This window comes from Botryllus schlosseri, chromosome 1, assembly GCF_051294905.1.
Source record: "Botryllus schlosseri isolate E-star chromosome 1, Bs_hap1, whole genome shotgun sequence".
NCBI classification, from domain to species: Eukaryota; Metazoa; Chordata; class Ascidiacea; order Stolidobranchia; family Styelidae; genus Botryllus; species Botryllus schlosseri.
The window spans coordinates 39,002,546-39,115,858 of record NC_137236.1 but is presented as its reverse complement, the minus strand read 5'-3'; the positions used below and the strand labels follow the sequence as shown (position 1 = coordinate 39,115,858).

At 39.8% G+C, this 113,313-nt stretch overlaps 4 protein-coding genes and 1 long non-coding RNA gene across 11 annotated transcripts; 3 read left to right on the top strand and 2 right to left on the bottom strand.

Annotated features, from left to right (window-relative positions):
- The first annotated feature begins 10,601 nt into the window (after window positions 1-10,601).
- LOC145436563 (growth hormone secretagogue receptor type 1-like) lies at window positions 10,602-46,477 on the top strand. Of its 2 annotated transcripts, XM_080313929.1 has the most exons (10): window positions 10,602-22,012; window positions 25,080-25,221; window positions 27,248-27,325; window positions 32,776-32,937; window positions 38,142-38,271; window positions 39,815-39,943; window positions 41,525-41,667; window positions 42,612-42,868; window positions 44,116-44,254; window positions 44,741-46,477. In XM_080313929.1, exons 1-10 carry the CDS (start codon window positions 21,982-21,984, stop codon window positions 44,862-44,864), a joined length of 1,335 nt encoding a protein of 444 aa, XP_080170055.1. In that variant the 5' UTR covers window positions 10,602-21,981; the 3' UTR covers window positions 44,865-46,477. The 2 variants fall into 2 exon arrangements, with proteins under 2 accessions (XP_080170055.1, XP_080170062.1); XM_080313936.1 differs by lacking the exons at window positions 10,602-22,012; window positions 25,080-25,221 and adding an exon at window positions 25,901-27,180.
- Window positions 46,478-50,273: 3,796 nt separating this feature from the next.
- LOC145449425 (uncharacterized) lies at window positions 50,274-64,514 on the top strand. 3 transcript variants are annotated; one of them, XM_080327789.1, is made up of 10 exons: window positions 50,274-50,342; window positions 50,495-50,591; window positions 50,712-50,802; window positions 51,277-51,438; window positions 54,666-54,798; window positions 56,912-57,040; window positions 58,558-58,700; window positions 60,002-60,252; window positions 62,168-62,306; window positions 63,160-64,514. In XM_080327789.1, the coding sequence occupies exons 3-10, from the start codon at window positions 50,765-50,767 to the stop codon at window positions 63,284-63,286; spliced, it is 1,122 nt and encodes a 373-aa protein (XP_080183915.1). In that variant the 5' UTR covers window positions 50,274-50,342; window positions 50,495-50,591; window positions 50,712-50,764; the 3' UTR covers window positions 63,287-64,514. The 3 variants fall into 3 exon arrangements, with proteins under 3 accessions (XP_080183915.1, XP_080183922.1, XP_080183927.1); XM_080327796.1 differs by lacking the exon at window positions 50,495-50,591 and having other exon boundaries at window positions 50,308-50,342; XM_080327801.1 differs by lacking the exons at window positions 50,274-50,342; window positions 50,495-50,591; window positions 50,712-50,802 and having other exon boundaries at window positions 51,283-51,438; window positions 54,685-54,798.
- A 2,333-nt stretch (window positions 64,515-66,847) lies between these two features.
- Window positions 66,848-70,136, top strand: LOC145449419 (putative ATP-dependent RNA helicase DDX43). Its single transcript, XM_080327777.1, has one exon. It carries the CDS (start codon window positions 66,929-66,931, stop codon window positions 69,113-69,115), a length of 2,187 nt encoding a protein of 728 aa, XP_080183903.1. The 5' UTR covers window positions 66,848-66,928; the 3' UTR covers window positions 69,116-70,136.
- Window positions 70,137-71,950: 1,814 nt separating this feature from the next.
- Window positions 71,951-107,570, bottom strand: LOC145449392 (uncharacterized). Of its 4 annotated transcripts, none has more exons than XM_080327745.1 (23): window positions 107,394-107,568; window positions 105,187-105,336; window positions 104,335-104,508; window positions 103,289-103,387; window positions 101,910-102,092; window positions 99,056-99,157; window positions 98,824-99,003; window positions 95,100-95,327; window positions 94,920-94,991; window positions 94,531-94,675; window positions 92,629-92,789; window positions 92,453-92,563; window positions 91,722-91,949; window positions 91,536-91,622; window positions 89,241-89,388; window positions 87,452-87,612; window positions 87,279-87,389; window positions 86,476-86,547; window positions 84,857-85,004; window positions 84,547-84,707; window positions 84,367-84,477; window positions 74,588-74,706; window positions 71,951-72,042 (listed from the first exon to the last, which is right to left on the bottom strand). In XM_080327745.1, the coding sequence occupies exons 1-22, from the start codon at window positions 107,443-107,445 to the stop codon at window positions 74,588-74,590; spliced, it is 3,003 nt and encodes a 1,000-aa protein (XP_080183871.1). In that variant the 5' UTR covers window positions 107,446-107,568; the 3' UTR covers window positions 71,951-72,042. The 4 variants fall into 4 exon arrangements, with proteins under 4 accessions (XP_080183871.1, XP_080183888.1, XP_080183895.1 ...); XM_080327753.1 differs by lacking the exon at window positions 71,951-72,042 and adding an exon at window positions 73,616-73,879; XM_080327762.1 differs by lacking the exons at window positions 84,367-84,477; window positions 84,547-84,707; window positions 84,857-85,004; window positions 86,476-86,547 and having other exon boundaries at window positions 107,394-107,570.
- Window positions 107,571-111,027: 3,457 nt separating this feature from the next.
- On the bottom strand, window positions 111,028-113,097 carry LOC145439350 (uncharacterized). The gene is made up of 3 exons (XR_013915160.1): window positions 112,970-113,097; window positions 111,756-111,871; window positions 111,028-111,114 (listed from the first exon to the last, which is right to left on the bottom strand). It is a non-coding gene; the product is annotated as an uncharacterized LOC145439350 (long non-coding RNA).
- Between the last annotated feature and the right edge of the window lie 216 nt (window positions 113,098-113,313).

Sequence of the window (113,313 nt, the reverse complement as noted above, 5' to 3'; positions counted from 1 at the left end):
ATGGACTTTTGTAAGAGAGCTTACAGAGCTTTGTAAGCGAGCAGAAACGTGACGATGCAACATATCGACCGCGCCGTCTACATTACGGTAGCTACAGCTATCGCTAGATCATTCTGTTTTACTCAGTCTACAGAGATACGTAAGCTGTACACAGCGAATTGCTGTTCGTATTTGCTTTGTTAAGATCGGAACAGGTTCAAGTGGAAACATACAATAATTGTAACTTCATGCGAATGCGATAATTCTACCAGTTTAATTTGTGGATTAATTTTACCAGTTAGTGCTAAATGCAAAGCTGATCTAATTCTAATCTTCTCTGCAATATGTTTCCGTGATTTAATTTTAATTCTAGTCTAATTTCTGCTTTTCTTGAAAATGCTACAAGGGATCTGTATCGCGCGACACGAGCCAAGCTTGGTGTTCAGGCATTTGCCATTTTCTTGCTACTGAGAATGATCTCTTATTTCAAATGAATCGAACTTATTTTTTTTAGTAATTCTTGCTAGTTTAGAATTGAGATCAATTTCCACGTTTTTGATCTAATTTGGAGAAAACTGTGTGTAGCTATACTTCTATCACACGACTGCTAGAAACAATACAAAAACTGCAGCTGTGAAGAGCACGGAATACACGCAACAACGCAATATTACCACGTAACCCAACTGCTATCAATAGATCAATAATTCCACGGTTGCAGCGACACTCGCACTGCTATACCTGATGCTCTCGAGGCGTTGGATACTCACCAAAACGGAAGTCATTTCCCTCGAGCTCGCTTTATATCCATTTCCATGTATAGTGCGCGCGCTAGCAGTAAGCTACACCAACGTACTGCGTTGCATTGCTCGCAGCGAGAAAACACCCAAGATGTGGGATTCTTCTCTCGCGTGTACGGATTCAACCGTCACGCTGTTATCAGCTAGGCAACAATTGCGTTGTGACCGTGGAAAGTAACTAAGTGCTTTTATTTTCACGAGTAATCAAGTCGATGTTGCCTGCGTACGTTATAGTGGATGACCTCCACTGTCATTTGACAGTTTTCAGGCAAAATTACGAACTTTTCAGACGTTGGTTTTGAAAATAAGAAAATAATCTTGGTAAATTTTGCGTGAGTTGAACTACCATGTTATAGTGTAATCGGTATAATCTGATCTATAGTGCATTGGTTCTGAAACTTTACTAACCCACGGAACACTTACTCTAATCGGCAAGTTTTCGTCGAACTCCTAAATTTCGGTAAGACATAAACCCCAAAACCTACCACAATATACAAACAAGATATTACTATGGATTACTGGAAAAGCCATTATTTATTGCAAATCAATAAGGATGGTATGAACGTCCGAAAGGTTCAAGTTCGTGTGAACGCAAACCTTTTTGAAACGTTCTTTGTGGTGTGAACGCGAACGCGAACCTCATGACGTCACGTGACGTCATCATCATCATCATCATCATTGGTTTATTAGCAATTTTGTCAGTTCAATACACCACAAAAATGCGATACAATGAAAAGACAGGAAGATGTCGAAGCGACAAGGAGTAGTCTATGGAATCTGACACCCACCTTGGCCTAGGCGATGTAAGGAGGAGGCATGCACACTGAATGAAAGTAAAGAAGATAGTATAGAAAAAGAATGCGACAAGAAATAGGGCGGCATGTCATGGGAAGCGAGATCGATAGGTCGATGGCCGGCGGGATATTGTTCCACACATCAGGTCCGGCATATTTGATGGAGCGATGATCTTTTCGGTCGATCATATGATATTTGGACGACGTGGACGCGCGTGTGTTGTAGTTGGCGCTTTTGATTCAGAGGTAAAGAAGTCATTGAAATATTCGGGGCAACGACCGCAGTGAAACTGATACATAAACTTGGCGATTTCTAGTTTCCGCATTACTTTTCATTCAGTGTGCATACCTCCTCCTCACCTCGCCCAGGCCAAGACTGGTGTCTGATCTCAAAAACCACTCCAAGTCGTCCCGACACCCTCCTATCCCTTCACCGCATCGCAGTTTTATGGTGTTTTGAAACGATGAATCATCATCATCATCATCATTGGTTTATTAGCAATTTTATCAGTTCAATACACCACAAAAATGCATTCATGCATTCATTCAAAATGCATAGTCATTCTGCTAATTCTAGCCCTACATTTCTGTGAAGTGATAGCCTTTGTTAATGTACTGTACACGATACCTAGCGACGACTCGGGTCACATAATGCAGCAATGCTGTGCTGAAGTACATATTGATGTCTTTAGACGTCACCAAATGTATCAACCGGAGCAATCAAATGATATAATAATCCCATAAAATCAATATCTTCTATCGCTTTGCCAACAATTTCGACGAGGACTTGCAAGGGAATATATACTTACGTCTTAACTGTCTAAGCCAGGCAATGTATTCGGCGTCTGAGTATTGGTACGTTAATAGTGAGCAGAGTGTAAAGCTCGTTTTTATACTCTCAACCGATATCACCCCATCACCAAGTCATATAGCAGTAGCCAACACCCCCATCGCATGGATTTCGTTTTTATGATACAATAAGCATATGAATTCGAGATTTACCCCGTACAACGCCTGCTATATTTTTTACATCCTGAAAATAGTACACTGAACCCTCTATCGTTTGAAATTTCATGCTGGTGACGTCATATTTTGTGATACGATTGTTGATATACAATGTTCTTCCTAATTCTCTACTAGTAGCTGACGATTACCCCTGACGAGTGTCAGCCGAAAATATTCGGGTTTATCTCAATATGAATATACTATTCAATTTTTACATCAAACAACGATATCAATTTCATCGATTGGTTGAATGAGCATCATTCGCTGACCACCTTCATGTAGTGCATTTCGCTCTTGATGTTGTGTGATTATGCCGGTCAAGCTCACAGCAGAGAGTCACTAAATATTCACAAACGGAAAGCTGGATATTTCGAGCAAACTTTTGTAATAAAGCAAGTAAAATTTTGAGATTTTTAAGTGCATGCTCGTTTAGTGTTGATTTTTTATACTGCCATGCATAGAGTGACCCGCAATTGAAATGCAATAAACTTCAACCAAAGATGTTATAATGAAGTGGAAATTGTAATATATGAAAAAGGTTCACAGTGCAGAACCTACCAAGGTTCGTTTGTGAACGTGAACCGCTAAATTTTGAGGTTTTCACACAGAACGCGAACGTGAACCTCACGTTCACTCCATCCCTACAAATCAATGTGACGTACGCTGTTCCATTCCAGAAAACAGTTCAGATATGCGAGGATTCCCCTCAGCACGTGTAATCTGTAATTGTATTGTTCGATGTAAACGCAACATCGTGATGCCAATTAATTTAAACAGATAACCAAGGATCCAAGGGTCGTGGTACACATATAGCCTGAAAAGGGCGATAAGCGACACTATGTTGTGCAAATATGAACGATAATGCTCAGGTCCGAGGAGGCAGAATAATGTTGTAAGACGACTCATCTGGGCGGAATCTAATGCTTTTGTTACAATTTGAATCAAACTCAGAACCGTTTGATCATTCAGCATGATATGCACGGAGCTTTCTGAGAAACTTAACAGCAGAGCTGCACGTTCGCGCTAACTTTACTACAAATAAGCTATTTTTCAGGCTTGACATATTGCGGTTTCTGTCGGTGCTGGCACCAATTATATCCGCCATATGTAATTTTTTTCTCAACTAGCAGTACTTGCACATAAAGCTTCTTGAGTAGAATTGGACAAGTAGAAAATTTTCAGCTTTTCCTAACTAGATTATTAATATAATTTTAAGCGACACGGTTGTTTCCCCATATTAGATTATAATTATAATTAGTGAATTCGCGAAAACTTGGAAATTAAATTAATTTCCGAATTAGAAATAATTACAATACAAATCATGCTCAGTTTATATCATATCTAAATTTACTCTCATATAAGCCGAGAATAGCAAATGTTTGTACATCAAGCTTATGGCTCGTCAACAGTACAGGTCATGCGAAAGCGGTCGGTCACTAGAAAAAGAATGTTGGATAGTACTGACGGACCTATGGAAATTTTTAACTTTCCATTTTTACTTGAGAGTTTTTAGACAATACTACTGACTTACTACTCTTTATTTTCGCAAAGTGAGAAATAGGTACGGCAATTTTATTCATAAGTTGCGGCAGTGTAGCTTATAGTGTGGCTTCATGCTCCACGACAATGGCACAGTGGCAATTTCAACAGTGCAATGCATTTTTTCATGGCGACTATTCCTGCACTCCCTCTTCCACGAATCAGTCCCCCTCTTTCTCTCTCTCCATCTCTCTCTCTCTCCCCCCTCTCTTTACCATCGGTGTTGCAGCTGTGGATTATATACCACTACGAAAATTTTGAACTTCCTATTTCTACTTGAAAGTATTTAGGCAACACTTGACTTATTACTCTTTATTTTTCGCAAATGAAATATATAGTTGTCTGGTTTGCTTCCAGAGTGGAATTATCAATACAATTATATCGTGGTACCCTCATATATTTTCCGAATATTGCAACTATATATAGTGTGGTTGAACTAGGGTTAACCTATTTTGAGATCCGTAAAAGAGAATACACTTTAAAAATTCTGAAATCTCTAGTATACCAAAAACAAACTGGTGATTTTGAAAAATTTTCTACCCATTGTACTAAATTGACAAAAAAGGTCAGCTTTCCCACATCTACTGCCAAAATACCGGTCGCGCCGTATTTTTCGTTGATAGCATTGCCAACTCCGGCGTTCGAAGCACCGGAGTCCGGTTTTTGGTCGCATTTGAACACTTTGTCTAAAAAGATAGGGCAAATTTCCTATAAAAGGGGACAATTAGGCGTCCTCCGATGACACTTTCAATTTATTGAAAAATGAGGACAAATCCTCTTGGAAGAGTACATATGGTAACCCTAGGTTGAACGTGCAACTGCAAATTGGAAAGAGGTCGCCTCAGATCTACTACTAAAAGCATGTTACCCGTCGACTAAATCCTGCGTTAACAATTCCGTCGAGTATCACGATGATTTAATCGCACAGCAACTACCTGATCAGCCAGACCAGCTTGAAACAACCCAGTATGATTATTCTTTGGTATATTCAGCCCACAGTCATACTAACCCTGTTTATGCCTTGCATTGTACGCTCGGAGAGTGCAAATCCCTAAAGTATGAATATGCATTCACCCATATCCACCAAACCCACGTCCAAAAATACGCCAAGCCTGGTATGACGTTCAACACTATGGGAGCCCACCCAGAGTACCGTACAGAATTGTTCGATGAACACTAAACATCAACACGAAATCTTTTATTTCGAAAAAGGCGCATACTGACTGACAGGCTGTATCTACAGGGAAGAGGCCGGCAGGAGTTTTCTATATACCAGGTAAACAAAGATCAATAAAGTAAGCCCCCAACCAAATTGCGTTCGTACAAAAGTAAGCACCAAAATATTGACAAAAATACGACCGGCTTTCTCACCGATCCGAAATCCCCTGCATACGTCAAAAGCATTTGCGAATTCATTACATCTATCAGAGAGGTTTTAAAGTCGACCGCTATTGCGATGCCATAGCACATATCGAGAAGTAACAAACCCAACGAAAGTAAATATAAATTCGTCGATAGCCATCTAGCGCCGGACACATTGACAGTGCCTCCCAAGCTACCAGCATTCGCGGGATTGATCCCGTGACAATCTCAAGAATTTTGAGATTAACCACAATTTCAGGTAGATCTCTTTGTGTCACCCCATGTCGATATGGAGACTTCACGCTTACAATGCTGATCGCGGACAGGACGGAACACCAGGCCCAGCCGGATGTCGCTATCGCAAAGGCTTCAGCTCCCCACGTGTAATCATCTTTGATGTTCGAGTAAATGACTACGGAGTAGACACCCGAAAGTAATTCCAGTAGCGTAAGAGTGGAAGAAACTCCCGCAATATGTTCCAGCCACAGAGAGGTTGGACTTTCGTAGTTCTCGGATTTCCCACCGGCCACCTGGTCGTAATGCCGGCTGGTTCACAGGTCCATAAACATTTGATCAGAATCCATCAGTACTGTTTCATGCATACATTTACGAATCGGGTTAAAGCACAATTCGATGTCACGACGCGACATGAATAAAGCCTAATAATGACATTTCTGCAATATTCACTTATTCATTTTGAAACAGAAGCCATAGGTAATGCGTTTGTTTCCAATGCCAACAACGTCAAAGGTACTTTAAGTAAAATGGAAAAGGAAAGGTATGAAATATATGAATAATTCTTCTCGGATTTTGGCGTCGAACGGATCTAATCCGGCATTTGTCGCTGTCGCGACAGATTGTTCACGATGAACTACTCAGGATTGATTCGCCGACTTGACACTTGACACTTCGCGGGCTCGACACTTCTGCTTTAGGGCTTTGTAAGCGAGCAGAATCCCTATTTGGCAATATACATCAATCTACTATAGAGTACTAGACCAGGGGCCTCAAACACGCGGCCCGCGAGGACAATATGTGCGGCCCGCGACGGCATTGTGGATTTTCAATTATATTCATTATTCAATAAGATATGCTACTGCCACATATCTTTTTCAGATTTGAGAACTTGCAGTTCTCTTTAAAACTACTCAAAAAACTAGAACACTAATCAAACTGCCAAAACTACTCCAAAACCTGAAATCTCATCAGATTTCACTATCACATCGCTTTCAAACGCTACCATGCGGTGGACGATCAGCTAATATGTCACACTTCTTGTTCATAATGATAAAACATGACCCGTTGATGATTCGTGAGTGAAAATTGTGATTTGGACTTGGACGCGAATAGGGTTGCATTTCCACCAAACGGTTTTTTAAAACACTTTGTTCAAAACATGTTTTAAACAGTGTTTTAAAAAGAGGCCTTAAAATTTTTTTTTTTCAAACTAATGCCATAATTGTGTAAAGACTTTCCAAAAAACATGTTGCATGAGTCTACGAACAATTTACATCGGATATAGCCGATGTAGCCTATATCGATATGAGATGGTCAGAACCCTATAGTCGGTTCAACAGCAATAGTACATATATTTCGTCAAATTAGCTATTTTTACCCTATTTTTCAATTGCCAATGCCAATCCACTACGACGTCACAATTGAATATTCATGACGTCATGACTTTCAAAAAAACGAATGAAAAACATTTGAAAAACATGTTTTAAATTAGGACCTTGTTTTAAACATGTTTGTTTTAAATTAATTTTTGTTTTAAATGCAACCATAGACTCGACCGTTCGTAAAATTACTCGAATTCGGACAGAATGGGTGATAAAATTAAAATGAATCAAGTTGTGTTGGGTGATGCGTTGACATAGAGAAGGACTTGTGACTCGGAACGCCCACGTACGCAACAAACTATCAAACAGCCGTGGGCAATAGTAATGTATCAAAATGTCGTAGCCTACGTTGCATATATTGCTATCTAGTCCGGTCAGCATGGAAATCTATGGCGTTTTGTTACCACCATGATATACATATTTAGTTACATCCTGCAGGGTTATCTTTGATGTCTTTATCCATGTTATTGTCGCCTGTGTTGAGCAGTGTTGGGATCAAGTCAATCTTTTCGAGTCACGAGTCATCTCGAGTCATTGCCCATTTTGACTCGAGTCAAGTCAAGTCAATCGATTTTCAAAGGTGACTCGAGTCAAGTCATGTCACTCGATTTTAGGAGGTGACTCGAGTCAAGTCGAGTCAAGTCAAGTCAAGTCACGAGTCAAGTCACAATTCAAGTCAAGTTGCCTTCTTGAAGTATGAGGCATGATTATGTCATTGCATTTTGCTCGCTGTCTGAAATACAGATTGAGTGGTCATTGATTCTGAACCAATTAGCGAATATAAGGCGCTGTATCGCTCAGATATGCGTAGAACTGCTGAACTACGTAAGTAATAGCACAGCCTCAGTTTATAGTTACCAGCCAAAATAGAGAATAGAGAAACGAATTGACAAGATGCAATACATAATCCATTTACAAATTGATATGATACAATTCAAGCCTACGCTAATGGTTGAGGACGAAATCAACTATATTTGAAAAACAAGAGGTTTGGTTAAGGAAAGAACAGAGAACGGAAATATACATTTTGCTATTAAATTACTCTACGGTACTAGTTTACGACAACGTAATCTGTAAGTTTCGATCACTTCGTTAGCGGTCAATTTATGTGTGAGAGAACAATGGAGGTTCAGTAAAGCGCACGGTCACTGAAAGATTGGTCACTCTCACGGGTTACACCAGCATTCAGCGAACAGTCCGACCATATGCAAGATACAGGGATTTTTATCGACACCGATTACTTGATGACTTGAAATTGACTCGTGAATTTTGCACCGAGTCACGAGTCAATCCACATTTTTGATACGCCGAGTCAAGCCATTTTGGCAGAGTGACTCGAGTCAAGTCAAGTCTTACGAAAAAGGTGACTCGAGTCTGACTCGAGTCAAGTCATGACTTGAGTCATCCCAACACTGGTGTTGAGTACGGTAGTGGTATACCAGAATACCAGAAAGCGTATACGCTCCACAGATATAGCACCAATGGATTCTTCGGCGATTGAACAGTTCTATCCGGGGGTTCCTAACCAGGAATCCGTGGACTTCTTCGAGGTAGCATGCATTGTTTAATTATTAATATATGCTATCTATATCTTAAAAATAATTTGCAAACAACAAAAAAGTGGAATATTTTCTGCGCCAATTTATTCAAATGAAAAATATTATTCGCGCTACGCGCGATCTTATGTGAATAGGCTTTATGATTTTTTCATACCAAGCTAAAATTGTACAATAGTAAGTTACATTATCACGATGATGGTGAAATGCCGGTCTAAAAGTTCCTGTCAAATATAGCCTACTTGGAAATATATTGAATACTCCGATTATTGATGCTGCGGCCCGCGGCGCCATCAAAATTAAGGAAATTGGCCCGCGACCACATTAGAGTTTGAGTCCCCTGTACTAGACCATCCGCCGCCAGATCAATCCGATTCACTCAACTGTACATAACAAATTATCTCGTGGATTTTCCTTACTGAGATCTGAATAATCTTAGAGTGGCATTTACGAAAAGTTTAATGTGAAAGCGCCACGGTATCGCGCATAACTCTAACTCTACTACCCGAAACATCAAAAACCGCAGCAATGAAGCGCCTGACTCACAAACATCAACGTAAGAGTTGCCCGCATTCTAGTAGCTATCGCTAGATCAACTAATTCTACAGTCACAGCCATACGCTCGATGTTATGCCTGATGCATTTGCTGTGATCAATACGCACGAAAATGATTGTGACCTCGCATACATTATCGTATACTACGATACTTGTCGCGACAAACGTATGTCGTTGCATCTGTGATAAATACGCACGAAGATGATAGTGATTGATATGCCTCGACCTCGCATGCATCATCATATACTCGACGGCACACACATATTTTGTTGCATTGCATTGCCCCAAGCGAGTTAACATCAAAGTTGTGATAGCATACGTCTGTAAGAAAGAATGGAATTTCAGATCTGCGTAATTGATTTAGTCGCTTTCTATCGGAAATTCTACAGAGCTTATGTTTGGGAAATTTCATTTCTACCTTTGAATAGTCTGCACTAAGGACTTATGTCTCAGATATTGATTTAACTCCACTATCGCGATTGCTTATTATGTGTACTCACACTAATTCCGCAATGGCATCGCAGCGGCCAATGCGTTTCAGGTACAAAAGCAAAATATTCCATCGTGCAAGTTGTGATAATTTACTTTCTGCGTAGATGCGCTACAGAGCAATGATATCTCATCGAATTCGAGTAATCAGAATAACATTGCGTCAATTTCCACAATTGATGCCAATAAGTATTGTATTTACGGCTCTGATCGCCATTACTCCCAGAGGCTGAATTTGAAGCTGCTGCTACCGTAAAATATATCAATATATAAAAGTAAAAGGTTTCAAATATATTGACGATTTTCCCGGTTGCTTCAAATATCAGCCAACGATCGTTTTTTTCTCGAATTGCGGCATTTGCACGCAAAGCTGCTTTCGGTAGGGTTCAGCTTAATTTCCGCCCAAATTAGATTATAATTTCATTCAATGCATTTGCAAAAAATTGAAAACTGAATCAAATTGGTAATTGGAAAGGAAGGCAACAAAAACCAAATTCAGTTCACATCGAATCATACATTTCATTATCATAAGCATTAGAATTATATAGGTCTGTACACCAAGCTTGGCTCATTTTGCACTATACAATTCTCTTGTACCATTTTCAGAAAAACCATAAATTAAATTAGCATTAAAATGAGAAGATGAAAATATTTACTAAATAGACCAGAATTAGATTATCGGCATTTCTCTCTGATTATTCTGATTAGAAAACTTGAATTATCTAGTTGTATAAGCCTGATTCGAAGTAAGGTCATAGCCTACATTTCTACAAGACCACCTTATATTTCGATGTCAGTAGTAAACAAGTCGCTGTAGTGTTTACTACTTAATCCTGTGTTTTTACAAGTTTAGTGGCTTCTGCCAGGCCTCCGGCGAAGAGAGTTATTGCTTGACGATGGGATTTTCAAGACGCTTGCCATGACTTTGCAGTCCGCTTGTCGATACTAAACATTCGTGATATGCCGATGTAGCGGAGGCGAAGATGCAAAAATGGTTTAGAACCAGCGTTTTCGTATCAGGATTTTGTCAGTTTTTCAAGCTGTTTGGCGCCGCCACGTTAACATTAACACATTGCCACTATCTTGGCACTTTGATAACTGATGAGAAGTTACTGCAGCACGTTTTAGAAGCGTGACAAGTGCTCTTACGGAAATGCCATGTTTTGAGGAGATTCAAAGCACAGGGTATAGGCCCTGACTTCGTCTACGGGCCACTACGGATGGGTTATTATGGAACGGGTTTTATTTAACGAAACTACCTTATACAGTGAAAAATCGAACTACTTCAAGTAGCGTAATTGAACAGCTTCAGCCAATTCTTCTTCATTTATATCGGAATATCACCGGCATAAACAGCAATTATTCGGAGAATACTCTTCACGGTACAGAAGTGGAATATACAATGGAATAATGTATTGATATTGAAATGACGTCGACTATTTTCCGCTTACACTCGCCAGGAGTAATCATCAGAAATCCGTAGAGATTACAAATGAACTGTATATATCAACTGTTGCATTATTAAGGGTGTATAGAGATATTTCGAATATGAACAATAGTTTGGCACTATTTTAGACAATGTACACTACTTTATTAGATATTTGGCACCCTTGCCTTCCCGCAGCTGGCAAACCTGATTAGAACAGTCTATAACAGATTGTGGTAATTGACTAGCATATTCAAATTCGTATTGAAATGAGCCCGAATATTCTCGGTCGACTCTCGTCAGGGACACTGTTCCCTGTAAGCTGCACGTGTGCGCAACTGCGCAGTGCTGACTGCTGACACGGTCTCAGCGCATAGAAAATCTAAGCTGCGCACAAAAAAGCTGAAGTGATGGCCTTTTGTTCTAGTCAACACCACAAAATTAACGAGATATTTTGGTAATTCGACAGTCCAATCAAAGTGATCACCTTTTTTCTTCTTTTTTTAGTCGTTACGCACTGTTGTCCGGGGAGCGCGCAGTGAGTTGGTGAGTGTGCGCAGACTCATGAAAAATTTGAGGGGACATTGACTCAGGGTTAATCGTCAGCAACTAGTGTGCCGAAGTGTCAGTGTCAGGCGAAAATATGACGGTTCATTTCAATACGCGTAAACTTAGGGTTGCATTTGAAACTAATGATTGCTTAAAACGCTTTGTTTAAAACATGTTTTAAACCGTGTTTAAAACATAGGACATTTCAGAGTAAAACAATTTTTATTTCTCAATTTGTAAAATCATGCCATAATTGTGCAAATACCTCTAAAAACACATTGTATAAGCCCAAGGACAATTACCACCCGAGCCGACGTATACGATATGGGATGGTGGTGGGAACCCTGAAAATAATCGGTTCAACAGCTACAGTAAGTAGATATGTCGTCGAAGGAGGTATATATACCCTATATTTACAATTGTCATTGTCAATCCACTATGACGTCACAATTGAATATTGGTGACGTCATATCAGTAAAAAAAACAATAAAAAAGCAACCCGAAATGTGCTATTCAATTGTATATTGACGATCTGTACCTCCAAGAAGCTCTTGAGATTCTGATACAGTGGTGACTGCAGGCAGTGTATAATTTATGAACTTGGAAGTGGCGCGAATAACGTTACCCATCAAGTCTACCAGGTTAGATCGCTTACGCAACTTAACGGTCGCGTGCACAAGCTGATTCGAACCACAATACCTCAGAAAATACGGCAATATGCCAATTGGCGTATTGTTTCACACTTGAACTGCAACACGCATCTAGCAATACTTGTAACGGTTCAATTCTCGTAACACCATGACAAGATGGATGCAGTTTACATGCCACGGATTTGTACATATGCTGCAGCGTTGCGTTTATGTTTAGAGCGGTGTAAATTTCGAGATTCCCTGTATTACATCTGCGTCTTGCGAATTGTCTATTGTGATTACGGGCATATCGCACATGAAATATGTATGCAGATAGGATGGCAGCGAAGTTACGAAGAGTTTTGTCGCCAGTCAGTTTATGCAATTCATTCAATGGACTCCTGGAGGCACAGAAATTGAATATACAATTGAATGATATATTCATGTTGATATAAATACGAATATTTTCGACTGAAATTCCAATTCTATCTCCAATATTGATAAGCGCATTTGCAATTAAGCAATTAGTATCACGATGTTATTAGACACCATTTCATTGCATATAAGTCTGCCAATAATGTGACCAGAATATGACTGACGAGTAGCCTATAACGTGTCTCCATGACTTCATGCAATGAAACGGTCACGTTGGTCGTGAGTGGTATTTGAACTGAATTGACCTGAATAAATATAAATACCAACATATTCTATCGACGCACACACAGATTCTCTTAAGCCCACACGACCAGACGCACTTTCAGGCGATAACCGGATTGTTTTATTGTCTTGCGGCTATGACTAATGCTTTGATATGCTAGACGTGTAGGCTGCTGTAAGCTTTATCGCTACAGTTTTGCGTCACATTCACTTAGCAGTGGGATGCTCCAGTTCATCGCCCAGTTGTTGTTGTTTTATTATTTATAGTGCTTCGTCTACATCAGTGGTTCCCAACCTTTTTCGACCCATCGCCCCCTTTTCAAGCTCAACAGTCAACACCGATCATCGCCCCCCAAATTTTGTGTACCGAAAATTGGGCATACAACCTATAATCACCATCAGGTTGACTAAAAAAAGGTCAACTTTTCGGCTCGAAGCCTAATTTTGACACTTTTGAAACTAAATTTCCGTGGGTTGACTAAAAAAAAGGTCAACTTTTCGGCTCGAAGCCTAATTTGACACTTCTCTAACTAAATTTCCGTGGGTTGACTAAAAAAAGAGGTCAGCTGTTTTGACGCGTCATCGCCCCCCTATCGCCCCCTTCGCCATTTTCGCCCCCCAATCGCTCCCTTTGTCCATTTTCGCCCCTATACCCCCCTTCGTCATTTTCGCCCCCCTAGACCGCCAAATCGCCCATTGTTGGGCGATATCGCCCACGTTGGTAACCACTGGTCTACATCGATTAAAACACTATAGCTCTACACGGGCTGTAATCTGGCTTAACAAGTAAAATGTAGTCGGATACATTTCCGCGGTCAGGTTAGGTCTAGGCCATATAATCTCATGCAGAAAAATGCCAAGTCTGCTTACGGCCCCGTCGTTAGCCGAGTCTGACAACTAGATAGTTCTAGTTTTCTGACCAGACTAATTAGAGCGACATGCCGGTAATTTAATTCTAATCTAATTCGTGAAGTGTTCCTACGCTATTATTTGAAGTCTAGTTTCTAGTTTCTAGTTTTCCTAAAAATGCTGCAGAAGAACTGTGTAGTTAGGGTTGCATTTAAGACAGAAGGTTGTTTAAAACACTTTGTTTAAAACAAAATTGTGTTTTTTTTTCAAGTTGTAAAATTATGCGATAATTGTGCAAATACTTCCAAAAAAACATCCTACGGACAATTACCACCCCGTATAGCCGATGTATACGACGTGTTATGGTTGGAAACCTCAAAATAGTCGGTTCAACAGCTATAATATGTAGTATAGGACTCGCGTGTCGCCTGATAACTTGCTAGAGTTGTAACTTGAGTTCCACGTGATGTGTGGCTAGGTAGAAAATACTCAACTCGTTGTGGTAGACGCGCGTTCCATGCGTTAGTCCTCGATCTGACAACTTCAACGTGAATGCCACGACACTATTGCCTCAGACAGATATATTGGTCGAATATTTATGGAATATACTGTAGGATATCGCAAATGAGTGTGGCGTATTATTCAAATACACGGGCTAATAAGTGGTAAGTTACGTATCGTACGAGAAGAAAGACATAAATCACGTGATATACAGATATGAGAGAGAGCCGGGGCTCTACAGTAGATATTTCATCAAAGGAGCTATATTTAAACTATATTTTCAATTGCCAATGCCAATCCATCATGACGTCACAATTAAATATCCGTGACGTCATGGCCTAAAAAAGCATGTTTTAAACAAGGGCCTGGTTTTAAACATGTTTGTTTTAAATTGTTTTTTGTTTTAGCTGCAACCCTATGTGTAATGCGATATGAGCAAAGCTTGATACAACGACATTCGCCGTTCTCGTGCTCATGATAATGAACTCTGATTTAAAATCTTAAATCTAATTTAATTTGGAAAAGCTGAAAATCGTCTTGTTATCTAGCTCTAGTAACTAGCTTACGTTTAACACATTGAAAAATGTGAGAATAATTCGAGAACGACTAGCTGAGTGCCATGAAGCTCGAAATACGTTGCAAGATTGTGACGGAAGCCAGAGCGTTTCATACCTTCGAAACGGCAAGACACACATTATTGACGGTCAACTTATTTCTGCGTTTTCGTGTGCTACGAATACATTCCTCCAGGATAGTTGTATGTATTAATGGAAATTGTTCATGACAACTTCATTGATAACGATTTATATCTATTTTTGCCACGCTTTGTTCCTAATATATCAAAGCAAAGCTATTTTGCTTGTGTTAATATATATATCAGCAATGATATACCGATTCTCATCACTATAGGAGTAGGAATTGTGTTCTACTGCAGGAGTGAAGTTTACGAATTTATTGGTCTTCTGACACGCTCGTCTATCTTAATGGCTGTAGGGTTTCTGCGTAAAATTCATTCGGTTACCTTAACCCACTGTATTATTTATGCCTCATTACTCTAGTTACATTCTGCGAGCTAAATTAGTCGTGCAGATGAAATTAAGACGGTTCAATTATGTCGCGGATCGCAAGCTCCCGCTAATCCGTACGTAAAGCAGATTGTCAGCTGCATACCTTCTAGATATGTGGCCTTAGTGTCTCTTCACTGTTTAGTCTTCTTAGATCCCTAACTAGAGACGAGATATGGACGTTACAACTAGGAAGCGAACGTATTCAGACAATTTTGTTCATTCTGAGTTTCGCTTTTACAAAAAATAATTTTGGTCAGAATATCTACTGAGCCGGAACATTTGTATATCAGCGTTTCAGATAGACAGAAATAGTTATTCTTTGTGTTGGTAGGATATAAAGACAAGCGTCCTGAATTTACAAATGAATTCTAATGCGTATTGGTCGTCAACGCAGAAACTCAGCGATTGTCCAAATCATTTGAGATTAGAGTCAAACCGCACATACAATCGTGCAGTGACCCAGGCCTAACATTAGAAGTGACATATTGATTAATGAATGCTACATACATTTCTAACCTAACCCATTAAAAATTCACACAGCCCTAAACATGGTGCAGATTGACTGGTAAATCCCGGTAGGCCTATCATGAAAATGGGCATGTGAGCACCATTGAATCATGGCCGTGATCCCATTAGGTCAGTGGTTCCCAACCTTTTTCCACCCACGTAGCATTTTCAGGTTTTATGCAGTGCTCGCGTACCACCTATAAAGTTAAGCGCGTTTCCACCGTTTACGACGTCATAATCACGTATTTGACATATGCGAGGTGTATTACCAAATTCTATTGAACTAGGCCAGGGATGTCGAATATACGGCCCGTGGGCCGGATCCGGCCCGCCAGACGATTTTATCCGGCCCGCATAGCAATTCTGAGTACATTGAAAAAATATTATATTATCCATCACATCCACAGTAATAAACCAAATTACAACGTCCGCGTTGACAATTAAATATCTTATATTCATCGCAGCGCATACGCAGATTATGACTAAAGCAGGGGTGGCCAACCTTTTTGCCATTCGCGGCCGCATTTCGACTACTCGTGTAGCCTACGGCCGCATTCCAGGGCATAGTCGCAATGAACTAGCTGCTGGACGCCAAATACTTAGGTTAAAGTGTCTATGCCCATTTCTGGTGAACTCCGGACTAATGAATTTAATGATAGACTTACTATGCGCACCAAAATCGCGAGTGGTCACTGGTAATGTTAAGGAAGGAAGTGCTCATAGTCGCGCGAAGCGCGAAAAAAATTCAGATCCACCAATGAATTTCGTCATTTATATTAGTAGTTTTACATATTACCCTCAAACATTTATCCTTTCTCATCCCGTGTGATCAGATTCACTGGTATAGATATGATGTAGGGGTGTTTTCGAAAATTTAAAGTAAGTTATAAATTATGATGCATCTTCGGGTGGGCCAATTGGTATTAGTCACTTTGTAGCATGCTGTTATTTCTTGACCTCCCATCAGGATTTTTAGTATAGTGAGGAGCAAACGATTCCGAGCTGATATTTCCATGTGAGTCGCATCATTTTCCACTGATGTTCGCATCTGTATTGTGGGGCTCTGATTGCAAAGGGTGCTACTATATTGAAATCGAAAAATGGAATCGCATGGAATCGCGTGCAGCGCGAAGAAAATTTCAAGATTAATTAAAATCTTTCAAGAAATCGGGAGTCAATTCGTAAATTCGAATTGTAAGTCAACGGCCGCCAACACATACTAATTGAATTGCGTGTCTAGGGCCACACAAATTCCCTCTTACGGCCGCAGGTTGGCCACGCCTGGTCTGAAACAAAGGGAACACTTAAATATGTCTACTTGTATCGCCGGTAATGCAATTGTTTTAGCGGTTCTTAACTGTATTCAACCGGACAAACATCGTATTTTCGCATTGCTCGCAAATAGTGGTGTTGCGGCTCGCTAGAATGAAACCCCTACGATCCGTGTATTATCTATAAATGCTTGATAATAAAGTATTACAGCGAAAAGCAATGGCACGAGGCAAAATTTTGGATTCCGTTGACTGGTCCGGCCCGCGAGCGATTTCATGACTTCGATCCGGCCCGCGAGGCAATTTGAGTTTGACACCCCTGAACTAGGCATTATCAACCAGGGTTGATGGGATGTATGGAATTGTATTTTATCACCACCAGTCACAGGAAAAACAGCGTAATGAAATAACAATAACACACAACAAAAGTCAATTTATTTAATGCGATGGCTGCATTTGTTTTATTTACCACTAGCTTGTCGATGCGTGGCATATATACGTTTGCTTACAGCGCATCGAAAGTCATCTATGTGGGCGCAACAAGTCGGTTTCGTTTCTTCGACTTCATAGTCATTAGCCTAGGGATGAAAATCCTTGCTCGCATTCCAACGTATAAGGGATAATTAGCAGCTGGGGAATAGCGTGGGGCGACGGTTTCAAAAAATTCAAAATCAACCTCACCTGAACTAATAACTCTCTTCGATGGAAAAAGACAGAATCTACTCGCGTACCACCTGGAAGACCTTCGCGTACCACTAGTGGTACGCGTACCACAGGTTGGGAACCACTGCATTAGGTGTATGTGTTTTTGGCATGTTTGATTGACACATTGCGCATTGTTTTACAACATTCTGCCCGGTGAAGAACCATTTTGTCAGTGACTCCACTCAATTTAATGTTTTAATTGTGCACTGTGCAGTGTGTAGTATTGCAGAGTAGAACTGGCCGCCTAGAGGATATATTTCGAAATGCCATCTGCAGATATACTTGTAGATAACTTATGACTACGAGTTTGTGACTACGTCTTCCTTACTTGCAGTGAGTTCACACCGGGAAGTGCAAAGTGTTATTTGAATATATATCATTTTCACAACGGTCCGGTAAATCACGTCGCTCGTCAAATGTGATATTCGCTATTCCCGGTTTCGTGGGCGTGCGGGTGTCTAATTTTAGTCTTCTAACAATAGAATATATGATCTATAAAAGTCTATACATACGCAGTCACTTAAATTTGGTTACTATTATTGCTAGTTTCTACGTCTACCTATATTCGTGCGATGTGTATTATATGGATTGTAATATGTTGAACAATGTAGGCCTTCAGGACACGTCCGGCGATTGAAAATTGTAGCCTACATGTACTGTAGGTGCAAAGATTCGCTAAGATCATTTCAGTGTTCACACTCAACATAGAACTAGTACGGTAAGGTGCGGTGGGATTTAGGCGATACATACGGTACTAAATACTGGTCAGCGCTCGAAATTGCCTGACCACGATCTGATATATTGATCTCGCCTTCAGTCACATGCCACCTCATTTTTGTGGCTTTTAGTTTTATTCTATCTTATATTACTTTTCATTCAGTGTGCAAGTGCGTGCCTCGTCTGTACATCGATCAGGTGGGATGTCTGGTTTTAAAGAATACTCCAAGTCGTTTGACGCCTTTCCATGTTTTCATTGCATCGCAATATTGTGGTGCATTGATCTGATAAACTGCGATATAGTTTTAAATACTGGACTTATTAGTAAGGCGATTTGTAATTTTGCGTTAATCGTGAAGATTCACTTCCGATTACCTACTAAAGGGTAAGCCACCTCTCGACGAAATGTATAGTTTTTGAAACTATGTACTTACTTGATGACTTTTAAGACCTTTCATCTTCTGTTCCCAATCAAGTTATTTTTGATATCTCTCGGAAATTGATAATTCTTCTTAGACACTCATTCATCAGGTATCCATGTCCACTATCTGCATAATAAATGAATATTTTTTGCTGAAATGAATAGCAACTTTGGTGTAGAATCTGATATTCAGGATGCAATGTATCGCGTGTTTCCGGCCTAGAACATCAATGTATATCTCGACGAATCAGTATCATGTCTTAGACGAGATATATGCTATTCGCTGAATACCATCGACACATAAGCGTACGCAGAAATCTGGTCGTATATGGGCCGGAGCGAATTGTTTATCAATGACACGGTCCAGAAGGAAAGTCCGAAATTTGAAGGGGCCATGGCCAGCTTGCGTCCACTATAGATACAATCATAATATACTTTCACTATGAGATTACCATCGCAATCGGCAATGCGCTACCGACATATGTCACTATCGTGAAGTATATTGATTTCATTGCATGCGGCTCATTGAATATTTATGCGGCTTTTGGCGATGGCTATTTCACGCGGTTCTTTTGACGATTTCACTCACAAAAGTTATCCATACTTACGTCAAAACTACTTGAATACAGGTAGTTTTGTTTTAGTGACTTAGTTGCGGATTATTGAAGGTCTACAGTTCTAGTTCTAGTTCTAGTGCTGGTTTCTAATTTTGCAGGGTGAGTATATAGTTCTAGTTACGCAGTTTTAAAATCTTGTAGTTAATATAAGTCTGGGCAATTGCGTAGTGCAAGTATGAAAACATACTTCAGTACTCCGACAAAATAAACGTTCTTCGGTATTAACAAACTTTGGTTATGTACAATGCGAAAATATTCGAGTCAGAATTATACTGAAATTATACCTGACATCGGGTTCACAAATCTGGTAACTTGTTAATTATTATGCGTACAATTCCATTCCTGAGTAGGTCCGTAGCATATGCGGTTGAAGGCAAAATCGCACTTCACCAGGAAGAAGAGAATACCGTATCAATCACGCTTGCAGTTATTCATAGCTTTTGTGTATTCACCAGTATTATCGTGTTTATTCTGAAATGTCCGGAATACTTTCCGTGACAATAAGCATCAATATTGTATGCCGCACGTGTCTGACAATGCTTCCTTCTCATCTAACGTAGATATAACCCACGGCTTGATAATGCGCGAAACAGTCCTGCGCGGATCGGTAAAGCGCACTGTTCTTCGCGTGTTGGGTTTAGTGTGACCCGTTATTCATACCAGGAGGGTTTGTTGGAATGCCAGCGGATATTAAATTACTGAATCTTGCATTGCTGAATGATAATATGGAATAAGCTTTAGACGCTATAGTCTAGGTGTGTTTGCCGATGTATAGCCTAGATTCGAAACAGGTGACGTCTACGCCAGTGGTTTTTTACCATTGTTTCATGGTTTCGTTTCGACGGAACAATACGATGACACTTCCCACGCTAATGTCACGCATTACTGAACTGGTATTTGAATGGGAACAACGATTTTGCCATAAATATTCATTAAAATGCTTTCGTTTTGTGGGAAGATTAACTTTTAATGATTTCACTGTTAAATTCATCTCTTGACGCGCTGCGGATGCGCATTACAGACGGTGCACCTGTAATGTATTAGATGTCTAGATAGACGTGTATTGTGGCATATTTTCTCATGACTCACTGCAAATACGGGGTAGCAGGTTATCGTAGGTGTGCCGCTGGTTTGTGAAGGTTAGTAACCACTAGTCCACGCAATTGTTTGTAACATCGACAGGGGAATTGAAACATATATGCCAGGGGCGGCCAACCAGTGGCCTGAGAGACGGTTTTGAGTGGTCCGCGGGGTTAGTTATAATATCGACAACAAAGAATTACCCAGGCGATATATTGTGAACTTGCAAGGCCAGCCAAAGTTTGATTAGCCTTGCGGCTATATGTGGGCTGTTGAGGACCAAAATATCAGTTCCGAAGCATTTGGGTAGCCATTTTTCACAGATCTTTGCCTATGACCATGGATTAGAATATTTCGTAGAAAATTTATTTTACTTGATACTTTTTTTAGCACTGCGCGCGATTTATTATCACTCGAATTCTCGCTTTAAGTATCGGTGCCTCTCCAGAAAATAAAAAATTGAGAACACCCCCAATTTACAGAATTGAGTCGAGCTATATCCCCAATTATGAGAGAACGTGTCGTCCAACAAGCAACTTCGCTTTTGCACTCACAGAAAGATCGTCGAGGATATTATTTTGTACAAGTCCCGAATAGTTCTGCCCTTGCCAAATGAGCCAGGCAATATAAAGAAGCGACCCGCAATATATGCAAGCAACATTATTATTGAGCGAATTCATTGAATATGCCCATTCATATTGGCAGATTTTACCATCGCCGAAGCCGTATCAGCTAGTGCGGAATAATGATATCGGGGTAATAGCTTATTTCGAACAGCAACCACAATATGTTTCAACTGAAATCAATTTCAGCAATTCAAAATGCTTCACTAAGCGTTCTTCCGAAATTACAAAATCAGGTCGCGGGCTGCACAACAGGACCTTGAGGGCGGCGTGTTGGTGACCCCTGGTTTAAAACACGCTTTAAGCCGAGTTTTGCAAACAACCATTTGTTTTAAATGCAACCCTGCCCGCAGCATTGTCATACAGAAACTATGAAGCAGCTATGCTAGATAAATACCAAGTCATCTTAAATATTGTGTCTCTTGTATTAATCTATTTCTGGCGCCTAAATTCACATACATGAGCTTTTTAAGTCATCGATACTCTTATGGAGTCAGTTGCATACTCATACGCGAATATACGACTCGACACGGAACCTGTAGGAAGTCGGAAACGAAACACTCATGTACTGAATTTTGCTCAGCGCTAGCAGTAGGTTTGGAAATATCAACAAGACAAGTAGATAATCGTCCGTAAGTTCAAGCAACCACACATCTTCCTCATCCAAATGTCATTGACTGCTCTCACATGGCGCGTCAGTAAGTAGAAGATTATTTTACTGTAATCAGATTCGATGCAATTGGAATCATGTGACTACGCCGGAAAACTATGCAATTCGAACCGCTCTGTAAGGCGTACTTTGGGCGTGAACTTACTCATCGCAATGCGTAGCTTAGGTAGCGCGCTCTCTATCAGCCCACGGTTCATGGGCTGACGTTGTGATTTCCGCGTAGGCATGGTAGTAAAACGATTGTCGCAGTTTCAAATTGCAAATTCAATTGGATTATAGGTGGTTGCTATGATGTAACAATCAAATGTACTCAAAGTAGTTAACATTGGTACTCAGTACAAATAAAAGTAATGTCTTACATTTCCACCCAATTACGAATAAAAGTAGCAATTTTCGAAACAATTCCAAACTACTTCGAGCTGTAGTAGAAAGTAAGGGTCTGAAACGACTTGAGTGAGTAATTAAAATAAATGAATTATTCAGGGTTCTCAAGCGTTTAGCATGAATTCGTTGGTTGCCACTCTGAAGATTCCAGGGTGCGTCCTCTCCACTGTCGCAAAATGACTAAGGGCACGATAAACAGACACCTTTGTCGGCAGTATATTCAGCTACTTTCTAAGAGCAGCTATTTCCTCGACTTGATATAAATTTCCACTCATAGAGGCGATGCGGACGTAACACAAAACTTCTTTCCGCATTACAAAATCCAGAGTCGTAAAATCAAGTAATTTTGCCCAAACTGTACCCCCCCTCTCAAAAAAAATAGAGGTAGGCCTACTTCGTTTGTGACAGCCTCTGATTTTATATTGCATTGTCAAATAGCTATGCCAGACCACCGACATGCGTCCATTCTGATGTTCTCATATGCCTAAGAATATATGTATCTACAGGTAGCCTACTGCAGGTACAGGTCATTGGCAGATACGCTGTGTTCGTCTTGTGTCTTCATTTTACTATTTGCCCTTCAAGTCGGAATTGTAGTTGAACGCTCGGTCATATTTATTTCATTTCAATCATTCCTAGTTCGCAAACGATGACGACCAACGAAACAAATCGCGCATCAAGGCAGTTGCGCCTTCGATAAGGGGCCGTTTTGGCTAACTGTTTAGTAGAACAGTTTTTATATTTAACCGATACATTAACTAGCAATTGCAATTGATGAGAGTACTCTTATGAATGATTCATTCCCACAAATATACCGCTCGTCTATTTACAATAATACTCCAACTGAATAAAGAGACTTCCAGTTAAACTAGCGTAATTGTTCCTTAAGAAACCATTTATTTCATGATTCTAAGAAGAAGCGACTTCCTATGATCCTCATGACATGATTCAATATTGAAACGTAGACTATTTAACTTCTAGAAATTTTAGGCATGATTTCGTGTTTGGACAGGACTATATCTGTATCGACCGGAGTTGGCCGACGCAAAAATCTCTAGGAATGCACATAACGATATTGTGAAAATATCAGTCAAACTCTAGTACAGATAGAGCACAGGGAGAGCTACAGAGTGCAGAGTAGTTAAGAATCGATATATGCAGCCCCCCGCAAATTGTTGGTCTTGGCCCCCATAGGGTGATGAGCCAAACTTCTGGAGGCTTCGCCGCCCTGACCCCATCAGGCTATAGACTCTATTTGCCGATACTAATCTTATACATTGGGGCTCAGTTTAGTGAGTTAGCTCGTATCGCCGAAACGCGCGACGCGTGAAAAGTTCATATAATTCATTATTGAATCGGTCAATATAATTGGGAATTGAATATTTATCGCTATCGATTTGCTATCAAACCCCTAAATAATAAATAAACATCTTTGAGCGTACCCGTTGATATGATGACTCCGTTACATGATGCTATTTCTTGACCTCCTACCTGCTATGTCAAAAGATATTGAAATCTCCCAAACGTACTAAACTAAAAGATGTCCACGATTTCCAATTGCTAGTTCTTTACTGGCAAATAATGTTCCCTCGAGAAGACATTTGTCTTGTGGCGCTCATATCGCCAGGACAGGAGCATTTGGCGCCAGCCATTTAGCCGCCTATGTGGAGAATTAAACATATATGTTGTATATATATCGATGTTTTCGGTCAGAGCTAGGGCAGTCCTTTTCGGCCAAGGTTTTCTCGTTTCTGATTGTTCTGGTACACTTCTCGGAGGCGCATATGTTACATGGCCTATAGCGCCATATGTCGTGGTGCATCGTGGCGCAGTAATAATGGCCGACGCTGAAGTGTCCATTTCTATAAATCATGCTTTTTTTATTGTTGCAGAAAGGGTACCCTATAATCGACAACATAACATCGCGCCCATCGCGATTTTTTTTTTGAAAAAGTTGAATACATTTCCAAACAAATGCTCTATGATTTATGTTAATTCACGAAATAATTTGGACCCCCTTCGAGTTCGCCCCCAACACTCACTTGGGGGGTTTGGGTGCGGCAATTACGGTCCTGGATATATGATCTACTAATTTAGCCAAATACGTGAAGTTCGAAATCGTCCACACGCTTCTTTTCTTGAAATCCTATGCATAACGTGAATGTGAATGATATGACACAGACATATGCTACTGAACACGTAGGATATGGTATTTCCGCGACACATTCTGTCATGCGTTATTCGATGGCAAATGAATTATTATTATTGTTGCTTCGTGGCGTATTGTTTTCACATTTTGCAAGCGACAAGGATGTGTTTATACTGTTGCTAAAGCCAGACCGGTGCCTTACGTTAGATAGCGTGACTTAACCTGCAGGTTGGGCAACGGTAGACTTATGCTTCCGTACAGCACGTCTACGGTATTGATAGCAACAGTCTCGCGTAGAAGACAAAACAAAGAAGCCTATCTGTGTTCAGGGGTATTAAGCCAAAGGATGGTTGTGTAGAATTATATTGTACAGATGTGGGTTGCATTGACCTTCACAAGGGGGGGGGGGTGGCAATTGAAGTCTGGAAGCTTAGTTAACCTGCGGTGTTTTCCAGTAAACGTGTGTGGGATATTTCGCCGATCCAAGTACCGATTACAAGTCACAAGGACGTGAAGAAAAGCCTGGGCAGGGTTGTGTATACGTAAAGTATCCTTACTTTAGAAAGTCCGGTGCACACTGAACACAAGCTCTCGCCAAGCGACAAAACGAGAGAATTACGCCTGTTGCCGCCTGTCCAACGAGAGACACTCCAGCTCCATTATCTTCCAAGAACATCGACGTATCGGGGCTACTGTACATTCAAGTATGTACAGTAGGGCTCTTCAAAAATGACTTTTTTTCTCAAATCGTACTGGCTACTTGATAAAATTGTTAGGTTACCTAATTTAAGCCTACACACAAAATTTGGTTCAATTCCAGCCAGTAACCGCTTTGCTACAGGAGAAGAAAGTTTCTATTTAATATATAAAAATAAATAATAAAAAATTTGAAAATTTTCAGTTCACCCCATGAAAGTGTTAGGCTGTCTATAGAAACGATGCTCACCAAATTTGGTTCAATTCCAACCAGTGGAAGCGGAGTTACAGCCGTCGAAAAATTTGGATTTGAATAAAATAGTATTTACGGTGAGCACAACTATAATAAATAAACAAAGAATCGGTCACCGTAAATACTATTTTATTCAAATCCAAATTTTTCGACGGCAATAACTCCGCTTCCACTCGTTGGAATTGAACCAAATTTGGTGAGGATCGTTTCTATAGACAGCCTAACACTTTGATGGGGTGAACAGAAAATTTTCAAATTTTTTATCATTTATTTTTATATAATAAATAGAAACTTTCTTCTCCTGTAGCAAAGCGGTTACTGGCTGGAATTAAACCAAATTTTGTGTGTAGGCTTAAATTAGGTAACCTAAGAATTTTATCAAGTAGCCAGTACGATTTGAGAAAAAAAGTCATTTTTGAAGAGCCCTAATGTACAGATAGAGGTCTACGTTGCATTATTGACATCGATCGTTCGAATAAGCGTGTATCCGGGTGATCAATGTTCCCTCTAACCTGCGCACGTGCGCAAATGCGCAGTGCTGTCACGGTCTCTGCGCACAGAAAATCCAAGTTGCGCACGAAAAATCCGAAGTGATGTCCTTTTTGTAGTCATTACGCACTGCTGTCCAAGATTTTGCGCAGTGAGTTGGTGAGTGTGCGCTGACTTGTCAAAAATTAGGGGAAATATTGCGGGTGATATATTGGATATTATGGCATTGCAATCAACCGTCTTGTCGATAGTAGTATTTGATTGCGTCTTCTCCCGTGAAGTAAACGCCACTGTCTGCATACGATATTCGCGGAGTAGCAGACTCGATTCGGAGTACTCTTGATATGATTCATAAGATTACACTCATGACTGAAATAATCAACAGTAAATCACATGAATCATGACAATATGACTGGAACGCAATGTATTAAGGATATTGTAACAACGCGGTTACTTGAAATAAAATAAATGGTGATAGTAGACGTTCCGGTACAGATCTGTGACTTGTAAATGCATTAGACGACTATGGAAATCAGTTTTTGAGTCAACAGACGTGTAGTCAAATAGTAGAAGAGGTCAAATAACCTTCCACAGGCTATGGAATTCGTCTGAATTCTTCAGTAGACTCTGGAGAGAAGAAAAGTACTCCGAATGCCTTCGGGATAAACTCGACCTCAGAATATAGTGACTATGTTCTTGTCCGTGGGTGGGATCCTTATGATGGCCAAGTACTGAAATTTATCAGCGAAAATCGAATCTGCGAGTAGAGAAGTAAATTGAGACAGGAATAGCTTATATTGAGAATCAAATATTGGTAGTTGAAAATGGAAGAAGAGGAGAAATCCCAGATAAAAAAGTTGATAAAAATCTTTACGAAATTTGTACTTTCGTTCCAATTGTAATACAATATTATGGGTATTTCTACCGTTATCTCATTCGTTCACATGATTATTATTTATCTGGTGCACTGTTTTATTTATATGGTGCATTGTTGTTGTTTGTGGTATTCATTGGGTTGATGGTTCATGGGGATTACTATGGTCCTTTTACTCGTGGGCGATATTCTTTTCTTATGATTCCGGATCTAACGACTGTAGCAGTAGTTTCAGAAATGTTTTACGTTGCGGTGGTATAGCATCAGTGTTAAGTTCTATTAACCATCTACGGCTATAAAAATTGTGCGAATCACCAGCTCGATGTCTCCGTCTCAATCGACTTGACTTTGGTTAGTTGACACGGACTTGGAACGATGCCATTTCCCGCTCTGTTTAATACACACATTCTTATTACAGCCATAGCGTGGTGTTGCATATATTTTTAAGGCTTTTCACAATGGCGACCACGTTCGCAACGCGGATGCTATTATCAACGTAAGTTTCAGTATTTATCGTAGGTTAAGCTGCTTTGTAGCATGTCGAATTGTTGATCTTAGCTCTCCAAATTGTTTGTTATTCATGATTTACTGTTATTATGATCCCTACTTTCACGGGAATATTCGGGATGAATATTGCTAAGTCACCATTGTCACTGGCTTCATAGCTTGATTAACATATTTCGTTACCCAGCAAACACTCGATTTCCAGTTGACTTCCTGCGGAATAGCCGCAGGACGCCCAGTGTTACTTCCCTGGAGTGGATTTGTCGACTACTAGAAGCGTCCTGTTCACTTCCTGAGTTGGTCTAAAATGACCTACTGTGGACGTGAAGCGACTCCATACGGATCTACTGTGTACGTGGCGTGGCTCCATATGGATGCGTCAGACCTACTGTGGACGTGACGTGACTTCCTACGGATGTGTCATTTGCCCCCTGCTCTAGTCCTCATGATTACCATATCAGGACTCCCTGTGGAGACCGCTTCATCATCTCCGTGATGACCTCTTCCACGTCCTCCATACCTGGTGCAACTACATGGAATTCAACATCATATAAGCTAACAAACTGTTTATATTGCCTTACTGGAAAACGACAATCGCAAATTACAAGTACAACATTAACTAATGAACTATTCTAGTTAACAAAGTTCAGGCTTACATGAAAAATCGATCAGGAAAGTAAAAACACACTATGAAATGAATTGAATTTGTCAGTGGGATTTTGAATATAACAGCAAGTACTAAGTCAATTTTAAATTAACATAACAAACATTTCAATTGAAGTGCATACGAGAAATTAGAAAGAAACGTGTCACATGAGTTTGAAAAAGTACAAAAGCTAGTACAACTAAACCAGGGAAAAGCATGGAGCAATCATAAGTAATAATTTACATTGCAAACTATAAAACGATGCATCATTTGCACCGCATCATGTTAAGAGCGCGTATTCGCAACAAACTTGGTTGCAACAACAGTTTTCTTCTTGGTCTTTGTTTTGCCTGAAACATATACAACAATGTCAGCAAATCATTTGTAGAGCCACTCTGCTGACATAGCACATGAAATTTGCGTCAGAGCTTCAATTTCTATTTCCTCATGCATTAATTGTGATATGTCTTGTGATCCGCTACTTCTACTTGTGCTGAGTGATAATGTATGATGATACTAGCATGTGTACTTGAGTGCAGTGAGCTTCTGACGTTGTGATACGGAGTATGCAACCCGTCTATCAAATTAAATTGTGGAAACACCTCAAATACATACTTCAGTACTTTCCAGGCCTTCTACTTTACCTAAAATAGTTTTGACAAGCCGTGTATATCACTGCTTGAGTGCCTGAACCTGAGTAGAAATACATTGCGTTACTCTTACTTCTACTAGACTCCTGACGCTACAAATATTTCTAATTGAGTGCTGAAAATGATTACTTTCCCTATCTCTGTTTAAAAGCATACAACTACGACATTCCACAAGTCTCCATATTTTGACCATGTCGACACTTGGAAGTAGTTTGATGTCTTGTAAATCGCTATTCCTGTATGAATGTAATTTACTATTGTATCATTCACGTTTGACACGAAAATCACATTTTTGAATATTTCAATAAAATTATTTTTGTGCTGGGCAGTGGGCACAATCTGTTAAAATAATGAGTTATAGAGATAATGCAATAGGATGTATCATGACATCGTCAAACTCTGGGTTATAATATTGCAGTTGGTGGACCTTTGACGTGTCGCAGTTTTATGTAGAGTATTTTAAAATCTACTGAAAATTGATCTGGTATCAGAGCATTTGAGCGGTGTAGCCTAATCCTGGTTTTGATATAGTCGTGATAAGTAGGCTGTTGCTACTATCATTACCGAAGTCAAATTAAATCAGAATTAGATGCTGCCTTCGATTATTATTGGAACATATCAATAACAGCTTTAGCCATAGTAATAGCATTGTTTCTTACCCTTAGCGATCGCACCCTTCATGGTTCATGCTACCTATAAGATTTCTAGTAGCCCACAATTTATTTTCAACACAATTTCTGATGGTACCTATATTAAAATCAGATAGTCAATTCATATAAAATTGCGCATAACACGAGGACAACAGCATATAGGTCTAATTCCATGATGCGTATCGTACCCTCTGATGTACCACGAATAGGTCTACGGGCCCTGGTTAAAAACCCCTGGGATAGAATAGAGCACAACTTTTTACTTCATTTTGAAGTGATTTTTACAAGCCTGGTAAATGGGTAATTGTACAGCAGTAGAAATTCAAGGCGTTGCAACTATTTCAACTCCAGTGCAAACAATAATTACTTTGACCACCAACTATGATTAAACGCTAAGAACGCCTAAGCAACACCTCAACCAAATTTACTTTTTAAAACTTATTATTTGTGCATTTTTCAGAACTGCATTGTCTACTTCCATTTCGAGTAGATTTGACGCAACTTTAAAGTTGTTACCTCTAGGTGTGCACTGTGCATAGATCCATAACATTACATCAACTTCAGTTCAAAAGACAATTACTTTCACAACCTCTGGTTTCCATGAAGTGTATTCAATTTTTTATACCTTCAATGTTTTTCGACTTTTTCCTGAGGATAACGCAGCACCGATTTTGCAGCAATGCTTGTTCCATGTGGCAGTAGTTCTTCCAGACGTTTTCGATCCCAGTCAACAAGACATTCTTTGTACAGTGTTCTTGACGTTGTTGAACACTATCAATTGAAGACATTGCCGATCTAAATAATCAAAATTGTTATAATGATTGTAGTGAAGCCATATGTCAAGAAGTCAAGCCAGGAATCTAGAATATCCTGTAAAAAAACAACAAAGACAATGAAGTTCAAGCTGGACTATTTCCACATTCTATTCACTATAATGACTCATCAGTAGGGCTGAGCACATTGGTATGGTTACTCAAATCTCGAACGAGTGTCAATTCTTATGATTCCAGCCAAGTATGTGACTATTTTCAAGACAGCCTACTGAAATTACACGCTCTTTGCCACTATAAGAATGCAGTTGATAATAAAATTATAGTTTCACCCAGCACGTTTGAGCAGCCCGATTGCGAAGCACCGTCAATAGTATATTTCCGCATCATCGATGGCAATTTTTTCAGAGTAATAAATTGCTAATTATTGAACAATTATAAATCATCATATATACTTTCACTTTAACACCTGATGAAGGAGCGGCGCTCCGAAAGCTCGTGTAATAAATATAATTATTACTTTGCAAGTGGACGTTAAATAAGGTGTGAAAGCAACCAAGACCATATATAGTTTGTAACTTCAACTTACATAATTCAACATCTTGATCCATGAACAATGCACCACTGCGGCGCCTTCCTCTGAAGTTTAGAACTACATAGCATTGCCTGTTCAATATCTAGTCTCCTGGTAGAAATGAAGGAACTTTGTATACACAAAAACAGATATGTCCCATCCATATAGTAAGAATCCATTGATAATAAGGTTGTTTTCTTATCGACGGCAAGATGACCAGGAGCAATCAGTCTTCCTTAGGGCCCATCCATAGCCTACTTTGTTAATACTGCTGCAATGCAGGCAATGTTTCCGTGTTATATACTAATATTGAAAGTTATAATCAAGCATTAAAAGTATGCACGGAGGCCGTGCCAACATTGCGGTAACATTGCTAACAACCTGTCCGCACCAGGCCATGAACATTTCAAGTTTATAGAGTTTATAATTGGTTTAGTGTTGGAGTATCCTTTGATTAGAGCGAGGTTAAAGATGGGTTAACAAACTATTATAAAGTTTTTCCTAAAATACCCTAAATATAAACAAATATGGCCATAAATTCGTACATGCTCACTAAAGGCGTAAATTATTTGATTACCGCTATTATTGATGGTTATATACTGTTGTGGACACAAAAATGGATGTTAATGTTATGCTACAATCTTCATGCATCCACAAATTCAGCAATCTCACATTGCATAAAGGGAACATTCCACATTTCTATTAGCCTACATAACATTTCAAAATTCAGTATATACCGATATGTTATAAAATACCGGTACATTACTTTATGCGGCATCTGGTTTGCTGATTGGATCCTGCTGTCCTAGGAAATCCTTGTAAAACTTTTCACAGGATGCACATAAAATGTCAAGTTATTGCTTGTGAGACATTATACAACAGAGCACAATAAATCAGACTTCTATGATCAATACATTATCATATAGTATTAAATGTACTACAATAATTATAGGCTTGCATGAGTTACCGATTAGCAGCGGGTCTATCAATTTCGTCTGTAGGTGAATTACAGCCGTGTCACTATAATCAGTCGAATTCATTATATCGCATCAGCAGTTCATGATGATCGAGACTGTTGCTGTTTAATAAATATAGCACTCAAATACCAAGCTTCCTGCCCTTCCGGTACTCATGATAGAGACATCTCACAATCCACGCTGTTAACGTTTCCAATTATGAACTAAACCATTACTGTGATAAATTCGTCCCTCCGCCATTGCTACATACGCTGATCAAACTGAATTACACGCGCATGCGCGATGCTCGCCAAATAGAAGAAGGCAGGTTTCTAGTTTTATGGTTGAATGAATTTCAAGCAACAGGCGTGCTCGACTCCATTATCGGAATAGAGGAGAGGATTGCATACTGCGTTGTTCCGTGGTTGGGATAGTCATCACAATCCCATCATGACGATTATCAAGTTCTGATGTCGGAAGATTTCACATGCATTACGAGTATTTGTCCCTGATGTGGGCATTTTCGACCCAGTAATGTCACAATAAAATAAGCTGCTGTGTCTCTGTATCGCACATTATATTGAGCCTCTTTAGCACTGTGCGACCGCAATGATCGACAGCCGGGATTGTGAAGTGCCACGCGATGGGAAAGTCATCACCATATCAACATTCACGGCTTCACTCCACTAGATTTCACATGTATCACGAGTGTATTCACACAACTTATTTAGCATTGACTGCGGAATAATGCACATTTGAGTTCATAGAAAAGATTTCCCAGTAGGGACATCCAAATCAACTCCTGTGTAGGTGGCATCCAGCCATCACACTATTATGACACCCACTGGAATGGTCATTGGTGACTGGCATAGGAGCACTCTAAAAGTTACTTCCTCTGGGGGTCACTTGGAGTTACATAATTGGACGTCAATTTGTGACTTACTGAGCAAGTCCTAAGGCACTAAATGTGGGACGTGGGACGATTGGGCACAATTGTGGACGTACCCGTGAGTCCGTGGGAGATCGGATGTTTGCTGGGTATACTGCAAAAGTTTGTGTCTAAGGACTTTTAGTGTAAACCGCGCATAGATCTGAATAATCTAGTTGTTACGTAACCCATAATACATAGGCCTGCATAAGATATATACTTTTGTTTGTGGTTTAGTATAATGCTCATCGCTTATTTATAACTACAGGTTGGAAAATGCTGCTTCCAACAAAACCACACTGCCTTTTAGACGTCCGTTCGATGACATCACTGCTACCGTTGTGGCTGGAATCTTGATTTCATTCATGGTCATAGGATTTTTCGGCAATCTATTGACGATATGCGTAATTTTGACATCCAGCAAGCTCGGGTGGGTGTTATTTCGAAAACGCTGTCGGAAATACAACTGATTATATTATTGGATGATCTCTGATCAATAACGCTTATCAACAAAATGAAGAAAAAAAAAATAGGCAGGACATCTGAGAGCCGTTTCTGTGGTTTTGGAGGTTGCTGAATATGAATATCACATTAGTTTTGTCAGATAAGCTCTTTGTCAGAAGATATTGATACCCCTAAAAAGCTCCAAACTACTGTATTTAACCTTAAATATTTCACTTAGTCGGAAGAAAATCGTATTTTTTTTCTAATTTTATACCGCACATAAACAGAAAATTGATATGAAGAACCCTCATGTCGTTCTCAGTCATTCCATCCATATTAACATGACATGATGCGAAATATTTGTTTGTCAAAAAAGCAATTTGATAAGCCTAAAAATTGTACTTTTGCACAACGGAAATTATTATTCTTCTGTATCAATTGGACATTCTACCAAGATTAAAGAGGAGTATAAAACTCTAAAATTTGTCCTTGAAAAGCTTAACTACAATACTCATAAGCGTCTCATTTCTTTTGACTGGTAAATGGATAATTTTGAGCTGAGTCAGAAAAGAGGGTATACCTACTAACCCTATCAAACGAGAAGATTAAATATGGTTTCTGGTATATCCGAATACCGATGAAAGATTACAATTTCACATTAGGAAGGAGTTGACTGCATGTAATTTCTCCTCAGATGTAGTAAATAAAACTTTTTAGATTATCACAAATCGCCCAACTACGAACAGTTGGTCCGAAAATTCGTATCTGCATATCCAAAACTTGAGCAGAAACATGAGCATAAAAGTTCACTTCTTGTAAAGTCATCTTGATATATTTCCTGATCATCTTGTTGATTAGCAAGGGGAGAGTTTCTACCAAGACACGAGAAAAACAACAGAAAGATATCAGGGCAGATGAGGTGAACAATTGAACATATTATGGCTGACCATTGCCGGAACCTTTCGAGAAATTGCACTAAATAGCTTACAGGCGAAAATCGTAAAAAACACATTTCTGCTTTAAATTAATTAATAATATTATATCCCAACTGAATATTTCAAATATACAATAGGGTGTGACGTAAAACTGATTGAATTAATGCCACGTTATTTGAGTATCCAGGTAAATACTTTTATACATGACTGGAGTTTATTTATGTACATGATATTCGTGAAAGTCTGTAACTATGATAAATCGAATACCCCTAAATATAGTGCTGTAGAACGACTTAGCCGATTTTATATCTAGTCATTACAGCGAATATGGGAGATTTTGGTCAAAATAGCCCCATTGGTTATTTCCACAACAAGAGCCAATTTCAAAAAACTAAGGTCATATTCGGAATCAGTGCCCATCAGAACCCCAAAACCCCTCTTACTTTGTCTGCCTAAAAATATGTGTTGACCAGTGTAATTATGAATACTTATTATTGATTAAATATTGAATAATGATTCAACAGAGGTGGTCAACTAGAACCAACGTCGTAAATTTGCACCTGAGCGCAAATAAAAGTGGCGATTTCCACATAAGTAAATTATTGACATTATTGTAATCAAGTCACAAGGTTGCGAGTCACAAGTCAATCTCACTTCTATAGTTTTGACTCGAGGCAATATGAGTCATTCTCCATTCACCACCGAGTCAAGTCCGAGTCACAGTGTATTGCAGACATGGGGTAATCGCGATTAGTAATCGTAATCGATTACGACGATTACAGCATTTTCAAGTAATCGTAATCGCAATCGATTACATTCGAAAAAATTCCGAAGTAATCGTAATCGTAATCGACTACTTCGCATATTTAATCGATTTCTTTGTGAAAGAACGATTACTTTTTATTTGTACGACGACTGTGACATAACCTGACCATTCGTTAACAAGCAAGAGATATTATACCAGTTATTGAGTCACAAACGTCTGATTTTCAAATGCCATTGCTCATTATTACGTCAGAAGTAGCCTATTAGCTTTGCTCGTCTTTGCGTAAGAATTATCCACATTCCACACTTATAGCGAATAGATATTCGATGTACATTAGTGTGATTGTAAAACACCCACCGTTCAGTATATCGGGTCATCAATACATTTCAGACGCCGCTACCTCGCTGCAGGATAATTTATCACCTCTCTGCCTAGTTTAGAACAGCAACTTTTGTATTGATGTTTGGTTATGCTTAGTTAAACGCAATTTGACCGTTGCTGCTTGGCGAGCAGTAGGCCTATGTGCTGGTACGAACGTACACCAGACAAAGGTTTGAAATTTTGTAATCGTCAAATAAAATATTACGGTTTCCACAACGAAGCATTAAAAATCAACAGCTGCTGATATACATCATAACCACGCCGTTTTTTTGCCGTTTCTCGTAGTGGCAGCTTGCATTACATTATCTGTATTAAGTTGAAGGCAGAATTTTATTTTCACCTTCTCTTATTCTCATATTATTCTACTCAAAACGGGCGTCAATTGCTATTTCACAATTCTTTACTGAAGATTTGGACCTGCCGCCATAGCCATCGGCTTATATACCATGTTAGCGTGGGTTGTAGATAGAATCAGGATCAAAACAGCAAAATCGTCCTCCACTCTAAACGTTGGTCTTGGGCCCCCATAGGGTAGTCAATTTTTAACTTGAAGATTTAATTTCGTCAATAACATTGTTAATTGCATTATATTGCAATATTATTCCTATCTCAGCCCCCGATGGTCAGACTTACCTGAAGAGCAGGGGGCGCGTAATCCATAATTATAACATCTAGTATATTGCAATAATTACTGTAGTCTTTTTAGTAGGCCATGCTGTAGTGCATGTTGTTAATTCGTGACCTCTGGTCTGTTATATAGTCAAAAGATATTGTAGTGCCCCAAACTTAGCAGACTAAAAGAAAAACTTTCGTGTGACGCAAACACACAAATTGTCATGTCTAATGCTCTGTGGGTGCCTGCGTGGCATTTGCATCGTGGGCTCAGATTGGAAGGACCGGACTGTCAGTCACGCCCACCCAGCGCGGCTATTGACAATGGACACATACCTCAAATTTCGGCCAACGTCTTATTTCTTTGATAGCACACTTCGTAGAGTCGCATGTTGGCCGAAACTGCATATGTCTTTTGGTGTGTCGGGGCGCGGTATTGACTGGCACCAAAATGCCTATTACTATGAGTTATGAATATTTTATTTCTTGAGGGGAGACGTTTGCATTTCGAAATCAAGCTATCTAGAGACATTTAAATGGCAAAGCTCAAAGAGAATTTTCAAGTTAATGAATTCTGTCGAGAATACTCTATAATTTATGTTGGTTCACGAAATACTTTTGAGTCCCCTCCGAGCACGCTCCCCACCCTATTGGGGAATTTGGGGTGCAGCAGTTATGGACCTGGCAAGAATGCAAATCATTGGGTGCGATAAATCGTCCTTTATAAAATGAGCAATATGTACATTATGACGTAACAAGCAAATATCGCATCTGTTTTAAAGAAATATGTTATCTCATTAGGCATTTTCAGCGCAATCCATGTATTGTCTTCCAATATAACTACTGAGATGCAAAATAAATGTAATCGTGAGTAATCGTGATTACTTTTCCAATGTAATCGTAATCGTAATCGACTACTTCCTGATTTTGCTGTAATCGTAATCGTAATCGTAATCGCGTGATTCCGAAGTAATCGTAATCGCAATCGATTACATTCATGAAGTAATCACCCCATGTCTGGTGTATTGGCTCGAGTCGAGTCCGAGTCCACGGCATTATGTTCACTGTTCCGTTTTCAGTTCAATTAGGTTCAACTCACTTTTTTCAACTATGCTCCAGTGTCATAAAATGGCTCGCATTCCTAATATAGTAATTTTCCTCAGTCTTGACAGATTCTGGCCCTGTTTCCAAGTATCAGGACTGATAGACGAAATACCAATAATGGGATAACTTGACTATCCTTCGAAGATACGATGAAACGTATGTCTTGGCCGTCTTACTCTCGAATCATATGACATAGTTCGAGTCATGCACAATACTCGAGTACAAGTCGAGTCACCACTAAAATTTATGCGTTTGAACAAATTACTCTAGTCAAGTCGATTCATAACAACCCGGGGGATGGTAGCGGCAGTTTTGCCAATAAACAAAAAACCGTCAAGGTAGAAGTGGAAGTGGAATTAGTCTGCAATCGCAGAAAAAGTAAGCCTACTACATTACTGACCATCTCTGGAATCTATGCATTTTCTTACCTAATATACACGTGGCATTGATTTTATTTACGTGCTGTGCGTTCCAATCCTAAATCGTAGATTCCGCCAAGTCGTTTCAGTGCATTTGCGGTTTTAAGACGTGTAGTAAATCTTATGCTTTCACGGATAAAACGTTACAATCACACCACCGCAATTAATATTTCATAGGATAGACCCGTAGGTGAGACCAGAATTGGATTCCTAGTGTGCCGTGTCGGTGACGGCGCGTATTTAAAGATTGATGCGTTGCGGGCCTACGACGCTAATCAATGTTGAGGGATCATCAATTTCTTTAGCTCGGGACCGATAAAATTTCGAGACATATTTTTGCGGACCTGTAAACTCTCAAAAATCTAAATCGATACTGAGTCGGGATACGACTAATGTATGCAACTCCAAAGAAAGTATTGGAATCTACAATTTAATGCAGTATTTGCGCCTGACGTTTTGATGTGTAGAGTGTCATACGTGGTTCTATTGAAGTTTCTGCAAGGGGATATCCCGTTTAAAACCATAAAATTCATGTTGAATATCTGGTTTCTTCAGAAAGAAACGCGATTTTTTTATTATTTAATAGTCTCTATTGTACTGGCAAACGTTTCCATATCTAAATTTCTCGTTACTATTAACAGGGAGATTACAAAAGAACTATAATGACACTAAAAATGTGTACCCTTTTAGAAAATATATTCATTTACCTTCATACAGGGCTATTTCACTCGTTTCTTATGAAAATTTCCAAATCGTTAATAACTAGTAGTTGCGCCTCAAAAGTGTTCAAGTAAAAGTTATAGTAATCTAAAAACATATAGCCTCTTAAGTATAGCCAACACACGCTGGAAAAACCTGCTCAATTATTCCGAAAAAGTAGAAATAGTGTCGTTATGACCACCTCTGACACCCTGTATTATTGTATCTTCGATAGCCGTTTCTAAGATGCAATCCTAGTGATCTCTTTTTACAGAAACATTTTCAACCAATTCATTCTAAGTCTGTGTTTCTCCGACCTCATCTCAGCGTGCATCAGTTGGGTGAATCTGTACAGGAGGACGTGGGGCTTCGACGACTTCGCACCGCCCAATTTCTTTTGTTGGGTGAGTGACAAACGAAGAGTCTCAAGTGAGATAGAATATTTGTCTGTCATGGGTTCGTTGTAAATGAAAACATACATAACATGAGTGCAGTCGGCTGAAATACGATATACAGGTATAGACGGGAGGCTTGATGAAAGCCCAGCGATGTACAGCCTTCTAGATTGGATGGTCGGTGGCCATACGAGCATGCGACAAAATATCTAGCGACACTTGAGTACGTGGATGGGTTAGGGCAGGGACGGGCAACATGCGGCCTGCGGGCCGGATCCGACCCGCGACGGGATTTTTCCGGCCCGTGAACAGTTTCCGGTCGGTCTTACATGACAATGTGGCGCAGGGTGCGAGAGTGAAGCTTACGCGTAAGTTCGGCGAAGCGAGAAGACTTGCAATATCGGCATTTACGGTGTACTCAACCCTAGTGAATTGGTATCTTGGAGATTTGGGGTACCGGGCTTATCGAACGCCTTGAAATCATAATTAAGGATTGCACCGTACGTTGATTGATCAGAGAGAATCAGACATGGCGGCGCCCGTATGACAATGCAGTTCTCAAATCTACACGGCCCTCGTCAATATCAGCGTGAAATGGCTTGGAAGTGACGTTGGTGCCGGTAAAATACATTTATTAAATACGATTTATTCCTTGTAAATGTGGATAAATGGGCCAATAATGTATCGATTAATGACTCTGGCTCGCCAAGTACCTAATTTTTCTATATCCGGCCCGCCGACTGAAGAAGTTGCCCGCCCCAGGGTTAGGGTGTTAATTTTGGGGTTTGGGTTTCGAGATTATAATGTCACATTATCAAGTGTCACATTCTAAAATGTTGTTGATAATTGTTTCATATGCTCAATTATCGAGCAACCGATTAGACATTATACAAGATTGTCAGTTCCAAATCACGATATTTAATCATTTGATCAATGTTTTGTCAGCGTATGTCAGCATGTTTATATCGTCAAATTGAAACGTGACGTCATGCTACCGGGAACATTATATGACCGGTATGCCACGCTTGAGCACGTGGATGCGGGATGTGGGCTTAGAGATTCGTTAGGGCTAGTGTAAGCGATAATTTGAGAGTGGAGATTTGGGGGTTATAGTATCGCATACTCCACAGCTGTTCTCCATTGTATGGTATGCTCAAGTATCGGACAGCTAGTATCGCCACACATGTATACATGTAGTCAGCCGAATAAATATCTCGAAACAATGACAATTCATGAATAATATTCATAATAAAATGAACCCGAATATTTTCGGTTGACATTCGTCAGGGATGATCGTCAGCAAAGTGGAGAATTCAAACGAATATGATATAACAACAATCGTAGCACTAAATATTATGTTGCCAGCATGAAATTCAAGTATTCTAGGTGAACAAATGGGTATTTGTAAACATTTTATATGTTATGAGAAGTCCTTTTTTGCCGCAAACTAGGTTGGTGGATTTTGATAAGAGTCGACTCCAATTCCATTGTATACTGAAGTTCTGTACCTCCGAGAGAGTATCCTCGTCAACAAAGTTTCCACTCTTTATAGTTCTACTGGGGAGCCGACATCTGTACGTCGTACGTGACCGCTATGCACATCCTGAGCTTCGCGATTCTTCGCCTCATATCGGTCTGGAAGCCGTTCGTCTTCACCAAAATTACAGTGGTTCACGGAAGGGTAAGTCACGAATTCATGCCTTCACTCTTGGCGACAGTTTGACTCCAGTGACAAATTATACACCGCCGTACAGTGCGGTCCTTATAGTCGATTGAGTCTTTACATATACATGGCTTGGTTTTCGGCCCTATACAACAGTGTATTTGCTTGAAATGGAGCCTGGTCGTAACATGTTGCCACCCTCTATAAAAAAAACACCGGTCTTGGGCCGTAATAGGGCGTTCAACGTAACTTATTAGGAACATCCCTGACCCCATTTTTCGACGTGTAATTTCATCATTACACTTGATGCATACGATTAGGGTTGCATTTAAAAAAAATGGTTGTTTAAAATACTTTGTCTAAAATATGTTTTAAACAGCGTTTTAAACAAAGGCCTTTAAAAAAATTGTGTTTTGTTATGTTGCAAGATTATGCCATAACTCTGTAAATGTACTTTCCAAAAAAGGTGTTGTATGAGCCTTGTTTATCCATCATAGCTACTTCATAGTTCTTGTATGACAATGCTGCGGGCAGGGTTGCATTAAAACAAATGGTTGTTTAGAACGCTCTGTTAAAATCATGTTTTAAACAGTGTTTTAAACAGGCCTTCTTTAAAAAACAATTTTTTTCATGTTGTTTAATCATGCCACAATTGTGTAAATACTGCCCTAAAACATGTTCTATGAGCCTACGGACGATTACCACCCGATATAGCTGACGTATATGATATGGGATGATTGGAACCTTCTAAATAGCCGGTTCAACAGCTATAGTACGTAGATATGACGTCAAAGGAGCTATATTTACCCTATATTTTCAATTGTCAATGTCTGTTCACTATGACGTCACAATTGAATATGTGCGGCGTCATGGCGTTAAAAACAAAACAAAAAAACAAACAATAAAAACTTGTTTTAAACATAGGCCTTGCTTTAAACAAGTTTGTTTTAAATGCAGCCCTACCAACGATTCACAAGCACGCACACAGTGTGTCACACACCTTGCGTAGCGAACCAAGTCCGTTATTACATGTTTCGCGAATAGGTATCGCACGACTTATCTATTTATTTTTAAGGGCTTATGCATTTCCTTTATATTAGAATATTTTTCACAGTTAATCGGTGAATATTGTAAGTATTATTTATACTTGGTGTCGGAACACATGTTACTGCCGATTTCCTGTCCTCTCTCAGCCCACTTGATCAGAATTACCGATGGACGTGTTGCTGAATGTGAAAATGTAGGACACATCATTGCGCATACAGTTAGACTCATTCCTATAAATTACCGTATGCGTATTCTATTATTAATGGTCTTGTAGGAGGGAGGTACCATAATAAAACCAAGAAATCTAACGAAACCAGAATTCCAAGTTAAACAAATATGTCTCAAAACATTCTACTTTATGTTGATTTGCGAAAGATTATGGCGCCCTTTCAAGCTTGACCCCACCTAATTAGGAGGTTGGTGTAGAGAGGCAGTTACGGTTCTGAAAATGAGTCAATGATTTCATCACATTTCCAATTCTTTTATATTCGCATAAGCAGCACTGGGTGTGTCCGGCCTGTGCACTAAGCTTCCAATTGTCTAATTCTACAGATATGGATCCTGGTGATGTGGGTAATCGGCTTTACGTGCGGATTTATTCCGTTCGCATATATCAGCGGCGCGTCTACGCCCGATAGGAGCGATTTGTCGAGTGCAACGGCGCGATGGCCTGCGTGTACGCAAAAATTCGAGACGTAAGTGTCTTTGCTATATGGTCCCGACATGGAGTGGTCTGTATTGAGGGTTGGACAGCGTTCAGCTGACATTCAATTGTAGTGTCGATACCTCTAAAACCGATTACTAGTCCCTTCACCGATAACACCGATATACCTAGCGAATATTCAAAAGTTATGAATCTGGCTTTAAGGCGTAGGCCCTATCTCAAGTACTAGGCCGACATTGTACGCCCTAAGAAATATTTCGGTAATCTTCGTCTGGCAGTCGCAGACTCTCATTCCCTATACTACCATTACCAGTCGCTGCCTACTTTGTAAGATTGGAATGTAATGCCCTAATGTATCATCGAATTACACGCATTTTCGATCATTAATTATGAGATGACAGGCAGATTACACTTGTCGGTCTTGCGACGAAATAAAAATCGACATGCGAGAGTGCCGACGTCTACACACTGATCCGGATAATCCAATATACATATCCATTTGCGGTGTGAGTCTATACTTGAACAACTTTGGACGAATTGCTTTATCGTTAACGGCTCAAGATTCATTGATTCGCTTTAAAATAGCTCTTTCCGTCTACTTTTTAATGGAGTTGAGTTGCGTGGACATGCATGTCGCGGTTAATTCGTTCTGTTCTACTGAAGAATCCATTTTCAGTTATTGAAAGTAGCTAATGACTTGTAACGCATTAACATATCACTGGATTTCCCGAATAGTCATAATCGGGATATCTCCGAAACATTGTGTGCATGTCATTCTATGTATATTAATGTTTTCGGGTTTATTTCAATATGAATATCTTATTTAATTGTATACTGAAGTTATTATAGGCCTGCCTCCAAGAGTCTCTTCAAAGATTTTGCGTATTTTATATAAGCAATAGTACCGTAGTGATGTTTCAAAAACCCCCAGGGATTACCCGAAAAGACATAATCGGGATGTGTTTGCTGGTCTAGAATCCATATCTACAAGCAAATGATCCACATCGCCTACCCTTTCTTCTTGTACGCGCCCTGCGTCGGGATACTCTTCATGTCGATCGCGATCACGAGCTTGCTGCTAGGCAACAGAATGGAGAAGACGAAGAAGCGCACGATGTCAGTGGTCAGCGACGCCTGCAAACAGGAAAAGGAAGTCAAAAAGGAGAGACAGGCAATTCTCCAACTTATGCTTATCGTGGGATCGTTCATGATCGGATACATTCCGTTTACAAGTACGTACCAGCGTTTTATCGCTGTGTTGATGCGCGATAAGTGAGTGTTGAGACCTTTCGATGAAAGCATAGACCAGTGGCTCCCAAAATAGGCGATATTGATATTTTGAGAGAGCGGGAGCGAAAATGTATGAAGGGGCCGAAATTGTTCAGTCAATTTTATTCAATTACCAAACTGATTTCTTGCCAAGTTCAGTGAATAATCGACAGATGTTGATAAAAAATGTACTCAATACTCGATTCACCCAAGCCCGCAAAAGGAAAAGGATCAAATCGGGAAAATTTGCTTCGAATAACACCGATGGAACCTTTGAATTCTCTCAACTTTGCAGCGATGCGTTGTGAAGTAATTCCAAAAACTGCTTTTCACTTTTCAATATTAAATTGGTAAACACTAGTATTTCGGTAGTGCTAATCATTTTTGCCTAAACACTAGGGTTGCAACCCAGTCACAAGGCTCCGAGTCACAAGTCAATCTCACTTTGATAGTTTTGACTCGAGTCAAGTCGAGTCATTTTCAATTCATCACCGAGTCAAGTCCGAGTCCAAGTCATCGAGCAGAGGGTCGAGTCCGAGTCATAGTATTATGACTCGAGTCCGAGTCCAAGTCATTGTGTTGCCTGCTCAGTTTCCAGTTAAAGTATTGTTAAACCAACTTTTTATAACTCTGTTTGGTGATATCGAATGGTTCTCATTTATAACATACTAATTTTGCTCAGTTTTAGCAGTTTCTGCTTTCATTTTCAAGTACTTTACTATTCTTCGAAATTACAATGAAATGTCGGTCTTGGCCGTCTCAGTTTCGAGTCATGTGACTTGGTTCGAGTCATGCGCAATGACTCGAGTCCAAGTCGAGTCAATACAGAGGTTGAATCGAGTCGAGTCATTTCCATATTTTGAGAGAATGACTGGAGTCAAGTCGAGTCAATAAAAAATCGTGACTCGAGTCATGACTCGAGTCATTACAACCCTGCTAAACACTGTCAGGTAAAATTTGAAGTGAGAAAAATACACAAACATTTAAGTCAGTAGTGCAAGTAAGCGAAACATACTTGGGTAGGCCGTCAAAAAATAAAAGAAGTAGCCTACTTAGTTAAATGTTCGCTTCAGACCACCGATTATAAGACTTCATGTTTTTAGCCGGATGGTCACAGTAACGATTGACAGGGCCGTGAAAATATGCGATATCCCTCATATAACACTTTATAATACTTTGGCCGACCACTGAGCCGTGAAATTTGCTTCAGTTTTCGAATTTTGGACTGTGGGCAACACCGATGAGTCGTTTCAAACCTGGCAGACGGAATGGATGTTCGGAACGGTTCAATACATCTTCATGCGATTTTCGGAGTGCTTGAATCCGATATTCTACAATCTAGCTTCGGCGTAAGTTGGCTATAGCAACTGCTACCGTGCTCGTGGCTTGCAAATAGAACTTGATGCCATTCCTCTCGACAAATTCATATATATGTATATTTGTAACGACACAACTTACTCAATAGTTCCATGTTTCCATTAATCGTCTCCCTCAATTGATAGTTACATTGCTATTATCATTGATATCAGACCGAGGTCGACTCCGGAATCCAATCCCAAGTATTGGAGGTTAACTAGGCTTCTCGTCATCTGATCCACGTATGCGGTGTATTAATTGCCTGGAAGTAGACCGAGCTGCTAGTCGGAAGATGCGGTATCATAAATAAGTATATCGAGCTGGTGTGAATGACCTTTGCCACCACGAATAGGCTACCACAAGCAACATCAATGATATCTGTTGCGGTGACGTAATCTCGTGTTCTGAAGTAGCCTGACATTTCTTGTAAGCTTTAGTCTTTGAAAAAAAGTCATTAATCCGTTGTCTTTCCTTTTCAGAAAGATGAGAAGCGAGACGGTGCTTTTCTTGAAGAGAAAATTGTGCAAGTGTTGTTTCCCCGCCAAAGTACTGAGTCGGGCCGATAACTCGTCGGTGATGTCCCACACAGGATTACAACTGTGATACGATGTATTCTAAATCCTAGCCTTTGTTTGTGGGCTAATATATCCCAATTACTTCGGGCACTGTATCAGTTGCTATCGATCTGCGTTGGACAAGCGTGAATCACGTCGCACGTGCCGACTGACTAACTGAAAAATGTATGTCCAGTCCACGGTTCCCGTGTAACCAGAGTCGGTCAAAGGGTCAGAGTTGCTACTCATGTAGAATAGAAGTAAATAAGTAAATGTATACTCTCTTACAAGTATAAGTAACAATTTCTGAGATGTGTCAAAACTACTTCAAGTCTGAAGACCTCTCATGTATGTAGTTTGGAAAAGTCGAGTCCGGGATTCAGTAACAATTTGAGCAGTTATTCGGGGTCTGATACCTTCTAAATTGCAAGACGTATCTTGGTGACTAACGCAAAATGACTAATGGCACTGCAATAAGGGTGCAATCTTCCGTAATACCTTCAGTTACCTTGATACGGGAACAGTTTAACACGGTTCCTATGACAATTTCACTCGTGGAAGTGATGCAAACTTATCTTAAAACCACTGGCTACTTTTTCTAATATAAAATGAACAAAGTCAAGTGATTTTGCATATATGCATTGTTCAAGTAGGCCTATAGAGGTGATGAGGGTGTTTCAAGTATGCAATACTAGCTTGACTATAGCACCTTAGCGAAACTACCTCTATCTAAACTACCACATCTATTGAATAGGGTTACCGTATGTCCTCCTATAGGGGGAATTGTCCTTTTTCAGGAAAGCAAAAATGTCCTCCGAGGACGCTTAAATGTCCTCCTTTTTTTTGTAAATTCATCCTCTTTTGCAACTAGGCTAATGGACAGGGTCAATTGAAAGTCGGCATAAATTACGGGTAATAGGTGATGCGGACGTTTGTGCGGGATGTTCGGAAGTCGAGTCAGTTTGATGAACTAAGGCAGCACAAAAGGATTTTCAGTACATATTCCTAAATCAGCTGTTTTAAATTTCAGTAAACTAACGTTTGTGATTTGATACAAGCGTCCTTCTTTCCTGATTCCAAAATATGTTAACGATACTGCCGAATTTAAAGGTTTGACTAGCAAATTCATTAATGCGCATGTCCTCTACAACTTTCAAATTTATTGCTTAGTGTTCTTTGGAATAATAGCAACAGTGAAAGGCATGGAACATTATTGGTCTCAATTGGATGTCCACAATGCTCTCTCCTATTGTCGTCTCATTTATGCATTACGACATTACATTGAAACATTTTGGTATGTTGCGGAAAGCTTGCATAATCGTCTTGAACCACACCATGTATATTGGCAATTGTTATAGTCAATTTTTATTTATTATTGATGCTTATTGCCCACTATTTCTTCTCTGCGGATTTTTATTCTGCAAATCTAACGGTCCGTGTGTGTGTAAATGAGCATGCAACACAATGGCACGCGTCACATATGGGTTGCGTTATCGAGAGATTTGGTTGCGTTAATGCTGAGATTAGTTTTTTTGGCACATGTTAGACTGTTGATATTATTTGTGTGGCATGCTCAAATATTTGGAAATCATTTACGATATGACGAATTATTTTTGATACTTCACGTAAAGTCGCTAAGTTATTACACGGAAAAATAGAGAATCTGGCACGCCGAAGTTTTGGATTGAATTGATCAGGACAGGTGGAAATGAGTAGAGCCGGGCGGAATCACGGTCTGCCGATAATATCGAGTCGATATCACACTTTGAAAGAAATATTGGTATCGGACATTGGAGGTAAAAATCTGTCGGCAGTTTTGCGACGTCACAAGATGGTAGTGGGGATACAGAGAACTGTAATATGCTGATGCTAGATAATAAGGCAGGGGTCACCAACACGCGGTTCACGAAGTCATATTTTGCGGCACGCAAAAACTGTAATTCTTGAAAGATATGTTTTGGACTGTAAATATTTCATAACATGTATATAGAGACTTTTTCTAATTTGAAAATCTTTACATATTGTGCACGGGACTCATTTTTTCGGTGTCCTTACTCGCCTATCAGGCCTAAAAAGTGATATATCTAATGTCGCTGGAGAAAGAACCAGGGAGATGAACAAAAAATTTTTTTGAAATATTTTGTAACATTTATGTTTGTTCAACAATCAATCGGCTATTTATTTATTGGAATTTTTTTATTACATCAAAACACCACAAGTTTGCGATATAATGAAAAGATAGGCGGGTGTCGAAACGACTTGGAGTAGATAGTCTTTAAATAATATATCCACATTGGCTTTAGACTTTCGAGCATGTAAATAAGAGGCAGGCACCGTGGATGAAAAATTATGAAGGATGACATAAAAGTACTAGCCGTGAAATCGAATGACACATGTGTCAATAGGCGAGGTCGATTTCTAGTAATCTCGAGCTTTGACAGCCTGTATTTCGAGTTGAATGGCGGTCATGCTCGACTAGATGGTCGATAGCCATTGAGATACTGTTCCGCAATTGAGGTCGGCAGCATGCTCGATATATCAATTATTTTTCAAGTAATTCGTCCTTATCATATGATACTTCGGCGCTTAGGACGTGCGATAAGTTATTGTATTTTAATCACCAGGAATCGCAGGATCTTTGTTTGACCTCGAATTAATATTACACTGTAATATTATCATTATTAGTATGGTAAAATGTGCTAGTCACGCTTATTATTATCTCCCGGGTCTGGTGCGCCACTGTCTGTAATTACCTTCTGGTATAAGGTATTTTGAAATGTAATTCATCCTCGGCTATATTCGGATCAAAAATTAAAGGAGTCTACGAGATGATATCACGAATTCAGCGACAGGAGTTAATAGCTCTTGCTGGACCAAGAGGTTATAAGTCATGAATGGGATGTCATGTTTACAACTGGACTCAATGAGAAAGGACTGTTGAAATTCATATCTTGCACAGTTCAGTAGAAAAAGAGTCGTCCAATTTATAGTTTGTCAGTCGGTAAATATTTATTAATGGTTATTATTCAAATCAGAAACACCAGAACACAAAATAGGATATAAATGAAGTGGGCTCAATCGAAAACTACCTTAGCACCGATTCCGGAAATATAAATATGGTTTGGGCACTGCCCATGCCCAGCACCCTAAAAAGAAAGTAGTAAAATATCCACGCACTATTATGCGTCGTATCAATATAGCGGTGACGTAAAATACGTCCCAATACATCTTCGTATTTTACATCGTCGAGCATTTTCTTAGGGTTACCATATTTTGGGACCCGGCAAGGACGACACTTTTGACAGATCATAAGTTAATTTCCGGACTAGAGCATTAGTGATATAAATAATTTCACGGAGAATCCTCTTGTGCCATATATATATTGGTCTAACTCTGTCTGCGTTCAGACTTGGAGCACCATCACCAAGGTGATGGAAGTATCCATCAAAAAAGAGGGCATCAAAGATTTGAATTATAAATTAAATTTTCCGTGAAAGTGCTGCTTTCGAGAATGCCCTGATGTCGGCGTCGTTCCGATTGAGGATTGTTCATCAGCGTTGCGGAGAGTCTTCCTTTTCTCGTTCTCCTTTTATCTTCAAACGTTGTTGACTTCACGACACTGTCATAAGGTTTTCGAATTATGTGTGCAAGAAATTTGGCTTGTTGGTGAAAGGGCCGTAAAAGCACATCGTCAGCCCCCCCCAAAAACGTTTGTCTCGGGCTCCCCATAAGGTGGTAAACTGGACTTCTTGGGGGGGCTTCGCCTCCCAGACCCCCAGGCTAAACGCTGTTTATCGCTCCTTGTAATGTATATATATTGGCAGAAACGAAACAGCACTTCGATCGTCAGGCCCTAAAAAACTTGGGCCTGGGACCTTGGGTGATAAACCGACCCCTTCCCCCCATCGCGTTGTTCGCTTTTACCACGAAACTAGTTGTCGTACTACTTTGTGAGCACGCACGAAGTGCGAAAATTTTCAATAATTCATAATAAAATTGGTCAATAAGATTGATAATTGCTGATATATTGCTTTCAATTTCTTGTCCTCTCTGCTCGCGTAATCAGATTTACCGGTAGAGCTGAGTGAGGTGTCTTGGAAACTGTAGGGCCCGTAAATAATAATTAAACATCTTCGGGCGGGCGGACCAGTTGGTATGACTTCGTTACATGATGTTATTTCGTGACCTCCAATCTGCTATATGAAATATGTATCAGCATAAGCGCAGTCTTTTCAGTCAAGCTTTTCTCGCGGCCGATCGTTCTGGCACACTTCTTGGAGTCGCATATGTTACACGGCCTAAAAGTTTATATCTTATTTTGATGCGTCGTGACGCGGTAATGGCCAACGCCGATATGCCTATTTCTATAAATCTGGCGTATTTTTTCTTTGGTGAAGAGTACCCAATAATCAAGATATTTGCCAGCTTGAAATCGCGCCTAGCGCGAAAAAAATTTGAAGAAGCTGCATAAATTTTCAAAAAATAATTTATAATTTATGCTAATTCACGTAATAATTTTGGGCCCCTTCGAGATCCCCCGCCAATTGGGGGTTTAGGGTGCGGCAGTTACGGTCCTGGTTTGTGATCAATGAATGATGAGAGGTATTCAGTGCGACAGATTCTATGAAGATTCAGATTGCTAATTTTGAATGCGTGATCGGTTCCCCTTCGAGTGTAACCTCCATCGGCTCCATGTACCACGTGTTGCCAAAAAAAACACCTCATTTTCCCATGCAATCGCGCATGACTCACTTTTATGAATATACTGATGTGTTGACTAAAAAGAAGGTAATTTTTCCTGTCCGACTCCCGAAAGATCCGCTCTTGTATCCACATTAAGGCGGTATTGCGTAATTATGATGCTGTTGCTGTTCGTTCCTACGGTCTCTTCACAAAATTATTTGGAGAAAGGGTCCCCGACGAAGGACGAATACAAGAAATGGAATGTAAAGACAACCTGGAAAGGGCTAACAAGTAAGAATACGAAATGATCAAGATCGAACACTTCCACACCGGAAATTAGGTCAGGTCCATGTTTACTGGTTTAGATTGATATATAAAGGTCAAATTTGGTCCCTTTCACTTCCGCCCGTATGTTAATTAGATTGTATTCTGTCTTGTGTGTTACATTTTACATAAAAGCGCTGATTGTGATAACGATTTGTCCAAATCATCCCGACTTCATATGATATTTTGATATCTGGAAATAGAGAATCAGATACCTGTTACCTGTGCATGAAATTACTTCTTCGGTATTTCGTTAGTGGCTTAAATCGCGGGTTCAAATTTTCATTTTTATTTGCATTTTTCGTTTCAAATAGGCACCAAGAAGCACCAACCTCGAATATAGCAACTAACAGTATATTTATTTCAACAAATATATTCCATTTGATGCTTTTCGACTGACTGCGTTTTCATGAGCCATATGGTAAACAAGCTTTTCAATGACGTCACAGTGCCCTTACAGATGAGAGATTTCAACTGCTATGACCTGAAGCCAAAAAGTTTGCGGACTATGTCAAAATAGGTAAGTCTCAGACAGAGTACTATCGAGATACATTACATTCGCCTCATTTGAAACAAGCGGAACAGTGTAGCTATTCCTTGCACTTGATACCCGAATCGCCCACCATTTCGCATTCGCTTCAACCAAAAGATTTCACTCCGAATATTTTGCAGAAGAATCTTCCGAGAAGACGGGTAGCCTATAGGCCTACTATATCTGGGAAATCAAAACATTAATGCTTCAATCTCCGCAGCATTCGACATGCTAAAGGTATTATCTACAGTTCACTCAATTTTGTACAATCACAATTGGAAATTTACTAGGCCTACTGGTGCTGAACCTATCGCCGCTATCGGTAGCCCTATTGCTTTGTATATTTATGATTTACAGAATATTAGATATGTACCAGTCTTCACACCAGCATATAGCTTCTGAAATCCATCATGACAACAACGTTTTCGCCGGGAACATCTGTGACTAGGTATGGTATTACTTTCTCAGCTTTCACCCCCTGAAGGATTGACATCCCTGTAGCTATCTGCTATAGTGTCATCAGAAATCTTCATTTGTGTCATTTTTGCATTTCAAGTTGGATGCAGTTAACCTGACTGCATTGAGGAGAAGTAAGAGGAGCTTTGAGTAGCCTACTTACTTGGGTTCAAGTAGAATGTACTTTTCTGCCTCCAACGATATATCATTACTGTGGGATCTTATAATTTGACGCCTCGATTTAGGATATAATTCAATTTGTGTACACTGCACTCTATATTTGATTTTTATTAATATTTCTTGATGATTTCTTTTCTAAGTTCGTGCTTTATATTTTGGTAGCCTACATACATATCATGTACTTGGCTGTTAGGATGTTATATTCGAATGTCCCAGCTTAGCCAAAAGCCATAATTAGGTCTTAATTTATATGAGAATAATGTTTAAGTGATTTTTTATTTTCCAGTGCGATACTTAATATCACAAATGGCACCGCGGCGCCTTTTCGGCTTCCTTTTGATGATGTAACTGTGACGTGGTGCGCGGTCTTCCTGCTGTCTTTCCTCGTGATTGGATTTTGCGGGAGCCTGCTGACAATCATTGTTATTTTGTCATGTACGAAACTACAGTGAGTTTACGTTTACATGTGTTTGAATAGCTGGATTTTGGTACAAAACTTGAAGATAGCCTAGTTTTCATCATAACATCCATTGCAGATACATTTACTATACTATGATTAACGGTTTACTTGTTTGAATTTGTTTAAATACTCTCAGTGTGCCAAGAACTCTTGAAAAGAGGCACTCGAAAAGTCTTTGAGTTTAATAAATGTAATACTGCAATAGATGCAATGAAATAGATCTATGTTTACATATATTTTACTTAATAGGCTACCGCACTTGGTTTTTAATGATATGACTATTATTATTCAATTGTATATTGGGGTTCTGAACCGTAAACCGGGGTAACTTTGGACTTGAGGGTAACTTCGGACACTAAGCAGTAAAACAAGTGGATGGTGGTTGATGGAAATAGGTTGCCGTTGGATGTCCAATTCTTTTGCATGAGGCAACAGTACCACAAGTAGTCTCAATAAAAGGTGGATTGATTTCACTACCAGATAAACTTGACCCAATATTGATAAATTAATGGTGGGGGTCAATTTCATCAACAATCAAACATAGATAGCATGTGAGTCATAGGCCTAGATTCAAAGCTTGGCAGCACATACCTATAAGTAGTCTTAATCCGTGGCAAAAATCTCAGGGGGCTCAGCCTTAGATCGATATAAGAAAATGTGATGTCCAAAGTTACCCCCTCAAATTTTGTCAGGGTATCTTTGGACAGTGGAAAATGCGATATTTAGAGCTCTGGAGAGTGGCTGCTATGTGTCAAACTGTATCGTCAACTTTATTCGTGATGACGTACCTGATGGCTTTTTAAAATGGAATGAGAAGGTTAATTAATTGAGAGTTTGCCAAAATATGAAAAAACAGGCAATAAGCCGAGAGATCGTAAGCGGGTGGAAGCTACTTCAAAAACTTATCACATGCTCTTACAGATGCACCCGCTGAATGTGGCATAAATTACGACTAAATATATCCATCTGATGACATAGGAAAGGGAAAGCGGATATTTTATAGAGAAGTAAAATATTTGAAATGAGCAATAAATCACGGTAACAAGCTTAATGTTTGCTGACGCCGCCAGTGGGATAACCTTATCACCATATGTTATTTATAAGTCTAAATTGGAGAAGACATGAGGGGGAATTGAGATAAGGGTTGAATAAGGGGGCATTAGCCTTTACTAACGACCTATTTTTTTTTTTGGGTGGGGTGGGGGGATGGGATTAGGTAAAATTCATGCAATAGGTCAGACATATACTGTTTTGTTTCATTTTTAGCCACTGCTCTCATCAACTCTCACCAAATAAGCCCCATTCAAGAGGTTTCATAAACAATAGAGTGTAAAGACATACAAAAAACTACATTAACTACATAACTTTGGACACGGATAATTTACAGTATTACTTATTTATGACCTTGAAGATTTTGGATTTGTTAATTCTAATCTTTGCCCCATAAACCCATAAACACAAAAAATTGACACTCCTGCACTCAAGCATTTCCAAGATATAAAGCGAAATTGTGAAAAATTGTCCAAAGTTACACCGGTTTACGGTACCGTAAAGAGTCTCTTCATTTACTTGATTGTTGATGATGGTATATTCAATATTGAATTTTGTTTCAAGGTGATGTAATTCAGACTTGGAACCTTGTGATTAGTTTTTAGCTCAGTGTTGCAATCAAGTCACAAGATTCCCATTCGCAAGTCAATCTTACACTTTTATTGTGACTCACTTTGAGTCAATTCGAATCACTGAAAAATTGCGGCCCTAATAGGGCTACAGTTTGGTCATTGCAACCGCGGGTTATAAGTAACCTTACTATACCGATATTTGAGTATGTTCAATTGTTCATGTTATGTTATAAAAAACATATGCCAGGGTTGTGTCTCAATGTCAGAGTTCGATCCAGGGTTGTAATGACTGAAATCATGACTCGACTCGAGTCCGACTCAAGTCACGATGTTTTGATGACTCCACTTGACTCGAGTCATTTTTTCAAATGCGTAAAATGACTCGACTCGAGTCAATTTGTGAATTGACTCGACTTGAATTCGAACCAAGACATATGAGTCGTGACTAGGACGGCCTAGACCAGTGGTTCCCAACGTGGGCGATATCGCCCCCCAGGGGGCGATTTGGCGGCCTAGGGGGACGAAAATGACGAGGGGGGCGAAAATAGCGAAGGGGGCGATAGGGGGGCGATGACGCGTTAAAACGGCTATATTGGACTCAATTCGGAGAAATGACCTTTTTTTTTTTTTTTAGTCAATCAACGGAAATTTGGTTGCAAAAGTGTAAAACTCGACAACGATCCGAAAAGTTGACCTTTTTTTTTTTTAGTCAACCACTACTGATCGTATACCGATTTTTCGGTTCACAAAATCTGGGGGGCGATGATCGGCGTTGAGCTTGAAAAGGGGGCGATGAGTCGAAAAAGGTTGGGAACCACTGGCCTAGACAGACATTTCATTGTAACTTCGAAGAGTAGTAAAGTCATCCCATGATCGGTGTTTCGTGTGTCAGTCCTGATACTTGGAAAATAGGGCCAGAAACTGTTAGGAATGAGGAAAATTACTATATTATGAATCTGAGCCATTATATACTGCAGAGTCAAAAAATGTGGGCTGGACCTGATTGAAGTGAAAACTGAACAGTATGACTCGGACTCGACCCTTTACTCACTGACTTGGACTCGGACTTGACTCGTTGGTGAATTGCAAATGACTCGACTTGAGTCGGGTCAAAACTATAAAAGTGAGATTGACTTGTGACTCGTAACCTTGCGACTTGGTTACAACCCTGCTTCGATCTCACTTTTATACTTTTGACTCGAGTCAAGTCGAGTCATATTCATTTCACCGCCAAATCAAGTCTTATTCAAAGAGAAACGGGCCGAGTCCGAGTCATAGGGATCACTGTTCAGTATTAAGTTCAAACCAAGCTCATCTCACTTCTGTGGAAGGCTCAGGTGATATCGAATGCCGCAGATTTTTTTAACTCGAACGAAGTTTATTTAAACAGATAGAAGACAGTTTCTGGGCGAATTGCTCAATTTCCTCTACGAGACATGAATAAGTTATATGGAATGTATCGAGGCAATACACAAATTGACTCGGGTCATTGTAACCCAGGGTCCTGGCTATGACAATATCTCCACATGTATCGATCATGCGATTAGATATATACATTTCCACGGTTGGCACATTTTATTATTTGTCGTTTAGAAGTGTTGTCTTCAACCAGATCATCCTCAGCCTTTGTTTCGCGGATCTAACGTCGGCTTGTGTGAGCTGGGTTAACTTGTACCGACGTACGTGGGGCTTTAATCAGTTCCTACCGCCTGATTTTTTTTGTTGGGTGAGTCATATTGCCGATATTGAAATTTTGATAAAAAATTCAATAACCTGTAAATCATTTTTGCGCTCCGTGTGATTTATTGTCAGTTATTACTAGGGCGATTGTTTTTACCTAAAAAACGGAAGATTTTGACCTAAAAAATTGAAACGTTTACATTTTTGTACCTTGAAAAACCTAATTTTGACCAAATTTAGACACCATGTATGTAAATTACGTGTTTTCCCACATAATGTTAAAATTATACTAGGTACTTATCTTCATTTCCGGTTAGAACTGTCTGTCGATCCCTACGAAGTAGTTTGGCCTGAAAAAACTTATTTGACTTCAAAACTGACAAATTTTTACATGAAAAAAACCTAATTTTAACGAAATCTGGACCAATGAAGAATTCCAGTATTTACAGCACGCCTAGTGGTAGAAATGATTGAAATTTGTTGTAGCACAACGGAAGATACTTTCCTAGATCCTCGGGTAGGAAGTTCCTGTCCGTTAGCTTGCCACGAATAGAGAAAGAACGTTCAACAGCAGCAGTTGTTGACTGGCAACACTGAAGTTGTGCGTACACTGCTGGTGACACACCGTGTTGCTTCATTCTGACAATGGTGTCTTCATCACAATTTTTCATCATGCGCTTCTTGATATAAGAACCAATGCCCACGCAGTCTTGCTTCAGTTAGGATATTGCGGTACGTTGAGCATAACACCATGTCAACCTTTTTGTTTCATTTGACCGTTTATGATTCACAATGAGCAGACAATGGACCGTCTACAACGGTAGGCCTACTGAGTAGTCTACAATGTGTAAAGTTTCAAATGATAAGTTCATCCATAGCGTTTGTATAGGCTATGGTTTATCGAGTTTTGCTGCAATGCCTTGGGCCAAGTTTGCTGACCTAGGGAGTCCGGAGCATGGTATTTGACTTCTTCTGTGTACTATCATTCTGCTGTTTGGCTTCTCGCTAAAAATTATCTCCGCATTGCGTTATTTTCCCGTCGAATACCGGAAAACAAAATGTAATTTTTGGTGGTCTCGCCATGCTGTCCGTGAAATGGGGCAGTACCGAATCTGACACCGATACGCAGGAGCTGATGGCGGAATGCTGGCATGTAGGTTGCAAACCTAGAGAACATTAAAGTGTATGTGTGATCGATTAAATAGCAAAGAAAGAAGGAAAACGAGCAGACATGATGTAAATCTTAAACTGTTTGGTTACGCACTCATACCCTAATAATTCTGAACAGTTATTTTCGCTGCAACTTTTGTTAAAATCAAGTGCAAATTTCTCACGATTTTAGTGCAACCAAAACTTGCCCTCATTGATTTTAGTTGTAGTTGCGAATTTTAAAAAGGGAGTAGTTCTAGATCTAGTTCTATTTGCGGATTTTGAAAGTTGCGTAGTTCTAGTTCTAATTGCGAGCTTCAAAAGTGATTATTTCTAGTTGTAGTTGCTTGTTTTGAAAAGTCACTAGTTGCAGTTCTAGTTGCGTATTTTGAAAATCCTGTGGGTGGTACAAGTCGGAAGTTACGCTATATATTAGGGGTGTTCAAAAATAACTTTTTTTCTCAAATTGTACTGGCTACTTGATAAAATTGTTTGGTTACCTAATTTAAGCTTGCACACCAAATTTGGTTCTATTCCAGCCAGTAGCGGCGATGCTACAGTAGGAGAAAGTTTCTATTTATTACCTAAAAAAAAATTAACAAAAATTTCAAAATTTTCTGTTCACCCCATGAAAGTGTTAGGTTATCTATAGAAACGACGTTCACCAAATTTGGCTCAATTTCAACCAGTGGAAGCGGAGTTATTGCCGTCGAAAAATTTTGATTTGAATAAAATAGTATTTACGGTGGGCACACTTATAATAAATAATTGATGAATTGGACACCGTAAATACTATTTTATTGATAATCTGATGGCAATAACTCCGCTTCCACTGTAGCAATGCGGTTACTGACTGAAATTGAACCAAATTTGGTGTGTAGGCTTAAATTAGGTAACCTAACAATTTTATCAAGTAGCCAGTGGAATTTGAGAAAAAAAGTCATTTTTGAATACCTCTACTACATATATTGTTTTTTATCGATGTAATCTTGTCGTGATTTTCATTACAGTTCTACTGGGGTGCTGACATCCTCACATCGTACGTAACGGCGATGCACTTTGTTGTGTTTTCTGTCCTGCGTTTTGTATCAGTATGGAGGCCTGCTTATATGGAGAACATCAAAATAGTTCATGTAAAGGTAAGCTTTGTTTTCATGTTACTACGAAAGGCTGGGCAAAATCGATTAACTGAGTGATTCGATTCTGAATCGAGTATTAGGCTTCGATTCGAGTATTTGTTCATCACTGATTATGACTCATAATTAGGCCGATCTTTTTGACCTGTCAAAATTGAAGCGTTATGTTAAAAAATTGTCAATATTATTCACGAAGTCAAAATTCTCTGCATTCTGTTTGTATCGTAGATTTTGCACTGTCGGTGAAGTTTTTGTTTGATATTTGCGGCCTATTTTATAGGCCTGTCGTTGTAAACGGCCCATTGTCTGCTCATTGTGAATCATAAACGGACAAATGAAACAATTAGATTGACATTGTGTTATGCTCAACGTACCGCAATATCCTAACTGAAGCAAGACTGCGCAGTAGGGCTGTTCAAAAATAACTTTTTTTCCCGGATTCCAGCCAGTCACTGATTGAATTGTCAGGTTACCCTAAAAACGCTGCACACCAATTGTGGTTCAATTCTAACAAGTATAGGACTCCGTAGATCCAATTAAAATTTTTAATTTATTATGAAAAATTAAAAAAAAAAATTTCAAATTTTTCTGCCAACCCCGTGAACTTGTTGAGTTGTCTTTAAAGACATTGCAAAACAAATTTGAGTCAATTCCGATCAGCAGAAGCGGTGTTATGTGAGTTTTTCGTTGATAATCCTCGGATTATCCTAACTCACATAACTCCGCTTCTACTGGTCGGAATTGATTCGAATTTGTTTTGCAACGTCTTTGAAGACAGCTCAACAATTTAATGGGATTGGCAGAAAATATTTATTTTTAATTTTTCATGATAAATTAAAAATTTTAATTGGAACTGCGGAGTCCTATACTTGTTAGAATTGACCCACATTTGTTGTGCAGCGTTTTTTAGGGTAACCCGACAATTCAATCAGTGACTGGCTGGAATCCGGGAAAAAAAGTTATTTTTGAACGACCCTACTGCGCAGGCATTGGTTCTTATATCAAGAAGCGCATGATGGAAAATTATGATGTAGACACCATTGTCAGAATGAAGCAACACGGTTTGTCACCAGCAGTGTACGCGCAACTTCAGTGTTGCCAGCCAACAACTGCTGCTGTTGAACGTTCTTTCTCCTTTATTGGCAAGCTACTTGGTTTCAGCTATTTATATTTTCGGAATCAGTGCGACAGTAGCTTTCGATAAAGACCAGATTCAGTAAATTTTGCGCTTGGATGATAACTTTTGGATTGCCAGAAATTCTACAGTCGCGGCTGCAAAACAATTCTGATTACAGCCCCAGCGAAACGGAACGAACTTGGAGAATCGTTGCCATTCCATGTTTACATTCGATACTTCCACAGTGGAAAACAGTATCATAAAGTAACTTAGTAGCAGGGAGCGTATCTTTTCAGTACCGGTACCATCACTTGAAAATATCATGTCTCACTATTTGCCTTCAATCGGTATAATTATTACTGGAATCATTGTAGCCGGCCCTACTCTTCACTCTTCATTGCAGATTGGGATCTTCGTAATGTGGTTCATCGGATTCATATCTGGATTTGTCCCCGTTGCATTGCTGAGCGGAGTGTCAGTTATAGATCGAAGCGATTTGTCGATACCAAACGCGAGGTGGCCTTCATGTACGCAGTATCTCGAAACGTAAGCGCGCAGTACGTATTCAGTTTACTCAAAATATTACAATCATAGGATAGTTTTCAGGGTACCAGCACCCAGGGTTGTAATGACTCCAGTCCTGACTCAAATCGAGTCACGATTTTCTGTTGACTCGACTTGCTCGATTCATTTTCTCAAGATGCAGGAATGTCTCGACTCGATTCAATCCCTGTATTGACTCAACTTGGACTCGAGTCATTGCGCATGACTTAGACCAAGTCATATAAATCGCGACTGAGACGGCCAAGACCGTCATTTCATTGTGATCGCGAAGAATAGTAAAGTAACCACCCTATTGGTATTTCGTCTGTTGGTACTAGTACTTGAAAATGCGATCAGAATCTGTTAAAACTGAGGGAAATTAGTATAATAGACAGGGTTGTAATGACTCGAGTCGCGATTTTTTGGTGACTCGACTTGACTCGAGTCATTTTCTTAAAAGTGAAAAATGACTCGACTCGACTCGAGTCAATTTGTGTATTAACTCGACTTGTACTTGAGTCATTGCGCATGACTCGAGACCGGGGCTACCAAGATAGGCATTTCGTTGTAATTTCGAAGAATAGTAAAGTTAGGGTATCACACTATTGGTATTTCGTCTATCAGTACTGGTACCGTACTTGAAAATGTTACCAAAAACTGTTAAAAGTGAGGAAAATTAGTATATTATGAATGCGAAGCTATCGATATCCCCGAGCAGAGCTGTAAAAAGTGGGTTTCACATGACATTATCTCGGAACTGATCAGTCGATACAATGACTTGGACTCGGACTGGAGTCAATACACTATGACTCGGACTCGACACTCTACTCCGTGACTTGGACTCGGACTTGACTCGGTGGCGAAGTGAAAATGACTCGACTTGACTCGAGTCAAAACGACGAAAGTGAGACTCACTTGTGACTCGGAACCTTGTGACCTGGTTACAACACCCTGCTAGCACCTCAACAGGGACATCTTGTGTCCCTGGGACTGTTTTTCAATAAGCATTTATCGAATTATATGACTTGGCTGAGTCATGCGCAATGACTCGAGTACAAGTTGAGTCAATACACAAATCGACTCGAATCGAGTCATGACTCGAGTCGTTGCAACCCTGAGTGTGGTGGATTGAAATAATGAAGTTGAATAGTATTTTGAAGCGCCGTACTTCCAAGAAGCTCCACAAATAACGAAATTGTTTAACAAACTTATACTGAACCTTTCTTTTCTCGTACATTCACCGAATCGAACTGAATTTATCGCGAGGCTTTAAAACAGTGGTTAATCCGCTGCTCTGTTTTCAGGATTAGCAGTTACGGAGACATGATTGCGATCACGTTCCCGCTATTTCTGTACGCGCCGTGCATGGCGATCATGATGCTGTTTGTCGCCACTCTGGTGGTGACCAAGAGGAAGAGACGGGAGAGACTGCCGTCGATATCGGCAGCGCCCGTGGCTTCTCTGCACCAGAAAGAGGAACGCGAGGAGGAGAGGGCCTTGCTGCAAGTGTCGCTGATCGTGGTCTCGTTTGTGGTCGGGTATTTTCCCTTTACAAGTATGTGCGATGTGGCTCTTTGCGTGAATTCAACAATACTACTCTCGTACAGACATGTACATACTAGTGGATATTGAAAATGCCCAACTAGAACTAGCGCTACTCATTTATCAAAACTCGCAACTCGAACTAGAAAAGTTCACTTTGCAAAACTCGTTAGAACTAGAAGTGCTCTATCTTCGAAACAAGCAACTAGAACGAACGATCTTTGAAAATCCTCAACTAACTGACTAAAACACAATGAACTAGAAAACTCTCGACTAGAACTACTCACTTTTCAAAACTAGCGACTATAACTGGAACTAAAACTACCGTTACTCATTTTTCAAAACTCACAACTGGAACCAGAACTACTCAATTTCCAAAATTCGCAACTACAACTCTTCAAGTACTCACTTTTGAAATCTTGCAACTAGAACTAGAATTACTCACTTTTGAAAACTCGCAACTAGAACTAGAATTACTCACTTTTTCAAACAAGCTACTATAAATGGAACTAAAACTACTCAATTTTCAAAACTAGCTGCTACTAGAACTAGAACTACTAATTTTTCGAAACTTGCAACTAGAACTACTTATTTATCAAAACTCGCAACTAGAACTAAAACTACTCACTTTTCAAAACTAGCTGCTATAAATGGAACTAAAACTACTCAATTTTCAAAACTAGCTACTACTAGAACTAGAACTACTCATTTTTAAAATTTCGCAACTAGAGCTAGAACTACTCAATTTTCAAAACTCGCTACTACTGAAACTAGAACTACTCATTTTTAAAAATTCGCAACTAGAACTAGAACTACTCAATTTTCAAAACTCGCTACTAGAACTGGAACTACTCATCATTCAAAACTTGAAACTTGAACTACTCACTTTGTAAAACTCGCTACCATAACTGGAACTGAAAGTACTTATTTCTTAAAACTCGCAACTTGAACTGGAACAAGGACTAATCACTTTATATTAATGATAATAATGGTTGAGTTACATATTTCATCTGAACAAATCGTACACAATGAACAATGCGATAAGACACAATGCGATGTCATGAACAGATAGGAGGATGTCGAACGACACGCATCAGTAGCGATCCTTTTAATGTAACATCCACCTCGGCCCGGAGTGCCTGATGTCACGGTTCTTTTCGATGTTGATCTTGTTGAAGCCGTGGCCCTTTCTATTAGTTCTTTCCATTCCTTGTGAGTGCTTTCTTCCGTCGATTCTTTTTCTGGGCTGTTTTTGTCGCCGTAAGAACGGCGACGGCGGGGGAAGAGGAGCCCAGATCAACCTCCGACGGGAATCGAACCGTGTCCGCCAGATTTGTAGGCGCTTATCTTCACCCAAACTAGCAAATACAAATATAACTCCTGACAGTTAAAAATCCGTAATACCTGACTAAAGCACAACCAACTATTAACTGATAACACGAACTACTGATTCGCAAATGAGCTAGGAAATGGTGGCCGTAGAATCGGCGTTTCATATGGACAGATTTTCGAGTTTGAAATGGGAGAGATTTCGACCACTAAAAACCACCTCCTGGCTACGACACTGTTTGCAGTGATGAATCTGAGCTATTGATGGCGGCATCACACAACAGAACACCGTTATCAAGATTCACGCCACACGACGACATGATTTTTCTAGTTGCTTTGCAAATCAATTTTGTTTTAGATGCGCAAGACGTAGGCCTACTCGAAAATCCAGTAGCTAGTTGACCGTCAGCTAACTAGATTGGCAGTTTGCTGACGGCAAATACGCCGGTTTCTTTCAATACGAGTATATTATGTTTGAGTTTTGTGATCTCTTGACGTTTTCGTTTAAATTGATTGTTAATTTTTTGCCTTAGACACAATATGCCTGAAAACAAGAAATCTGCAGGACCGGTTTCTTACAGCGTATTTGTTTGTTGTAGTTTTTGAATTCTACGCAATGAACAACACAGACTCGTCTTACGAAGGGTGGAAGGCGGAATGGCTGTTCGGCACGGTCCAATACATATTCATGAGATTTTCCGAATGCCTGAATCCGATATTCTACAACTGCGCGTCAGCGTAAGCGGCTACCGATTGTAGGCTTGGACAGCTAGAAAATTCCCATCCTTTCCTAATTAGATTGCATTTAGAATTATAGCTACACAGTGTTTTTCCTAATTACATTAGACGTAGCTTGACTGATTTCGCGAAAACTACCAAATCAGAAAGAAGTACAACAAAAATGAAGTTCATTTCGTATCAAATTGTTGAGTAGACTCTCGTAAGCACAAGAATGGCAAATGTCTGTAAACCAAGCTTGGCTCTTTCCGGACGATGCATTTCTCCTGTAGCATTTCCAGGAAAACCAGATATTAGATTAGAATTAAAATTAGAGCATGGCAACATTTCGCAAATTAGATTCAAGTTTGAGTACTGTCATTTCACTCAAATTAATCCAATTCACTGGTTCTCAGCTTGTTGTGAAGTCATTTGAGGTGGTACGCAGTGAATGCATTTCTTTTCAAGTAGAATTACGGTTTTCAGATGTCAAAAATGTCTTCATCGCCTGCATAGATTAATACTCTACGTCTACGTGTGATTCCACTCAGATTCACCGACCCTAGATTAGCTCGGGAGAAGAAACAATTGCAGCCATCACTTTTCACATTACTTGTGGCTTGTCATATACACTGGTAATAATAAACTGGGTCGGATTAGCTCATTGTTTGCATTTGGTATAAAATTTCCTACTTGACGTATTTGCTAGTCCGCCCTTTACACGTTTCGGTTGAAGTAAAGTTTATCGGTAATCGTACAAACCTCAAGGAGCTAAGAAAGAAATTTCAGAACCACTGAACTAGAATTATCTAGTTGTCCAAGTCTGAGTGTATCATATGTGTCGCAGAAACCATTGTGTCTGTTTTTTTTTCAGAGAAATGAGAGAAAAATCGTTGGAGGTTTTAAGGTGCCAAGTGTGCCGATGGCACAGACAACCGATCGTCGAAATCCCTGTCAGTACCACGAATTCCGTCATTTCTCAGTCCGAGGCCCAGCTCTGACGGCGATACCGATATTACCACGTAAAGCACAGAGATTTTGGGCGTTCCGCACATTATGTGTTGCTTCGGGGTATTGCAAAGTGCAAGTGTGTCCTAGTTTACGATGGTAAACTGTAAGAGGTGGTCACTAACAAAGCACGTCTACTTTTACGGAATAAACGAGCAGATTTTGCGTACTTGCTATGCTCACTCGAGCGGTTACGATTTTTGATTATTTCCGCATCTATTCGGACATTTTCTGGGCAAATCTACTCATTTTTTAACTTTGTGCTATGAAAGGCGGAAAGTAGTTTTCCAAGAACCTTGTGTCTCTTTTATTAGTGAAATTGTCAAATTTGTTGGATGAAATAGCCCCTGGGTAATGATGACTGAATATATTCTCGAACACTACCTATACCGAGTGTTGATAGCCCTTTTGCTTAGTCAAACGTAGCCACTGCCAATAAACTACAAATAGTATGCAACCCCTCTACCAAATCTACTTATTTATATTTCGAGACTACTTCCTTGGATTGTTTTAGGGCTTATACTTTCTACTTCCACATGTATTATATTAGAAATTCGTGCCGTTACTCCTAATTCTACTTGAGTAGTGACAACGAAACACAATTTTTTCGTGTAAATGAATGATACGCCTCCTTCCACTGAGACTTATAATATTAATGTTTCGATCATTTTTTCACAACTTGGAACTTGAAACTTCAATTGGTCCTATCACAGCATCCCAAACAAGCAGTACAAAGCTACAAACTTGAGTGGTAATGACATTTCTGTGAAGTCATTATCAAATAAAATCGTTGTCACGAAGTGCAAAACACCAAATTATTGTTATATGGTGTAGAAATGGCATTTTTTCTTTGTTATCACACAAAAGGAACAGATTTGAACACTCCATGCCATTCTGTTATGACGTCATAATGAGTAATACTTCACCCTAAGCCTAGGTACTCGATTCGGTATCAAATCTCTTAGGTACTCAATTTTGCCTAGCATTTTTTGATAGACTATTTTTGCAATTTACATCTAATGGTACGCAAGGCGAAGTCACTCCAATAAGAGTCATATATATCTTGCCAGATAACAGATTAGATTCTACTGTCGCGTGGTTATTAGTGTCTCGATCTTCGTCGTATCTGGGATCCGTAAGTGTCCTTGTAGATTTTGTTATGTTCAAGTATTTTATTGCCTGATTTTATTTTCACCTGCGAAATATATATTTTGATACTTAGTCGTGTGGCTGTTTTCGAAATCGTTGTGGGACGATGTGTGGTCTCGGGCGACATTACTGTTATGTTCTAGATCTTGTTCGAACAATAACTCAATGCGACGAGGTTGCAATAAGAAATCAGTATATTATCAGCAGTATAACTTTACGGCAGGCGACACGATCCAGAGTTCAGTTAAATGAAAAGACCAGTAGACAACAGAACACAGGGTATAAATACAAAGCACGACACACGAAGAAATGATGATTGGCGGTAATTACTAATCCTAGACAAATAAGAGTGAAACGATACCAACGTAAATACACGAACATAACAATTACTTTTTCACTGAAATGGTGATCGTGGTATGAGACTTTGTGTAAGAACTTAAAACTGGCAAGAAAGAATATTAATCCTGGGAAGATAGAACAGCGGACCACACAAACCGGGACTACCTTCAGATTTCTACAAAGTATGGTAGTTTGAAAATGCTGGAAAGGAACTATATACTCACTTTTGGAGACTCGTAACATCAGCTAACGCACATTAAAACTCCGCAAGAACTACAATCCCTGTATTTCCAACGAGTTGAAGGTATGGCAGAGAATCGGAATTTCAGAAGGACAGGGTCCGAATTCGACATGTGAGAGGTTTTGTGTCTAATCCAGTTATACCCCTGGGTATGGCACTGCTCGTAGAGTGATGTTTCTGAGCTAGCGATTGCTGTAGGAATATTGCGAATCTCAAGAGTGAACATTGGCGTAGTGATTCACGCCAAACAACAACACGTTATTACTAGTTGTTCGACAACTAATTTTGTAAGTGCGCAACCAGAAGTAGAACTATTCACTTTTTAATATCCGCAACTAGAACTCTAAACTACTAAAAACTAAAGTTAGCTGACTGTCAACCAATAAGATTGGTAGTTTGTTCAAGTATGATCATCTTTCACTAATCCCCGAGTTACAGCTGCGGTGTTTTTCGTCGATGAATCAGCATATCCTTCCTGGTCCGCCTTTTAGGCAGCCAGCAGTTTGGCATGTTCTGGTGGCATGCTAGTTGAGCTCGTACATCTCTAGGTTATTTCGTTACGAGATTAGGCGAATGGGTAAAAAAAAATTCGCGAGGTTACGGGTGGGAATATTAACAGATGGAGGTAACCCGTAAGAAGTGATGAACAGGTACATGAGCAAATTTTCCTGCGCACATCCGAGTACCTGAACTGTATGGTCCGTCAGATTGCTCCACCTTACCGCTTACAGGACCAGGAGCTTGTAATAAGCTATTCTCGAACACAGTGTAACAGTAACTGGGTATGTAATCTTTGCTATCCACAATATCATGATCATAATAATCAGGGTTTCCAATGCCTCATTAGTTATGAAATTTTAAAATTTCAATGGGGTATGATTTATTTAGGATTAAAGTACATTGGAAATATGGAGTTGGGGAGTATTGTAGGAACTTTGATTACCCCAACCATGGTCCCCTATGCCCCAATCTAACCTTATCCCAACTCTAACCTCACCCTAATCTTACGATAACGTAAAAACCCAATAAACTCATATTTTGACGTGTTCATGAGGAACCCTGATTTTTTATGGTCATGTTGTTGTGGACAGGAAAGTTGTACCCTACACCCAAGTGACTTACAATTTAGAACAGTCCATTAAATTTTGCTATATATGATTGAAATTATTTAAGGTAAGAGTGCTAACGTCGTGACTCTCATATTTCCTGAACACAGAATTGCCTTGACTATAGTGTTTGGAAAAAGCAAACTGATAGTGATACTGATACCCAATAAATCAAATCAAAAATTCAGTTTCAAGTATATCTTTTTGAATTACGGTACTTACGTTTGTCGTGTTTCTTGATTACATAATAGTTTAATCTCGATTAATAAAGGTGGACCAGTTCTCTAAATTTGTGGTATGATTTTACCAGTACCTAGGCTAAAGAGTTCGAGAACCACTGATAATGCCATCGCTGTGGAATCAAATTAGCTTGTCACCAATTTTACAAATTTTGAGATCCGTTTTTCATATTGATAGAAAACGAAGTGCTTGTAAAATTTCCTTGTTAATGTTTATTACATTGTCTGAAAGTGAACTATGGCAGAGATTTGGCCGAAAGAAGATGAAAACTTTACATATAAAGCTAATATTCTCAAAACGTGTAGAAGAACGTAAGCTTTTTCGATTCCACATCGACAACATAGTCTCCAGTGTTGGGATGACTCGATTCATAGATGACCGTAGTTGCCTCTAGTCATCTCCAAAAATCGAGTCAAAATGTACAATGACTCGAAGGTAGTGATTTAATTTCAACACTGTTAGTGTCATCGGATGCTTATCTACCGGTACTCTCTTTCCGATGTTGAATCAGCTTTAAATCATGAATATGCACCTGTAGAGATTACTGTACATCATTAATTATGTCTGAAAATTGGGAAGAAGATGATGGTTGGGACGTACAATTTCCAGACGCGAAACCAGTCGTAAACCAACATGAAACAGAACTGCAAGTGCCGCACAATATAAGATTTGGACGCGGCAGCGCTAATACCAACAACAGAGGCGCTAGTGATCGTGATAACTACTCCGATGGACCTAAAGAAACAATTTTAGTCCCACGCGGTTCTGTGGGAAGAATTATCGGACGCGGCGGCAGCAAGATACGTGAATTGCAAGAGATTAGCGGAGCTAACATAAATATCTCCAAAGATGGCGACGGTGACCAAGTACCTGTGCATATATCGGGTGTAGAAGCGGATGTACAAAAAGCTATTGAATTGATCGAAGAACTCAATTCATCGACACCATCGCAATCCCGCGAAAACGGATATTCTAGCAGTAATTTTTTTGGTAATCGCGCCGCGGGATCTAGCACTACAGAGAAAGTTATCGAGGTTAAATCCTCCGATTGTGGGCGTATAATTGGACGCGGTGGCTCTAAAATTATGTCACTACAAGACGAAAGCGGTGCTAGAATCGAAATCAAACGTCAAGAATCGTACGACGATATCACTCCTGTCTTAGTACGTGGTGATGAAGCTTCTGTGCAAAAAGCAGAATCATTAATCAACGAACTGTTGGAAGAGAGTGCGTTTAACGCGAAACCAAGGAAGCGATATGACACTCCGCCTATGGACGATGATTATGGACATGAAACTATGATCGACTGGGCGAAATTGAAAGTCGAAAGTACGGAACACCAGCGTAAAAGATGGGGTAAATTGGAGGCGATCAAAAAGAATTTTTACATCGAAGACAACACGGTCGCTGACATGCTTCCGTTCGAAGTCGACGAATGGAGGAAGGATAACTTCAATATTTCCGTCTCTCACTTAGCGAAAGAGAACGGTCACAGTGTCTTAAATCCATGCTTAACGTTCGAACACGCCTTCAAACACTACCCTGGCATACTCGACACGATTTACAACCAAAATTTCACAAAGCCATCTCCGATACAGAGCCAAGCTTGGCCTTTAGCTTTGCGTGGATATGATGTGATCGGTATCGCTCAAACCGGTACTGGAAAAACGTTAGCGTTTCTGCTGCCTGCTTTTGTGCACATTGATGGACAAGCGATACCACGTAAAGACAGAAAGGGCCCTTCTTGCCTGATACTGACGCCTACAAGAGAGCTTGCTTTACAGATCGAAATGGAGATTAAAAAGTATGTGTACCGCGACATTCGATGTGTTTGCGTGTACGGTGGTGGAGATAGGCGTAAACAAATCAATCTTGTGACGCAAGGCGTTGAAATCATCGTGGCTACGCCCGGGCGTTTTAACGATCTTCTCGCTAACGAATTTGTGTCTCTAGACTCTGTGACGTTTTTGGTGTTGGATGAAGCAGACCGTATGCTGGACATGGGGTTTGAACCGCAGATTATGAAGATACTTTTGGATATACGCCCGGACAGGCAAACAATGATGACTTCAGCTACCTGGCCTGAAGGCGTGCGGAGATTAGCGAGAAGCTATCTAACAGATCCAATGCAAGTCTCGGTTGGATCGTTAGACTTAGCGGCTACACACACTGTGACACAAATCGTTGAAGTTGTACCACAAGCTGAAAAACATGAAAGACTGTACGATTTTATCGCGTCTATGGAGAAAGAGGATAAAGTCTTGGTGTTTGTGGGTAGAAAAGTGACCGCCGATAATTTATCAGCTGATCTTTGCATGCGCGGAATATCCTGTCAGTCTATACACGGAGGCCGTGAACAGTACGATCGCGAACAAGCTCTCGATGATTTCAAAACAGGATATGTCCGTATACTGGTAGCTACAGACGTAGCATCGCGTGGGCTCGACGTGGCCGATATCACGCACGTTTTCAATTTCGATTACCCCCGCAACACAGAGGAATACGTGCACAGGGTTGGACGTACAGGTCGCGCTGGTAAAAGCGGCACCGCTATCACGCTCGTGACTACGGACGATTGGAGTACAGCGAAGGAATTGATCGAGATTTTGGCGGAAGCGCAGCAGAACGTACCCATCGAACTGCAGGAAATGGCCGATCGTTTTGCTAGGATGAAAGACAGGAGAGAGAGGGAAGGCGGTTTTCGCGGTAACAGAAGAGGTGGTGGATTTCGGAGGAACAGGTGGTAGGTGGTGATCTCTTTTTTGGCATGTGACTTTATAACCCAAAAACAGACCCAAAGGCCGAAATTAACTTCACCTTGCATGATAAAGTGTCGCCAGCAGACTGTCTGTTTAAATTGTGATGTAAATGGTTTCCTGATATGTTGTCGCGTCGATGTTGGTCCGTTAGATTTACTGTTATAGAATCGCACTAAGACTTGGACAACTAGATAATTCTACTTCTCAATTTCTAATTTAATTTGAAAAAAAAACTAGCTTCAATTCTAATTCCCCACTACACTGGCTCTAATTTTGATTATAACCTGCTGTTTGGTTTTCCTGGAAATTCTACAGCATGTTACTATACGATCGCGTTTCACCAAATATCAGTGCCGATTTCTTTTTGTAAACGTATTTCGAGAAAACCATAGAAAACGATAAGATTTTTTTTGGCGAAATGATTTCAATTTTGATATTTTACCATACATAATTATTGCCCGTTTAAATTTGATATTGGTTCATTTTCGTGTCACGTCTTGCTATCATGTCACCATTTCCATTTCAACGTGAATTAATTCTGTGCTGCTTGCAATAGTAGTCCCTTGTTTCCATTTTTCTTGCACGTCATTGATGTCACGGTGTCTTTAAACCTTTTTGCTCCAAGTCATAGTGAGAATCTCTAGTTTTGGGCGTTGTTACTATAAATGCTCGGTCCTACACATTTTCTGTGCAAACATTTCGTTGGTACCAATTTTTTCTCAACTTAACCACAGAGGCTCCTGGGCTGTCTTAGTTGGCCGGCTATGGTTTTGGGACCTTCTCATTCTCGCTAGCATTGTTTGTGACGGGCTTGGAAAGGATGCGATGTTATGTTTGAATCTTTAGTGTTCTTACACTCTGTGCTGGTACTCTTTGTTATTTGACGTGATTTCGTTCCATTATTTCTTTCATGAGGTTCCAAAAGATTCATTTCTTAGTTCCCGTCTCTGCTAGTGTGATTATTTGTGAGAAGCTGTCTGTAAGATTAACATGAAGCTGAGCGACTTAATGCGGTTGTGTTTTGTGACGTCCTATTGGTGTCTTTATCATTTAAACGCGAGTTCAGAAGCAAGTCGGCGTGAGCCAGTGTTTTGCGCCCGATTTAACAAGAGGGCCTCAAAAGTTGAGCTCAAATTAGTAAGCTTCTGCGAATGTGAACACTCAAATCAGGAAGTTGCGCTTGCAGAAAGCCTTCATAGTTAGGTGCTGGAACTTCACAAGCAGGAGGATTTACAGATTTACTTTCGCAGCTCGCGTTGCTACATCGTTCATGTCGTGGAATATTGCCTAACTTTACAACACAAAAACATTCGACCACGAGATGAGATTTAAACATCGTTATCTGTACGATATATCAATATGTTCTCAATTTATTCCCGATGGCCGCAGAGACGCTCTTTTTGAGTTTTATCTACAAGAAATTGTAATTAGGAGAAGACGTTTCTAGGATTACATAGTGCTGGCGCATCGTTTGTACAATGTACATCAGGGGTCGCCAACTCAAAACGGGTCGCGGGCTACTTCTCAAATTTCCTAGCGGCCGCGGGCCGTATGTATTCAACATCGATATAAAATAGATAACCACCGGGGCCTACGTTTTAAAACTCTACGTCCGTACGACGCTGTGCCACCTAACGGAGGCGATGGGCATAGTGACCACAAAAGTAATTTTAATAAAGGAATGCAAATGCAAGAAAAAATCATTATCATCAATTTCACTTCATTTTGAACTCTGCTGTGCACGTTAACTGGAAACGGTTTTCAGCGAATAAGGAATCGATATTACGGCTAGCGAGACACGTTACTAGCAGTAAGACCATCTCCAGGTAAAGCTTGATCTTCTTGATGATACTGCAAACATTCCCCCCCCCCCCCCCCCTTATCGACATATCACAAAATGCAACCAGAATGCTAGCAATCCCAACGGATAGTTTGATGGCATTGAAGGTTATCACTGTTGATGAGAGAATTCTATAATACGAATTCCGGACTATATATGAATCGCCCAGTGCGCGAAAAATTATTCACTTGACCGCAGCTCAGCGCCCCCATCAGATGCTTTCACGCCCCCTGCCACTGCCCTAAGCCGTTTTCTTAGTGGTGTTGGGCATCGCAAAATAGCTTATTTTGAAACAACATCAAGAATATGTCGAAACTGTAGTCAATTTCAAATCAAATTTCAAAAAACCTCAAATCAAGTCGCGGGCCGCAAAATGTGACCTCGCGGGCCGCGTGTTGGTGACCGCTGATGTACATCATATGTGATCGCGTGTCTCGGACTGTAGATTGTACTGAAGTGCTAAGCAGCCATCGATAACATACCCGTACAGACAGTTCTATGGAATACAATTGCAGTCAAAATATAATACAAGGTGCAGCAATAGGATCCTTGGGGTTCCAGTCAGCCACATTGATGCAGTATAGAAGCATGCTAAAATATCTTGTCGCGTCTCACGTCGCAAATAAGATGAAAACAGGTCAAACAGTTAAAAGTTGGAACAGACCTATATCATTTGGCACATACATCTAGGCAGGACCATAACATTTTTTTGTCAGGCCCTCGCCAAAACGCTGGTCCTGGCCCCCAGGGTATTCAAACCAGCTTCTGAAGGCTTCGCCTCTATACCATCCTCCCTGCTACGCATCATTTCATCACATGCGTGACATATTCAAACAAACATATTCGGCTTTGTTTGTCTACTAAATAATTGAGAGCCCCTCTACTTGGCGGGTGTGGGGTACAGCTGTTACGGTCCTGCATGTAGGGACATTGTATGAATGATGCGAGCCACTAAAGTTGCACGTCTAAAGTCAACGTCACACTCTTGTAAGTCATATTTATTCATGAAGAGATACATGGCCGATAAAATATCGAACCGTAGTTCTGCACTGAGAATCGAGTTTCTTCTTTTTCACTGAAAGCAAGTTAGTTCACAGCCTTCACCCAGATAAAAAAAACAGCTTGGACTCTTCGTAAACATCACCATCGGCCTATTGCTGACAAGTGACAACCTAAGCGAAAAATTGAAGAAAAATGGTGTTAAACGAAAGCTACTATCGCGGTGATTCCGAGAAACTAAACTATAATCTGGTCAGGGCACTGGAGCCCTCAAATTCAAAAATTGTTATTGTTTCGAGCAATGACGATATTCGACCTTGAAGAACGATTTCAAGTGCGATGTCATCGTCATTCCCACCGTGGCAGTGTTACTCCGCCCAGGGATCGTTTGCCTTTTCTGGGGGTCGTGGAGGTGCTGACTTCCTAATTATTTAGTAATCAGCTTCCCAAATAGGCCGTTAGTAGATCTTGGTGAAAGTGCTGACCTTTATTTTAGTAATCACTAGGGCAAGTTTATGTTGCACTAAAATCACGAGAAAGTTGCACCTATCTTTAACAAAAATTGCAGTAAAAAGTTGCATTTATAATTTTCGTTGAATTATTACGGCAAGAAATACTCGAAAGGTTCCGATGTATAAACTGGATCCTGCATAGCTGTCTAATTTGTTACTTTGCCATTCCACGGACGGTCGGCGACTGGCGAGACCGCCAAAAATTACATTTTTTACCGGCACACATCAAGAAAATTACGCAATCGGAAATAATTTTCCCAATAAAAGCCAAACAGCATAGCGATAACCCCTCCACCTAAACCAAGTCAAATAATACACCCCAGACCCCCGAGGTCTGCAAAGTTGACCAAAGGCACTGCAGAAAAGTTCATTTTTAGCGACTTTAACAAAATCAACTGAAAAAGGTGACTTTATAATTGGGCGTTCGTGAAACGGGAAACTATGTCAAATTTAAGCGACAGAATTAATATAGCGATCTATTTACATAGTGTCCGGACAAGGTCGTGCTTTGCAGGGGTAGTTGAGCTTCTCGCTTGCAAGCCATTGTGTCGTATAGATAACAATCAGATGCAGCAAACATATTATGAGAGGTTAGAACCATAGTATAAATAGTTTATAGCTTGTTTTTGAATCACTCCTTTACCTTTTCACGCGATATCTGATAAAAGTTGCAGGACAACTGGAGAGAAGTTGCAAAAAGTTACACAATTAAATCCCCCCAAACAGCTTGAAACACCATAATACATGGATTCTGAGTATCTAGGAAACTGTCGGAAAAAGTTGCAAAATCTTGCCGTAGTAGCCTAATCACTTTACCAAATTTAAAGGTTAGTCCTTGGAAAATTTTCGAATCAGAAATTAATTCACGGCTATAAAAAGTTTAAGAACCACTGTGTTAGGCCATTCATGCCGATTGTTCTTGTTTGATGAGCCTATTGCGGAAAGGTAAAATTCTGCAGCGAAACAGCCGCATTTTGCATCACAACACATTGACGTGCAGTCAGGGTAGGAGAGTGAGGTAGGCTAGTGCATCATCTGTTGTCAGGATGAGTAAAGTTAATTGTGAAATCCTAAATGATTATGGGTAATTTATATCGATATTCATGAATGACTAATTTTGAAGCAAACACCAAAAAATCAGGGAATTTGCATATATATTGGCCAAAAATATAGCGCGAAAGGAGAGGTGAGGAACAGATGGACCGAGCCTCATTTGTGATAGCGCAATTCAACATACTAATAAGCTCAGTCGCTCCGATTCCGAAAATCTAAACATCATTAGCGCCAGAGCACCAGAACCCCTCCAAATTGCCGAGGAATGGGAGATCCGTCTTTGTGACGTACAATGACAGCGCGGAGAAACAATGACCAGGTGAGGCACAGATGGATTTGCCTCACTCACTGTAAGATAACAATTGGACAATCGCAGCGCAGTGATACAATAAGGTATCCACTTCGCAAAATGACGGTATTATGAATCGTGCAGTTGCGACGGCCAACATGTAGTGCAGAGCAAATTCATTTACTTTACTGACATATATGTTATGTAGTCCTATTTCCCATTCATATACCAGATTACTAATACCTTCAATTGTGGATATCTACAGTAGCTTATTGCGTAGCCTGTGTGTGAATACTGCCATTGTAGGGTAAACATATTTTGAGATCGAAAATGAGTACAGTTTTTACAAGTTGCGAAATATCTGGTAACGGACGGTAATCTCAACAATTTTACGGTAAACATGATTACGTGGACTAAAAAAAATTGACATCAAGATTTCGCGTATAGTCGCCTTGCTCTCAAAGCTATGAAGAAGGATGAATAGCCAAAAAGGCGGACATTTGTGTCGGGCTTCCTCGGAGAATATTTCCGATTTCTTGAGAAAGGAGGACAAATCCTACTAAAGAAGGACGTATGGTAACCTAACCCGAGCTATCGTGATAGAAACAAGTCGCCGACTGAATCAGCTACCATTTTGGGTCCATATATATGTAAACCGGATTCTGAGGGGATCAGTGCCTCAACATATGTTTGTCACAATCCGCTGATGACGTTTTCCAGAAAATTGTTGTTACAAGATGTTCCAGTGACTCCGTGAAAATCCGTACCTAAAAACCGTATTGACATAGCGCTCCCGAAGATGACCAGGAACAGCTGCAGCTATAGGACTTCCCGTTTTTGACGCAGGTACCTCCATTCATACAAGGTTCCGTCATGCAAAAGTCATCTAAAATATTCGAATATTATTAGTTCGTGCGTATGAATTTCCCGATATTTTCTACTGGTATAGACTAGAGCGGGGCATAGTCGGAGCCGGATTAGATATACGGCCGGATTTTCTCATTTTTGACTGGAGAAGGTTCGGACCGGGGCAGCATTTTTCTGATACGGCCGGAGTCGGATCAGTACTTTCGATAATACGGTCAAAATTTTTATTGATGAACATGACAGCAATAACCACCAACCGCACCTGCTTAGTGTATTAGTTTTATTATTCAATACAAACACAAACCTGCTAGTTTTAATGTCATGTTTCTTTTGTTGCAATATATCCTGCAACCCGTACCGTGTGAGCTACTGTTTTTGTAGCTCACCAGAAACAGATACTCGAAGAGGATTATTATCGGAGTTTTTAGGATCGGATCACCGTCATTTCAATAATCTGGCACAGGAGTCGGATCGAAATCGGATCAGAGAATTGAAAAACAGGTTCAGAGTCGGACCAGGTAATTTGTCGATCCGCCCGCATTAGTATAATATACAAATACATACACGCAGGGCCGTAACAGCACTTCGTCAGCCCCCCCCCAAAAAACGTTGGTTTAGGGCCCCCCATAGGGTGGTAAACCGGACTTCGGGGGGGCTTCGCCCCCCAGACCCTCTCCGACTATTCGCTCTCTACATTGGATATACGCTGTTTATTCATTGGCTGTCCGTTTAGTGAGTCTGCTTTGCTAGCCTAATCGCGCGAAGCACGAAAAATTTGTACAATTCATGACTTAATCGGTCAATATGACGCTGTTTATAGATTGGGTGTCCGTTTAGCGAGTCAGTTTTGTCTGCTTAATCGCGCGAAGCGCGAGAAATTTCTGTAATTCATGACTGAATCGGTCAATATGATCGGTATTGCTTATATATTGCTATCAATTTTTATCCTCTCTCTGCTTCCGTAATCTGATTTACCGGTAGAGCTAAGTAAGGTGTGCTTGAAAAGGTAGGACCCCTCAATAATAATTGAACATCTCGGGTGTATACCCGTTGTCAGAAACGAAACAGCACTTCGTCAGGCCCCCAGAAAACTTGAGTCTTGGGCTCCCACAGGGTGCTAAACCGACCCCCTCCCAATCACGTTGTTCGCCTTTGCCACGAAATTACAGTTGTACTGTTCAGTTAGATAGCGCGAAGCGCGAAAATTTTTGATAATTCATGATAAAATCGGTTAATAAGATCGGGAATTGCATGTATATTGCTATCAATTTCTTGTCCTCTCTACTCACGTAATCAGATTTACCGGTAGAGCTGAGCGAGGTGTCTTTGAAACTGTAGAGCCCGTAAATAATAATTAAACATCTTCTGACGGGCGGACTCGTTGGTATGACTTCGTTACATGATGTTATTTCGTGGCCTGCTGTCTGCTATATCAAAAATATAGGATCGCCCAAACGTACTAAACTAATAGATAACACGATTTCAAATTGGTATTTCTTCACTGGCATCTAATTTTTCCCTGCGGGATGGTACTTGTCTTGTGAGGTTCAGATTACCAAGACAGGAACATTCGGCCCCAGTGATTTAGGCGCCTATGGACAAATAAACCTATCTGTATATCGTATATACAACGAAGTTTTCCGTCACCATAAGGGCACTCCTTTTCGGCCAAGGTTTCTCGCTGCCGATCGTTCTGGCACACTTCTTGGAGTCACGTGTTACATGGCCTAAAACTGTATATGTCTTGGTGCGTCGTGGCGCGGTAATGGCCAACGCCGATATGCCCATTTATATAAATCTTGTGTATTTTTCCTTGGGGAAGAGTACCCAATAATTGTAACATTTGGCAACTTGAAATACTCTATAATTTATGCTAATTCACCAAAAAATTTGGGGCCCATTTCGAGCTCGCCCCCCCTCATTGGGGGGGTTTGGGGGACGGTAGTTACGGCCCTGCATACACGTGACAGATGTTTCCGGATGATTGATTCATAATAAATTGGTAGATTTATGGGTGACTGTAACTATAGATAACTAACCTACCCTACGTAGGTTAGTTATCTATGCTAATGGATTATTATTATGACGGGCTTGGTGAATGGTGATTGCATTGTTTTATCACACCTGATTGGATAGTAGTCACAGCTTCATGATCGTGGACGCTGTTAGAATAGAGTTACCATATTTTGGAATCGCGAAAGGAGGACACTTTTACCAAATCAGAAAAGTTAGTTGATGAAGACTGGAAACAGCCGATTTCGCAATTTTTGCTGTAAAATCCGGTGAGTTGACTAAAAAAAGGTCATCACTTTCGTTCGATTCCAGGTATACCACTTTTTACTTACATTTTGTGAGGTTGATTAAAAAAAGGTCACTTTCGATCAAACCCCGAATTACCCATTAGAGCTGAGGTCTCAAACACGCGGGCCGCATGCGGCCCGCGACGACATTTGGGATTTCGAAGTATTCGACAATTTTTACCTACCATTTTTTTAAAATTTAAGAACTTACAATTCGCTCTAAAACTACTCATTAAACCTCACTATTACATCGCGTTCAAAAGTTGCGACTCAGTGGAAGATTACCTATTACGTGGCATTGTTTATAATGGTTAAACAGGACCCGTTGATGATTCGTACTGAAAATTGTGATTTGGACTTGGGCGCGACCTGTAGAATTACTCGAACTCCGACACAAACAATGGGTGATAAAATAAAAAAATACTCGAGTTGAGTCGCATCAAAAGATACAATCAGAGAAGGACTTTTGTGACATGGAACGCTGTGTCTTGGTACAAACACGGACGCAACAAACTATCAAACTGGCATGGAAAATGGTAAAATATCAAAAAAAGTCGTAGCTTGTTTCGTAGCTTATTTATATATCTAGGCAGGCCGGTTTGGCAACCATTGGCATTATGTTGCCCGCTTGATGTATAGTTGGTTACACCGTGTGTCATCTTGGGTATCTTTATCCATCGCAAATTAAATGTTGCGAGTTTAAAGTAGTCGTAGCCTACACTTCACAGCTGTAACACAAATGGATTCTTGGGCGATTGGACATTTCTATTGCTGTGACACAGTAATCATTATACTCAATTCGCTATTGATCTGTTCAAATAGTCGAAGCTTAATCTAACGCTGACTTAATTTGACTTGGTAATGACACGATCAATAGCCTAGTTATCAGGAGTAGGGGAGATGTGGTACCGATGGATCACTGGGACCGAAAATACTTGAAAAATTCTCCATGATAATTCCATGATTACACTCCGGGAATTTGTCTACAATTACATGCTGACAGAATCTTTCCTCACATGCAAAAAAATTCGACCTTCGTGAGTTATGGAGTCTGTGACGAATGATTTACGTTTTAGGGGCTGTAAAGTAAATTTGGATCGACATTTTCATTTTTCTTTATCACTTTTCAGACTAACAAACCCGCCATAAATTTTGATGTCAAGTATATGGCTTGTATCAGGGTATATAATGGCACATATTTTTTGAATCAATACCATCCTCGAGTGGACTATTTTTAAGTCAATTACAATATTTATGGGGTGGGGGACCTATGGTACCATAGCCAAATAGATGGACCAACTAATCACTTAGCAACATAAACTCGCCTACATATATATTGGCTCTAAATTATAGTTACCTGTGGTGTTTTATCGCTACTACGAGGTTTTTGAAAGTAAAAATGGCGATTTGCGGGTAATATGTATGTGGCATTAATTTTGTAAGTTTAGGCGTAAATCAAAACATGATTTTATGCCAACATTTGAGTTGATATAATCTATTTTATTCTTGAAGGTCGCGAAGAAACATTCTTCATTGGCTTGCTGTAGCTTAGATTATAGTACACATCAAAACAAGTTAATAAATTTGAGTTTTGAGCGTATGTCTCATAGGTCCCATGGTCGTGTGCCTTTGGACCCACCGGGTGGGGACCGATGACACGTTCGAGCAACAAGTTTTAAACGTTTATAAATATTTTTTGAAAAGGCGGATATTCATGGAAATGTCCGCGATAGGTAGATCTTGTATCGAGGTGTCGAGACAGCAAAAGATCTGCTATTCTCGGCTGAAGATTTGCGGGCAAGAGATCATTTTGCAATTTTTGATCCATCGGTACCACATCTCCCGTATACCCGAGACCCGGATTAGGATGTACTTCTCCAATGCCCTGATATCAGATCAATCTTTGTAAAATTTTGAAATTCTCCCGATAATTGCGTCACGTCAAATGTCCGCTAGCTGCGGAATTATAAGCCAACAGCTTTTACGATGGCTTGATACATTTGTACTCTCGCATGGTGTCTACAGCTAATTATCTTTGACAAACTATGCCTAGTGCAGCAACAATTTTATTTAGATATCTAAAAATCCAATTTGCTCGTGTCAGGCGTGAATTCCCAATAGTAAATCACATTTTTACGATGCGTGTGGAATGTCAGTCTGCTAGGTCCCGTCAAATAAGGCCTACTTAGAAATATATTGAATTCCCCTATTATTGGTGCTGCGGCCCGCGTCGCCATCAAAAAGTAGGAAATTGGCCCGCGAGCACATTTGGGTTTGAGGCCTCTGCACTAAAGCTTCCTTCTTTGCTCTTTAGCGTCATTTCTGCTCATTTTCACTCGAATCTGTCGATTATCTTATCTGTAAAAGCTGTAACGAAGGACGAATTGCCAAAAAAAGAAGGACATTTTCAAAAATCTGAAAAAGGAGGACAAATCCTCCTAAAGCAGCGGTTCTCAACCTTTTTTGACACGCGCCCCCCTTGGCGATGGTCAAAAAGTCGCACCCCCCCCCCTTACATTTATCGTCATGTCGAAAGAAGCACATCATCTAATACAGAGGTGGGCAACCTTCCTACTAATCATGGCCGCATTTCGGTTACTTATGTAGCCTAAGGCCGCATTCCAGGGCATAGCCGCAATGAACGATCTGGACGCAAAATACCTATGGTAAACTGTCCAGTGTCCATATCCATTCCCGGTGAACTCCGGACTATTCTACTATTCACAACGGCTTATTGTACGCATCGAAATAGCGAGTGGCAATGTTATGAATAGTTGCTGGGAGTGCATATTGTCGCGCGGAGCGCGAACATTTTTCAGAGCCGCGAATGAATTGTTATTTCTTGAGGATTCTCATTCCTGCTCCAAGTAAGAAGGGCGCTACTGCATTAAAATCGAAAAATGAAGTCTTGTTGAATTCCGCGGAGCGCGAAGAAAATTTCAAGATTAAATAAAATCTCTCGAAAATTCGGGAGTGAATTCGTAATTGCAATTTGCACGTCTACGGCTGCCAACACAAATTGAATTAGGCGTCGACGGCCGCACAAATTCCGTTCTACGGCCGCATGAGGCCGAACGGGATGCCCACCCCTGATCTAATAGTATACATGAGGTATATCTTACGCCAATTTTGAATCCGCATTCCAGTTGTTTAGTCTTTTGCATTGCTGACAAACAGCCCCAAACTTGTTTGAAAATACCAAAAAAATATTGAAAAGGACATCAATTAATTTCAAGGCAGGTTGCACTGAGAATAATCCTGATGCTTGTAGTGACTACAAAGAGCACGGCGTCGTTCTGTCCTGCCATGCTAAATTTGGTCAGTTTTGAAAATGAATTAAATTGTGTTAATTTATAGCCAAATTGAGGGTAAAACCTGGCAACCTATATTGCATCTAAGTCTGTCTCAGGCAGTGCAGTTCGCCAGCTATCAACAACAGCTACCTAGCGCACAGAGATTTAGGCTACTTCCAAAGCTATAAAGTAATGAATGACGTGCACGTAGGAATTTCTCTAAATCTTCAAAGCATATCAAAAATTTGCTCAAATGAAGTTGAAGTCAGCCTTTACTCCGTTGAGCGTGACTGCTGGAGTTTGAGTTTGCCAAGCTTTCTAGAATAGCCCACGAATTAAGTTTAATCTTCAATAATCGTCCATTCAGAATGGTTGTGAAACACATGTTTAGTCACAATTTCTACAGACATTGACAAAATTGACAAAAATTTCTCGCGCCCCCCCTGAGAGCCTTCCGCGCCCCCCAAGAGGGGCGCGCGCCCCAGGTTAAAAACCCCTGTCCTAAAGTATGACGTATGGTAACCAGAGTTGGATCAATTACATTATTTCAGTTCAATTACAATTACAATTACAATTACTTTCATGAATGTTTCAATTACATTACAATTACAATTACTCCATGCTAAAAATATCAAATTTTAATTACAATTACAATTACTCCTTGCATGCATCAATTACATTACAATTACAATTACAATTACTCCTTGCATGCATCAATTACATTACAATTACAATTACAATTGCTGCTGTTGAACATTTAATTGAATAGTCATAAATTCAACCGTGGTCCTTGACAACCGTAGCGTCGTATTTAACAACAATTCAAGTCTAGTTCAGATTGTGTAGTAATAATTGCGTTGATGTGCGTACATAGTATGCTATGTAAGATGTCACTGTGACGTAATGTAAGCGTGTTTTGTATGCTAGGTAATTATGGCTCACGTAATTGGAAATGTAAAATGTTATTTACCTAATTTCCTATGGGTTAGGATTGAGGATAGGGTGCAGTATGTCGTTGAAAAAGTATTATAATATATGCATGTGTTGGATTTGCGTATATAGTATATAATTAAAGAAACAATATTATTTTTATCGAGGGACGTAGGAATTAGGATGAGGAGTAAAAACAAAACCGTGCTTTGTCAGATAAGACGTTATATAATATCCAGTGGTCTGGTTAGTTAGTCAGACGAAATAACGATGCATCATCGTGATCTGAAATCGTATTGTAGATTGCCAACCCACGGATAGATGAGCAATATGTGAGTCACGGATGAATGTACCGACAAACGTACTGAAAAGTCGGCTAAAACCAGCAAACTTTATAGTCCTAGAGCTGGCGATCCATGCGTCCAAATTTGATGCATCTGGTCTTCATCGTAAGCTATTGATGTACTAATTCCGAAAATACAAAATAAAATCTCGTCAGGGCAATGTAACTGCTCCAAAATAGCCGTTTAAGGCCGACTGTTCTGAAAAGTGAGAGCGCTGCAGCAGCATGACTACAACAATTACCAGTTACGCCCATGGCGATTGTTCAGAACAATGCCGATTCCCAGACTTTCACGACTATTTTGGGATGGTACCATTGCCTGGAAATATACTTTTATTGCGGAATCAGTGCGACACTAGCTTTCGATTACGACCATACATATCAAATTTCGACTCTTGGATCGCCAGCTATGGGACTATCAATTCTGCTGCTTTTAGCCGGCTCAGCAGTTCGCTTCTCGGCGTATTCAATCGTGAGCCACGTGTTGCGAATCCATCGGTTGGTTAGTAATTTAAAAATTGTATGGAATGGCAGCCGAGGCCAGCATAGCGGTAAAAATAAAAATAAACTCCGCCCGCAAGGGCGCGGTCAATGGCCTTCGCGAATGGATCCACAAACTTCCTTGTCGTTCGTTTAAAGAGAATGCATTATAAGTCAATTGTTTTATGTTGTGCTTGTCAGGTCTCAATAGCAATTTAATGTAATTGTAATTGTAATTGAGCAAAATTTTTGTCAAATTACAATTACAATTACAATTACACAAAATAAAAATGCTTCAATTACAATTACATTACAATTACATTAAAAAATGTAATTAATTACATTCAATTACAAATACAAATGACAATTGATCCAACTCTGATGGTAACCATATGTTACAATGTTCTCTATGGCTACAAGTGGTTTTGAGAGCGAGTTCGTATAGTAGGGAGCTTGAGAATAGTCTACTTGTGGACTGTGTAGCTCCACTTTTGTAGTGCAGTGTTGTATCTTTATCTTTGCACGGTGCTGATTGGAGTAGGCTACCCGGTGGTATGTAATTCAACTCATACCGTATACTCGGCGCTACTTGATGGTGCGCTGGGAACAGCTCACCGACGATAGAGACTCCCAACCGGAACATAACGACTAATTTCATGTTAGGTTAATCGCGCTATATCAGGGTAGCTACACTTGTCAATTAACGGAGAAACAATTCTGACTATGTATAAGCGACTGTTAGATTGTTCATAAATAAAGACTAGGGATGGTGTGAACCTCTGAAAAGTTCAGGTTCGTGTGACCGCGAACCTTTTTTAAAAGTTCTGTGTGAACGCGAACGTGAATCTTATGACGTCACGTGATGTCAGATTGCTAATTCCAACCCTACTTTCAGTGAAGTGATATATATTATTGTACACGATACCTAGCGACGACTCGGGCCACATAATGCCGCAATGCTGAAGTATACATATTGACTTTTTAAATGTCGCCAAATGTATCAACTCAAGTAATCGAATGATATAATAATCCCATAAAACAATTTCGACGAGGACTTGCGAGGAAATATATAAGCTTACGCCTTAACAGTTCTAGGCAAGACCGGACAATATATTCGGCGTCTTAGTGTTGCTACGTTGATATTGAGCAGAGTGTAAAACGGGTTTTACCCCAATAACAAGATATACAGCAGTAGCCAACACCCCAATCGCACGGATTTGGCTTTTATGATACAATAAACATATGGAATCGAGAGGGACCCCGTACGCTTGCTAGATTTTTTTTACATCAGACAACGATATCAATTTCATTGATTGGTGGAATAAACATCATTCGCTGACTACCTACAGGTAGCGTATTTCGTTCTTGATGCTGTGTGATTTCGGGTCAAGCTCACAGTAGGGAGTCATTAAATATTCACAAACAGAAAGCTGGATATTTCGAGTAAGCTTTTGTAACAAATCAGATCGATGGATAATCCCAGAATTATCATCGAAAAACTGGAATAACTCCGCTTCTACGGCTTGGAATTGAGTCAAATTTGTTTGCATAGTTTTTGAAGACAGCCCAACAATTTCACGAGGTTGGCAGGAAAATTTGAAAAATTTTTTTTTGCGTTTTCAGGCAAATTCAAAATTTTTAAACTCTACGAAACCCGCGAATATTAGTTGGAATGAATTGAAATTTGGTGTGCGTCGTTGTTTAGGGCAACCTAACAATTTGATCAAGTAACCAACAAGATTCAGGAAAAAAGGTTATTTTTGAACAGCCCTACTATACAGTCAGTAAGTCGGAGTTGATACCGGGAACAGATTGAGAAAAATTAAGAACGGATGACGGCTTACAAATTGATAATCACAATCAGCGGTCCTTTGACTATCATCCACTCAAGAGACACAATGTACCATGCGACACAAAAGACAAAAATTGACGCAATGAACAGATAAACGGCCTCTTAATGCGGGATTGGGAACAAGTCAGCAGCCGACCTTCCAGCCGCTGTGTTCTCGCGCTGATGTCAGTGACGTATATAACCAACTACGCCAACTCCCTACGTTAGCTATTTGAGCAATCACAAATAAAAAGATGAAATTCCTAGGACTGTCCCACACTTCCAAAAAAATCAATTGATCCAGTAATTTGTCCTGTTCATTTTGGTACAAACATGAATGTTCAATGTCTCTACAAGCACCGGTCAGAGTTACTGCTGGTAGGCCTAGTGTTCATGTTTGATGGACCAATGATGAAGAATTCACATTACAACCCAATGTCGATTTCTCAGAAACTTGTAATTAACAATATCGCCCAGAGACTACATGAAAATGCGTACACACCGTATTGACAGTGCTCTCCATAGAATCCCCGGGGACAGAAGCAGGTATATGAATTCAAACGATTGACACAAGTACCTCCGTTTATGCATGGCTCCGAAACGCACCAGTTCTCTAAAAGAGTGGACGATTATTAGTTCGTACTTTGTGGACGACGTCGGTTGAGAAAAAATATATGCCTACTGCAATCCGTTCTTCTTACTTCCAGGAATTTCAATAATACTCCTCTCGTAGATTTGACTTGAAATTGAAGATTTTGTTCAATTCTAAAGTTCACGAAAGACGTGAGCCAATCACCTCGCTTTTCATGCGGATGAGACTCCCATGCTGGTCGGGACTGAGACCTATCAGTATCAAAAAAATATATTACATACCGATGCTTCGGTTCCTTGATCTTTTGTGGGTTGATCGCTTTGAATATAGATTTGTTTATGTCCCATGACGGTTGTGATCTATCTGTACTATATCACAAGTAGGCTATGCCTATACTTACAGCTGTTGTACCGTCAGAGTAGAGTCATGGGGATAGAGATAAATGTAGTATTTGAATACGACGCATATGAGTCCGGTGATTGCATAATCGAGATTAATCGGTGGCGAAGTCAGGGTGGATTCGTATTGTGCTGCATATATCCAATTTTCTGAAAAATAGTGAACCATCCTATGTATGTAACGCACGGACCAAACACAGCATTGTTCGGAGTTCAAGGCCATGGTAAAATGATAACGATGAAGTGAATTCAATGAACCTTCTGAAATGTCTACAAACTGCAATGTACAATTAAACAGTACATTCATATTGAAATGAACCTGTATATTTTTGGCTGACACTCGTCAGGGGTAATCGTCAGCAACTAGTAGAGAATAACAATTCCATTTGTGTGCCTTGGAGTCGACTTTTATCAAAATACACCAACCAAAACTATGTCAACAAAAGGAGTTCGTGTACCACCTAAAATAGTACATTGAGCGAGAAATTTCATGCTGGTGACGTCATATTTTGTGATACGATTGTTGATATACAATGCAGTGTTGGGATGACTCGAGTCATGACTTGACTCGAGTCAGACTCGAGTCACCTTTTTCGTATGACTTGACTTGAATCGAGTCACTTTGCTAAAATGACTTGACTTGACTTGACTCGGCGTATCAGAAATGCGGATTGACTCGTGACTCGGAGCAAAATTCACGAGTCAATTTCAAGTCATCAAGTAATCGTGGTCGATAAAAATCACAGTAACTTGCATATGTTCGTATTATTCGCGAAACGCTGGTTTAACCCGTGAATGCGATCAATCATTCAATGATCGTGCGTTTTATTGAGCCTCCATTGTTCTTTCACAAATAAATTGACCGCAAACGAAGTGATCGAAGCTTACAGCAAAATGTCTATTTCTGTTTTCTATTCTTACCTTAACCAAACCTCCTGTTTTATTGAAATTGAATTCGAATGTAGTTTATTGAGTCCTCAACCATTGTCGCAGGCTCGATTTGTATCATATCAATATGTAAATGGGTAATGTAATGTATTGCATCTTATCAATTCGTTTCTCTGTTCTCTATTTTAGCTGGTAACTACAAACTAAGGCTATGCTTACGTATTTTAGCGATACAGCGACTTCTTGCGTGTATATATTTAACTCTATATTCTTTCATCGGTTCAAAATCAATGAACACTCAACTGTATTTCAGACAGATAACATAATGCAATGACGCAATCCATGCCTCATACTTCGAAAAGGCAACTTGACTTGAATTGTGACTTGACTCGTGACTTGACTTGACTTGACTCGACTTGACTCGAGTCACCTCCAAAAATCGAGTGACTTGACTTGACTCGAGTCACCTTCGAAAATCGATTGACTTGACTTGACTCGAGTCAAAATGTGCAATGACACGAAATGACTCGTGACTCGAAGGTAGTGACTTGATCCCAACACTGATACAATGTATTTTCCAATTCTCTACTAGTTGCTGACGATTAACCCTGACGAGTGTCACCCGAAAATATTCGGGTTATTTTCAATATGAATATACTGTTCAATTGTGTATTGAAGTTCTGTACCTTCAAGAAGCTTTTCAAACTGCAATGTATACAGCAAGGGAACTGACCTCGATGATAAAATCTCCATCCATCGTTGGTAAAACCGCAAAAGCTTCTCGTAAAGGTGCAATTCACGTCGGCTGAAAGAAAACATGACGACCCAAAATAAAAATCGATGCACAGAATCTACCTGGTGAACTTTCATCATTACCATGCATGGACAAATTGGACATCAATTTTATGGCCTCTGGCAATAAAGCAGTTGCTCCTAACTTAGGATGAACCCACCAGACGGATTTTACGAACTTTGGAGGGGGAGGGGGTGAGATTTCATTAAAATTGGTTTGTTTTATATTCTCATACATTGAAGATTTTGAGACACTTCATATTTGCCTGGTATTGTTGCTGTACTAAGTGTCCTTGCGGAGAAGGATTCCAAGATACGAATGCTGAGATACATAGCAAAATAGATGGGAATAAATTTATTCTGAGTACAGATACAGGTTTTACAGACCAGTATCCACGAATTCAATATGTGATCTCCCCAAGCATCAATTTCTTAGCTAGAACTACCGCTGTGCAAAATATTTTATATTTATGGTGATTTAGTAAAGTGCTGAGGTGGATTTTACTTGAATCCTCTTATTCTCCGCTACTGATACAACCTTGTGAAATGCGGAGAATTAGTGTCATTTAAAGTCTATTACATTTCACAGTACGGCAGTATAGGAAGATTGCCTACATATGTCTAGGAGTTACCGATATCAATATTTAGGATTGTAAATTAATATTCTGACAAATATAGCTACTGGCAGTAGATGGCAATGTCTCAATATTCTGAGAATGTAAGACAACGATCCTTCGTACATACCTTGTTGACATTGCTCTCCTGAAAAGCCCGTTGGACAAAAGCAAGTGTATGACTTCAAGCGATTGACGCAAGTACCTCCATTCATACATGGAATCGACATGCACAAGTCCTCTTAACAGATGCAACATCATTTTTATTGCAATAAACACCCTCTCTTGTGGATATATTCTCACCGCAATCTGTTTTTCTCAATTCAACGAAATTTAACCGTGATGCCGTGGATTGGAATTGATATCGAAGGTTTTGTTCGATTGGAAATTTCGCAAGCGATGTGAGCCAAGCACGTCGTTTCTCCTTAGGACGAGAAGTCCAGACGGTCTGCTGTGACTGGGACCTATAAGTAATACAGGAAGTCGGCTATATAATCTGACGGTTTATCTCATTCATCCCATGTCTAATGCTGAAGCCTGTTTATTTGGAGTATGACATGGTACGCCACTGCAAGTTGGGCGCGCCAAAAAATTGAGATGGATCTGATATCACAATATTTGAGTAGTGTCGCATAATCTTGGTTTCCGGTATGCACCTGATAGGTAGGCTGTTGATCATGCTACTGTCCCGGTCAAAGCTTTATGGTTTTACGTTCGAATATTGGTAAAGATAAATATAAAATTTCAGGATTGTGTAACTACATGTTGGACTGCAGTTTAGACTGGATATTTGGATTCCTAAGTGGCTTATCGTCTCATGGTCAATATTTCCTAGTGGTATTTGAAGACGTACAATGTAGGCATAGAGGTTAGATCAGGGGTGAGCAAACTGTTTAGCTCGCGGGCTGCATTCAACATTTGAATCCATTCGCGGGTCTCACTATATAAAATTGGGATACTGAGCCAAAATTCCATATTGTTATTTGATAATATAGAGACCGACAACATGGAAATTATATATATATATTTGACTATTTGCATACTTAAAACAAACCAAACATTGATTTGATGAAAACGTACACGTGTCAGAAACATTGACGAGAATTTATAAGCCGGTCGTTCTCATTGTCAAAATTAGTGATGAAAGTCGGTTGTCCCGATTCTTGGAACTGGATGTAAATTTGAGTATGTGAGCAGCAATTCGTTCATAGATTTGCTGATTGTACTTTTGGTTCAACTCCAGGACACACACTGCTGACAGCATCATAACCACGTTACCTTTAAATACGCACCTACAATATTTAAATATTAAAAATATAAATAGGCCTACTTCTGCACATACAAAGAACGATTCTATCTCACAAACTCGCGAATCGGTTTTTCCAATTACATGACTAAAGTACTATACTTGCTTGTGTTGCTAATCTAAAATCACAGTCGTGGTCCAAATTAAGTCATTTACGTTTCACTTTTTGTGATGTTTAGCAATTGAAACCATGACAAATACATGGGCCACGAGGTTGGGCTATCACGACATCAACAAAATATAGGAAATACTATGCCACGAATATCATGTTTAAATATATTGAGAAACAGTTTAATCCACAGTAATTTGATTTTTAGTACGCATTTTATCAATATTTTTACAGCTTTTCTTCAGGTTTTCACGGGCCGCACAAGTGGTGTTGCAGGCCGCATGCGGCCCGCGGGCCATAGTCTGCCCACCCCTGGGTTAAATTGAGGAGAAAGTTGATAAATAATGGTCTGAAACCAGTCAAGCGTTACACGATTGAGATTGTGGATTGTTCAAAACCGACACCACATATCTGAAATTTCATTAGTCGAAGTGGATTCTTCAGAAAATAATGACATACTTATAACCTGCTGGTAATATAATTTGGCGTGGCACTTAAAATATTGTCGCATGCCACAATTGGCAGATCTGCCTGTGGCTGCCCACTTCTGTCGTCGATAAATAAAGGATGATTTTGATGATGTCATCTCATTCAGAATACATTTAAAGATAAGTAATATGTGGGTTCTAGGGGATAAAAATCCTCATTATTATTGATCGTTCTATAAATGTACTTACGACATCTTTTTCATCAATAAAATGGAGGAACGATCATCATAAAGATAATATTCGAACACAACACAAATGTATCCGCTAATCGCATAATCACGATTTATCCGTGGCGAAGTAAGGATAGCGATGTATCGTGCAGTATATATCCAGTTATCTGTAAAAATGAATTCACTTATACAATATAAAAATGTATTCGCATTGAAATAGCCTAAGCCCAAATATTTTCGGCGGACACTGGTTGTGATGAATCGAATTCGTCTATACCAGTGACTCCCAACCGCGGCTCTCAGAGCGGCATACGGCTCCAAGGCAACCTTCTTGCGGCTACGATTGACCTCTAAGTATGACACAAAAATTGAATAGACGACAGTTGTTGCGTGTTTCCATGAATACTTATAGTCAATTTCGGTATACGAAAGCTAAAATGAGCGTCATTGGTTATGTCTAAAGCCGTCCAAGGCGCCTTCTGAAAACCGGGAAGGACAATTCTTGCAGACTAGCGTCAAATGCATGGGTGAATACCCACCAGACAAGGAATCATCTTGAATTCTGCTGGTCATAGACCTTTACATATCGTCTCGGGGAAGAGTAAATTTCGACACAATTTTGCTAACATCAAAATAACGGCTCATAGTCAAGTAGAAATTGCAATAAGTCCGATAATGCAGTAACATTCCCCGCAAACTTTCGCATGAAGTGCTGGAATTTATGTGAAGAGCTATCACATAACGACATAATAGTATTCTATGTTGTAGTAATGACATGCAATTTCAGCATTTTTTTCAATGTATATAGGGTTACCATATTTTGGAATCGGGAAATGAGGACACTTTTATCAATTCATAAAAGTTAGTTCACCGAAATTGAAAACAGCTGATTTTGAAATACTTACTCCAATTTTGTGGTGTTGACTAACATATAAAAAAAGGTCATCACTTCGACTCGACTCCCTCATTACCCACTTTTTCACGATACTTCTACGGTGTTGACTAAATAAAAATAAAAAAATGTTGTCTTTTTGATTTGACTCTCGAATGACACGCTCGAACGCCCGCATTACCTATTTCGTGGTATTTAGGCCGATTGTCAGTTGACTCTTTACATTAACCTATAGCTGTAAAATCTGTAAATGAGGACGAATTGCCGAAAAATATAATATTTAGGCATCCTCGGATGGTGGCACCCGAATCTATGGCACTCGCCAATCCGCGTCTATCAATGCTGAAATAACCGATATCGAACGTATAGAAGTCTATGTGTTTGCTTTTGAATTAGCTGCTGGATGGTGAGATCCAGAGGTAGGCTAGTTACCTATAAATTTTCAGTATATTTGTGGAAACCCGTTTCCAGAATGTTCTGTATTTGCTGTTTGGAAATTATGTTGAGCGTGGTATGGCTGGAGACCGCGTGTTGACTTGGTTGAGTGAGGCAGTAGGCTGAGAGCGTGACTGAAGATGGATGCGAGTGAGTATGTCTCTATGTTTGGTTGCGTGAAGTATTGGTAGTCGGGAACAGTGGCAGTGGCAGTGGTAGTATTAGGCAGTTAGGGCGTGGAGTAGTAAGTAGTTTGCCTTGTATTTGCGGGCTTGCGTTGGATGTACCGGTCGCAATCTCTGTGCGGATAGTTGCCACGGGCACGGCCTAGTCACTGACGGTGCTACGCGACCATCTAAGGAGTGATGTTGCCCCGTTGGTAGTTCGTACTAGCTTGTAGATGACAAGGCTGCTGATGGTCTATGTTAAGGCTGGTGTGTGTAGAAGGCTTGGGTGGAGTTTCGTTACAGTTGGCTGTGCGGTGTGCATGCATCGTATAGGAGTTTTATAGATCGTCTGGGTTCCGTTATGTGTGTGTCAGGGAGCATCGCTGTTATGAGTTTCTTGTGTCGTATTAATATAATATTATAACTGTATAGAATTGTGGTGTTGTCACTGGTCTTGAGCAGGCAGCAGTCACAAAGAGACGAGGTCGCGAGCCCAGGAACATCTCGCGTTCTTATTGCTACGAGTATGCGCCGTAACGGGGCCGCTACATATTTATTAGTCTACTGGAGTGTTTTCTCGCGGCTCTATACGTAGCCTACTCTGAAGTTTTAAATGCGGCTCCGACATCCAAAAAGGTTAAGAACCACCATAAGCTTTCTTCGAAAGGTCACTACACAGATCACGTGTAATGGCTAGCGACTAAGAGCGGCAGATTGTTTGGACTTCACGTACCTATCAGTAGATAACGCTGAAGTAAATTCCTTGTAGGCCTACTTCGCGCAGTGTCTACAAACTAATAAACACAGGAAGAGAACTCACTGAAATCCGGATATCTCATTCTCCATCCATCGTTTGTGTAACTGCAATAGCCGCGCTCAAATGTGCAATTCACATCGGCTGCTACAGCTGAAGGGAAACATCATGATTCACATTTTATACCATCTTACAGAATTTACTGCGTTGCACTGTTCTTGAATAATCTTCAACCTAACGTCATTCGCTTACCTTCACACCGAACGTTTGCAAACGACGGAATCCAAACACTTTTAACGGTAGATACACGTTTGCAAGTAGACGAAAAAGATGTTGAGGATTCGTGGCCAGATAATGTATAATGATCGAGACATTGGTAAGTGACGGTTGATCCGATACGAAACAATCCCGATTCCGTGTTACCAACCGCGCGATTGCTGGTAAATGGAAGAGAAGTGGGGGGCGGATCGCATGTGATTTCTGAAAATGACAGCAAATTCCTGCTTTGCAAATAGGGGAGAGTAACAGATCAGATTCAATCGGTTTATTTTCTTCAGACGCATACTTGATTTATAAGTGTGATTTCTTCAGGAGTATACTGTAAAAGAGAATTCATCTATGGGCTCATAACATCCGCGACTGATGTTTTAAAAAAATATATAGGTATAAGTTCTTCGTTACCGACCGCATCTGTCATATATGCATCAGCTAAGGTGATGTGTATTCCCGGCGGTTTTATGACGTTGTCACTCGCAAAAGTGACGCAAACTTATTCCAAAACTACTTCTCAAAGTTCAAATTCCAGTGTAAAAAGTTTACAAAGCAATTAGTTTTGCCCAATAAATATTTAAGTAGAAGTGGAATCATATACTCTAAAACACCACCACTTAGCATAGCATGAAACACATTCTTCAGTAGGCATACTCTGAAAAGTAGAAGCACTTCGCACGACAACGGTCCTTCTGTGATTATATCGCACATACCCCATTGACATTGCTCTCCTGAATAGCCCGTTGGACAAAAGCAAGTGTATGACTTCAAGCGGTTGACGCAAGTACCTCCATTCGTGCATGGTGTCGACATACACGAGTACTCTAAACAGATGCAGCATTATTTCATTTAGTGCAATAAACACCTTTTCTTGTAATTATGTTCTCACCGCAGTCTGTTTTTCTCAATTCAATGAAATTTAAACGTGATGCTGTGGATTGGAATTGATATTGAAGATTTTGCTCGATTGAAAATTTCGCAAACGATGTGAGCCAAACACGTCGCTTCTCCTCCGGGTGAGAAGTCCAGACTGTTTGCTTTGACTGGGACCTATCAGTAACACAAGAAGTCGAATAACCTGACCCTTTATATCATTCATCCTTGCGCTGACGCCGAAGCCCCATTTGAGGTTTGACATGGCACGCCATTGCAAAGTAGGCCTATCGTAGCGAGAATTTCAAGCCCCTGAGCTCTGACACATCTCAAAACAGATGGGCCTGTCAACAGCGCGAAATATAAAACATGGTGTTTCTCTTTTGAGACATGAGAGAGTCACCAATTTCACCACACCCCATATCTGAAGTTTCATCTCTTAAAGTGGTTTCTCTTGAAGGGGAATGACATATTCATAACTTGCTGGTAATATAATTTGACGTGACATGTAAAACATTCACGCATGTGCCTGACATTGCCCTCCGCTATTGTAGACAGATCAAGGATTCTTTCGATGATGGTACATCATTCAGAATACATTCAATGATATGTACTATATACAGGACCGCATATACCGCACCAAAATCCCACAATTGGGGGGAGGAGGGGGCGGGCTTGAAGAGGGACCAAAGTGTTTTCCTGAATGCCCATTAATTGTGAAGTATTTTTCGACCATTCACGAATCTTTTTTCATTTGTTTTCGCGGTACCGGCGATATCATGTTGGTAAATCTATTGATTATTAAAAACCCTTCCCCAATAACAAATGCGCATGACTTATAGAAATATACATTCCGGCGTCGGCCATTAGCGAGCCACATATATAAGGTTTAGGCCAGTATGGGAGAGTTTGGCAGCGGGAAAACCTCGGCCGACAAGGACAGCCCTTATGTTGACCGAAAACTTCGATATATATAAATATATATCTAATTGTTTACAGGCGCCTACATAACTGTTGCCGTATCTTCCTGTCTTAGTAATCTGAACTCAACAGGACAAATGCCACTGCAGAGGGAAAATTATTTGAGAGTGTAGAAATATCAATATGGAATCGTGTGTTTGGTACGTTTGGGTCAGTTCAATATCGCTTGACATAGCAGACAGGCGGTCACGAAACAGCAACTGTAACAAAGTAATAATTAATTACGTGCCCTAAATTTTCCAAGACAACATCTCACTCAGCTCTACCGGTAAATCCGATTATGCGGGCTTGTAGAGAGGACAGAATATTTATAACAATATATATTGCAATTACCGCAATATATTGACAGATTCAATCAGGAATTATGGTGAATGGGTCATAAATGGGCCAGAGAAACCCATGGAATACTCGGTGTCAGAAATCTCATTCACAAGTAGCGGAGGAGACGTTCATTCCAATGGGGTCTGGGGGCCAAGGCCCCATAAGTTTGGTTTCTCATCCTATGAAGGAGGGCAAGACCAACGCTTGGAGGGGCTGACGAAGGGCTATTTCAAAATTGCTCATAAAAGTGTTTTTATGTAATAAACCATCATTTGGATCATAAGCATCAAAGTTTCCTGACAATTTTTCAAATCTGAACAACCCTAATGAGCATGCAACACAATGAAAAACGACAGATCAGCATTTGGCACTTTAGTATGTGGTTTCACAGCTTTAAAACGTACCCTAACCCCCACCCCAACCCAGAATTCAATCTTCATATATATCCCAAGCCCAAATCTAACCCTAACCCAATCATCAATCTAGATACAAACCCGACCCTAACCCCGAATTTTACCCAAATTCTCAAGTGTAGCATGCTATTATGTCGCATGGTCATTGTCCACGGACCAGAGAGAAACGTCAAAATTCATGATCATTTTACAAAGGTACTCACGACATCTTTTGTAACAACAAAGTGGAGGAATGATCTTCAAGATAATATTCGAACACAACGCAAATGTATCCGCGAATCGCATATTCGCGATATATCCATGGAGAAGTGAGGATAGCATTGTATCGTGCCGTATATATCCAGTTGTCTGTAGAATATTGAATTCATTCATACAATAAAATAATATATTCATATTGAAATAAACCAGAATATTTTCGTCACTCGTCACGTGTAGCCTAGTCGTCAGCAACTATACCAGATTTCTATTGAATCTCGACAAAGCACAGCAACTTTGTTCGAACGTCAGATCCATACAAGAGGATAAAGCTGAAGTAAATTCCGCGTACTTCGCGCAGTGCCTACAAATGTATGTACACAGGAAGAGAACTCACTGGAATAACGATATCTCCATCCACTGTTGGTGTAACTGCAATAGCTGCGCTTAAATGTACAATTCACATCGGCTGTAACAGCGGAAAGGAAACATCATGATTTAAATTATATACCATCGTTCAAAATTTACCGCGTTGTATTGTTCTTGAATAATCTTCAACCTGACGTGATTCGCTTACCTTCACACCGAACATTTGCAAACGACGGGAACCAAACACTTTCCATGGCCGATACGCGTTTGCAAGTAGACGTAAAAGATGTTGAGGATTCGTGGCCAGATAATGTGTACTGATCGATACATTTGTAAGTGACGGTTGATGCAAGACGAAACGATCCTGATTCTGTGTTGCCAACCGTCCCATTGCTGGTGAATGGAAGAGAAGTGGGGGGCGTCTCGCATGTGATTTCTGGAAATGACAGCAAATTATTGCTTAGCAATTAACGAAGAGTGACATATGACATTCAGTCGCTTAACTTTACACGTATAATTAGGGTTGCATTTAAAACAAAAATCGATTTAAAACAAACATGTTTAAATCAAGGCCCTTGTTTATACCCTGTTTTTTATTGTTTATTTGTAAGCCATGACGTCATGAATATTCAATTGTGACGTCATAGTAAATTGATATTGAAAATATAAAATATAAGGTAAATATAGCTGCTTTGACGAGTACTGTTGCTGTTGAACCGACTATTTTGGGCGTTCCAATATCGATATACGTCGGCTATATCGGGTCGTAATTGTCTATATGGTCATACAACATGTTTTTGGAAAGTATTCACACAATTATGGCATAAGTTTAAAACTTGAAAACACATTTTTTGAAAAAAAGGCCTTTGTTTAAAACACTGTTTGAAACATGTTTTAAACAAAGTGTTTTAAAACACCGTACGTATTCATGGCTCATAAGTCTGATTTCTTCAGATTTGTAATGTAAAAGTGAATTCACCTCTGAGCTCATAAGATCCACGAGTGATTTTTTAAAACTTTATCGGTAAAAGTGTTTCGTTACTGACCAGATCTGCCATACATACGCAACGGTACCGTCCGTCCGAAAAAGTGGACACTTTTGAAAAATTGTGAAAGCTCTAGTACCGAAAAAATAAAACTGGTGATTTTTAGATCAATATTACTGTGTTTTAATTAAAAAAAGGTTGCTACTTTGACTCGACTCCCGAATTACTGCCATTTTACGATACTTCTGTGTTATTGACTAAATAAAAGTCATCTTTCTCCTCTCTATCCCCGAAATACCCGTCACGCCATTTTTCGTTCATTGACTCGCCAAGTCAGGTGTTCGCAGCTTCGGAAACGTGTTTTCGATCATGTTTTTAAACTGTTTCTAGAAAATTACCAAAAATAGGGCATTTAGGCGTCCCCCGAATACACTTTTAATCTTTTGAAAACAAGAGGTCGAATCCACTTAAAAGAGGACATATGACAACATACTATTTTGTACGGCTGGTGCGAACCTCTGAAGGGTTCAGGTTGGTGTGAACACGAACTTTTTTGAAAGGTTCTGTGTGAGCGCGAACGTCAACGTTATGATGTCACGTAACGTCATATTGCCAAGTCCAACCCTATAGTGAAGTGATAGGCTTAATTAATGTACGTACACGTTACCTTGAGACGACTCGAGCCACATACTGCCACAATGCTGAAGTACACATCGAAGTTTTAAACGTCGCTAAATGTATCAACTAAGGCAATCAAATGATACAATAATCCCATAAAATCAATATCTTACGTCGCTTTACCAACACTTTCGACGAGTACTTGCCATGTAGGAATATAAGCTTCCGCCTTAACGGTCTAGGCCAGACCGTACAATGTATTCGGCATCCGAGTAATGTTACATTGATATTGAGCTGAGTGTATGACGGGTTTCTATCCTTCCTACCGACACTACCCCATTGACAAGTTATACAGCAGTAGCCAACACCCCAATCGCACGGATTTTGTTTTTATGATACAATAAACATATGAAATTAAGTTTGACCCCGTAAGCCCGCTAGATTTTTACATCACAAAACGATATCAATTTCATTGATTGGTTGAATATGCATCATACGCTGACTACATGTAATGTATCTTGCTCTCGGTGTTGTGTGATTGCGTGTCAAACTCACAGCATAGAGTCACGAAATATTCACAAACGGAAAGCTGGATATTTCGATCAAACTTTTGTAAAAAAGCAAGTAAAAGTTTAAAGATTGTCAAGGTGCATGCTCGTTCAGTTTTGATTTTATGCTGCCAGCGCAATGCATATTGTGGCCCGCAGTTGGAAATGCAATAAATTTGAACGCAAGATGTTATAATGAAGTGAAAACTGTAATATATGAAAAAGATTCACAGTGCTGATCCTACCAAGGTACGTTTGAACGTGAACCTCTAAATTTATAAGGTTCACACACATAACGCGAACGTGAACCTCACGTTCACACCAACCCTACTATTTTGTCGTAATGTGATAGCTCTTCATTCATTCTAGCACATAATACACAAGGTTTCGGGGGATTTTGCGCTGAATAATATTGGACTTATTGCAATTTATACATGATTATGAGCCGTATTTTGATGTTACTAAAATTGTGTCGAAATGTACTCTTCACATTGTCGATATATAAAGTTACATGACCAGCAGAACTCAAGATATATCCTGTCTGACTGGTATTCATCCGCATGCATTTAACGCTAGTCTGCAAAAATTATCTTTCCCGGTTTCAGCATCCATTTACAAAAAATCAACTATAAATATTCATAGAAACAAACAAATATCATCTATAATATTTTAAGGCATATTTAGAGGTCGGCCAGAGCCGCAAGAAAGCTACTTTGGAGCCGCGTGCTACTTTGAGAGCTGCGGTTGGGTTTCATCGTGATGCAAACCTATCCTCAAGACTATCTTTTACAGTTTAAATTCCAGTGTAAAAAGTGTTCAAAGCAATTAGTTTTCCTCAACAAATGTTGAAGTAGAAGTGGAAGTATATAGTCTAGAAACGCATCCACTTGATTAAGCATAGCGAAGAAAACCTACTTGAGCACTCCGAAACAGTAGAAGTACTTCAATACTGACTAGTGTTTTGATGACTTGAGTCGCAATTTTTTGTTGACTCGACAAAACTCGAGTTGATAAAAAAAAAAAAAAAAGTGACTCGTCCCGAGTCAATTTGTGTAATCCATTGCGCGCGACTCGACGAGTCATTTGACTTGAGACATTCTAAACATGTCCTAATTGAAGTCTCGGGTGTCGGAACCGCTTCCTGAAACATAAACCAAGAAGATGTATTTTATCTGTTTGCGTGAAAATGTTAAGAGTGAGAAATATAACCATAGTCTCATTGCGAGACCTTAGATATTGCCCAAGAATAGGAAAAATTGATTTAAACTCATTGCGAACACAATGACTTGGACTTGGACTTGAGCCTCAAGACTACGGCTTGGACTAGATCAGTGGTTCTCACTGGGGGGACCACGAAAACTCCAAATTTGCAAAATGTGTGGTGCAAAACTCCGCTTCTAGGGCTTGGAATTGAGTCAAATTTGTTTTGCATAGTTTTTGAAGACAGCCCAACAATTTCATGGGGTTGGCAGAAAAATTTGAAAAACATTTTTTTTTGCGTTTTTAGGCAACTTCAATATTTTCAAACTCTACGTAACCCACGAATATTGGTTGGAATGAATTCAAATTTGGAGTGCGTCGTTTTTCAAGGCAACCTAACAATTTAATCACGTAGCCAACAAGATTCAGGAGAAAAGGTTATTTTTGAACAGCCCTATTGCTCAGTGATGCGGACTCGGACTTGACTCGAGTCAAACTGTAAAAAGTCAAATTTACATGTGACACAGAACCGAGTGACTTGCTTCCAACCCTGTTACTTACCGCATATTATTAATCTTACCGACACATTCGGGAACCACACCCCACGTGCTATCCTCGTTACAACGACCCGATTCAACCCCTTCCAATCGGTAGCCATCGATACAGCTATAACGTATTTCGGTGCCGAACACATCCGCAGTGCTCCACTCATAATTCACGAATCCATTCTCCGGCTTGCGTGGCGGCGGGCAACGTTTTCCTGTATGGGTATCTTTAAGGGAAATCGACATACAGTATATCGATAGCGTTACTTGTGCATTTTGCTAATGATGGCTCAGACCATTCTGCAGAGGAATCGTCCTGACGGCCAGCCTCACAGTATCTCTTCAGTACCCCGCCCATTGGTTCGTAACCTGAACATACCGTAGCATTGTGTCATCGTATCATACTAGGACAGTAACGAACAGACTTGGACAGCTCAAAATTATCCAGCTATTCTGGTTTAGATTAAAATATTAATTACTCAATTTGCTGCAACTTGGAGACGGAATTAAATGAGAATTAGAATTATATACGACATAAATCGAGGTCAGTTCATATCAAATTAGACTTCATTCTAATAGTCACGAAATTGGTAAATGTCGATAATTGCAACTAAATTTGTAGTGTCATTAATAATTCCGCTAGTGTCAATGACCTTTACCACTATTATTGATGGATTGACTAAAAATTAAAAACGGTGATTCTTCCGCCTCGGCTCCGGAATGAAACCTCCCCACGTATAATCGGTTGAAATTGACCTTTTTTAGTCAACCTTGCCGTTGAAAGCCACATTTCTCGTTCAATATGGCCTTTTTCAGTAGCGTCTGTACAATCGCCTGTCTCTACACCAGTGGTTCCCAACCTTTTTGTCTTCATTCCCCACTTCAGACTTATTCCGAGCCTTCATTTCCCATCCGGACCGCAACAGCACTTCGTCTACCCCGCCCAGAAACGTTGATCTTGGTCCCCCCCCCCAGTGTGATAAAACTAATTAACTGATATCCTAAACCTAACCCCCTCAGTCCCGTTGAGCCTGTACGCTTTTATCCCACTACTTATCAGCTACATTGGGTATACTGTTTAGTGCGTCACCTTATTTGGACTAAACGAGCGAAGCTCGAAAAATTTATATAGTTCGTGTTTGAATAGGTAAATATGATCGGGACTTGCATAGGATGTTGTTATCAATTTTTATTCCCTCTCTGCTCACCTAATCAGATTTACCGGTAGAGCTGAGTGAGGTGTGTTGGAAAAGGTAGGACCCCTAAATAAGAACTAAACATTTTCAGGCGGACCCGTTGGTATATTAACTTCATTACATTATGCTATTTCGTGACCTCATATATCTGCTCTGTCAAAAGATATGGAAATCTCCCAAACTAAAAGGCACACACGATTTCAAATTGGTATTGCTTGATCGGCAAATAATATTCCCTGCGGGATGGCATTTGCCCTGTGGGGTTCTGATCGCCAAGACAGGAACATTCGGCGCCAGCCATTTAGCCGCCTATGGACGATTTAACATCTATGTATGTATATTGTATGTTTACGGTCACCACAAGGTCATTCCTTATCGGCCAAGGTTTTCTCGCTGCTGATCGTTCTGGCACACTTCTGGAGTTGCATGTTACATGGCCTTGGTGCGTCGTGGTGCAGTAATGGCCGACGTCGAAGTCTCCATTTCTATAAATTCTACGTATTTTCGTGGGGGAAGGGTACCGAATAATCAGATATGTGGCGATATTAAATCGCGCCACCAGCGCGAAAATATTCTGATAAAGTTGCATAAATTAAAAAAATAAATGCTTCCATTTATGTTATTATTTCACAAAATATTTTTGGGCCTCTTCGAACCCGCCGTTCCCTCTAATGGGGGGCTTGGGGTGTGACAGTTACGGTCCTGTGCCCCACTACCCAGCACTTCTGTCATCAGAGACCAGCTAGCTGCTGGTACCACACCAGTACGCGAGACAATCGCCTTTAACTGCAACATAAAACGTACCGTATTTGGAACCGATACCAGTAACGCTCAAAATTTCGCTGAAGCGTTATTTCACGTGACACTAGTCGTGCTGGATGCGTTTGTGACGCCATGATTGGTCATCCAGAGTTAAAAATGAGGTTTTGTGAACAACACGCAAAATAATTTTCGATACATACATTCCTAAGCAGTTAACTGGTAATGGCAATTGCGCATGTGTCTCCGTGAATGTGTAGACTGTCGTGTATATAATTTTGAACAAATGCGTCTATTCCCCACTAGAAATCATTGAATTTCCCACCAGTGGGGAATTTCCCCCCGTTTGGGAACCACTGCTCTAAACGCTTTAAGGGAAGACGAATTTGTTATTTATGTTGGTACTGTATACCTTTTTGTGATTTTACACCCACAGAGTGTAGAAATATACCACCCCTCGATGTTGGTCCGTGGTCATAGGCGAAGCTGGTCGGTAACGAATTAGCCTAGATCTGCTTTAGTAGTAGTCTATTAAGTGTTGCCTACTTGCACCTCTTAGCTGGATTTATCTTTAGACTATACTTCCACTTCTACAACTTTATAATCAAACTGTTACATTTTTACACTTGGAATTTGAATTTGTGAAGTCGATTGTTATCTGCGCAAAGATTGCTTCAGTTTTATTAGATAAGTCTTCGTGAAATCACGTGAAATAGCCCCTGTATAGCCCCAATATATATTTCAAGATTTTACCTACTTTTAGTACCAATAGTTATTCGTTTGAGTTGCTTGGATAATTTTACAATTTCGAAAAATTGAAAAAACTTTCAAAATTATTTTTGAATTTTTCCATACAACAAATCGAAAACTTTCTTCTCTTGTAGCAATGCGGCTACGGGTGTAATTGAACCAAATTTGTTGTCCACAATATTTTTTAGATAAACTAAAAATTTTATCAAGTAGCCAGTGGAATTTGAAAAAAAGTTATTTTTGAACATCCCTAATGGAGAGTTTAACATGTGTATTTGGTGTCCAGTTAGTTCATTGCGACTATGTCCTGGTATGCGGTCGCAAGCTACATAGATAATCGAAATACGGCCGTGAATAGCAAAGAGGTTGGTCTTCACGGTCTTCACTTAAAACAGAATAGGAAAACTGCTGATTACCGTCGATGCAGACAAGGGTCGCGATGGATCCGAAGTAGTATTGTGACGTGTAAGTCACTCTTCCGCCGATTATTTCCGGAATGGGGTCGCACATTTGTAACTCGCAGCTGAATCTTCCCACTGACCACTGCCCCGACTCGAGACACGAGACTATCATCGGACCTTCGTCGTAGGTGTAGTAGCCTAGAAACACATTCAAGTATGAATAATATAGATATCTAGCCTAAGATGAGCAGCACGGAAGAGTTGGAGAACTATTAAATATTCTACTTTTCCAAATTAGATAAGAGTAAGAAATACTGAATGCGAAAAAATTTCGAAATTGAATTCAAAAAGAAATACAACCAAAATCAATTTCAGTTCATGTCAATTCAGAGTTCATTTGCGTCATAATCGTCGCGAACAATTGTAACGCCGTAATAGGTTATTGTTTCGTTCATTGTATTACGGCACGAGGTTGTTCAAAACAATGAAAATATCCGTATTCTAAATGCGTCTTTGGGGTGGTTGCAGTGCCATGACTATATCGTAATATCAATTTTCTAATTCAGTGCAACAATTGCTTTAGTCCATTACCGGTTTCAATAAATCGCAAGCTATGACAATGTGACCTCGTCTGTTTACGAAGCTACTGGAAATTGCTAGAAAAATCGGGCTGGACAACCGTGCAGTCACGTGTTAGGCATGGATCCTTAGGTTAGTAAGCTACGGTCTGATCATAGTGTCCTATATGCCGTGGACACAGCGAGACTGAACGGCTCACTGCATTTGGGTTACGTCATACTTTCCATTTGACCAAACGTAACTTTACGGCCATTTTTGACCGGCTTGCCGAGCGCAAAATTCGATAAAACGGGTATCAATGGAAAGCAACTGCTGTACTGATTTCGAAAATATAAATTTGATCTCGCTCATGGTCCTAGAACCCCCCAAAATCAGCCTTCAAATTTTCATTGTGATCGAGTTTTGGCATCGTGATGCGACAATTCTGTCCGGCAAAACGAGAGTGAAGCGGAGAAGAAGGAGCCAGACAGTACTGTTGCGTCACATTGCCAAAAGTCGATCACAATGCAAATTTCGAGGCTGATTTTGGGGGGTTCCAGGACCATGAGCGGACTAAAATTTATATATTCGCAATCAGTAGCGCAGCAGCTTTACAGTGATACCCATGTTATCGAATTTTTCGCTCGGCAAGCCGGTCAAAAATGGCCGTGAAGTTGCCTTTGGTCAAATGGAAAGTATGACGTAACCCAAATGCAGTGAGCCATTCAGTCTCGCTGTGTCCACACAACATAGAGCGCTATGGTCTGATGCTGAAATAATTTGTACCGCTGTATCCGAGCGCTTCGTTAAATGCTGGTAGATGCAAAATACAAAACCTGTGAGGCATCGGTATGTGACCTCGTTGCCAACATCGTAAATAGTACCGTTCAATAACGGGTAAGAGTTTCCGATATGAGGTGGTCTTTTACATCCACCTGAAATGCAGTGACAAATTGGTTTTGATATGATCGCCAATTGACAGATTAGATAACGTAGTCATTGAGGTATGGTTCGAGCTTTGAGCAGACCAAAAGAATGGCTTATAAAAATTGTGCAGGTATGTATAATAGCGATTATAAAGATTTTTACGAAACTACTTGCAAGCAGAAGTAGAATACGAAAACGTATCAAAATTACTTCAAGGTAAGCATTTCGAAAAGCATAGTTCGCCGAGGATTCGTATTTATTGGGAAGTAACTCGGCGGTAGCTACTTTCGAGATGGCAAAATGCACCTTCGGGACTAACGAAGACGGGCTAATGACCCTGAGATTAGGTGCAATCATCAAGCTATATTAAGCAACAACTATGATGGCTGCTTCACGCTGTTCTTATGACAAGTAATGACGTAAAAGTGACGCGAAGTTATCCCAAAACTACTTTGCTCATTACGGAATCCAAGACAAGCTTAATGTTACAAGTAGAATTTGAGTTGTTTAAAAATGTAATCACTTACACAATAAGTGAAAGCAAACAAACCTTATACCCGCCTACACAGGTAATACAATTTTTTTTTTCAACCCGATGTTCATCCATGGAAGCCTTGGGGTCTGTGGACTAATTGTAGGTGTCCATCCAATGTCAACGTTAAATCTTTACAATTATAAACTTAAATTATCCTTTACAACATCTCTCCATATTTTTCACTTACGTCCTTATTTTACCGAAAGAGATGGCCTTTTTTTAATCAATCGGTAGCATTTCAGGCCACAACAACACCATGGCAATATGACATGATTATAGGCCTGAGCGGAAGTAATAACCCTTTTTTCTATTCAAACCCACACAAATATATGTAGATGTCTGCACTAGAACAAGGTTGAGAATCACATGTTTACAGGTTGATCTGAAAGTCCTAGGTGCCCACCTTGTCTGTATACTTACGTCTACAGACGGGAGATTTCGGATACCATTTCTTATCAGCGCGGCACGTCCGAACGCTGTCGCCTCTCATGACAAATCCGCCGTCACAAGTGTACGACACCGTGCTCTGCATCGTGATCGCATTGAGATCCATGCTACCGTTTGGGATCGGTTCCAGCTCATCGCAAAGAGCATCTGTCAATGATATCACCAACATGTTGAAAATGATGATTTTCATATCGATTGTAAACATGCAATGGCAACTGTCGATTTTTTGCTTCGCTACGGTTCAGTCAGACTGCATTCGTAATCGTTTCGCGGCAGCGAATTTACTATTTCTGACAATCTTATAGCTGGCGTCCACATCGCAGTATTTATTGAAACTGCTCTCGATTGCAAGCTACCATCGCACTGATTTCGAAAATCTAAATTAAATTCAGGCCGGAACACTGGAATCACACCTCAAATCGCCCTCATTATCTGAAATCTGCTTTGTTCAGAACAATCGGAGCGTCACAACACAATTACCATAACAATGACATATTGCGGTATCTGGAAATATTTTCGAAAATTGTACTATTTGATATCGTATCAGTATCGTGTCAGTCCTAAAGATATATCTTGCTATTTTTAGTACTGACCTCAGAATACCCGCTATAATCATGCAGGCCCTCCACCAAATGTACGGTTTTAAACTACTCTCTTAAATATCTTACATACCTTTATTTTCTACTTCGAAATCGCTACTTCCACTTGTATTTGAGTAGTGAATTTAGGACTCATTTTCTACTTCTGGTTGAGTACAGGCAATGGCTTCCTTCGATCGCAACTGATTCCTGATGTCTAAAGCTGTGGGGTGATTAGCCTACATACTCGGATTGTAGCAGCTCTTCCCGCATTGTCCGTCGCAATTACATGTCTTGTTCGGAGCTTTGCAATCGCCATCAACCACACACGGCCTTCGGCATTTTCTTCCTTCTTCAACGCGTCTTTGTATTTTTCGGCATCTCCGTGCATTGCTGACTGCAAAGGTATATCTTGATTAACACCTAACTGTACACTAGTCTGCGCTTATTCTTCATGGTTATCTTATATTACATTCGATTCGGTATGCATGTCTCATATTTACATGCTCTAGTACTCTAGACTGACGCCGGATTTTGATCGAAAACTAGCCTATATAGTCCGAAAGGACTTCTTCCTCTCGTATTATTGTATAGCAATCTTTTGATGTGTTAAAATGATGGAATTAATAATAAACTGAATTGAACTGTTCATGGATTTGCTGTTTCTAGTTTTGGTTTACCTTTGGGATATCAATTGCTGACAGCATCATAATTAATGTTTCCATTTCGCTTCACCAAATTGCTCAATCCGTTACTATGTAAAACTTGCCTTCTTCACACTTTGTTAACCTGATTTAATGATGTGCTAAGCATTTTATTAGTTTGGTTGCTTTATTCAGCAGTTGGGCTATCGCACCAGCAAATAAATGAAACAATCATAGTAACGCTATAACTTACCAATACATCATTGTGAAATATTTTGAAGAATTTTTTTTAAAGTTGATGCAATATTTGTACTTTTACTACGCACATTTTCAATACTTTTAGGTTGTTGGATAAAAAGACTACTCAAATTCCATTCGACTTTCTATGTTTTCATTGTATACCAATCTTTTAGTATTTCGAAATGATGAAATTGTTCATAAACTGAACCGAACGCGAATAAAGATATTTGAACTGAAATGAACTACGACACGGTTCATTCTGACAAAAGCTTATTTCGATCTGATCATTTCAGACGACAGCAGCACAGTAGGGCAGGTATAATGCCTAAAGACTCTAATCCATATGTCTACCATTACTGCGATGATTACTGATATCGATACTATGAAAATATCATGGAGGGGCGGAAAAATCACAATTTATAAAAATCATCCATTTATTCATGCCAAAGTCTGAAACGAAATCCGAAAATACCCGAAGTGGATCAGAGACAAACAGAATCCGAATTCAATTCCAAATATCGAAAACATCGCAAAATCCGCATTACTGATTACTAGGGCGGTTTTTTTTTACCTAAAAAAAATAATTTTGACCTAAAAAATCCAAATTTTTACTTTTTTTTACCTAAAAAAATGAATTTTGACCAAATTTTGACATAACGTATGCAAATTAGGTGTTTTCCCACATACTGTTAAAATTGTACCACTTATCTTCATTTCTGGTTGGATGTGACTGTCCTAACGAAGTAGTTTGGCCTGAAAAAGCGTTTATGGCTTAGAAACAGGCAACTTTTTTCATGAAATAAACAATATTTTAACGAAGTCTGGCCCTATGAAGAATTTCAGTGGTTACAATATGTATTATGGTAGAAATAATTAAAATATTTTGTAGTACAACGAGAGATACTTTCCTACATCCTTGGGTAGAAAGTGCACGTCCTTACTAAGAAGCTTGCCAAGGACGTTCAACAGCCGCAGTTGTTGGCTGACAACACTCAAGTTGTGCGTACACTGCTGGTGCTGGTGACACACCGTGCTGCTTCACTCTGACAATGTTGTCTACATCACAAATTTTCATCATGCGCTTCTTAATATAAGAATGATGCAATGCACAAGAAGTCTCTCTTCAGTTAGGATATTGCGGTACGTTGACCATAACACCATGTCTACCTAATATTTGTTTTATTTGACCGTTTTATTTGACCGTTTATGATTCACAATGAGCAGACGATTAGCCGTTTACAACGGTAGGCCTATAAAATAGGCTAACAGCGGTAAAATATCAAATTATAAGTTCACCAACAGTGCAAAATCTACGATACAAACAAAATGCAGACGTCAAAAATTTTTTGACTTCATGAAAAATTTTGACAAATTTTGACCTAACGCTACAATTTTGACAAAATCTTGACAAATTTTGACATGTCAAAAAAAAAACGCCCTGATTACTGATAGAGGTATATGGTATTTTCACCAAGACGCGATATATTAAGCTACTATAACTGTGTTTGATTTTCTTGGTCGTCCCAAAGTAGGTTATAATTTGCTCTGAAGATTTTTCTTCGTTACTGACCTTCCAAATACGCAAACATCATCAGCGCAGCGTACAAAAGTGCAATTTTCATGACTTCTCCCAGTTTCTCCCTCGCTACCACATTGTTTACAGAAATGTCAACGTATTCCCAGTTTTGGCCTCGCCATTTCCACCAATTGATCTCCAAATATTTCCGCACTTGGAAGCAATACCGTGATCACATTACGACCATACTCAACTACTAGTTATTCGACATCTGCCCAGATAAGATTTGAGCAAAAGTGGCGCGATCCGTTTTCAAAGTACTCCGGAAGGTTGTGCCTGTATATGCAGTATTTAATCACGTGGTTATGTTTAGGGTATTTCTAATTGAGTATTTTTACTACAACTTACTTTTTAAATTTAACAATTTAATTAGTGGAAAATAAGTTTTTGATAACTTTGCATGACCTTGAAGATAGTTAGATTGTCGCAAGATCCGAGTGACTGAATATATTCTGGAAGATCGTGTGCCCTCATTTAATAGTTTCGATATTCATGTCGCATGTTGCAATTTGGAAAATACCCCCGTCGATCAGCTAAAAGTATGTGACCACTCGTATAAATACACTTACTTATATACTATAATCAGTGGTTCTCAAACTGGAAGGGGGAAGGCAGCATATGACGGAGGGAGAGAACTCCCATGAGAAAAATGACGTTTATGAACTCGAAATGAGTTCAATTTGTGCTGAAGTTTTCCTAATTACATTGCGATCTTAAATGTCATAATAGCGCCGCACTATCCATACACCGATGTTAGTTTGTACTGATACCAGTGTTAGGATGACTCGCGTCACTTTTTTCGAGCGACTTGACTCGACCTGACTTGACTCGCCGTTTCAGAAATATGGATTGACTCGGAGCAAAATTTACCGGTCAATTTCAAGTCATCAAGTAACGGTGTCGATGAAAATGGCGGACATTTCTTAAATTCGGATTGTTAGCGACACGCTGTTGTTACCTATGAGAGAGAGCAATGACTCAATTGTCCATTGTCCTATCAAAAACATATTGACCGCAAACGAAGTGATTGGAGCTTACGGACAAATTGTTTGTCTCAAGAAGAAGTGCTAAGTTTTAATGGCGTGCAGCCAGTCCCATCGGTTTTTGATTTAGCAAATAGTCAGGTACGTTTGAGCGAAGCCCACGTCGGGAAATAGAAGCGATTAACTCCAAAACCGCTAAAATATATATATCCTACGTGCTACCAGCAAGCCACATCGTCATTTTCGACAAAATATTCAACTGACAGTATTTTCACGCACTGTGCGATTAGTTATTAGTATGGCGATTATATTTTAACATGTTAGAATAAGTCAAAATTATAGCGTTAGGTCAAAAAATGTCAAAATTATTTACAAAGTCCAAGTTATTTTGCAGCCTGCACTTCATTTGTATCATAAGTGTTTGCACGGTCGATGAACTTGTCTTTGGCGTTTAACAGCTTGTAGCCTAGGCCTATTGTAGAAGGCTCATTATCTACTCATTGTGAATCATAAACGGTCGATCGAAACAATTAGGTTGACATCGTGTTATGCTCAACGTACCGCAATATCCTAACTGAAGCAAGACTGCGTGGACAGTGGTTCTCATATCAAGAAGCGCATGATGAGAAATTGTGATGTATAAAACATTGTCAGAATGAAGCAACACGGTTTTTCACCAGCAGTCTACGCCCAACTTCATTGTTGCCAGTTAACAAATGCTGCTGTTGAACGTTCTTTCTCCATTTTTGGCAAGTTATTTGGTAAGGACAGACACATTCTAACCAAAAATGTAGGAAAGTATCTTTCGTTGTACTACGACAAATTTCAATTATTTTCACCATAAGGCGTGATGTAACTACTGGAACTCTTCATTGGTCAAAATGTCGATAAAAATAAAGTATTTTTCACGAATAAATGTGTCTATTTTTACGTCAAAAACTCTTTTCAGACCAAACTACTTCGTAAGCACAGACAGTTCCAAACAGAAACCGAGATAAGTAGGCTACTACAATTCCAACATTATATGTGGGGAAACACCTAATTCACATAATGAGGTGACTATTTGGTCAAAATGAAGTCTTCTAATATCAAAAATGTCAAAATTTTGATTTATGTCCGCGAAATCTTTTTTTAGGTCAAAAAATCGCCCCAGTGATTAGCTATGGCTCTGTCTATAGTTCAGATTTGATATTTGAGAGGTCTGTCAACATTGATCACGTTTCATGCTAGAAACTATACAAACATTGTGGTTGCTCTTTTTAATATTTTTTGATATGACGATAGGGGGGGGGGCGAAAAGTTTCACTATCATCACGGGGGCCGTGTCTGAAAAAGTTTCAGAACAAGCGCTAGAAATCACTTAATTTTAGTGTTAATATGTTTTGAGATCTGCAAGAGAGGACACTTTTCACAAGTTACGAAAGTTACAATAGTGGATAAGCATACGGGTACTTTGGACATTCATAAGGTTAACTCTATTGGTTTCAGTAAAAAAAAGTATCTTCGTGACTGCACTCCCGAGAGTCCAGATCCCACGTATGATCGGTTAAAGATGGCCTTGTCCGGTGAACGTTGTTTCTTGTGTATATTTCCTTCAAATTCGTCGAAAACCAGACTTCACGTGTGATATGACCTATATTTTGGTTGTCTATTTATAGTCGCCTACACCAGTGGTTCCCCACCTTTTTCGACTAATCGCCCCCAGATCAAGCTCGACCCAGATCTTCGCATCCCATATTCACGAATCCGAAAAAGATGATATATCAACGGGAAATTTCTTCACCAAATTGTGAATTGACTAAAAAAATATGTGCTCGGAAAATCGGTTTCCGCGGCTACTTTCCTTCGAGTTGACCGTTTTTACATGTTATATACAGAATAAGCCGCCTTCACGTGCATTGTTTTGCCGTAATAATTAAATATATCTCATCGTACGTTCAAACATTGTCGCCCACGACCGCCCGTTTCGCCGCCCGCTTTCTCAAAATCGTCCGTTGGGGGCGATGTCATCCACGCTGGGAACGACTTTCCCATAACTCTCAAAGCTATAAAAATAGGACGAATTGCGAAAAAATGGAGCGTCCTCGGAGGAGATTTTACATTTCTTGTAAAACGAGGACAAGTCCTCTTACAAGAGAACATACTGTATCCCTACTTAATTAGGTTTCAAACTTCCTGGTTTCTACTTCCCCCTAAAGCAGTTTTCATTAGTAGGCCTATCGGATTGTTACTTCCACTCGTAATCTAGTAGAACGATTAGTACTTCTAATCCTACGTGAGTAGCAAACCCAACTGCTCTAGCCACCTATATTGCTTGATACCATGGTTTGAATTGGGTATTCAAATTTCAAATTTTGGTCCTCGGCTATACGTTGGCCTGAGATATCTTATGCAATTATTATTGGGAGAGAGGATGATCATTCCTATTTTATAAGTAATTAATATATATTTAAGAGCTTCTTCACGCCATCTGTGCATTTTCAAAGTGATTACGTGCTAGTCAGCGTATTTGCTTCTGAGCATCTTGGTAGGCCTACTCGACTATCATCATCTAAGCTATAGCTGTACGGCAATAATACCCTTACTATGCGTGGTATGAGCCCAACTCCTGCCCTCGCTGGCTCACGTCTACAAATTTGTAACAGTTCTCATCGTCAGATTTATTTTTCAAGAGGCGATCAATACCAATCGTGGCAGTCTCATGTCGATCTTTATTCCGGCACGATTGGAACCTGAATGAGATTAGAAGATGAATCGTATGATGTTTGTTAATATTATACACAGACCCCATATATCATATTCATCCGAAATGATACCCAAATATCAATATGGCACATTGTAATGTATATCCGCTAAAAACACTCTGACTGGACAAACAAATGACAAAACATTAGGTTATTCTTTGAAGTGACTGAAATCGACTTCTATTGCATCATTATCATTGCATTTTGCCGCCTCAATCACGAGTGCATGTCACATTAAATACCATAATATTCCGGACATGCCTGAGCTATGCTTGTTGCAGAATTCTTCATTTCTGGCAATAGATTCATCTGAAATATCTTGTAACAAATTATTGCAACTGGTGAAAAGTAAAGCACCATTATAACCAAATACCAATGCCAATGAGAATAATGTACTACATTGGTTTTCAAGAGCAAGTCGCTTTTAACTTTTCAGATGGACTTTTGGCTATATGTTGAATTGCTATCTCACTTGTAAGTGAAATGAAGGTCGTTACTACTACACGTGCATAGTTTTAAAATGCGTTGGCAGCAACCTATAATATACATGAAACCCGTTTGAAATTAAGGTACCATACACCTTGAATAAAATATCGTGAAATGTTAATAAAGAACGGAACATAGTTTACTTAAATTGAAGCCATCATTTTTCAGTGCATGCACTTGTAGCCGGGGCCGCTCGAGCAATAAAGCGCGTGGTCACAGTACATTCCGGGCGGGCAGGAATCGCTAAAAAATCCGCAACCTGGAAAATATATAAGCAATGATATAACTTCTCCAACGTTCATCTCAATCCGATACACTTTTAATTAATTTAATTCGCCCATAGTTAATCTGACATCAGATTTAGAATCGTGTCACACACTGATCGACAGAAAACTCTTCGACAATAAGAATAACGACAACTATTATGCAATGATTATAGTTTTACCAGGGGTGTTCAAAGTAGCCAGTGATGCTACTTAATTACAAGTGAATATCCGCCTTAAATTTCTACTTAATTAAAGTAGGATTAGCGATTCATAAAAGAAGCCAAAACTAATTCCCATTGAGGCAGGGCATGAAAGTTTCAGAAGTACTCAAGTCACTAGTTGCAGAAAGTAGGGTTGGCTCCGGGGTCGCATATTTTCGGTAGCTGTTTGGGGTGTCCATTTATGTAACTATAACGACAAATAACTAATCACAATGCAAATAGTTAGAAGTTTGGTAAATGCATTTAAAAGTCGTGATAACGAAGCTATTTCACTCAATTCTTATGTAAAGTCATCCCAAAAATACTTCATACTTTTTAAAATCATAATGAGGTAGTGAGGAAGTGAGCGGTTTTGAATCAATGACTGTTTCAGTAGCTATACGTTAGGGTTGCCGTATGAGGATTTGTCCTCCTTTTTCAGGAAATGGAAAATGTCCTCCGAGAACGCCTAAATATTCTCCTTCTTGGAAATTGACAGCTAGGCGAAAGGACAGGCACGACTGAAAGCGCCACAAATGACGCGAAATATGTAATGCGGACGTTCGAGGGGGTCATTCGGGAGAAGGACTGAAAAAATCCCCTTTCTTTAGTCAACACAACAAAATTTACACTTTTAGTTTTAAAATCAGCTGATTTCAACTCCGTTAAAATAACTATTATGAATTGCAAAAAGTGTCCTTCATTCCCGATTCCAAAATAACATGGTAATCTTGTATAAGTGGAAGCGGTTTAGAATATAATAATCTAAGTTAGTAGAGTAAGTTGGCAAAACTCTCTTTGGCCAATACTACGAAAAGAATTGAAGTACTTTTCTATTGTGGGTGATAACTATCTCTGAATGTGATAGACTTAAACCGATCGTATACTTACACCTGCAATTGGCAGTTGCCACCATGGCGAGTACTGTTCCGATTTTCAGTAAAGTATTCATATCAGATGAATTGCTGCGAAAGTTTGATTTGTATATCTACAATCTACAGAAACAAAATCCTAGGGCATAGGAATTAGTAATTGCACGATACACGTTATCGGCGATATCTTTATACACACTGTACGGTATTTAGGTAGGTATACATCTTCGACACAGCAAATGAAATTGACTCAAGGATTTGTACGCTGAGTACCAGCATCATTTTTATTGTATATCGATAAATAAGTAGAACTTTTGAACTGCAATTTCTAGGGTTGTATTTAAAACAATAGTCAATTGTAGG

What these genes read in the sequence shown, in the direction of transcription:
- LOC145449392 (XM_080327745.1), bottom strand. Translation starts at nt 107,445, where the DNA reads ATGAAAATTGCACTTTTGTACGCTGCGCTGATGATGTTTGCGTATTTG. An exon ending in TGCAAACGTTCGGTGTGAAG is followed by an intron (nt 91,623 to 91,721) that starts GTAAGCGAATGA and finishes GTTTCCCTTCAG; the next exon opens with CTGTAGCAGCCGATGTGAAT. An exon ending in TTATTGATGAAAAAGATGTC is followed by an intron (nt 87,613 to 89,240) that starts GTAAGTACATTT and finishes TATTACTTATAG; the next exon opens with GTCCCAGTCACAGCAGACCG.
- LOC145436563 (XM_080313929.1), top strand. Translation starts at nt 21,982, where the DNA reads ATGTCATTGACTGCTCTCACATGGCGCGTCA. An exon ending in CGCCCAATTTCTTTTGTTGG is followed by an intron (nt 38,272 to 39,814) that starts GTGAGTGACAAA and finishes CACTCTTTATAG; the next exon opens with TTCTACTGGGGAGCCGACAT. An exon ending in TTACAGTGGTTCACGGAAGG is followed by an intron (nt 39,944 to 41,524) that starts GTAAGTCACGAA and finishes CTAATTCTACAG; the next exon opens with ATATGGATCCTGGTGATGTG.
- LOC145449425 (XM_080327789.1), top strand. Translation starts at nt 50,765, where the DNA reads ATGACAACAACGTTTTCGCCGGGAACATCTGTGACTAG. An exon ending in TGTACGCAGTATCTCGAAAC is followed by an intron (nt 58,701 to 60,001) that starts GTAAGCGCGCAG and finishes CTCTGTTTTCAG; the next exon opens with GATTAGCAGTTACGGAGACA. An exon ending in CGGGTATTTTCCCTTTACAA is followed by an intron (nt 60,253 to 62,167) that starts GTATGTGCGATG and finishes TGTTTGTTGTAG; the next exon opens with TTTTTGAATTCTACGCAATG.
- LOC145449419 (XM_080327777.1), top strand. Translation starts at nt 66,929, where the DNA reads ATGTCTGAAAATTGGGAAGAAGATGATGGTTGGGACGTACAATTTCCA.